The following is a 129,262-nucleotide window of genomic DNA, read 5'->3' on the forward strand; positions in this document are numbered from 1 at the left end:
CCAGACATGCAATATTGTTAACACACTGCTCAGAGGGTTAGGGTTTCAAGAGTAAGTCTGAATTGTTCTGCAATAACACATTAAAATCTCCTTATTACCTCCTTGTGTCTACAAATGTAAAAAAAAAAAAAAAAAAAGAAGATGTAGGTGTATTCATATGTGCAGCTAAAAACAGGTAAACAGCTGGTAAATAACTAAATAGAGATGTGTGTTACTGGCAGGGCAGCTGCTAAATAATCAGAAACTAGTCAACAAGCTCTGTCGCGGGTACACCATGTTTCTGACAGTAGACAAACATACTATAAAAGCAGCCACTAAGCTTTATATGAACCTGAAACTGTATGAGAGCACAGTTCTCCTGCTGACAGCCAGTAAATAACCATCCAATAAAACAGACAGTAAACACACACTCTCAAGACCAGTTTGACATCTCAGGCAACCTTGGTAGAAAAGGGAAAAAAAGCATATGAATTCAAATGAAAGCCTTTAAAAAGTCTAATGATAGAAAAACAGTCTGAGTTTATTTGATGTTGAGGAATGTTAAGGTGAAGTTTTGACCTGGATCGCTGCATATCACGGCCTGAAACACCTGTCTGCATGGGAAGCAGAACCCACAAAGCAAAATGTCCGTTTTTTCTCTGCTTGAAGCAACATTTACCTTGGCAGTGAATGAGACAAAGCAGCAGCGTGTGATTAAAGCTGATGTTTTTATTCAAGGCTTTTACAGGAAGCTAATTAGCTGAGGTATGCAGTCGTGTGCCAAGCTAATAGGGGGAAGCTGACATTCCTGCAGGGAAGCAGTGGCCTCACAAAGCTACAGAATATGGATTTACATTCACAACCGCCTCTGTGTAAGCCACAAGACTTTCAATTCAAACTGTTTACAACATGTCAGGATGTGGTCTTGCTCACTGCACCACAAGGCGAGCAAATTTGAAAACACAGAAAACCTGCCCATGTTATTTGTCCTATTGTAACTGGACAATAAAAGTTACTGTGGCATGAAAAAAATAAGTACCTGCACAGACTAACAGTAATACTTGTCCACCTCAAAAATGTAAAGGTCGAACTCACTGGGTGAAACATTTTACTGCTATCAGGCCCCACCGTGAAAACACAAACAATGTCATAAGGGAGAAATGTTATGAATACAATTCATTATCAGCAACGTCTCTCTTTTGGGGTTGATCATTTCCATTGGGATTCAAATTAAGCATGTTCACACATATAAAATGGCAGGTTTATGGCAAAAGGGATGGCTTTTCTTGCCACAATGTGTGCTTCTAACCCTCCTTTTTATGCACCATCTGTCACTTGGTGAACAAGATTGAATTTGGGAGGTTCACACAAGCAAAACCACAAGAATGTGACCAAAAAGGAGCTCTGCATTTGATTAAAGTTACTAAAATGTGCAGAGCTGACTTTGCCAAAATTAGTTCACCAGCCTTCTTAACACCTTCACCTTCAATTATATCCATGGGATTGATTGCGGGCCACTAATTTCTGGTTTCTTCCATTGGGTTATGTCAGTTTTTGTGTAATTCCTTTCTTGTGTCGATGTACTTCCAACTATTCTATGCTTCCACGGCAACTTACAGGATCTTCAATGTGTCTTTCCACTGCAACTGAACAGGTCATGGAAGAAATAGTTTGATATTTTGGGAAATAACCTAACCTAACCCTAACTGTTAGATGAGAAGACTGATACCACTCTTGTTGTCCAATAAATATTGAGCTGGAGCCAGTTGCAGTTAGCTGAACTTAGCATAAATATTGGAAGCAGATGGAAAGTCTGGTTTCATCCAAAGTGTAAAAACACACCTACCAACACCTCTTAAACTCACTAACATACATGCTGTAACTTGTTTGATTAGTTCATACAAAAACCCCAAATTAATGACGATTGGTGGTTTTAGAGTTTCGAGTGTTTCTGCTAAGCTAAGCTAATTACCTCCCGGCTGTGGTTCTATAGTTATTAAGCACATAGTCATTAAAGTGGTCTTCTTATCTAACAACTTGCAAGGAGAAAATATAACCCTATTTCTTAAAATGTTGAACTAGTCCTTTGAACAAACCGACCTTTGACAAACTGCCAAGCTTAGTCACTCTGAATGTGCTCCAGTGCCTCCTTTGTAATTGTGGCGCTGTGTGTGGGCAGATATCCCACACTATATTTAGAAACCATCACCTGTAGAGGGCAGAAGGTCCTCAGGGTCATAGACACTATATGACCCTAAGAGTTCACAGTGTAATAAAGCACTGGTCATCTTTAAAATACGGAAAGCTGGTCTCATTGATAATAGCTGCATGATGACGGAGAACTGGGCATGATTTTAAGTTATTACCACAAGATTTTGTCTGTTTTCATCTAACCATCATGATTCAGCATGTGGTCCAGAAGAGGAAGTACTCAGTGAGAATCAAGCAGCGTGATGTTCTTCCAAGCAGCATGATGTACTTGGTGTCTAGGATTAGAAAATCTCTTCGACCTCCTACTGAAAGGTCACTGAAACAGAACAGAGTCCATCCTGGACCCACATGGAGCTGTGTTTAAGTTAAGACCACCTGACTTCCATATCCATGTGTGTGGCAGTAAATCTACAGCTGAGATGAGTTTCTGCTGTTTGTTGAAAGAGTTACAGCCCAAATTCTCATCAGTGTCTCTAGTCTAAACACTTTCCAGGACACAGGTTTTTAAATAGGAAGTTTCCACCCTCACTGCCTGTGACTATTCTGCCACTGATCAGTCCCCTGTGTTATATCTGTGGAAATGTTACCATGCCCTAAATCTATTGCTAGTTTCTACCTGTGGGCTTCTTTTACTGCTAGTTAAAAATGCTTGGTTCAAAGGATCTGTAAGTGATATCTTTTCCCTTGTGAACACAGACTAGCAAAAACATTCCACTAGATGTTCCTTACTAAATGATTTATGAGAAAATTTGACCAAAAAATGCAGTCAACCCATCAATAATGTGCCCCTCTGGCATCAAACAGTCAGTATATTATATCTCGGCCCATTACCCCAAGTAATCCAAAACCCAACTATTTCATGCAGGCTGTGCCTGAAAAAGATTGGGTCTCATGCATGTTTCCAGTCTGAACATTTTCCACCACTCTAGGCTTTAAATAGACACTGTTTCCATCTTGACAGTTCATCTGCCCACCAACCCCATTGTTAAATCTCAACAAATCATCCGAGACTCCTGATCCATTATAAGTTTCCACTGCTTTTCTTTTCATAGGCAAGCTTCAAAATGTTTCCATTAGTTTCCAAGTCTTTCATCTGTCAGTAATTGACCTGTCCCTCCTCTATTGTTAAATGTCAACAGATCTTTCAAACCATTTGAGTGTTTTTGCAGACAGCTTCCAAATTGTAAGGGAAAGCAGAAATGTACTTTCCCAGCACGTCTTTATTAGCCTGCTTTAGACTCTGATGAAACACACATATTGCATATGACACAATAATTTTATGCATTCTGTATTCTGCTGTCTTGCCAGGATTGTTCCCTTTGATATCGACAATTCATTTTTTTTAAAACTGCAACCAGGCTGTTTTCAACTATTCCACTAGCCCAAGAGTTCAAAGAAGCAGAAATATGCAGGCAGGGAAATCATTTTGAGATTTTGGTTTCATGTTCAGTTTACACAGTGGTATATGGATGGTTGGTTTGAAGGCTAAAGCCAGGGAACATTCCTCAAATAGCCTGCCAGCTACCACTAATGGAATACAGTTTAATAGACAGCTGAGTGCAGATAACACAACCAAAGTCTTGAATATGGATCCAGCTTGGGAAAAACACTCTGGGTTTCAATACATACTATTGGACACTGCACATATACATATACATATTCATACAGTTGAACTAAAGCCTCCAAAATTAGTTGAATCAACAAAAACGGAGCAGTAAAATCTTCATGAATAAAGGGACTTATTGCTGGAATGAAGTAGAGAGCATACAAACATACAGCAAATGAAGGACAGACGATTTTGGAAGGATTACTAAAAATGTTCACTGTGAAATTAAAGTCTATATCTGGCCCACTGTGGAACAAAAATGCAACCTCAGAACAGACTGTTCTTTCTTACTTTTGATGTTTAGCTTGCTGTTTAGCTTTTGAAGGCACTGGGAAGGTATGAGTGCAACTGCTGCTGTACTGAATATGAGCAGTGTGTGGGAATCATGCAAGCAGTCAGAAGATGTCCAAGAGCACACAGGGCTCCTCTGTAACGTTAGTATTACGCATGATGTCATCAGCCATGATGTTATGGAACTGCACACACAAGGTGTTCAAGAAAACTATGAATAATTTCCACTTTCCATGCCTGAAAGGGGAGACTTAATGAGGACGGTGTTGTCACCAGGGCAAACAAATATGTAGCCTGGTCTGACACTGAGTCTGTCATCTCTACAGATCCCAAAGTTGGAATCTTCCCAGCTGACATGGTTCTGCTGCCTCATGATGTCACACAGTAACTATGAAAAAAGCAGTGAGGTAATGAAGCTATAACTGGTGAGCAGCAGCGTGCGTAAATCCAGACAAGGATATAAGGCAGGCCTTGACCTGAAATTACTACGCAAGTCACATGACCTTAAATATCAGTATGACTTCAACACTAAATTAAGAACATCATTCCAATCTGTTTATTCACTTTTGTCTGAGTGTGCTTTTCATTTGGATAAATAAACCAGCAGTGAATCAATATCAGCATGACGTTACCATTGTTAATTATACTGATGTCAGCTGTTTTTTCTGAGACTCAATCCAGCGCTCAGTGTTACTGTATACATTATATCAAATCTTGGCCCTGTTGGCTGCAATGTCTAACACCAGAAACTATTTCTTATACAGGCTGATAATCTCCACATCTATCACCTAGTTTTCCTATGTTTACACTTTCACAGTGTTGAGAAAAGTTTGCACGATTAATGATGGTACTGCAAAGCAATTTCAAGTGAAATGTAGGCATTCTTTTTGTAGAAACACTACTGAAACTGGTTTGACCTTTTAGGATATCTTAAAGTGGCTGTAATCAATATTTTTATATCAAAAACTGATCACATGACTGTTACGTTTTGTTTCTGTAATTGTTTTGGTTTTCCAGCCCATAATATTTTAGTGGTATCTTGTGGTGGTTTTTATTGATGTTTCATTGTTATTTTATTTATTATTGTTTTTTATTATATCATACCTACTTAAAGACAAAAGATCCACTGGTTTCACATGAAGTACATGTAATCAAACTTTGCTATACAAGACATTAAAAGTTTGCACATATTTTGGCCTCTGACCAATGGTTTTTCATTTCATTGTGACCGAATAACGAACAGTATAGCTAATTTCCATCATCACAGGTCTACGTCAGTCATTGCACAGACCAACAATACATTTTCGAATGTGCAGAAGATGGAAAGGTCAGACTGCCAGCACACAGCTATGACTAACAACAATGAAGCCAACAAGTACAGACCTCCTCGACATTGTTTCACCACAGCAGTTCCATTACTGACTTTAACCCACAGCTACTCTCTTAGATAAATACCTAGGTCTATACTTAGCCTCAGCATTTCTGGCCCTACCACACACAGAGCCATATGTTTCCATTGGCCACAAAATTCGGCACATCCACACATGCAGATCTGCAGAACAGTGAGCACGCAGCCAGACGTCTGGCACGGGAAACTCTGAAACTGACAGCTGAGCAACAACGATCCAACCAACCATTATCATACAGTGACAGCATCTGGAAAAATACCAGTTTCCAAACAGCTGTCAATTACAAGAGGAAGGAGACTATCCAGGATGTATTGTCAATACACAAATTGGTGACATCTGATAAAACTTTTGATTTTGTTTGAAAAAACATATTGCAGACATCAAAATAAGTTTCATTTGAAGGATTTCAGTTTATCTCCAAAGGAAATTCCTTAAAAAACATCTGAATAATTGCCTTTGATTGAGACAAACTGACCGAATAAACAGCCTGATTGAACCTAGATTACTCTGCACGCAAGATAAAAAGTCAGCTAAGTGTCGGTGTTGTTTTGCAGTGTGGCCGGAGCATGTTCCTCTATCAAGCTGTTTCCTTTAGATATCACAGAGTTGAGGTTTGGGCCCTGAGGCTGTAATGACTGTCAACACACACACACACTTTCTCTGGTCTGTTTTGAGACACAGAATACTTCACACACACACACACACACACACACACACACACACACACACACACACACACACACACACACACACACACACACCACACTTTCACTCACGGCTGCGCTTTTTTCCCCTGGTCAGATGGTATAATAGGAGTCCCTACTGTACTGAGCCAGCATAGAGAGAGAACATATCCATATTAGGAAAAGAGCAGGCTTCCTTATATGGGGAAGCTTCCTCTGTAGTAACAGCCCAGTCTGCTGGCTTTTCTTATGCATTCCTTCAGCTCCAGGTTTCTCTGGGAGTTTTTCATTTCCGATTCGCTGGCTGGAGAAGGAGCAGGGCCGCCTTTCATAAGAGTTTGGCCTGGTGTGTGATCTCCTTTTTCAAAAAAATACACAAACCTCCGTCTAGCCTCTTTCCTGCAATCCTCCACTCTGGGGTTTGATGTAGTAAAATAAGCCTGGCCAGGGACAGGGCACACCTGGCCTTTTAAGTTTATCATAGACTAAACCTCATTAGGCAGGTGAGAAGCAAGAGAACATGTAGCCTTTGTTCCTCTTATATCTGCCCTGCATGCCTTCATGGGCCGGGCTGCACTTTCACTAAAGTCAAGATATCTAATAATCATTTCTCCTGACTAAGAGTCAGTAGAACTAAGACATCCAGCTCAGGTAACTCAGAAAACACACAATCAGTACCATCTCGTACCAGACAGTGTTCATACTGTACAAACACAAAAACACCCAAATCACAAGTTTCAGAAATATTGACTGAACTGGAGTTTCACTTGACATTGTAAATAAAGGAAATCTAAAGTTATTTGCAAACAAGCATCCAATAATATGCCCATGAGTAATGGATTCCAGTTTTTAAAGGGCTAATCCACAAATTTTACTCATAGAGATCAGGATTAGTCATTCTCAGCCTGTGCAAACAGTTGTGTAATGCCTTTTGCGGCTCTAGAGGAAGCTTTTAAAGTTTGAAAAAAATGGCTTGATGATGATGTCATCGGGGTTATTTTGTCATCAGGGGTTGAAGACTCCTATTTCTTTAAAAGAAAGCCTACATTTCAAACTGGGGGTGTGGAAATGGAAAGATGTGGGTATTTATCAGTCTGGGAGGTTTTAATGAAAGATGCTGTGGTGTTGCATTATGGGAAATGTAGGATCCAGCATTTCAAGAGCTATTCTTGGGACTAAAACTCAGGTTATCTTAGCTTCTGCCTCTAATTCTGATCATTGTTATAAAAAATTGTCCTCACAACTTTATGGAAGTACAATGCATAATAGCCGGATTGCCCCTTTAATGAGTCATATTCAACCACAGAGCTAAAGGAAATGAAAAATATACAGACCCACAATAACTGAGTGTATCACATAAAATGATTTGTATGAAATGAAATGAGTATTTGTAATTAAAATGCGTCATTCTTGCATTACAGATCATAATGTGTTTTAGTGGTTTTTACTGAAAACTGCAGTTCAGCCACTGATGTCAGTGCAGAAAAATGCCACTGCAGTGTCCCAGACATAACCACACGAATACAGAAGACAAAGTTACAAGACTGCAGCAGTTGCCAAGTCTTTGCTGGAACAAGCACCTTGATAGATAACCAATGAGTGCTAATGACTCAAATTAATTTCCTTTTTCCTAACCCCTCACTGTTAATTTACTAAAGTACAGGCTGTCTGTGCACCTTTGAAGCCAAGCTGAGGAATGCTGTTGCGGGCTTAAAGTCTTAACCACCCGTTACACATCAATCAGTTTATTTAACCATTGTGTGTTCAAGCATTTTTATGAGTTTCTACGTGTTGATTTTTAACTGCTCTACTTCCACGTAAAGTTTTTTGTATCTTCACTTCTGAACAGTGTTATGAGTTTTTTTTTTCTTTTCTTCTTTTTTTAAAATTAATATTTATAGGTACCGGCTGTCTGTTTGTGAAGTCAGTCTTCAGGAATTCCCAGTGTGGGGTCCCAGGCCTCTAACCAGACTTAACCTCCCATTCCAGATGAAAGCTGCTCTGAGAGAGACAGTGTTGTTTGGCCCGAGCAGCAGAGCCTTGCCTTCAGACAGCAGGAATGTGGGATGTCTGGAGTGGGGGTCAGGAAGCGAGGAAAGAATGCCAAGTATGTCCATGTTTGTCCAGGGCTGGCTCTCCATTCAGCCCCCAGTGACGTGCTGCGAGGGCCAGGGAGTATAAAGGGAGCTCAGCTCTCCAGTCAGAACTCAGATCAACTCCTCTACTGAAGCTAAACTTTAGCTTTCACCAAGAAAGAAAGAAAGACTGTGACCGGAGCGGCAGAGAAACGCTACACGACAAACAAGACAAGAGATCAACTTGATCAGAAAAGGTTTCTCAAGCTCAAACTCTGAGACTAAAGGAAGACTTTCTCAACGAGGCTTAAGGAACAATCTAAATCTATTTCTAAAAAGATGTCTGCTGGAATGAAGAAAATGATTTTGCTGCCTTTCCTGTGCATCATGCTCTCATACATGGTAAGCCATAAACTACTAAAAAAGACTTTTCATTGCTGTTGTGTTAGACTTTAATTATATGGGCAATGTGATGATAAGAACTCCACTCTTGTCATAACATGACATAAGCTCTAACTCTAAAAGACATTTTGTTCTCTTTGAGCTGGATGAATGTCTGTAGTGTATCTTGTGGAGATTATGTTTAACCAAGCATGTACCTGTGTGTGTTGTGTTCAGGCTGCGGGTCAGGAGTGCAGCGGCCAGTGTTCGTGCCCCTCCACTCCACCTCAGTGTCCCCCAGGAGTGAGCCTGGTGCTGGACGGCTGTGGCTGCTGTAGGGTGTGTGCCAAACAGATGGGGGAGCTCTGTACCGAGAAAGATGCTTGTGACTCACACAAAGGTCTCTACTGTGACTTCGGAGCCCCCATCAACAGACGCATAGGAGTGTGCACAGGTGAGCCAGTGATCCTTGAAATAATTGCTGTAGCCTGTCATGCAAAATTATTCTGTGATGTGCCAAGAAATGTTGTTAATGATGTATGAGCTGAATCATGACCTCTCCTTTTTTGTTATTTCCCCCTACAGCAAGAGAGGGAGCAACATGTGTGTTCAGTGGCATGGTGTACAAGAGTGGAGAGACTTTCCAGAGCAGCTGCAAGTACCAGTGTACTTGTCTGGATGGAGCTGTGGGCTGTGTCCCTCTTTGCTCCATGGACGTGCGGCTGCCCAGCCCTGACTGCCCCATGCCGAGACGTGTCAAAGTGCCAGGGAAGTGCTGCGAGGAGTGGGTGTGCGATTCTCCCTACACAAACAGCTTCATGGGCTCTGTTTTGGCTGGTAAGTTATTTTTCTGTATTCTTATAAGCATACTTCATTTATTCCCTCACATCAAGACTGTAATTTCTTTGTAATCCTATGGTAATTCCTTAGTCCTGCAGAAATGAGCTGTAATCAGAATGCTGATTCTAATCCAATGTTTACTCCTGTTTTTACAGCATACAGAGAGGAGGAGACCTATGGCCCAGATCCCTCCATGATGAGGGAGAACTGCTTGGTTCAGACTACTGAATGGAGCGCCTGCTCTAAGACCTGTGGCCTTGGGATCTCCACCAGGGTCACCAATGATAACCGCGAATGCCGCCTGGAGAAACAGACCCGACTGTGCATGGTGCGACCATGCGAGTCTCAGCTGGAGCAGAGCATTAGGGTGAGTTCCTGATAAACTGCAATGCTTTCATAAACACTTACAAATACAACATGCAAACTGCAATTTCAAAAGAATGCCAACTAAAGTTGTTTTTATTTTTATTCCTACAGAAAGGGAAAAAGTGCATCCGAACTCCAAGACTCTCCAAGCCCATGAAGTTCGAGATCTCCGGCTGCACCACCACCAAGTCCTACAGACCAAAGTTCTGTGGCGTCTGCCTGGATGGCCGCTGCTGCACTCCCCACAGGACCACTACCCTGCCCATGGAGTTCAAATGCCCTGACGGACAGGTCATGAAGAAGCACATGATGTTCATCAAGTCCTGCGCCTGCCACCACAACTGCCCCGGGGAGAACGACATCTTCGAGTCCATGTATTACAAGAAGATGATGGGAGACATGGCGTGAGCCGCTGAAGGACGATCAGAGCTTATGACTTGAAAACAAACAGAACTCCATCTCATTTTGCAGCTCAGTATATACGTTACTTTCTTGTTTTATTTTGTCATTTTCTCATTGTAAAAGTAGTCCAGACACTTGTCTAAGTGTCTGTGTGTTTTGTATGGCTGTTGCACATCAGCCACATAGAGCTCAGACAGAGGGTTGCATAGCAGCTCTAAGAGATTCCTGCACTATAACTTCTATTTTGACAAACCTACTGTCAGGTTTCCAGCCATTCCCCCTGAAACCCCTTTTTCAAACCCGTCCATTTTACTGTACCCGTGCATTTTTAAAAATACCTTATCTAAACCTTGACCTCCTCTCTAAATGAGGTGTGTAATAACTTCCCCACCCTTTGAGCCCAGACCAGACCTGTAAACTCTAAGCAGCTGTAGAGGGAGCACACAGACCACAGCAGGCCAGTGTTCCCCTGTCCAAACAGGTCTGAATGTGTCCTTGTGTGTTTGCATGTGTGTGTGTATGTGTGTGTGTTAGGCTTGAATGTTGGCCTTGTCTCTGAGGTCTACGATGTTCACTCTGCTCCCAGAGTGGAGGAAAGGTCAGAGTTTCCGCCCAGCATGTGGATGAGAAAGAAGCAGCGTGCTGAGTTTAGGGTTAGATATGGAACACAGTGGGCTTTGCCATGGCACTGAGAAGAAAAAAAAAAGAAGACATGTTGACTATTACTGATTCAGGTCGGAACGAGGAAACCAAGTGTCTATAGGAACAAAGAGTCTATTTTGTACAAAAATAGAGAAGACTGGAAGAATTGTAATTTCATTCCTTTTATATTGTTGATGTGTAAATTCTGTATATATTTGTACAGTTTAAGTTAATTTAAAAGCCAAATGTGTTCTGTGCTTCAAAATGTATCAATAGTGTATTTTTTGTCGACAGCATTTTTTACTATTTTATTGAGAAGTGTGACAAAAAAGTTACATGTTTCACTTTGTAGCTGGAAATAAAATGTTATATTTTTTTATACAAACACTGTTGTTCTTTCTCTCATTTTGGCAAATTGATGAGTTAATTGATTGAATATTGGTGTAAAACTCACTTACAATCCAATCTGTTTAATCTATTAGTTGATGCCTCACAGCATATTTAACAGGAACATGGCTCACATGTTAATTACCTGCATAACTGAAGTGGAATATCATTACTTGTTACTGTACTAATACTTATTACTGGGGTCTCAATCAGTGCAAGTCATAATTTATTATGAACATCAAGCTCACAAAGTTAGATTGCAGGACAATTACCCCTCTCATTTCCCTGATGGGAATAAAACTGGAGCTCACTGTCACAGATTTTTTTGTGATATCAGTGATTGATTTTTGATTAAAATCTGAAAAAATCACCCAAGCTTATTTTTGAATAAGGTACAGACTAATATATAATTAGATGACAGCAATCACCCATTCACTGTAAAGGATAAACTTCAAGCTGACATCCATACCTGATATCCAGCAGTGTATTTTTGTATGCTTGAGAATATCGACAGCTGTGTCCAACATCTGGAGTGACACATAAACACATTTTTATGTTATGATCTTTTATATTTTGTTCGGTTCTGCCACCTTATCCTCAGGGTTAATGAAACATTTCATAACCGTATTTCTTCTGTAAAAAGAAAAAAAATCATTCTTAAACTTGGAAACAGTAGTTAACGAAACAACCTCACCACACGATACATTCAGTAGTTGCTCTACAGCTTTCAGTCATATCACAATAAAGTCCTCAGCACTCGGGGTTGCTTAGTATTCATGCAATTACAGATGATTTTCATCCAGAGTAATGCACATGATATTTTGTTTTTTTTACCTAATCACTAATTGCTCTCTATACATTTGTTTAAAGGCTAAACTGAAATTATGTAATTTAGTAGCATATCCATTAATGTGAAGAATTAGTGCTTGTTTTGTTTTTTTCTTCTTAGATAAATTAAGATGGGAAAACCTTGAACCCTTGGTTTCGGAAGACAAAAAAAGGAATTTAGCTATGTGACTGCATTGAAAGGGAGGGCCTACACTGTATAGAATTTAGTGGCATCTAGCAGAAATGGAATATAATAAGGAATATATTCATAAACTCATAAGTATGTTTTAATTAGCATATTATAACCTGAAAATAAGAATAGTTACCCTTAAATGAGCCATTTATATTTACCTAGAGGTTTCAGATTTCACTGCCATGTTTCTAGAGTAGCCCAATATCTCACCACTAGATGTCACTAAATCTCACACACTTGTCCTTTAATTACCGAACATACCTTAGGAAAATAGGACTGAGACAGTCTAATGTCGCCACCTGGTGCCCTGTTCATTTTGTTTCATGATTTTTTTATAACATTTACAGCTCATTTTGGCATACATAAAAATAAATAATCTCCTCTTAAATCTCTCCGAACCTCATCAAAAACCAAGTATGTTAGCAATAATAGTATCTTCTAAGTTCATCCAAAATATAAACGTGTCACAATTGTCTAAAACAATAAAGGAAGAGATCTTCACAGCCTGACGCACATCTGTCTGATCAATAATTCTAAAAGTTGTTCAAATAGCTAACTTCTGCCTCACAAATTTCCTAATAGAAAGTGTTTAATTGTTTGAATCATGAGTCATGCAGAGTTCAATAGTGAACTATAAAACTATGATAATTCTTGATTATGGTGAAACTTGGCCAAAATCTTCTGTACAGTATGTGTTCTTTTTTTATGTTTGTCTACTTCAAATCATAAATCAGATTATATTCTGCTGAACTTGCTGTTTATAGAGTTTTACTTAATAAGAAGCCATTTAAAATAGTTGTGATTTTCTACAATGATTGCATATGCAGGGAAAACATTGAATGTTTAAATCCCTCCCAGTATTCAGGCTTTTTTACACTGTCTGTGTTGCAAGAGTTGGTATGCAAAGATACAAAAGTTTGGTTAAAAGTTTAGGTTTCCAGCTGTGTCTTCCGTAGCTGTATCTATCCAAACAGAGAAAGAAGAAGACATTTTTTCAGATTCAGTTTCTCCTCTGGCCACAATCTATTCTTGTCTACTCTCTATCATTTTTTATATACCTTAGCTCATGAGCTCTCAACATAATGCTGTGTAATAAAAATACAGCAAACATTGTTAACAGTGCACAGTATGATTCAGATCCACTCCTACTTAATAGTAACAACCAAACAAGAATGTAATGTTGCTGCCAAAAGCAAGAGTTAAAATGTTGATGTCATGGAATTGGATATACTGTATAAACAGCTTATGTGTGATGATTCATGTTATCAGCTTCACCGCCTACAAAAACAGTGCAGACTACATCTCTTTCACAGAAATAAACCAAGTTCACTGCAGACTGTGTGAATGGTGATACAGTATCTAAAGTATGAATACATTATACAGTATATAGAATTGACCTTCACGTCATGATTTGCTTGAAAACAACTCAAATTAAGCCTATTTCTATGATGTTATGTGATGAAAGTGTGCAAAAATCATAAGATTGTAGCAGTTTGAACACCCATTAAGATACCTACGCAGTTGTAAATGTGGTAGTATGCTGAGTTTATTGCATTAATTCTATTACGCAAATATTTATTTGATTTTAGAGGCAATAAAAGGATTTATCAAACATAGATTTCCAGATAAGCTATTCAATCTTTTCTTACAGAAATTCATGACAATTTTACAATCCAGCCATTTATCCCCTAAAAATGTTCACTTATTGCCTTAACTTGATCAGAGTCTGTCTATATAATGTAAGCATCTATTCCTCATCTTCATCAGTAAGTAAGCAATCCAGAAAAAGCTTTGTACATACATACATGCCGTTACTGTACAACCTCACCTTGTTGGTGTGTGTATACCTGGATCTGCCTCAACATTTCACATAAATCAATATGCAGTGTTAAAATAATTTGAAAAGCAGGCAAGACAGATTTACAGAGAGAGAGAGATGATTGTCAGATAACATGAAAGAAAACGAGTTGTCATCCTTCACTGACGAAGAAATATTCCTTTAGGAGCATTGCTGTGAGTTTATTGTATTGTTTTTGTATATTTTTAGTGTCTAGCTGCAATGTGCATCTACTGAATGCTAATCTATGTGAACGACAGAGTGTCACAAGAGAGGCTGCAGCAGCGTGGTGTAAGTGGACATCCTCAAGAAAAATAGCAAAAGATAAAATCTTGTCACATATTCACACGCGCTATCTGTGGAAACCAGGCAGCTGGTAAAGCGGAGGAGGACGAGGAGGCAGAGGAGGTTGTGGTGTCAACCCTGTACCGATCTCTCTCTCTCTCTCTCTCTCTCTCTCTCTCTCTCTCTCTCTCTCTCTCTCTCTCTCTCTCTCTCTCTCTGCTCTCTCTCTCTCTCTCTCTCTCTCTCTCTCTCTTCTCTCTCTCTCTCTCCTCTCTCTCTCTCTCTCTCTCTCTCTCTCCCTCTCCCTCTCCTCTCCCTCTCCCTCTCCCTCTCCCTCTCCCTCTCTCAGCCTCGCCGCAGCTCATGGAGTTTCTGGGCAACATTTTCAAGCTCTGACTCGATGGCTGCCAGGCTTTCAATCTCCCGGCTCCTGTAGATATAATGAGAGGAGAGAAAGTGAAGGAAAAAGGCTGAGACACAGAAAATGAGGAGAATGCAAACAATGATAGACTGGCTGACGTTTCATAGAAACAACAGCTTTCGAAAAATATCCTGACATTATCAGTTTCCATTAATTGCTGCTCTGCAGTAAGCCTCTTTAGCCTCACTGTTGGAATAAATGTTTAAGAGTTGAAGCTATCGAGGCTATGACAGTCTAAATAGCTTCCTTTGAACTCCTACCAAGCAGCAGCTGTGCCATTTTGTATCTTAACAGGATTTTGAGCTGTAGGAGGGATTCCGATTCATTTTTGTGACAGTAAAACACAGAAACCTGACTCAGGTTTTGGCATTGAGCAGGAAAGGCAGTCAACTCAGCACTACAAGGAGTAAAAGTCAACCAATACCTCTAGCTCACTTATTAACAAGTTATATCTGGTTTGTTAACTTTGTACAGTTTTTGGGCTTGAGTGCATCAAGCCAAGAAATAGCTCAGCAGATAACCCTGCATACAACCTTTATGTTCTGTGTATTTAACCAGAGGACAGACAAGCTATAACAAAAGCTAAGTAGAAGTACCAGTAGGTGGATTGTGTTACCATCAGGCTACCTGCCTCACTGTTTCTAGTGCTAAGCTAACTGGCTGCTGGCTTTAGCTTCTTTGTTGTTATAAAGGCATGAGAGTGGTATTGATTTTCTCATTTAAATCTTGGCATGAAAAACCATTTTCCATAATGTCAAACCATTCCTTTAAGCTGTCAGCTTATTGTTGGAAGATAAAGGGATCTGCAGCACACCTCAGACTTTCGGCTGGCGCTGCCCTCCTCCTCCGACCCCCTCCTCTCCTCCGGTGCCCTTCGAGCAATCATCTGCAGCTCCTTCTCCTCTGGACTCTTTTTCTTCTTGACCACGTCCTCCTCTGTGACCTCCTTCGAATGATGGGGCACTTCTTGCTGACTGTTGAGCTCCTGCACGTCCTTCCCGACTGCTTTCTTCTTCAATGACAACCCCTTGGCTCTCTTGGTCCATCGCTTCAGGCCCTCCCTGCTCCCTCTCTTCATTTCTCCTTCATCCTCTTCCTCCTCCTGCTCCTCCTCTTTGTCCTCCAGTTTGTGTGAGAAGAGTCCGGATCTCTTGTCTTTCTCCTCCTCGTCTTCATCATCAAATTTCTTCTCTTTTGAACTGTTGCGTCTGGTTGCATCTCTCTTTTCATCAGATCCTGCACCTGAGAAAATGAAATAGAAAGAGTACTTTTTTATTTTTCTCACTGAGACACCTCTACCAGACCCCCAGCAAGAATACTCTCCACCATCAGCAAGATTCCACTTCTTGTAATGAAATATTTCTTGCCAGCTGGCAGCTTTTCCCCCAGCGCTGCTAGCTGTACTTTGTAGAAATTAACAGCATGGCTGTCATAATCAGATTACTTGGCTAAAGCTCCCCTTTTTAAAGAATTTTTATTGTATTTCATCTTTGTAAAAATGATTTTTGTTGATTTATCGAAAGGTTGGGAGGTAGAAAAAGCTACATCTTGATTACAGTTTGATCTCTGCACTTGTAAGGAAGATTTTAGAGATTGTGGTAAAGGATTCCAGTTGTGCACATCAGCTCATTTGAATTCTAGGACATGGAGATGTTTAATCATTTCTGCTGGTATGCTGCCTGTCAGTATGCCAGCCATGTTGGCCTCGCTCCTCTGCAGGGGGCTCATCATGTAAATGGAAGCACTTCTATCAATCAGGCAGGGCTGTGGTGGCAGGCGGTTTAATTTACAAGGCAGTTTATTTTGCACTCTCTTTATCTTATGATTCTGCTCCAGTATCTGCCTTTGCTCGACTTCAGCCCATCATGTATTTAGTGTCTTTCTGTTTTTACCTCGCCTTTTTGTGTGTGTGTGTGTGTTTTTTTTTTTTTTTTAATTTTCATTAAGATGAAGCACATAAAAGTTAGGCAAACATTAAGGAAGAAATCTCCACTAGCCTTTCTTGGTCTTGTTTTCCTCTTCTAAATTCTCCTCAGACTTTTCTTGCTTCTCTTCGTATACTTCTTCTTCCTGCCTCTTTTCAGCCTTGCCCTCGCTCCAGTCATCCGCAGACTCCGAGACGTGACTTCTTGGTTTCTCGTCATTGTCCCGCTTTGCTTGCACCTCTCCACCGATGTCACTGTCCTCCTGTGACTCTCCATCTCCCAGGCTTTCATCCTTTTCTTCTTCTCCATCGCCATTTCCTGCCCTCCTCTTTTGGGACAGGATAGTCCTTTCACCAGGGCCTCCTAGAGCCTCCAACATGGATCGATCTGAGAAAGGGGAGGGGTGGGAATTTAATTTACTAGGAGAAATTGATTTTCCTGTGATGCTAACAGAGGGTGCCTACATAAAAGCACTATGGTTTATTACAGGAGTTGTTTTGTACCTCAACTGTCAAGCATGAATGTTTTTCCTTATGGAGAGGGTCAGTGTGTAAGATTTGAAGTGAAATAGTGAAATCATCGATCATGTGATGTTTAAGTGTGCATGCCTTTGTAATTTTATGATCCATATTTTCCTGCTCTTCAACAGTAAAATGATACTAGTGTGGGAGGTGAAATTAATATCAGATTAGTGGATTGATGGCAAATTCATTTACCAATTAAGTAAAATATTTGAGTCTGTAAAATGTAAATGTTTGCTACTTTTCTCTATTTTGTATTGTTTGTACATTGAATCTTTGGGTTTGGGACTCTTGAACGGACAAAGACCTCACTTTGGATTCCGGTCACATTGAACCATTTTTTTTAGACCAAACAATTAATCAGCTCATCAATTATCAGATTAATCAAGAATAGAAATAAGTGTTGCATTTTTTAGCAGTTACAGATATCTGAGTTTGTGAAAATTTGCGGAAATTATCAGACTCTCAATGGCCATCATTAACATGACAAGTAAAAGCACTGTCAGTAGTAAGAATGAATACAAAATATGTGTGCATGTATTATAATGAAACACAATGTCATAATATTTATTATTTCTATACAATAAATGCTATCATAAAACAATTTAGCAATTAAAAGAACATATTTTGTATATTTAAATAATTACATTGGTTTTCTGTCTTCTTTTGTCTGTGTTCATCTTAATAATAATACTAATAATAATAATAATAATAATAATAATAATAATAATATAATAATACTAATAATAATAATAATAATAATAATAATAACATTATCAGTTCTTTGTCTGTTAGAGCTGAACAGAGTTTATGGAACTTATTTTTGATACATACACATACACAAATGCACCCTGTCTTAACCTTTGTTTTTGTCATGTGTCCACTGTGTGCTTTACACATACTCTGGCACTGACTTCTAAAGGCTAGGTGAGCTGTCAGGTGCATGGCCTGATTCTGTCCATAGAAAGCATCAGCAGAGTTTAAATTCACCTCAGCACTTCTCTTGTGTCTGTCAGCCCTGCTTTGCTGACAGCGTAAAATGGGAAATAATGAAAGTAATATATCTTTTTGGCAGCTGCTGCATTTTAACATGTTGATTAGATATTCGTCAAAATGGAGGGGTCTGTGATAACGGTGATTAAAAAATTGGTAAAACTAGTCAACTTAAATGTACAAGCCCTGGTGAGGTTTGCGGAAGTCCACAAGTGTGGAATGAGCTTATTAGCACTATAAAAATGTCATTATTGATGTCTGTTTTCAACAAGAGCTTCAGGCAGCCGCTGCTACTAAAATATGTTTAAGCCAGAATACCCTGAACAGCCAGGGACTTCTATGCTTGTTAGTCTACTCTAATATCCATTTAATTTATACCATTATTTCCACTTGCTAAATGTCTCTTCTTACCTATTTAATCAGTGTTTATACTAACGGAATATATGTTTTGGGACCATAAATAGTACCTGGTAGGGTCTTGGGTTACACATGCATTTTTAAATTTTATTTTATTTTTAAATCTCAATAACATGCTAGTAAACATATATTTTAAACACTATCTGCCTAGAGTCTGGGCCCCTATTCCTATTCCCCTAAGCTTCAGATAACTTATCAGGGTGTCCAATTTCACATATCTCTTTCACATATTATGGCTGCACTTGACTCTTTGTTCAGCAAGGTGAAGGTCTTTCCAGGAATCAGAGCTCGTAAAAAGGAACTTACCAGCAGCGTCATCTGTGGTCTGAGGAGTTTGTGTTGCCTGGTCTGGTATGCCAGCATCTCGTAGGAGCTGAGCTCTCTCTTGACTACCTAGAATTCAAATTTAGGGCATTCATGCTTTCTCTCTATACCTGTTATCTTTACAAACATGTAAACAGCAGAGAAGAACACAAACGCCAGTGTTTATCATCTGTGACTCACCATGAACAGCAATCTCCTGCAGCTCCTTCAGAAAGTTATGATGGCGAAGGATAGTCACAAGCCTGTCATCTGCAAAACACATAAAAAAACAGATTAAAACACATACAAATAAGTGGTTAACTACCTTGCTCAAGAAAGGAAAGAACAGACAAAAGGCAATCTAATGATCCTGCAGTAGTCAAACACAGGTATATGTCTTTCCCCCTTTACTATCTAAGGACTCAGCAATTTGCTTCAGTGGTTTGCCAGAGTTAACTGCCCTGAAATTTACTGCTTTCAAAGCAAGAGGACAATTAATCATTTGGCCCACAGAGACTCCCCCAAGTAAATCACAGCAGCAGTGAGCACTGGACTTTCTGCTGACCCACAAACGGCACCGCATACTGTCTGCAGCAAGCACAAAAGGACAACTACTGGACTGTATTTTGCTCTAATATCAGTCTGTGATCTTCCTTTGTACTGTCCTCATCTTTCTTTCCTTTTATTGTATTTCTTGACTTCCCCTTTCTCTTCCTTCCTCTCTTTTCGTCCCTCTGGTGGTGTACAGTTTCTCTCAGTAACAAACACTCGGTGAGTAAGGCTCCAATTGATTTTTTACAACAAGGACGGCATCAAGGTAATACACCAACCATGTAACTGAATAGTCTTTAGTGAGTGCTAGTGACCTTGCTGTATATAACACTCTGCAGAGGGATTTTACCCAGAAGCCACTGCATCAATCCATTAACCTTATGATGTGGGCATCATGCTCTCAGGATGAAAGAGAGTGATGCTCCTGTGTTAGGTTTGTGTCAGTTAACACATACACACATGTAGGCAAATCACTGAATAGTCATAACCACGGTGAGTTGATCATAATGAAGATGAATATAACTAAAAACCTCCTTTTTGTTTTATAGAAAACATTGTAAAGAAGAGACAGAAAACATTTTAGAGTTGCATACTTTTTGAAGTCATTGCACATTCAGAGTTCACATTACATAAAAAACATTGCTTTATTGAATTCTTACATGGAAAATATACCCTTAAAAGGGCTGTTCTAAAAGCTTCAGGGCAGAAAATACCCTCATAATAAACAATGGCAAAGGAATAAAAAATATCTAATGTTGTAATTTGACTCGATTCAGTATTGTACAGTTTATAATGTGGCACATTATATAATAATAGAGGATTTATGAAAGGGAATCAGTCAAGAATCAATCAAAGAATCAGTCTTTTAGTTTGGATCGATTTCTGATCTCAGATAAGTGATCCAATTTAATAGCAACTGTGGCAGTTAGATGAACAAAGAATGGACCATAATGACATCTCCAGCTTAAACAATTAATCCTAGTGTATTGACAAGAAATTATTGTCAGCTATTTTGATGATATGTTAATATTTCCAGTCATTTTTAAGTTAATTTGACAAAAAAACCCATCTCTTCACCAGCTTTTTGGATGTTGTTTTTCTTTGTTATATATGACAGCAAATTGGATATATTTGGGCTTTGGGCTGGTTCAGTTTTAAAAGGAAGTTTGAATCCTTGAGCTTTGGCTTTACAGTGGGCATGTTATATGTAAATACAATCAAAAAACAAAATGTGCAGATGTCTAATATCTTTTGGGGCTGGCTTACCTGTCTTTAGAGTCACCTGACACTCCTCACTGACAGGCATGGGGTGGGGTCTTGATAGCACATCAGCCAGCGCCTCCACGATGCATTTCATCACCTGCAGACACAGGTAGCACCCAAAATGTTTCAAAACCTTACACTGTGACATTTGGATATTTCGTGATAATTGTTGAACTGTCAGCTTTTGGTGAGTCTCACTTGGTGCTATTTGCTATGTAAAACTGGGAAATTATTAGGACCAGCATGAGTTACAATACTCCACTTCATGGGCTATATGGGAACTTGGAATTGAATCTCACAGTTTAATATATTTAATTTCTTCTGATTAAAGCTCTTGCATTCACTCGCCCCTACAGTAATTCAAAGATGTGAAACTCTCAGATGAGAGATCAAAATCATTTTCATTTCCCATTGTGTTTTCAATGTCAAGCCAATCCCACATCCAGAAGGATTTTTCAAATCGCTCTGCTTCTCCCTCTCAGATCTGTGAACATTACTCAGTCCCATTTCATGACTTTTATCCCTCTTTCACACGTTGCCCACATCTTCCCTTTCTATCTTCACCTCTCCAAATCCAATTCTAGAAACTGCTTTTCTCTCTCTCTTTCTCTCTTCTACTATGTGAAACAAATCCAGCAATACCAAATCACCTGGATCAAGGCTTATTGCTCTCAAAATGGTATCTATTGATTTTAACAAGGTTATGCTGAGATTGCCCAGTTGAGGAGGCACTTAAATGAGTTAAATTGTGTTGATTAAGTATTTCCAATCACTGTTTTCCTTTTGAGTGTGACAGGCCAGAATGATATATTTTGTCAGTGCATATCATTTGTTAGATGTGCTAAATGGTTTACATTCAATAAAGCAGCTTCACTCTGTTGCTATCTCCACTAGTACAATGACTAATATCAATACAAATAATACTTCTAATGAACAGTCTTTACCTTTACGTCTTCATTCTCCAGCTGACTTGAAGTCACTGGCAATGACAGAACTGCAAGAGAAGAGAAAAGGGGAAAGAGACATGCAATCATTATCTGCTATTTTCATAAACCTTTTTTTTTTGTCCTCACTGTCTGTCTTAGTGACAGGAGACCGAATGTGTCAAAGGTGCGGTAGATATTCACTCCATCTTTTGCCCGATTGCCTTCACCGCAATTAAAGATGCTTGACGCTGTCCTTGGTGCTGAACACCGGCACAGTCACATCTTTTATGCAGATTTCTCTCCACAAACCAAACCTAAATGTCAATTAACTTAAATTAGGTTGTGCGTTTTCTCACCGCAGTTGGACAGTATCGTCAAAATGAACAATCCTCTCCCGATCATGTTTTGGAAAAGACGAGGCGTATTAAAGCTCTCCAGGAATAGGAAAAATAGCGAAGCTTATTTCAGAAGGTTAGATTTCTCTCCCTTTTTGAAGAAGAAAGTCGATGGATTAGGGACGCATTCTGAACAAAACTTAGCCGCCTTTCGGTATTTCTGGAGAGCTAAATTTCCTGCAGCATCGGTGACCCGGCAGCCTCGTCCTCTCCTGTCTCTCCACCAACAGCTCACCGCAACAGCGCCCGCTTTTATAGGGGAGATGTGGAGAAAGGAAATGACATCATCCTCGGACAAATGATTACTATTGCACCTGATCATACCTCGTTGGTTGTCAGGGCGTATACAGTTTGAAGTAGCTTCATGTGTATGGTAGCAAAGTGGCTGCTGTTTCTGTGTAGGAGATTTTGAGATGTCAGCATTTTAATTTATTGTAATTAAATGCAGGTCTTGGCCTGTCAGGCAGGTTTACATGATTACAAAGAGTTACAAAGCTCTGCTGCATGAGTGACCTTTCTTGTGAACATAAAAAATACAATAATCATAGGCAGGTGTGTTTAATCAAACAGGCTTGTAGACGTGTGAATGGACACACAGATTGTGCCTCTATCTCCATAATGTAGTGTTCCCATACAAGACAAAGATGTACTGTATTTGCTGATCAAGTCCCTTGACTACCTAAATGTGTTGCTAGGTGACAGTTTATTGAAAATGTATTGCTGCCATTGCTATAATAGTCCCCACTGGTGCAAGGATTAAATAAACAAGCCTTTTTTTTCATACTTCATGACCGATAACCCAAGAAAAAAACACAATTTAACCAATATACAACCGGGTAATAACTACAAATATGAGTTAATACTTAATAAATAAGCTTTATAAAAGGTATAAATCCTTCTTGAAAGTAGTCATGTTTGATGTAATGTGGGTTTTTTGACACCGATCAATACAGAAGAGATCCTTTAATGTCAAACAGATCTTTACAAAAAATGTAATTAATCACAAATATAAAATTCACCCACCTTTTAAAAGGAGACACCTAAATCATCATTGGTCCAGGCTATTGACTTAAGAAGTCACATAATTAGTTCAATGGAGATCACCTGTTGTGTAGTAGAAACCTACACCTGTATCTGGATGGTCAAACCTCTGGTGAGTTCATATTGTGGCAAGACCTACACCATGAAGACATGATAGCACCCCAAGCAACTCTGTAAAAATGTGATTGAAGAACAAAAGTCAGGAGAATTTTTTTTCCAAGTCGCCGAACATCCCCTTGGAGGACAGCTAAATCAATCGTGTAAATAGTTAGCCACAGCTGCAAATCTTCTTAGAGCAGGCTGTCCTCAAAGACCAAGTGCCTGTGCAAGAAGGAGAGCACACACCAAGAAACCTGTGATAACTCAGAAGGAGTCCACTGTGAAGCATGCTGTGTGGATCCTTCTCTGCATCCTCACAGCATTAAGTCTTATGAAGGTAGAGGACTGCAATAAGATACAGGAAAATCCTGGAGGAAAACCTTATGCAGTCTTCAAGAGATGACCTGGGAGAAGCTTTTTGAGCAAGACTATAAGCTTAAGCATGAAGCCAAAGCTACACGGTTTAGAAGAGTCTAGTCTAAAATCTAGATCTTAACCCTGCTGAGAATTTGTGACTGAACTTGGAGAAGGCTTTTCACCCACTGTCTCTCATGCAACCTGACAAAATATGAGCAGTTTTGTAAAGAAGAAAATTTAAGAAACCTATCTCTGTAGACTCAAAGCTGCACTTGCTGTAAAGATGCATCTAATGAATCTAGTAAATACTGACTTGGAGGGTAAATACTGATTAATAGTACCCTTGATAGTAAGGGTATTTTTCTGTTGATCAATGTAAGAAAAGTCACATTAAATACATTTCAATTCAATGGTGAAAGACAATAAATCATCGATTTCATCAGGTGAATACTTTTTTAGGCAGTGTATCTGACACATAGTAGTACACGCATCATTATTTTCAAAGTGGTTTATAATAAGTGGATTCCTCTTTGAGAGTCCTTTGTTAGTGCTCAAACAAAACAAATAATGTACAATTGATTCCTGTTCTTCACGCTATCATTACTGCACATAAAGGTCTGCCTAGTTTTAACGAGGAAGACATATTATACATACAGTACAACCAACCTGTGGAACATCCTTAAATTGTTTGCTATCTTTTACCTCACAGGTGCTGGGTGCCAGATGTACGTAGGCTTATGAGGTAATTTTATCTTTTGTTACTGACACATTCATTTAAAAAAAGGTTACCGAAGTGTGGGCTGGAGTATTTGCTGTTTCAAATTGCCTACGGCAACCATCCACCAAGATCTCATTACGCTTTCAGAGAAAACAATAAAGGCCAATTTGCGTCAGAGCCAGATCCGCATTTGTCCACGTATGAACCGGCAACGGCTTTGTTTAAACATGAAAAGGGTCATCTTTGAATCCAATAATACGGCCATTGTGTAATCCAACAGTGGACAGGGACTGATTGAAATTCAGGTTACTGCTATATGCAAGAGAATGGAAGAAAATAGGGACACCATGAATGACATATTTTTTTGCCTAAAGGCAATGGAAAATAAACCATCCTCGGTCTATTATCACATTTTTAATGTGAAAAGTCAATACTCCAAAAGTGCATTATGACTTGTAAGACTTGTTTACCTTGAAACAAGTTTTAGAAAAGTGCCTCATTTTGCTCTACATGATTCACTGTGTGGTTTCATTTTCATTCAAAGGCTAAATTAACATTTCTAAGCAAGTAACCTGAGATGAGCTTAATATAGCTTACACCTGCTTTTCTCTTTTTGTTTAATTATACTCGGTTAACAGAGTCAATATGCTCTGTTTAACAAGAAAGCTAATAAATAGAGGAGTAGTGGATGATCATATATCACAGCTCCTCATGTTAAACATGATTTTTGTTTGTATAGATCAACAGCATTTACTACATTGTTTGCCATCCTATAGCATGCACTGTATTAAGTGGTTTTGCTCCTCATCATACAGAGTGTGTATTGCTCTGGTGGCTTACTTTCCCTCCTCTTCTTGTGCTCAGTGTATAATAATGCAGGTAGTAGAGGACAGTCAAGCAGCCAAATGAAAGTGGGCCAGCAGCAGCCCTGAGGAACAGACGTGTGACTAAACCGTCTCCGGTTTGAAGAGTCACAGCTTACTGGGGAAAATCTACGATTGGTAATATGGACGACAACTTATTTCTTATCTATAAATCATTTCACTGAGCTAATCAGGGCCTTCTGGCAGGAGGGTGTGGGCGCAGTGGGCAGCAGTGAGATGTAAGAATGAATATAAAGCCAACAAGTTTGGTCAGATCAGGTAAGTGGATTTTGATGAGGTCATTAATGCAATATGTAATTATGTCTTGGAAAAGCTGACCTGAAAAACTGAAGTAATTCAGGATTTGGTTGAGGTACCAACAGGCTGATCAACCAATAATAATACGACTCTCACAGATTTAACAAACATTCACTTAGCTTTTTGGGCAAAGTCTAATTACTTTAATGTTTTATGTATGAATGTATAAATGTCACATAAAGAATTCAAAAATTGTTAACATCTTGTTTCACTAATTACAATATCTGTAATTCAGATTAAATAATACAGTATTATTAAAGCTGCACAAGGCAAGACTCTTCATTAAAAATACACCTGGTCTGGATCATAACTGTGAGAGACACAGAGATCTTTCCATCCCCTCAGCGTCAGTGTAATCAGAGGTGTATCTTCTTGGTGCAGAAAGGATGAATTGAAATTCAAAAAGAAAAAATATATAAAATCTTCCGAATATGAGCAGCAATCGTTGCAGAGAAAACTGATGGCCAAAAACAGCCAAAATGAGTCACCTCTATTTCCAGCTGAATATATTTAGGTGGCAGGATTCTGCAGTTCACTGTCTTGGTTTAGAGATTTTGAAACTGCAGTTATTGTCTCGTTGCTTCTTCTGTATTTGTTGCCACCGAAATGCAAAGTGCAAAAAGTGGCTCACAAACTCTTCTTTAAACACTGTATCAACTCCCTCAACAATAACTAATACAGTTCTTTTAAAATAGTTCTGCAGAGTGGAAGCTACATAAATCCAAGACCCACAAGGAGCGAGAGCAGCAGGAGGATGGCAGCCTGCGACGGAGCTTCACACTGAAGTTCAGACTGGCCCGACTTGGCGAGCGGTCGGGTGAAGATATACGGGTGTTCCTACAGAGACAGAGAATCAGTTTGAGATATGGAGATAAAATGATCATACAAGTAGTTTTGCATGTTTTACCCAGACATCCACTGATTTCCATTCATTTTATAGCTGTATGAGAGTCTGCTTGAAGACTTATTTTTATTTATTTATCTTTTCTTATACTTTTATTTATTCATCTTTTTATTTTGGTCAAAATCGTGTTCACTGTGGCACAGCAAAGCAACTGCAAACAGGGACTGTTTGGTGCATTAAAAAAAATCTGATATTTGACACAAAAATCCAGCATTCATGAGGTATGTTTAAACTCAAACCCAAAAGATGAAAATGGATGTGAAATTGATCAGGTTTAGCAGTAAAAGTTTGCTGTTCAGTCACTAACTCTAAAATCTCTGAGGTCTGAGCTCAGAAAAAGATTTTTAAATAGTCACTGCTTGCAGCTACATTAGCGTAGGGGCACTAATAAAACTCTGACCTAAAAAAATGTCAATAAGTACTATAAAGATTTGAATCCACCTTGCACATAGGGAAACATACTAAAACCTTAAGACATACTTTAGAAAATGGATTTAGCTGTAGTAACTGTAGTCTTTGTTCACTCGCTATATCACCTTGTTAAGAATAAAATTGAACTGGTTCATTTGTTGGTTGAGCTGTTTCATTAAAACCTTTCATTCAATTAAAATACACAGATAATACTGTATGCTATCCTGGTGGTGTAACAAATAACAAAAAAAAGTTAATGTTGAGAGCTGTCTTACTATTGGTGGACAGATGAGACTGATGGGGTTGGAGAAGCTGCTCACAATCATCTTTTCACCCTCAGGTTGAAACTGTGAAGAGGAGACAGAGATTTGTGGCATCACTGAACTCTTCGGTGTAATTAAAAAGATTTCTGTGCAAATCAAAAAGAATATGTGTCCTTCATTTGCTGACATTTGTGAGCTACCCTTTTCTATCAGATTATTCATATTCATATATTTCATAATTTTATGAGCACAGACATTTCTTCACACAATAAATCATTCTGAATAGCAATGGGTTGATTGTGGACCTTCAACTTCTTTTGCTTATAAATAAAATGAAGTATTATAATTTATTGTTCACCATGTTATTCCACAGTCCCTTGGCCAGCTCCTCGTGCCCCTTTATGGTGAAGTGGAAGCAGTCGTGAGTGAAGAAGGTCATATCGATCTTCCCATCCTGCTCAGAGAGATAAAACATCAACTAGGGTTGATTCACTGATGGAGTGTGTTGTCAGTGAAATGTGATTTTTTATCTCTCTTTTTCAGCTTCGTGTTAACAAAACTAAAGCTACAGCAGTCACACTCGAGATCATAATGATTCAATCATTACTGTGTTGTGTTTCACGCTGATTCATCTCCTGAAAGCAGACACTTATGCCACAGTGATATTGTTAAGGCTTTTGGGGTGAGGACAAATAGATACCGGGAGGCGAGGAGGGTCAGCTTGTTTCAGAAAGGGCTGATGCACAACAGCAAAGTCTTTCTTGAAGAAATGATCGCTGAACAGAAGCTCCTCAAGTTTTTTCTTTGAACAGAAGACATATTAAAATCAATCAATCAATTTTCTCACATATAGTGTATCAATAAAGGCAAGAATGCAAATGACTTGTGGACATTTTAAGGGTCTTTAACACCAGTCTGCACCTTATGGTGCTTCAAAGATGCATTTTCAAAAGGAACAACTCAATTTCATGAGGTGAGATTTGTAAACTGCACCTGGAACTCCAGATTGATTTCTACAAGCTCCTGCAGTTCAGGAGACCCGGGTTGTGGCTCAATCAGGCACGAGCAGAAAGACCTAAATCAGTTTAAAATTTAGAAGAAAAAAAAAATGGAGCGGTGAAATCGTAGTACAAGGAACAAGTAAAGTGTTAAACTTGATTTGAAAGAGATATCAGGTGTTGAATTATATATACACAGATACACACATATATATAAAAAACAGAGCCAAAATGTTATATGAAAAATATTCCTGTGGTGACTTTCTAATGTTAATGAACCCAAATACCAGCAGGGCCACATGCACACTGCACACACAGGAAGCCAGTTACATGTATCTGCTGCAAGGTTTAGCCACTTATTGAAGGCTTATGGAAAAATCATGTGGTAAGATGTGGCTTAACATTACCGCTGGAGCAGGCACCCTGGGGTGGGCTTCTGCACCTCCCTTAGAGTCTTCATGGGCAGGATCTGAACAACATTAACGATCATACGAGGAACCTGAAGCGAAACACAAGCAAGCTCTAAATGCAATTGCATCGCAGAAGATAAAAATCCCAAAACAGTATTCCTTTTCTTTGACTTCACCTCGTTCATCAGCATTTCCAAGGAGACGGTCATATAGTGAATGAAGTTATCCACTGAAAAGAGAGCCTAGAGAGAACACAGAGACTCTGCAGAGATTAATGAGATTTTTTTTTAAATTGAAGTAAACTCTGCATTCAAAGAGAGAAAAGGACAAACCTTATCTTTGCAGTAATCACAGATGTCATTCATGCCCATGAGAATAGTCAAAAGTTTCCAGTCCTCCTCAAAGTTCAGACCCTTGAAAAACAGCATGATGAGTCATGCCAGGAAGAAAAACACAGGCACAGAATGATATTTCGGGATATTTTCAGGAAATCTTAAATAAACAACTATTGCTGTACCTCATAATCTCTCAGTGTGTCAATCAAATGTCTCGTCTGTCCAGGAAGATTGCTAAAAAGAAACAAAAATCTCATTAATACATAAAACAGAAGGTCACGGCTTATACATTTTTGTAAAAGAATACACTGTCTCAGTATAAGTAGCCTGAAGCATGTCGTCAGATAAAATTGTGATTTTTAGATAAATGTTGCATAATAACATGACATATCAGGTTAAAAGCTACTGGTTGGGAAGAAAACCAAGGTTTAAATGATTCAAATTGTTCTCAGTTGGTCATGAAACTGAAAGTCTGGTGCAGAATGAGGAATGATTTTATTACTTCAGTGCACGTCACACTGACGAGGCCTTACAAGGTGTTTTGTCCAGTCACAGCCAGGTTAAAGCCTGTTTCACTGATGTGAGCGTGCATCCCATGGACCGTCTTGCCGGGAGCTGCGCCAAGCAGTTTGGGATTAAACAACTTGATGATATCTAAAACAGGCAATGAGAGATAAGTCAGGAAAATGTTCTCTTTGGTTGCTTGTGCTGTATGCTGTGAGAATGCTAAGTTATCATGTGATTAAGACATCTTACTTGCCAAAGTAATGACATCCTGAAATGATCCGTAGCCTCCGATGCTGCAAGATGAAGTTAAAATTACAATTTTAAGTGTACAGTTAATGTAATGTTAATTATGTGCAAATCTGTTGTTTTTAAGATGAAAACTCAAAGTCACAATGTTCAACTGGCATATTGAAGCCTTTTTTATGTAACTAAAGAACACTTCATCATCACAAAGGATCAACTCTATTATAATCTGACTACATGGTGAGACATGGCGAGAGGTCCTACAAGGAGAGGTCTCTCATGTAGACAGCTTGTAATAGAATTGATGCTCATTCTTCACTCAGGAGAGTCCATCACATGTCAGTTATTATCTGTCGGAGAGCATTATTACAGTTGTTACACATGGTATTTGTCACCTCCATGAAACATAACGAAACTCAATAGGAATCCCAAGGACAGTGGTGGCGTTGGCACCTATGGCCGTCTGAAAGGGAAGAACACAACATCACATCACAGAAAAAATGTGATCAGGACTTAATGAAAATAATTTTTTTCTTAAAGCCATAAAAGGTCGGGAACAACCGATCTATGGCATTTTGTTTTTTATCATACTGTGTACATTTTATAATAGACAATTGACAATTCCAGCTACTGTAGACATGTTGTAAAGTATACACTATACACTATACAACCACTGCAGCAGATAGAAAAAAACAAAACAAATACCACCTACTGTCAGAGAATCCCCCAAGGCAGCGATGACTTTGATATCAGCCGCCTTCACAAACTCAACTGGACAAAAAGATAGAGTGTAAGTGGAGATTTTTTTTTTAAAAGAGAGTGAAAGAGACAATCGATTTAATCTAGTGTTTCAACTCTTGGAGGAAGAACAGGGGGGTGATCACGTGACAGACCTGAGGAGGGGACAGAGGGAGAGGGGCCCATGTCTGGGCACTGGAACGGGCGATGTTTGAAGCTCACTGGTCGTGTTTTCTCTGGAAACTCCTGAGAAAGCAACAAGTGAGAATAACCGATACATTCCTGATACAGATCATGTGCTATATAGATGTTTTTTTCTTTGATACCTCTTCCCTGCAAATGTATCATCTTTAATTTACTGTCTGTTGTTTTGCTTTCTTGTCTTTAGTGTGTTACAGCTGTGCTTGTTCTGCACATACTCAGGATGCCTGGTGATCCATGCGGTGTGCTCGGTGGTCCTAACAATCTAGCATTAAAAGTAGCTTTTCATGTGTTTTCATTTTGTCAAATTTTTTTTTTTTACTTAACCTGTCAGAACTTGCCTGTTTACATGATGAACAAAATCGTTACGTTCTGTCAAACCAGATTTTTGACACAGGTTTAAACTGTACCTTATTGAGGGCCTCCTTGCTGTAGTGTCGTATCCCCTCTTCATACTCCCACCACCAGTCGTCGCCTTAGAGAGAAGGATTATTTCCAAACTGTCCATTTGAAACTGGTCAAAAAAATGTCATTTACAGCACAGAGATAAGTCTCAATTCAATTTAGTTTTAGTAAACTACAACAACCTTTACTTTGGTTGCTGCCATCTGTACTTGTCCGGTGTTTTTGTGACCAGATTGTAACATTATGTGAACCAGAAACAACCTGTCTCAAAAAAAGGGCCCTGTTTCAGAGGCTGCTGTAACAATAAATACAGGCACGCTGCCTCACATGTGCTCTGCCCTCCTGCTTGTTCCAGCACTTACCTTTGACAGAGCAGGACGTGAGCACACATGTTGCCACGGCGATCCAAAGCCACTCCATAGTAGTGTGTACGGGCCAGTCAATGGGTCACCCCTACAGACTGCACAATGGGATGCTCAGTTTTACAGCTTTGTCACTTTTGTCACGCCCGCCCTCAACAGCTCAGTGACGAACGGTAAGTCCAATGAGAGCCTCGCTTGTGCTTTTTTTGACTGTTTATTCAACACAATACCTCATGCTATGTCTGACCTTTAAAGCAAATCAATCACATTGTATTGATAGCCACACGTTTCCTGCATTAAATAACACTGAATATAAACACTTGACACAAAATTCAAAACTGTCAACCATTAAATATCCATATATCATTTATTAATTTCTTTATAAACTTTACGTAATAAACGTAATTGTGATGGTAAAAATGCAGTCTTCTAGACAATCTTGACCAGTGTTTCATTTTAAACATATAGTGAGCTGTGTAGATATTGATGAGTGAATGCAGGGACATCAATTTCATTTAGACTAATTGGAGTTATTTCTGATCATCCCGCACTTATCATTTTACTGTCCTTTTATACTTTGTACACTTCATGCTACATCAAGGAACTAAACAAATGGACTTTTGAGGATAAATCGTATGTGGCAGAATTAGAAGCTTTAAATCTTGTCTTGTTAAATACTGTTCGGCCTAACCATGATGGCTTCGTTGTTTCCCATTTCAGGCACAGCTTTAGGTCCATCTGAGCTGAACAGTGTAGGCAGAGCACAGGGCTCCAATTTGGACTTTTGGTGAGGGGGTGGAAATTCTCACAACAGCTGAAGTTGTGTAACCAAACGCATACACACACACACACACACAAAAAATCATTCACTTCCTCTAGTGTAGAAACAATCCAGAGTTTGAGGTGGTGCTATCTTTTAAGGCTGCTCCAATTTCAGCTAACATGGCATGAGAGTAAATATTGAGCTCGTAATCAAAGCCTGATGACAGACAAATTTCACACCAATGAAGAGTACACCTTCAAAAACGGTTCCCAGCTTCCTTTCATTGAAGTGGATGAATCAGCTTTTATGACATTTGCAATGCAGAATATATGTTTGAAAGCCTGTGACCTCTGCTTTTACTACGCCTAGACAGCCAAAGATGTCTCTGTGTGAATTTCTCAGCAGGATCAGTGTCAAGGATTTTGGTGACAGCTCAGTTTTGACCGACTTAAGCAGCAGGTTCTTTTTTTCTAGATGTTACTGCCATATAAAAAAAAATATTAACATCACACACCGCTGTGCTTAAAATTAAATAATTTATCAAAAAAGCATGAAGTTGTGGGTTCATCTTTTCTATAAATTTAACAGTTTCAGGGTTCTTGTTCTCATACTGATAACATGTCATGGTTGTAGTACATTTTAGCACAGTTACTAATGTTGAATGATCCAAAACAGTCTTTCTCTGAGAATCTCCGCTATGCAAAGGTAGGGACCTAACAATAAGCCTACTGAACAAATAACTAAAGAATGCAAAAATGAATGAAACATTTGTTCAATCATAATAATCTGAGAAAAAGTGCCTAAAATGAAAGTCTGCAAAATGCAAATACATGCAAAAACCTTCTTTATCAGCTGGGCTTGCAAATAAAATTAATTCACATTTTCCTGCTTGATTTTTTCTTTCTAAAAATACTGCACAAAATTAGGATTGAAGCAGTTGAACAGAGTGTATTTTCTCAAAAAGGGACAACGAGAAGAAACTAATGCACATATCAGATTCCAACTATGTTGACTTGCTGATTAGTCATGTCCAAAATGCCTCTGATCTGGCAACCACAAGGCTATTTCCATGGTGAGGACACAGGTGCTTCTGGCACTGTCCTGAGTCACAGAGTAACAAGTCCCAAGTCTGTGTTATCCTCTCAACACTCTTCTGTAGCATTGTCCATCAACAGCCCCACAGTCTTGCTTCACCACAGGAGCAGCACATTGTAATGGAGAAAGGGAGTTGTGAGACGGAACAGTTCAGTAGCCATCTTAATCTTTTTTAGCATGTGGAGGGGAGCAAGCAGAGTGGACGAGGTGCTTGAACTAGCAGGTATTCAGCTAGTAAGCACTAGCTGCTCCGTGGGGCAGGCTGGCAGAGCCTCTGTCTGTCTTTTTTGGCCCACACTCCATCGGGCTTCGTCTCACTGCTGCTCCTCGTCCTCCTGGGCCGGGCCCTGGCCTTGTGTGTCTCCTTGAGCTTCGGGCTCGGCCTGGGCTTGGGGCTGTTCCTGAGGTGGTCTAGGAGGGGGTACGGGGGCAGGGGCAGGTGGGCGAGGGGGCACTATGATTTGGTGTTGGCGCTGTCGGTAGGCGATGACTGTGCCCAACAGCAGAGCGATGACCGTCATGAGATAAAGGTCCCACTCTGGGCCCAGAAGCTGGTCCAGGTCCACCTGAGTAATCACCTCCTTCAGCTGCCAGAAGCCACAAATGGGGAGAGAATGTGGACAAAGAAGCACAGACAGTAATTAATTTTTAGTTGCCTCTAATGAGGTAGCTTTTAACTAGCTTGAAACTTTGAAGCCAAATTGTCACAGCTCCTGCTAGAGAATGTTAGAGGAAGAACTCACATTAAGATCCTGCAGGTACTGCAGAGTGTAAACCAGGCCCAGCTTGCACAAAGCCAGGAACACTGGGACCTGGGCATCGGGACTGGCTTCAGCGGCCATATCGTAGAAACGCTTTGCCAGATGGATGTCCTGTAGACACAAACACAAACACTTCAGGCACCTGTCTGTCTCTGCATCTTTAAACTTGAAAAGCAAATATTTTGAAACTGTTTTATTAGCCCTGTTCCCATTAGATTCATAAGAGAATGTAAAGCAAACTTTAAAGCAAAATCTGCCAAGCACAGAAGTAGCGGTTGCAATACAGAAACAAACAAATGAGAAAAATGTAGAGGTCTTCAAGAATTTGTTTCAGTTGGGGAAATTATAATTGTTCTTCCATGTCAGCTAGTATTGGCCATGCTTCATGATGTCTGGAGATGCGGAAAACGGTGGAGTGGAAACAGCTGATTTATCATGTAAGTTAAACATTCACTATGTCATTATTTATTTGACAAGTCCATTCCCATCACCCATTTTGAGCGTACACTCTTTACCAAAGTATAGCTCAAGCGAGCGTAAAAACTTTTGTGAAATTGAGAACGTTTTTTTTTTTTTGGCATTTCCACTAAGCTTTGCTAATATAACACTTCAAAATACACAGCAAAATAAGTTTATGGAAACACAGCTATTGATCAAAGCACATATGAGAGAAATGCTGGGGGTAAGCTGATGCTTAATAGTCACCAGTGAAACTCCATGCCCACCTGTTTGATGCCCAGGCCTTTCTCATGCATGTAACCCAGGTTGAACATGGCTTGCGCACTGTGCTGCTGCTCTGATGCCAGTCTGTAGTGGATGACAGCTGTCTCGTAGTCCACATCAGTCCCATAGCCATAAAAGTGGTAGTCCCCGAGTTTTATCCTCGCCACAGTGTAACCTGGGAGAGTGCGTTTGCTTTTATTACACTCAGGATTTGGTTATGAACAGTGAAATTTAACCAGGGTTCTTAAATGTGTAGAAATCTTTGTTATGTGGAATCCTGATGACTCTCAGTGTTAAACTTTAATAAACTTTATGCTGTGTATCATTCACTCTATATTTGCTGTTTTTAATGTATGCAACTGATAAGTAAGAAATGTCATTAATAACATCCTAAAAAACAACAACCTAGCAGTGAAGAAGAGGGATTTTAAATAAATGTGGACAGAGGGTGCATGAACGAACCCTGAGCTGCAGCTCTTGTCCAGTGGAGTAAAGCACGAGGATACGTCTCATTATCGCTGAAGATATTTCCCCCTTCTGGTTGTAACATGACATAAAAGACAAACAAACATTCAGAAGAAATTAGTTTTGTGTTGTCATAATTTTACATAATACACAAAAACATTTGCTCACTAAATCAATTTTGGTATTGCAAACAGGAAGCTAAAAATTACAATTTGATCAATATAATAAGTCCATAATGCCAACTGATCTGAGGCAAATCAAGTGATGACATGGACAAGAATTTACATTAAGTATTTACTGTTAGACCTGCTAGTAATGCAGAAGAATGAGGAAACAGAAACAGATTGTGAGAGTAGGTAGGCAACGGTTTAATCTCCTTAACAGTCTGTAACTGTTTGATGGGATTGAACCTGATGTTTTTAAAGCCTGACCCTGTTTCACTCTAATGCCATCCAAACTATTTTCTATCTTCACAGAACTATCTCCTCTAAAACGGGTTGCAGTCAACATTTTTAATGGGATTCTGTAATCCAAAGCAGGAGTTCTGATCACCAGAAAATATTGGCACATGTACACTAAAAACGCTGACCTCAAAATAAATGTCATACAGTCCCTAGGTGATGGGGTTTCTTACTCTGGTCCAGAATGAAGGCCGCGTTGCTTTGAGCAACCTCGTAGCCCTGCTCAGCCAGCAGCAGGTACTGCACCAGCGCTGCATCAGTTTCTCCCTCTTTAAAGCTGCCATAAGCTGTCATCAGACGCTCTGACCACCGGCCGCGCTCACACACATTCTTGAAGAACTGCAAACACAGATGCACACAATTCTGTCAATGTAATGTAGATTTTGCCATGAAAAGCAGTTTCTAATATTACTGAATTAACAGTTGTGTATCACTTTCTAAGTGGCAATAACATACAATCACATGAGCTTAACATTTGAGTAACTGCCCCATAAAAACTGAGGAATTCTCTCAATCTTTCTAATTTTAACAGGACACAAAGAAAGGAGCAGCAGGGTGGCTCACCTCGACAGCAGTGTGGCAGGAGCGCATCACTCCGGTACCGGTGGCGTGCATCTGGGCCAAGTTGTAGAGGGCCAGGATGTGGCCTGACTGTGCGGCCAAGTTGAAGAATTTAAGTGCCTGCTTGTAATCACGCTTCACCCCAATGCCATCTGGGAAGCAAGAAGAGGAGGATAAGGAGAATGACAGTGAATCAAACAGAAGACAAAAAGAAGACTTCCAGTTAACAGAAATGAACATATCAGGAAGGAAACACAGAATTGGGGCGAGTGAGAAAAATAATGTTTACAAAATCATCAGATGAGGTGACAGAATTTACCAGAGAGACAACAAAGAGGAAGGATAAGTCATGACTGGAGGCAATAAGATAAGAGAAGTGGAGTGTCGTGAGCACTCACACACTCTAAGCTCCTAACACTCACTGTAATACATGGTGCCCAGCTGGAGCTGTCCGTCCACCCAGCCCTGCTCTGCTGCCTTCTGGAAATATTTCAGTGCCAGCTCATAGTTCTGAAGACACAAACACACAACTTTCACATGGCTGCTCTGATTTCAGCATGAGTGACATTCATAAATTAACAGCTTCATACACCAAAACCTTCAACTGAGTTATATTTCACCTTTGTTTTATTCCAACTTATTTCTATTTCTGCGTTAGCATGACAGAATTAAGTAAAAAATGGATAGGCCTGAGTTAGTGTATCTTAAAGTTCGACGTGATTTTTAAGACAAGTTTAATGCATAAAGCTTCCTTACCACTGGGACGCCTCTTCCGTATAAGTAGGCCATGCCAAGGCCACTCTGTCCTACTGGATTACCCTGGACAAAAAAAGCAAACATAGGTAAGAAAAACATATTCCTCTCCATAAGGTGAGAGAGCATTATTTTTTAAAGCTGTTTTTAATAGCAGTGAAAGATGCCAATACAAACACTGTATGAATGAAGGTCAAATGAAATACAGATAAAAGATACTAGTCCACAACTCCTTTCTTACCAAGTCAGAAGCCTTCTTGAAGTACTGCAGGGCTGTCTCGTTGTTCTGAGGGAGAAACTCGCTGCCTTCTGAGTACATCTGAGGGATATAAGGAATCACAGCTCTTAGTAATAAAAAAATACTTGATGCAGAGCCTCAAACACAAATGCACAACACCACCCTCTGTTAAAGGAGCACAGCCAAATTACTGGCTTTATTTATTTTGGATTCAACTTAGATCATCTCCCTGCTTTCCAACTCACTGACAGCTTTCCTGAGTTCTCAAAACACAGTATGGGCTACATATTTACCATGTTTGTAAACACATAAGTGAAATAGCCAAGTAAAAAAACTTAAATTCTTCCAGAACCTTTCCGAAAATGCTGAAGTAGTTACTTTTACAGGTTAAGTGACGTTAGTTATTTTTGTTCTTTGTGCACTGAGTATTAACATAAAGACAGCTACTAATAATAATAAAACAAAGGCCATTCCACAGATTAAAGGAAAGTCAAGCGGCATAAAAGTAAGGTCACCCACCTTGCCAAGAAGAGCCATTGCAAGTGTGTTTCCCGCATTCGCAGCCTGGGTGAAGTAGTCATATGCCCTCTGTTGGAGAGGAAGTGTCAGAAATTATTTACTGGTTAAAAATATTACAACCACAGGAATACTTAAAAATAATCCTTGACATGTAGTTACCTGGTGATTCTGTTCTACTCCACGTCCTCCATGCAGGTGAAGCTGACCTAGTCCCATCTAACACGGGAATAAAGGATCAAGTTTACTTAAATGACTAGTTGTTGTTTTTTTAAATCATATATCAGTAAGAAGGTGATAGTCTGTTGTTGAATTGAACAAAAAAACGGAACTATTTACCTGAGCTTGTACATCTCCTTTCTCAGCTATGAACTGGTAGTATTGGATCAGGTCCTCCTCCAGCAAGCCACTGGTGGATCCTGGGTTCTCCACTTCTTCCAGTAGCCTGATCCTCTGCACAGCGGAGCCCCCTGTCAGTGACACGTCACTGGCCACTGGAGGTGGTGATGAAGAGCAGAGTGAAGAGAGAGCAGATAGAGAAAATACTTTAGATCTGATTAGGTGTCAAAAGATAAAAATCAATCAATCAGAACGAGAGTTGTGAATGTTACATTCAACAGATTCTTACCCTGGTTTGCCACAAGCCTATAGTGTGTTAGTGCTGATTCACAGCTTTGAGGGACACCAACACCTCCCCAGTATCTGTATCCCTGATAAGGTAATAAGAGGAAAAAATGGTATAGTTTTTATACTTAAATAACATGACTGCATCATTGCTAACAAACAAGTCAACTCACCAGAATCATATGTGCAACCAAGTTTCCACCGAGCGCACCAAAGGTATAATAAACCAGAGCCTGAAAACAGAGAATGAAAAGAATGTGAACAGCTGTTCAGAAAAGAGACCAACATTAAATTATATCAATTTGTCCAAAGCAACTTATAATAAGCAACAATAAGTACCTTAGCTTGACTGGAGTTAACTCCAAGTCCTGCAGCATACAGAAAGCCAAGAGCCTGTGGAAAAAAGGGAAGCACTGTGTTATACATGTATCTACACAGATGAAACAAGCAGAAGATGTTAAGTCAAAATGGCCTTCAATCCCTTTCTCTAGCGACATATTGGCACTTTAAATGAGAGATGTACCATTTGAGCTTTGGGTGAACCCTCCACGGCAAGCTTCTCAAACATTTCTTTGGCTCTGGTGACGTTCTGGTTCATGTAGTCTCCAAACAGCATAGCGTATGCCACCTTCTCCATGGCTTTCTGGTGGCCTTTCTCTGCTACTTTCAGTAGCTTCTCATATAATCTGATTGGGTAAGCAGAGGTGGCACAGGTGAAGTCCAACTGACACAGGCATAATAAAAACAATGTGTACACAACAAACAGTGCTGTGACACCTACAGCAAATAAGGATGTTCAGAGCAAAGTCACATGGTGATAAAGCACACATGAAATAGATGAAGCTCAGCCAGCACTACATTTACTATCAGGTCAGACACTATTGTCTACTGGATAGACAAGAAGCTTTAGGCTACATAGTATAATACATTGAAGGATTGAGCAGTTCTGGGTGACTTTTCACTTGTGTGACATAGCTGGTTTTCCATCAGTCTAGATGGTTGAAATAAGAATAGAGCTTAAACTGCCCTCATCGGTGTGGTTATATCTATTATTCTGTCTCAGCTTCACTTTCATTTTCTCTTTCTGAAACCTAATTTATGTTTCAAGACTCAAACTTCAAACTTATAAAGTCTGGGAGATAACCTGCCCAACCGTATTCATAAAAACCTCAAGATCAAACCTAAATACAAATGAACATTTAGTTAATATTTTTCTTCCATGGAAAATAAAATCACATAATTTACAAATACAAAGGCTTCTTACAAGGTTACGATAGTATATAAGAGATTTAGAAACAAACTGAGAAGACCCAATGGAATAAAGCAGCAGGAAGAAACTCACTCTTTTTTCTGTGTTCTCCTGGTTGTGGCATTGAGCATGCGTAAAACAGTCTGATACTGCTCCTCAGCCTCCTCTGCCTGCAGTCTCTGCTGTGCCTGCTCCTCCGCTGAGGGAAAGAAGGGAGAAACCGATCAGAATATACAGATGAGGGAAAAAAGTTTGCTTAATGAAAGTCTTAGTGTTAAGTTGAAGACTTACTCTCACAGAAGCCCCAATTTTTCTCCTGGTCATAGTCGTAGGTTGTGGAACACCACAGTCGTCCGTCCCCCCGCCCATCAGTGGTGCAGTCCGAGTATTCCTTCCCCTGGAAGAGGAAGGGGAAGAGGCAGGACTCTCCATGGGCTGTACCTCCGTTCACCACAGGAACTGTATTAAAGAAATATATTATCATTTTCAATTACTATTATAGTGTTAACAGATAAAACAATTAATAACAACAAGATAAAAAATAATGCACATTGTATTGAAACACAAAGCCTATATTAACATGTTGATTACAATCTCTCTTTTCTATAAAAACAACAACACCTTTCAGATTTTCAACATATTATATAGACACTTAAAAATTCAACAAATGTCACACAATAAATTATAAAAGAAGCCTGCAGAAAATGTACTAACAATCCCCAGGTAAAATGATGTAACTGACAGCAAGAGGAGCCACAGGTGCAGAGAGCTTTTCATTTCTCATGGGGTTTAACCGTTCATCCAATCTGGTAATGCCATAAAACCACAGGCGCCTTTGTTCACAGTCAACGAACTAGAAAACAGGTTAATGTGTCGAGGCTCACCAAAGCTTACAAAACGAGACAAGACAGTTCTCATTCTCAAAAAACAGACAAGATGAAAACCAGAAGACAATGAGGAGTGCTGTAAATAAAGTTACTGACAGGACTATGTTACAGCAGCAAAGACCAAGTGGGCCCAACACATTCACTGGAAATACTCGTAAAGCATGATCATGTAAGTTTAGACTAGATGCAACTAAAGTTTACCACACCAACTTCAAACACTGTCCTTTTTTTTAACACTAAAGTATTTAAAAAAAATCTGCAATACTAAACTGTTTATTGTCATAACCAGTATATTTAAAATTGCAAGCCTAAACCTTCAGTCACAGTCTCTGAAGTTCCCAGTTAGGACTAGATGTCCAGTGGCTCACCAAACCCTTGTCAAGCACAGCTCTGTGAAACTTTACAGATGTCAAAAAACAACCAAAGCAATCATTTCATTATCATGAAAGCTGGTATTTTACCAGGCCACCACATGAAACTGTATTTGCTGAGCACAACACAGTATTAGGAGAAGTGATACAGCTGCATTTTATCCCACATGCATGAAAAAAAATGTAATTCCCACGGCTGAGGTGGCTGGAACAACTTCTTCTGTAATACCTCAGAGCGAGTCTGCTGACGTTAACAGGGCAGATAAAACACTGAACTGAAATGTCAACCTGCAGAAAGTATGCCACCTGATAACACAGACATTTACATATGGACGCATACATTCAGTAAGAGCAGAAAACAAACCAAAGAAACAGTGCCTCTGGAAGTGAGAACAGCGAGGAAAAGCACATTTTATAACATTCAGAACATTAAAATATATATATTTTCATATTATATTCTCATCATCTCCTTACTGTATTGTGTTGTCCTCTACCTTCATATTGTAACTGCTCTCAGTGTTGTGTGTCTTGCTTTGTATTGTACTGCTTTTGCTTTGTCTGTCAAAGCACTTTGTAAACTCTGTTTTTAAAAGGTGCTATATAAATATAGTCATAATTATTATAATAATACAATCTATTATGTTTGAGGATTTAAAGAACCTGATCATATCAGCCCTTACCCTCTTTAGGTTTCTCCTCTACTGGAGGAGGCTGTTCCGGCAGATCCTCCTTCTCTTCTCCCTCCAATCCCTCCCCAGGTGGCTGCTTCCCTTCTTCTGGCTGGGAGACCTCATGACCAGAGGTCACAGAAGCCCCTGCCGCGATTTCTGTCGCCAGACGGATATCTTCCTCTTCAGAGTCTGGATCGTGGTAAGACTAGTAACAAAAAAAAAAAAAAAAGATTGTGAAGAAACAACAATAACTGTGCCAAATTTGCAATGAAGTGCCTTTCTCCTGAAAAATACCAAAGCTCCTGATTAACAGAGTATAATTAGTATAGATTTAGCCATTAGCTTCAGTGGGCTGCAGCAGATTAAATAATCCATGTCTGCTGCAGTGTCAACATATCATATAAACAAATAAGGGGAAGGAAGTGAACTAATGTGTGCAATTCAAGCCATAAATGTCACTGGGTAACAGAAAACAGGTAATGCAATAACACCAAAAACTCTTGAGCATAGAGATGTACTTTGTCACAAATCCCCATCACGCATCCAACTTTCAGGTTAAGTCAGGCATGTTCAGGGTTTGAAAGTAGTTATCAAATAGTTTCAAGGCGTACCTTTAGCTCTGGTCCGTCATTTCCGTGTTGCTCTTCATCTGAAAACCATGAACATAAGTAAAGGGGTTAGTTTTGTTGTCTTGAGATGGTATGAGCTGCAAAAGCAACGAAATATAAAACAGCTGCTTGCAACAATTCAAAGATATGTGAGCCACCTCTAGCAGCAGCGCAACTGCCAGCAATGATGCAACGAAACCAGTGTTTTATTATACTTACCAGCTAATATTCTTGTGACCAAGACTATGAGGAGAATGGATAGTAAATAAAACGTCCTTGTCTTCTTTAAACATCCCTTTAAGTCCATTGTTGTTGTTGTCGACAAGCTAACACTCTGCTAGCTGTAGCTGCTGCTATTTCTATCAGCACACATCCAGTTACACTTGATACGTAGCACTAATAAACTCATACATACGCTCACAAAAACGGGACGTAATCCGATTTGGATAACAACTTGGTTGATTTTAGCTACTGTAGTTGTCAAACATTTACACAAAAAAGCAAAGCTAAGCTAGCAGAGCAGTTAACTGGCTGAAATGACGTTTAGCTAACGAGCTAACGTTAGTGTTACATAGCCTCACAAATACGTTGCTAAACAGCACAATATTTGCAATACACGCAACTGTTCGGTCTACAATAAGGCTGTCGGATGCCTCGTGATAAATTCAAAACATCCGAATTGAAATGCCAGGTGCAAAAGCTCTATTCTTGGATTTGTATGAACCAGATTCAAGTTAGCTACCCATGCTAAGCCCCCCTAATACTACAGATAGACACTTCCTATTCTCACAATTCGACCAATCACAGCACGCCCAGGTTGACAGTAGCCAATCAGAGAGGGCCAGCGATTTGTCAGCGAATCAGGTGCGTACACAATTATGTTTCTAGTTGATGAGTTTGTCCACGACACCAAAACACACAAAGGTGAATCCACAACTCAGGAGAGTTGAAAGACATGCATTTAAAAAAAAATGCAAGCCTGAATATTAGTAAAGTAAAAAATAAATAAATAATAATGCTAAGAAATGAATGTGTGTAACCATGGTATCCAATTTATTACACTATTAATGTTTTATAATACACGCAAAAACACACACACACACGCACGCACGCGCGCGCGCACACAATTGGAGCTTGACACGTTTACTGTATTTATCATGAATTTGGTTATGTAAATTGTTAAATTGAAAAACAGTATATGTGACGTTATATATATGTTTAATATATAAATAAATATATATAAATTTATAGGCTAAAAATAGCTCATATTGACTAAGGTTGGAGAAACTCCTAAGTGTTTTTAAGAGTAATTCAAAAAATATTTTAGTTCTTAAAGTAGCTCATTAGTCAGGAATCTGAATAAGGGTGGCAGCAGTAGCGATAACAATAGTTGTATTATTAATAATTACAATAATCTGATGATGGTGGATTTAGTTATTTGCTTTACTTCAGTCAAGCAGAGCAGAGAGGACTTGGGGAAGTTCACTTATTTGGAATACTTGAGGGCTTTAAAGAGCTTTAAGGACATATATAGCTCCTTGGTCTCTGGAAGTTTGAGGCTATAAAACTACATTAGCTTTGATTGTGACACTGCTTTGAACTGTATTGCCCACCATGGTGGGAAAGCATATTTGGCCCATCTTGCAGTTCCTTAAAACATACACACACAGCACATAGCTTGCTCATAATTTGTAACGAATCCCTTATTGATGATGAATCATTTATAAAGGCATTAAGCCATTAATAAGAGAAATGTTTGTGTTGGCATTTTGGGAAAAATACAATTGTCTATTGAATATCATCCTACAGAAAAACTTGAATTAGTGCAACCTTGATGACCTTTTGTCTTTTTTAGTGGCTTACTAACACTTATGACCAAAGGCTTGATGGCAGGCATAAAGGCAAGTAAATGTAGAGTAACGGTATTATAATATTTATGAGTATTAGTCAACTAAATTATTTTAGTTATTATATTACAAAAAAGTCAAGTACATGGAAATCCTTTCATCAACCAAGCAATGCACGCCATAAGCTTATTTCTATTACATGTTGTCCCTTCTGATTCAGCTCTAGTAGTGCTTTGTTACCCACTGGTTTCACTACAGCAGGTTCAGAAAATTAGTTCTGAAACTATGTAAATCCCAAACCCTGTGCTACTACTCTTGGACACTGTTGCATGATTGAATTCAGCAGTTACCACAAAATGTGTCTATGCTGAGTTACCTTCGGTGTCTGACTAGTGAACCAGGGTCCTGTAGTTCAAGTCTATAAGCAAAGCCATTAGCACTCATCATTTGACTAATGGGGGTCATTAACTATCATTACAGGAATTAGCTGAATGAAACCGCACATAGTATGGACTGTATTTAACAGTTTATGGGGCAGAAGGTGGGGAGGACATGATCTGAGGTCATCTAAAATACAGATACATATGTCAACTCTTGTTTTTTGGGTTGTTTTCTTTACATTTAAAAGCTAGCTAAATTAAAACAAAAAACACAACTTTAAAACCTCTCAGAACACCTAAACCTATAAGGGTGTTAAACGCAGTGATAATCACAGATGATGATGAACCACTGTAAATTCACCTAAAATTTGCACACAAAAAGCATCAAACTAGCAGGTGTAATTAATAACTATGTTTATTTACAGGCAGTTTTAGTGGTCATTTCACAGGTAGACAAAGACAAAGACATCATCATTTGGAAAAAAAAACATTCACAGTAAACAAGATACCACGAGGCAGGAAGTGACAGATGTAGTTCAAAAATTATTCAAACAGCGACACATATTTGTTTCTTAACGCTCTGCAACTTTTCACGAAAAGAAACATCTCATTCTAGGATGTGTGACTTTGTGGTGCAGATATGATTCTCCACAAGCTGTGACAAAGCACACAATCAGATTTTACTGAAAGCCAAGAGAGGTAAAGGTGTGCCAAAAAAAGATAAAATAGGGATTTTTCTACTCTGGGCTAAATGCAACTTCTGCCATAGTTAAACTGTATATCCACTGATCTCAAGACAATGAAGACTACAGAGCCAGAAATCAAAATATATAAGTATTAGGGTCCAGATACAGTTGGAACAAACTACGTATCAATTTAACAAGGCCATTTACTCTATGTAATCAACAATTTAAAATTAACACTTACGAGGCCACCATATTTTTAAAAACAATTAAGTCTTTGGTAAAAAACTTTTAAGGCAACTAACTTGATGTCTTGTATGTGAGCTTGTACACAGGCTATATATAAAAATGTGGAAATGTTTTTGATCACGTGTCCACTGGTGTGCAGAAGTTTTTTTTAAGATGGTATCACACATTAACACACTCAAACATCCACGGTTTAAAAAGTTATAATGTACAGATATGCACAAACCATAAAAACAGTGATGTTGTCATTGCGTGCCTCTGTTAGTTGTCAGTGATGACATTGGAGTAAAAACCCAGAAGTAAAGACATTTTTACCAGTTTTTGGTGGCTGATTCTACAATGTTTGCTACATTGGGGGACACTCCCTCACATAACTCCGACTGCTTCAAACCTCTGCAGGGCACCATGCAACTATGGACCCCATAAAGATCCTCCCATTCCACCTTATGTTCAATATTTCCTTCTTCTCTGGTGGACATTGTTTATTTTATGTACATAACTCATGATTACTATGAAATTTATATTTAATTGCCCCACATAGTATTATTTGAGCTTATTACGGCAGACAAAGAAAGTCATTAGTGGCAGAAAATCACAGTATACAAGTGTAATACTTACAGTATCACAAAATATTAGGAATCACAATATTGCGGCTCAAGTGCTGTGACAAACTGGGAGAAATGCTTTATGTAGTTCCACCAGTTTAAACAGTGGTCTTACAGGAGAGCAGAGATGACAAGGATTTCTGAAAAAAGTGGTTTCATTTCACCTGCACAACAGGTACTTAAGGATAGTGGTACATCAATTAAAAAAATTCAAGTAGCAGAAGAAAGCTTGAAAAACGTCTGTGTAATTGTAAAGTTAAGGCCATATTTGCACATTCCCTGCAATTTCATTTTAATTAAAAAAAATTAAATCAGTATTATCACACACAGTTCAATGGATTTAATCGATTTTGCCTTTGGGATATTTGGACTTTTTTTGGTGGACTAAACTGCCAGCGAGTGTGTGAAACCATGTGTCACCACCTTTGTTAAAAGATCTGTATGCTACAAACGAAGTCTAAGAAGAAGAGTCTAAATCCATCCAAAACTGGCAAAAACCAGAGACGACTAGCTGAATTCTCTTCTCAGTAGGACACTGAGGTGAAAATGTGGCTCAGTCCAGCATCCAGCACGGGAATGATAGTGGGATTGAGTTCATCGCTGTACAACTTTGATGACCCATTCTGCTGTAGGGTTCAGCTGGATGAGGTCTTTCATATACGTTTCCCCATCTAGACATCTCTCCTCTGAAGAAGGTGCAGAGGAGGAAGAGAGAAAGACAACAACATGGTGTAGTTACTGAAAATATGATAGATTACTGGTCTTGTCTATGACTTTTAGAACTACAACAGGAATCGCAATTTTTCACCTGTTGGACCAAAAAGCTAGGCTGGGATATCAACAGAGAATACAAACTTTAAAGCCCCCCTCTACTAAAAAAAATGTTTTTCTTCTTGTTACTTTACCTGGATGTTTCAGTTTCACTGTGCAAAACTTTTAACTTTTTAAATGAATAATATTTGCATATTTAGAAATATTATATTTTACAGAGGTAATTTAACTTTTTTGTGTAGAAGAACTATATGAGACACTTGTCATTATTCCAAGTCTGGAGGGGGGGTCTTTAAACATTATAATTAATATTTTTTTAATGAGAACAGGACTTACTGATGTTTCCACCAATCTCATAGAGAAACAACTCTTCTTGTTTCACTGCCACTGAACTAAGAGGACAAAGAGAGAAAGAAACGAGGGAAAGAAAGTACAGAGAAAGAGTTATATAACTATGCAGTATTTCATAAAGCCAAGACAAATAGTGAATGTGTGTTTGTGTGAGAGTGTATACAATGTATATACACATTACCTTTCTTGACTGAGGAAGCGTGTTAATACGTCAGAAGCCTGTAACTCTGCAGTAAGCTCAACTGCCATAGACACTTTATTGAACTGCGGTGCCTGAACGCGGATAAATCCCTGTGAACTCTCCTGGGGGTAAACACATATGGACAGACTGAGAAACAGATAGTCAATCTGTAAACAGATTGAAACAAAGACAAAGACATCATTATTTGAAAAAAAAGGCCTAACCCTAACCCTGAGTTCACCATCCTGTTGAAACCCTTCAAAACACTGTCCACATCAACACACAAGCAATCGCAAAACACAAGCACCTCAGGCAACTAAAGAATTCGGACTTGGATAAAATCTTCCTCTTTTGTTTAATAAACTCCAGTCACTGTCCAGACTGCACAGCACATAGCTGAGCATGCAGGGTCAACTGGTCAAGTCATTCAAAGTCACTTATTTTCCAAAAAGTTGTCAAGACAAGCAGATCCACTCTTCTATGCTGCTGTCACTCCACCAACTCAGCTGTCTTTTAGTATCATGATCACACTTGTTTTGAAGACAGCTGATTCGTAGCGACAGTGCAACCTAGAAACTGCAAACTCTCTACTGGTGATTGTCAGTTCTTGTCAGCACTGGCACTTCCAAGAGGAGATGAGGAGACCGGTTGCTAATCAAACACTCATCTTTTTGGACATAAGGAATGACTGCTGGCGCTCCACAAAAGAAAAAAAAAAGTCAAGTGAGTTTGTGGGAAACTTTTTGAACCAAGAACTTCAGTATTTGGAATAAGTAGCTTGTGAAAAATGTGTGCCAAAGTCAGACGGGAACACCTATTATTTCAATGCACATATTTTTTTACTAATAAAAAAAACCTAAATGAACAATTAATATGTATATAGAATGGTATAAATATCTTATTGCACAGCTACAAAAGGGTTGAATATCTTAAAACTTTGGCTCCTGCATGCTGCCCACATGTTGCACCATGGAACAAAAAAAAAGAAACCGTATACTCACATATGAACATTATTCTTATATCACCACTAGATGTCGCTATTACTCAAGACAGTACATATACAATCTGTGCTGTTTATGAGTACTACTAAAGGAAGATCAGTTGGCATCAGGTTACAGGGAAATGTTTTGACCCTGACTAGACCTATTTATTATAACAGAAACCATAGAAATTCCGCAGCACATATTTAAATCTTTATACACAGTATCAATTACCATTTACCACATCTTTAACTTATCATAACACCTGCAGAATACATAAAATAAGATAACATAAAATTATAATTCCACTATCACATACCATTTACCCTGAAAGATGTATGACTGTTCAAGTGAGTCACTGCATAGCAATTACATTTATAAAGTTGAAACTCCTACCTCTGGAACAGCTTTGTCAGATGGTTTGTCAGTGGTTATCTTCTTCAGCAGCTTTCTTACAGCTCTCTCTTTGTTCGGTTTCCGCTCCATGTTTTGTTGTCTGACCTGGGTCAGGATGAACTTTGGGATCTAGATGAGAGAGACACACATAGAATGGGGATTTGACACATGTCACAAATACACAGTAACACATCCTCCACTCATTGTGGAACAACAAATGTTAGATGCGTCTGTGAGTAACTATTTATAACCAGGCTGCACTGATTTAATTGACACTGACACATATCTGCTAATGACAGTGCTTTGAATGGCAAAGCACTTTAAGCTAACATGCTCTTTTTGATCCTTACTGTCCATAGAAGATTCTGGTATCTAATCAGCAGCCGCACAATGCTGGCTGTGCTCGTTGCCATGGCGAACTGCTGTTGTTCTGTAACCTTGGAGCGGAAGCCCTTTAACATAAAGATGTTGGGCGCTATGACAACAGAGACATTGTTGAGGGTCATTTTATTCTGGGCCTGATGGTCAATCACACGCTGGAAAAATTCCATTAATGCCTGTGGGAGGAGACAGAAGATAAATTTACAATAAAGAAAATCCTGCATGTACATTAGCACGTTTAAAGGGCGTGTGCATCTACCTTCAAAGTATCCCGATTGGCCTCAGGTAACAAAAGGATGAGCAGGTTCAAAGCCTGCAGCTGTTGCTTCTTTGTGGGGAGCACTGTAAAGTAAAAATACACACAAACAGGGAAATGCTTAATACGTGTTTAAAACAATTCTTTTTTAGCTGTAAAACTCTCATGATCAAAGTTAACCTCATGTACAGGTAGTATACATACTGATGACAGCAGTAAATGCATTGAGGTACTCCACAGTCAGTAATGGATGCGGTAACTCCCTGATGAAACACTTCAGAAGGCTAGCAGCATCGTGCTGTTTCACTTGTTGCCATGGAAACACCCCGTCATAGAAAGAGGACTCTAGCTCATGACACAGTGACTGAAACAGATACACACAGGCAAGCACATTACACTATTGTATCAAAATAAAGAAATAAAGTCTGGTGAAACAACAGTGATGATGCACTGGTGAACGTTGATCGACTGATTGATGAGATGGAGATTTAAGTCTGTGAAACTAAACTGATAACACTGTTTCCCACCTTGACTCTAGTGGCCACTCCAGGGATTCGAAGCAGCCCCTCTGTGTCTAATCCGTCCTCCTCAATATGACTGATAAGCTATGGATAAAAGAGAGACTCACTTATGGTATAAGACTATAATAACAAAGTTGGACATACTGGTAATAATGATGACGTGGGTGCCAGACCATGTGGCTAGCTGGTGTGCTCACCTTCTGCAGTATAATTGGCACTTTGGTCCCAGGAGCTCTCCTCTGGTCCTGTTCCAATAACGTGGTAAGAGGAACACCAAATAGACCGCTTTCTACACAAACAAAAATATGAAGTTAAGTCTCTAAACTGTTTATAGAATGTTAACTATGGTTGTTTACCCAGATAAAAACAGTAATTTATTCTCGTTTTATTTATTTCGACATTTTGATGACTTTGTGTGTGTGTGTGTGTGTGTGTGTGTGTCAGTATTTGCTGATATCCTGTTTGTGTGTGTTTAAAAGTTCTCATTTGTTGTTTTTACTTTTAATCTCTGTGCGTGTCTTTGAAGCAAAAGCATATTTAACTGATGTTCCCCGCTCTGTGTCATGTGTGTGAAGTTTACCTTTAGCCTTAACTTTGACAGCTTTGTGTGCCTTAAGGTCTATCCTAGCTGTGTCAAACAGAGCAGTCATCTCCACAAGCACAAGTCTACGCACCTGATAGAGCATGAAAAACAGAGAAAAATATACAATATAAATAATACATTGTATATTTTGGATATCAAATAGTACTACATTTATAAACAAGGGAATGTTTGTCTTGCAAAGGCCCATCCTAAGATAAACTGATGATGCACATACACAGATCATAACATCCTGTCATATCACATTACCTTTTTCATATCCAGAGGAGAGAGGTCTCCTATTTTGGTCTGACCTGTTTTATCCCGGAGCAACTTAAAGTTCTAGAAAAGAAAAAAAAGATAGAGAGAGAGATGGGACTAGTCAGCTACTGTGGGAGAAAACACTGCAAGTAGACATTGCACCAAAAAGTCTAGGCAACTTTCACATCCAATAAACTTCAAACAGGTGCTGGACCAACGACACAATGTAAACAAGGAAAGATAAAAGGTCCACACACACTGTAGCTCCCTTAGATGCAATTTCTCTTCTTCAGATTCCAGCGTCACTGGTCGATGTCTCTTTAAAAATTGCATCTGAAGTAGATATTGTACAAAATTCATTTTTTATCTGTATTTAATTTTATATTTGTATCATGACTGTGGATTATTCATGCATGAATTGACTTAACTGCACGTAGACTTCTGTGAACACACACAGTGGAATTAGTCTGTTACACCAGCTTCAAGCACTAGATGTCACTATAGACCATCACTCACACACACACACACACACACACACACACACACACACACACAGTGCTGCTTTCCACTGAAGTGCAATACAACCATGCCTTATCCTCACTATAAAATCTAATTGTATATACTCTATTCCATAAATGGACAGCATTTATATTGTCAATTTGCACACACACACACACACACACATTCACCACAATACCATACACTGAGCCTAACTGTATTATAAGATTATAAGACCAAACTGTTTATCATACAAGGATTGCAAATAAATAAAAACAACACAATACATCCTTGCTAAATTATAACCTCAAAACACTACTTGTCCAAACAAGCTGTAGCCCTTAAATAACTGCGGGGCACAATGTGGACTTTTTAAAAACTGTAGTCATAAAGTAAATCATTTCCTAAATGTGAAGGTGTAAGACACAGATCATGTTCCAGCTAATATCAAAGTTCAACTTTTTTCAAAATTGATCTGATCATATTACATTGAGATGCAACAAAAGGAAAAAACATTTTGTCACCATGCACACCTTAAAAAAATACACAGTCAACAGTAAATAATCAGTAAGCAACCTTGTCATAAGGTTCCTCTATTTCTGTTGCCAGTTCTCTATTTATTGCACTCTCTCTGGCAATCATTGCTCTAAGACAACTAATAAGTTATCAATACACACGTTAATAGAAACCTGCAGGACACTTGCATCAAAAGGAAATATACAGCACATGAGAGGAAGTACAGATTTGTACAGATTTGTGACTCACCGGCAATTTGTCATCAGGCGAGTTCATGTTAGAGGTGACTCTTAACTTTTGATGGTTGTCCCTGTAACTGAGCGCCTGCTCTGAAAACGCCACTTCAACGTTCATTACTGTCTCTGTTTCTGTCAAGACGCAAGCAGAGAAGGAAATTAGAGCTGCGACCACACGAGTAGTTTGGTACAAATGTGTTTATGTAGGTGAAGTGCTGCCAAACGCCTGCTAAAACTACTGACGCTGAATAAACACACACTTTTGGGTTTGGCTGACATTTGAACCATTTTACAGTGATGTACTATATACACACATTTATAATAAATCTGTGTTTATGAATTCTTCTATTGCTGTGTTGAGAAATAAAATTTATTTGTATTTTTGTAGCATATATATTTACATTTCATGTGTTCTAAAATGCATTTAAGGCAGAAGTTTATTTGGGCCTCAGTTTGTCATTCACAATGCTGATTCACAGTTTGTCTGCAGAAGTATGTTGCACGTACCAGCTGAAGTGACGTCTTTTTGTCCATTCTCACTTCCCCCTTTGGTTTTACCCGGCCCCTCATCCTGTAGCAGACAGTAAAACACAGAGGCATATTGTACACTGAACAGCATACAGTGTAATGTTCAACCACTCACGTATTCACACAGAACTCCCACTCCCAGTTACATTTTTCCGTGTTACATATTATCTTTTTTGTTAATTAGTGGACAAACTGTGTGTCTAAGTTAGGAGAACAAGAGACACTTGGTTCAGCGCTACTAATTCTGCTGACTAGAGTAGTTTGGAGCAGCAGAACACTATATTTTTCATAAATCAGTGCTTATATAAGAATCCTAATGTCATGTATTAAAATGACTTAATTTTGCAGTAGTGGAATGACATTTAGTGGTGTAAAAAAAAAAGCTTGGTAATTAGTTACTATTCACCGCAAAACTGGAGAAGTAACAAAAGCGACCACTTCCTTTGTGGTAACAAAAAATTGGAAATGCCTACTTTGTGTTGTGGTAGGATGTTCAATTAATGTAATCAATGTATCTTTCATGATTTCATGCCCATCATAATCACTGCACTGAGATTTTGTGATGGTCTTACAGTGTTTAAAACAATTCTGAAAGCAAAGTGATGACTTAAAGTTTAAGTTAGACATAAAAATCAAGTTCACTTTGTATGTATATACTAACCTTTTCAGTCGGTCTGAATATATCCCTAACATCGGGAACGTGTTGTCGGTTGCGTCGCCGTTGCAATGTCTGCTGTACGGTAGTCACACGCCGTTGTACGGCTGCTGCCTGAGTTCTGGTCAGCGTCGATAGAAACACAGCATTGTCCTCTTCCTGTCAATTATCAGCAGAAGATATCAGTCAGTTGGTGTAGTATCTATCTTCAGTCACACTGTGGGTTTTTATTCTTAGTTATATAACAGGTTACAAATCATGGCACACGTAATCAGTGGGTTCATTAGTGTAAACTGCAAATTTGAGACTGAAACTACAGACGGGTTACAAATTAAAGGAAAAACCAGTACAGATCTGTATGCTTGACCCCTCCAGTGAGGGGATCCGGTGGCTCTGTTATGATGTGGGGGACATGTTGCTGGCATGATTTGGGTCCACTTGTCCCCCTACTGCAAGTCAATCCAAAGTTGGTTAAATCACTTTAACCTATGATGAAACATTTCTATCCTGATGGGAGTGGTGTCTCTTCCAGGATGACAATGTCCCCATCCATAGGGAATGAGGGGTCACTGAATGGTTTGAGGAGTATGAAAATGATGTGAATCATATGCTACGGCCTACACAGTCACCAGATCTCAGCTCAATTAAACATCTATGGGAAATTTTGGACCAATGTGTTAGACTCAACACCTTACTAGGACACATTTTTGTTGGTTTTTCCTTTAATTTATCATCCATTTGTATGACTCAACCTGTTATCAGGTTTAATTCATTTAATAATGGATAAATGATTCACACCTGATCCTGGTCACCTGCCAATGAATCATCGAACAACTGTGTTAGCCCTGCCTCTGTAAGCCATGCCTCCTCCTGCTCCCCCTCTGAAAGAGAAAGTGACAGGGAGAAATAAAAAGTGATGAAGGACTTTTTTAAAAATGTGGTTCCTAAGATGGTACATGACAGAAGAAAATGTATCCCTAAGACACAGAGACAACTACAGGTGCAGGAAAGGGAAATTAGTGAACACATTTGGACACACACACTCCTCAGGAAGTGTATGTTTGCTCCAGAGAACAATAGTCTTCATAAACAGGCTAAATAAGACTCAGAAGAACACACCAGAATTGCATACCTCATGTGCAAAAGCCAGTCTGTGCAAGTCTGAGATGTGAGAGTCGTTTCTCAGCAGTAAACAACAGAAAACAGTCTTTCCAGCTCATTCTGCCACAATAAACAGGGCACTCACATTTTTTTGGATTGACGTTGTGTAGACAATAAAAACATTATGTTGTTATTCTTTCGACTGCCTGCAATTTTGAATGAATCTGATATTTTACCAGAAATGCAACTGTTATGTTGTTAAATGTCCATATCTAGAATGGCACACATGCCTCAACAAGTCTATGTTCTATCAAGTCTGCTACTGCGTTAACTTTTATCTGAAGTAGAATGTTCCACCTCATGTGGAAGGACTGCCTGTACACATTAGCAGATGTAAGAAATTTGCTAATTTGTCTCCCTTTCAGGTCTGTCCATGGACACAATGTTTCTTACCCTCAGGAATTTTCTGCTGCTCCTCTTCTTGCACTTCCCCTTCTCCTCCACCTTCTCCCCTCCCTGCTCCTCCTCCCGAGCAAGTGATGTGCTCTACCTCCTTCCAATAGTCGTCCATCTCCAGCTCGTCCAGAGAGTCCTACAAGATGTGCAGACACGTGAAGATGCATACAATTCAGAGGGGGATTTTATCTATTATAGTTTCAAGTTCCCATTCCTGTTTCATATCGTGTTTCTGTTCTGTACAGCAGTTTTGGAGTCTGGATTCATTTTGAAAAAACAAAAAGAAAATTGCCCCTATGTGCCAGATATGATGCACAGAAAACAAATCCAGTCTGAACAAGTCTCAAAAACCACACTCATTCTCAAGGGACTCAGCAAAGAGACAAAAAACATGCATGTCCTCTCAAAGAGCTAACAATTGTTGGCCTGCCAACCGAACCACCTATAAAACTTTTAACAGTTACAATTTAGACATTTATAGCTGACATTGTTATTCAAAGTCGGTAAGACAGCAGAAAAGGTTGCTGCCTGTGAATCCCACTGAGGCAAAAATTACAAGCTGCAACAATAACTAGCTGACCACTGTTGAAGAACACTCATGTCCATGTTCAAAGTTTGCTGTGATGTTGGATGTTTATTGATATCCCGGGATATCGGTGAGCACACTGGGACAGAGTGGGTCTGGGACAGTGGATTGACCCAGAGTAAATGAAATGGAGGCATTTTATACAGTAAGACCAAGGCAGTGAGCATTTGCATTCAGACCTTACAGTGTGACACACAGGCAAGATTTCATGATAACTTGGTGTGGGGAGGTGGTTCTTAGGTGGACAGTTGAAAATATTAACTGCAAGGAGTCACAACAGGAGAATGGTCTACATTCAGACATAAGCCATAGATGAAATCATCAGGGGGCAGTAATGATCAAGGGCTGTGATGTCACTAGCTCAAGGTGTTGTTCTCAGACGTCACTTGATTACATCACACCTCGGGCCATACGTACATTTCTTCTTCACCACTATAAACCTAATATGAAAGCATCATTATTATGGAAGGTCTGATAAGTTACAACAAAGCTGGATATCGGAACAATTTTAATTAAAGAAATACGAGAAACATAAAGAAATCGCATACTTTCCTTAATTGTAATTGTCACCATTTGTTGCCTTTAATTTCTTTTGGCAAGCTTTAACTTTCCATTAAGGCGAGACTACATGAAAGTAAGAATCTGTAATTTCAAATGATTCACACTGAAAGTATTTTTAGGATAAACAGAAGAAGAACGTGCTATTCTTAGTTAAACGAGTTCACAGCCTACCTGAGAGTTGCAGCGCTGACATGAGGGCTGGGATCCTTTCCTGCAATTGGGGCTGTGCCGGGGACTGGAGTTATGAGGCTTCGGGCTGGAGGAAGGCTGAGACCTGGGGCCCAGTGCTATACTTGGATTGGGGAGTGATGATGGGTCGGTGCTGGTGGGTTTTGTACTGCTGGTGGTACTAGTGGGCCCGTGTTTGTCTCCATGATGAGTATTCTGGTTCGGTTGAACAGTGTAGTGGCCTGTTTTGCGGCTACAAGAGAGACAAGTCAGTCAGTTAGACAGTTAGAAAGACACAAAATCTGGTGATCATCTGGTTATTTGGCATACTCTTGGCTAAGTTCTTGACTGAAACTCACTCCTAGATGTAAACTGTGCACTTTGCACTTTGAATACCAGTGATAGCCTCTATCATAAAACTATTCCTGCCTTATAAATTTTTAATTGTCTGAGAACTTTGAGTTTGAGTTTTCAGTCAAGAAGGCCAGTGAAGAGATGCGTATGCTGCCTGTTTCAAAACACTGTCTTCTGGATGCTAGTATGCCTTTAACTAGTATATGCCAAGAAGTCAGAGATAGCTTCTGACACGGAAAGTGAGTCAGACAGACAGCAGTCGGCCAAAGACTACTAGTATAGGCAGAAGCATGTTGAATTCCCAGCCGCTCAGCTAATGAGAACATCATCTGCAGGGACTAAGAATAGCAGCTGAGCATGGACTTCCCTTTGCTAGCTCAACACAGCTAACACAGCAGCACATCTTAGTGTTGTTTAGCCTAGCATGGCAAAGACAGTGACTCGATACAGTTAAGTATGGCTGCTTGATAAAATGTAAATGTGTATCATTATTCATGGTTTTGTTAATCACACACAATAATAAAATGCAAACCCAGTGAGCTCCAGTTACCCCACATCAACATTTCATGTCATATTGTATTTGTTAACCAGTAAAGTCTTCACCATTTGCTTCAAAAACCTGGTGTAAAGCTGCTGTATCATTCCGGAATTGATTGACAGCTCTCTTAACACTTAAACAGCTACTTAATCTAAGTCCATGTTTTCTGGTGCTTTAAGGAGAAAATAGCTTTTTCTTTTTTTTTAAAGAGGCACTCCACCAATTTTACACTTGGTTTACACTTGGGAGATTAAATTTGAAACAGGAAGAGCACACATGGAGATTGAAACGTCAGCATTTCCCAGGCAGGAAGAGTCTGAGAAAGAAAAAAAAAACACCCATCCTATTGGTTGTGTTGTGGGAAACTTAAGATCCAGACATTTTTTTGTAGTATGTGACTCATTCTAGGAGGACATATCAGCCTCTGGTGCTTGGATTTTGACCATTTTTTAATTAAATTAAAAAACACAACTTAAATTTTAAGTTGTGTGTAATGGATGACACAAAGCTCAAAGTTCTGATACATGCCAGAAGCAGGACAATAGTTCTGGAGTAGGAGTGGTTTCCCTTAAGAAGTAGTTTCCCCAAAAAGAAGTAGCTTCAATCTGAAAAATCACTCTGGATACCTTTACAATTGCCTAATATGTTTTCTAATTCATTCACTCTGTAATGTGTCCACAGACCAGGGTGACACTACTGCTGCTGGTACAACCATTGGTACTGCTTTCAACAGCTATCATTTAGACCAGTTAAATTAAAGTCAAAATTATACTATATCATATAAAACTATAAAATGCATGACATCATTGGATTTGGTGGAGTTGTACATAGTACTAATGACAACAACTACAATTATGTATAGTTGTGATGTGTCTTATTTTGGATTATTTCTCTATTAATTGATTCATAGTTTAGTCATAGTTTGGTTCAGAACCTAAAGATATACAATTAAGTATATTATCAAGTTATATAGTGGAGTTGTATAGTGACTAATCGTTGCAGAAATAAAGGACACATAGTAATTTAGCCTGTATGACTAACAGCATCAATTTAATGCGCTGTATTAATTAATTTGGAATTAAGAGTGGAGATTTGCACAGAGGATTCGTGCTGAGCGAAGGCCACATACCACAGCAGACTTCCTGCCACACACACACACTTACAGTATGAAGCGATAACACTGACAAATATAACACACACACACACACACACACACACACACACACACACACACACACACACACACACACACACACACACACACACACACACACACACACACACACACACACACACACACACACACACACACACACACACACACACACACACACACACACACACACACACACACACACACACACTTCGGTGTCTTTTTAAAAAAAGATCAGGGATTTTACCTGCAAGTCCTACAGTCTACCACTCTCTTATTTCCTTCTTCTGTGAATTTCTTCACTTCCTACACCTCGCCTGAGACTTCTATTCCTTTCTTTCTACTTGGTACTTTTATTCTGCTTTCTTCCATATTTTTTTTATTTCTTACTTCAATTAGTCTCATCCCTTAATCTAAGCTCTGTAAAATAATACATGCAGAAACACGCTGATAATAGTAAAGCTCAGAGGTCATCTGCCCCTACAGTTATTCCCCTCACACCTAATGCTTCACCAATTGAAATGTTTTCATTTGTAAGGAATGGCAAAAATGTTCTAATTTTTAGATCAACTTGAGAAGATGTGTTTATCTTGAAAGCAGAGTTAAACCTGGCCGACACACACATCACCTAACAGAAGAAGTTAATGATTTACCTTCACCTAGCGCTACAGTGTAAAGAACGACTGTATCATAAATCAGAGATTAGCAATCACACGTTCACAAACATATTAGCACACATATTAGTTTGTCTGTGCTGGAAGAGCAAATTATTTAAGACATTTAGCCGTGGAGTTTTCATTCAGCTACTGTATATTTATATGCATACTTGCTCAAGCCTGCAGCGTGATACTTTGTTACCAATTTGTTCACGGTGACTTTATATTTGTACCATTTTCAGCCATGCTGGTGACGCAGTCAAACTTCTCAAATACATGCTTGGACTGCCTTGAAATTGTGCAAAGGCTTTCATGTTCACCAGAGGATAACGGTGGAGCTGTAAACATTAGTCGATAGATGGAAAATGAATCTACAATTGTTCGTTTTGAGTCATTTCTTAGGAAGAAAATGCCAAAATGATCTGATTCTAAGCCTTGTTCATGTTGGTGGATGTTGGTGCATGTTGGTGGGTGGATTACGTGCTGCACTGTTGTGGCAGTTTGCAGGTATTTTTATTATCTGATACACAACAATGATCCAGAGAGAAGAAGCCGCCTGTTGTAAATGACCTAATTGGCTAAGACAACCATTTTCCATTTAACTCTGCCTCTGTGCTGAGAAAACATATTTACAACCGTGTTAAAAATTAAGCTTTGCTGCTTCCGAGTAATTGTTGTTGACCACTGTCACTCATTTGCCAACCTGTGAAATCATTCATAAGAAAGACAGGTGTGCTTCCACTTTGTGAAGACGTCACCAGTCTGAGATGTTTTTGTGTTTTTGGTGTGCAGCTCTGCTAGTTCATGAACTGTGAAGGTCAGCATCTATGTATCAAAACACAAGTAAACAAATACCGACAAACATGTACAATAATGCAAAATATCCAAAGCTTTTTACACAAATATATATATTACAAATAATAAATAAACATCACTTTGCTCTCTGTTTCAACAGACATTTTTTTAACTGGTTTCTTAGGTTATGCTGAGTCCCTGCATGTTTTAAACCAGCTGTTGTCATCCCTGTAGCCAAGAAGTCTAATGTTAATAGCCTGGATGATTACAGGCGTGTGGCTCTTCACTTCTGTTATGAAGTTATTTGAGCAGCTGGTCTGTAAAAATGTATCCAACATTGCTGTACTCACTACAAACAATTGTGTATCCCATTCTGAATCTGTGCAGATTATTAAATTAGCAGACGACACAACAGTGGCAGGCATGATAAGGAATGGTGATGAATCAGCATCCGAATCTGGTGAAGCGGTGTAAGGCAAACAACCCTGGAGAGGGTTGACACTTTTAAACTCTATTTAGCCACATACTGAAGTGAGAGGTGAACATCAGTCACATAATTAATAAGGTCCACCACAGGCTTCACTTTCGGCAACAGGTTAAAAAGTTTGCTGCACTTTTACAGTGAAACTGTGGAGTGTCCTCACCTTCTCTGTCACAGTATGACGTGATCCTTGAGAGGGGACAGTAAGAAAGAGCGGTACACACGACATCTAACATCATTGGCTGTGACCTTCCCTCTGTCTCCTCCACATACGCTACATCAGATAAATAGCGCAGAAGGTGAGTGCCGACCTCTCTCGAAACTGTTTGATACCTGAACTCTGACGCACAACCACTTGTAGAAAGCTTTAACCAACAAGCACTTAAAATCTAAAGAGGAAGCACAAAGCACTTTAGGACTTTATCAAAGATGTCAGTTTGAATGTATAAATGTGATAACTGTTTTTGTTTTATATTTATCTTTATATACTTCCTGTGTATGTCCTGTTTTTAAGAGCTGTTACTGAGGCAAATTCCTGTCAACTATGTTGACATGGCAATAAAGTATTGAACTTGAACTTAAACACATACACTCAGAGGTGAGGTGGGCTGCCCTTGTGAGTAAAACAAACACATTCTCTCTCTGGCACACTTTCATACATGGATACACAAATGACCTTACAGAGCCACAGCTGTGTGTGATTGTAGTACTCTTTGTACCTTTTTACACAAACCCTTTATCAGCTCCTTGGTGCTGCTGACAAAGACAAAGTATGTATGTGTGTGTGTGTGTGTGTGTGTGTGTGTGTGTGTGTGTGTGTGTGTGTGTGTGTGTGTGTGTGTGTGTGTGTGTGTGTGTGTGTGTGTGTGTGTAGAGAGAGAGGGAGGTGCACTGTGAGGTGCAAACAGGAATGGAGGGAAACTTCATCACATAGCAAAGAGCAAGTTCAGCACCGATGAGCAGAATGAGTCAAGGCCTGTGGAAGTGAATATTATTTAAACCCACATGACCTGTCAGTTTTTTTATAGAGTACCAGGCCAGTGACAAATCTCCCAACCACAATGAGACATTCTCTCCCTAGGAAACATGAGATGACGCTATAGACATAAAAATGTAACAACACTTTAAAATATTGAGAGAGACAGTGGAGGAAACTAAATATTTACATTTACTTTTCTTGAGTATTTCCATTTATGCCACTTTATACTTCTGAAAATCTCTTTAGTTTTTTAGTGACATATATTACTCTTTTTACAAAATACAGGTACCTGACAACTGGAGTTACTTTACAGATGAAGATTTTGCATACAAAACACACAATTGTTGAGAGTCAGATGTGAAGATCAACCACTCTCATGTCAGTAAATATAAACAGCTAGCTTTGCATAAAGACTGGAAACCGAGGGAAACAGCTAGCCTAGCCCAGTCCAAAGGTTACAAAACATGCCAGCACCTCTACTGCTAACTAAGTACTGCACAGACGTAAATAAACGGCAAATAAACATATTTCCCAAAATGTTGTACTGTTCCTTTTAAAAGGACCCGAATACTTTCCCAACCTCTGGAGATGGATGTGGTTGGAGCTTCAACCACAAAGTGAACAAAGGACAGCTGAAGAAGTTTAACGGGAAAGAGGATGAGAAGTGTGTGTTATTCCCATTCAGATCAACAGGTGCCAGCTGCCCTCTATGAGAGACAGAGGCTGCCTCTGTTTAGCCCCTCTCTCTCTCTCTCTCCCTCACACACACACACTTACTGATCTCATTAATGACGTAATGGTTGAAAAATAGATCTGAATCTACGCTGCATATTCCACTCAATCCTTCATGCTGGAAGTCTGAATCAGTTGGACGCCTCCCTGACCATCTGTGTTTCTGGATTATTTTTGTGTGTGTGGTTACTCTTCTGCTCACTCGCAGTAGTTTTAGAGTCCTGTTCATCCTGACTAGAGGCAAATTAATAGCGAGTGAAGCTTCCAGTACAGAGCAGAGCAGTTTGTAAACTAAAGTTTTGTTCCATGTCTGATGTAATATGTGTAATGATACGTTTCACAGCTCCTTTTCCTCTCTGAAGATGTCATTTCCTGTGCAGCATTGTATTGCTTTAGCAGGGTTTGTTGCTTTGCTTAGTAAATTAATCTGAACCATGTGTTTCTGCTTTTATTTTTATTTTTCACACAGTAGGGAAGATTATTGGGGAAGTGCTGGTTCCAGTATGACTAGGAAACACAACAGGAACACACTGCCTTTTAGTCAAAAGCTGAACCTCTGAAACCTCTTCAAGAGTTCTTGCCAGCTCCCTGAAATAACAAAAAAAGAAGGCTTCCTTGTCCAAGACTCCCAGCAGACAGGAAACCTAAGGCTCTTTAGGTCAGATGTCCACTGCTGGAGCAAGGTCAGCAGCTTTCTGTCTGTCTGTCTGTCTGTCTATCTCTCATTTTCTGACTAGGGGAAAGAATGACCACAAAATTAAGCCTTCACGAGTCAACCTAGACAGGACACATGCACACACAAACACACACTGCTGTGGGAGGTGAGACAAAGGCAGGCTGTAATGTGATGCTGTTTGCTGGACAGGCCATCTGGAACACACACACATACATAAACTGTACACACACACACACACACACACACACACACACACACACACACACACACACACACACACACACACACACACACACACACACACACACACACACACACACACACACACACACACACACACACACACACATATATATATAAACACACACACTCAGAGACAGGTGTGTCTGTCTGTACTGTCCGCCATCTGGACTGTTGCTGCACCATGGGTTGTTTACTTTTACCACACTGCGGTTGTTGACAGCAGTTTTTTTTTTGCTGATCTAAACATGCGTAGGACAAACACGGACAGCTCAGCCAGGACGATTAAACAAGTCTGCTCAGTTATAAATAAAAGAGTGTAACTGCACTGGTGTTTCCACATGAGCTTAGTTCCTATTCACTGCGACAGCACCTTGTAAACTACGGCACCAGACTCATAATAGGGATTTTCCTATTTATAAAAAGCTGACAATCATGCCATGCAAACAATGAGCCATTAACAGAAGCAGCAATAACAAGCCAAGACTCACTTTGGCAATGAAATCCAATATTGTTACGCAGAGATGAGACAGATTAAAGACCTCAGTGAATGAATGAATGAATGAATAAAGCAACATAACTAACACAGATGATGTCACAAGGGCTCGCTGAAACACCTCTGCAAATATTTACATATATTGTCTTATTGGTTTACTGAATGCTGACAACTGTTTTGTTTTTTTCATATCTTTAGTCATGCAACTAATGATTTTATTTTCATTACTGATTTATCAGGTGATTACTTCCTCCATTGGCCAACACATTCTGGTTGTTATTAATGTTATGTGACATCTTCAATTCTTCCTTATTTGTTCTGACTAACCAAATATATTCAATTTACAGTTATACAAAAGTGAGAAATGTAGCACATCCTCACATGTGATGAACATGGACCATGGCATGTTTGGTATTCTTGATAGAAAAATGACTGATTGATGACTGAATAACTGTATGATGATTGCTTATCAAATAGGTGCTGGTTAACTTTCTAATGATTTCAGTTGAACATGGCCTACATTTTACCCATAGTCTAACAAAAAAAGGAAAGCCTCTCTGGATATGTTATACTGCAAACACTGGACACAGGAGAGTATCAACCTTAGACCTTCAGTGGTGGAACAATCTTGAATCCAATCTGGGCTAATATAACACAGTCAAGGTTAACCTGCTGAGCAGCTGATAAGGAAGGTGGTAAACGAAACAGGTCAAGGGTGGAGTTTGAAACATCGGCTTCCTTTAGGTGCCGTTAACCAGGTTACTGCTGACTTCCAGTTCTCCGGAAGGATAACAATGTCAACATGTTTTTTCTACACTTTTCAAGTTCAGCAAATAAGGAAAAAACACTGTAACCTTTGCCCTCTCTCCCTCCCTCCCACACACACACACACACACACGAGTTGTCTTGGGTTACTTTTGAGGACATTAAATAGACTTCCATTAATTTCCTGGAGACGTATCATCACCCTAACCAACCCAAAAATCAGTTTTTTTACCACTTGAGAACACAACCTTTGTCCCCAATGACAGGCTGCCCCCAATTAACTGGCCCTCAGTCTAATACTTGTCCCTCAAAATAGCATGACAGACCGCGCGCGCGCGCGCGCACACACACCTCTCACCTGAGCTCGTGCTCCTGGGCTGGGGGATCGGGGTCACACTGTCCAGTTTTCGGCAACATTTCGACGTTGCTGTGGTAACCCGTTAAAACCACTCCCTGTGTTTGCTGCTGCTGCCGACTCATGTTTCTCCTCCTTTTCTCCTTTCTTCTACTTTACACAGCTGACATCCAATCGACACTTGATAGGTGATCAATCTACCTGCCAATATCTCTTCAGCGGTCTGTTTATCTATCTGTGCTTCCCATCGTTGGGCTGCTGTGTTGCCAGCTCATTCTGACATCAAACTACTCTTCTTCTCGTCTTTCTGTGTAACTTGTGCTGACTGAGAGCAGGCAGGGCAGGACAGGGGCAGGACTACAGATGCAACACGGCTCTGTGATTGGCTGAAACCGCAGAGGAAAGTTTGGATAGGTGGTAGCGCCCCCTTCTTGTTGAAGAGTCACTTCTGCATGGTGCAATGTTTCTATATTCATTGAGGGTTTTCATGGATTAACTGGATGCATTTCTTTATTAAATTAACATCCACTTCATAAGCTGCAATATACTGTACAAAGCAGTCAGAAGCTACAACACATGGCTCTGTACTCCTGCACTTTGAATAAAGTAAATATATGGGGTTAAAGTGTGGACATTTTGGGCATGTTAACATCCATATTAGGTGAACAAATGTAAACAAATTCCCCCCACATTTTGGACAATGTTTCTCAAGATGCAGCAAATAAAATGTGTCATATTAAAGTGGACTTCGGCCTATACTCAAGTAAATAGGCTCTATGCTGTAAAATATACATAATCAGAAGGTGCTCCTTCTTAAGAATAGTTCCTTTCAGTGTCTTAACCCTTACTGATCATATTGGGCCTTTCACAGTATCCTTTCATAATTCGTGTTCAACCATAAAACTATTTTTTCTTAAATGGGTGATTAACCCTAAGCTTTTAGAGAGCAGAGGGTATATTCTTTAGGTTTTATATAAGTTAATATAGAAAAAAAAACCATTCACAACCACAGTATATTATGGTCTGAAAACCCCCTACAAAAATATGCACCAGCTGCACAGAAATAAATAAAAGTTGAAATATTTTAATTTCTGTGTATTCTGGGTCACTCTGAAAAAAGACAGAAGAGGGTATTTTTCCTGCTCTCAAATGTATAAACAGGTCAAATTTGACCTGAAAAGCATGTAATGGTCAAAACAAGCGTTGTGTAAAACAAGGAAGCATTTTTAGAAATATTGGTGCTGGGGATGTTTGGTGTAACTATTTTGCACCATATGTGTGATGTAACCAATTTTAACTGTCAGCATGCATCATATTGATAACATCAGCACATCATATATTTAGCAGGAAATAACACTGTCAAATACATGTTACAGAGAAAACCTTGAAAAAGCAGCACCTCAAAGATACACTTTAGTACTTCTATTATACAGATTTTGTGTCACACATAAACCCCTAAAAGCCACATTTAGTGGCACCTGAATGAGGAACTGATGACATCTACAAAAACAATATCCTAGATATCTGAGCACACACAGCAAAGGCAACACATAAAGGTCAAACAGAGTGGCCATACATACACACACATCTAAACAAATAGTATGGATGCACACATTCAAACACAAATATGCAGCCTCAGTCTCTAGTTCCTCACCGGAGATGAAGGTAGCAGGCAAGTCTGGAGACCACTGTGTCCATTTGTCCAAACCGTCTCACACAGAGCATGACCTACTGGCCATGTGCTTGGAGACAACATAGGGGAAAAAAACACTCACGCACCATTACAAGTGGATTAGTCAGAAAGGTCAATCAGATTGTCCTGCTTCTCCATCTGCCACTGCCTACTTCTGATCCCTTCACCCACCTTCTTTACCCTCTCCTCCTCCTAATTACTCAGCCCCCCGCCATCCTCCTCCTGCTCTCAAACCGCACCTCATTCTGACCACATTAACATTGCAGACATCTGTGTCTTCCAGCAGTAGTCTCACAACATGATGTGTTATGATGTTATGGGTGTATATATATATAGAGATATATATATATGTATAGAGAGAGAGAATATTACATATTGCAAATAGTACATTATTGGATATTCACAGTATTTATATTGTAATATGTTTTTTTATGGACCAATATCTAACATCTTGATTGTATTTGGAGTTTTTCTATAAAAACCCAGTTTTATAATCTCAATTTGCATTCTGGAATTAAGCAGCTTTCTGCTCTGGAGGCTTGCTCGTGTACCCCCCCCTGCTGTTGTTAGCAGGTACAACATCTAGAGGCTGTTTGAAATAAAATGTGTATGATCACTGCGTGCTGCACACACACACACACACACACACACACACACACACACACACACACACACACACACACACACACACACACACACACACACAGTCCCCCTCCCCATTTGCTGTTAATCAGATTAACACAAACTCAGCAGCACAGCATTTTACAAGGTCTCACTCTCTGTATCCTTTCCCCTATACATGAACAAAGAAGGTGCATGAATATATTGTGGGTCAGAAAATCTAAATGCTAAAGCGTTGGATGCATAATCTATAAAAAAACATTGTCAAAATGAATGCACTTTGGTGATAGCAGATCCTCAAAAATGTTCAGACGTACAGTGATTTTTAAATCACTGTCATAGATATAAAATAGCTGAAATTATTTATCGGAAATGAATTTAACGGTAAAAAACGATAGTAGTTCAACCCAAATAATGTAGGAGCAGTAATCTCACAGTGAGAACAGCACAGCATTGGTTTAACCATGAAGCTCAACTCTGGCAAATTCAAAATCATCCAATTTATCTGCAATAAAGACAAGATGTCTTAGAAGTGAATTGTTTTTTGTTTATTTTTATCACCTCAAGAGTGATCAAACCCCATGAAAATGTTTAAAACACTCCAATGGAAACAGTATCTATTAAGGTGTGGCAACTTCTTGGAAATAATTTCTTCCATCCATAATAATTAGCAACGTGAGGTGTGGGCACATTCAAACAGAAAATTAACTATTGAGCGACATCATTAACAAATATTTGAAGAACATTTCAATGTGGCTACAATTTCAAAGAAATTAATTAAATTCTTTTAAAGGGAAAAAAAACAGTACACCAGTGCAACATTATTCCCTTTATAACACCATCAACAACACAAAAGGCTTAGCTGTCAGAATCTGAAGAGCTGGAGAGAAAACGGTACTGCTGAACCTTGAAATCGTCTTTATCTGCAACACACAAAGATTTGATTAAAATGGTCATGTATCATTTTGGGTTCCTCTGTTCACATGCTAAATAAAATGTTTGTTGATGTTTCAGTTGTTTGTCTATGATTAAGAATCATGGGAGCTGCAGTTGTGAAATACTGACAAAATAACAATTGTTATGTTTAAAGTAATGAGATGGGTTTACTTTTAATGTCCACTACATTAGTATTGAGCCAACTCACATGTGGGACAAGACAAGTAGATATAAAACCCACAGTGAATCAGTCAAGGGGACTTACTTTTTTTTTTTTTCTTTCAAATGTCATCTTTAAATCTTCATGGGGCACTTCAAATCTCTAAACATCTTGGAGTACATGTCTTTCTGTTTGTCCAAGCTGTCTTTGTAGCATCTGCAACATGAAAATGATTCACACACATACATAAGACAATTTTAATTAGATTTGCTTGTGTATAAACATAGTACTTTCTCACAACAAAACTAACACAAATAATTAAATAAATAAAAACAAGTCAAGGCCATGATTCTAAAACCAAAATCATAAATCACAAGATATGCCTAATGTCAGTGTTACCCAATCGATATAATGTGCAGGCTTGCGTGCATGTATAAAGAAAACAAAAAAATATATATCCTAAAACAAATTTTTCTCTTGGCAGTGATTTTTGTAATGGCCATAGATGAATACACAGAACCAGACATCTTGACTACTGTACTTATGTAAGTGTTTATGTGTCAAATAAAAGGTTCATCTTACATTGCTACTTTCCTTAGAAGGTTGTTAATGTCGCTGTCAAAGGGCTTCTTTGCTTGAGCAGATATGAGGCAATCCTGGGCACTCTCGTACTCATGCAGCTCCAGATACGCCTGACAGGGACGACATCAGTCTCAATAATGGACTAGCCTTTATTTATAGTTTAAGGACATGGCAACATATTGAACCTTGAGAAGGCAACGCTGCCTGGGGATTTCAAGTTGCATTTAGGCTCATATGGGGGTTTAAAGTTCAGAAGTTAAATGTTAGCCAGAATTCGCCCCCTAAAAATAAATTGTTTAAATAAATCTGTAAGTGCATGAATGTTAAGGTAATTATAGCTAAAACAGGGCTAATATGTGGCTGACAAGTCGCATTTTAAACTATCAGGAGATTTTCTCAGCTCATGTGGATTGATGATTTGCGAATAGAAAAAAAGGTGGAATTATGGTTTAAACTCGTAACATAAAATGCTCCAACTGTGTGCATCATTCCTATTTTTAAAACTCCATGGCAACTTTTTTCATAGAAAGAAGACACATCTAATCCCAGGTACTTCAGAGTCTGTGGGAATTTTTATCTTCTTTTCTGATAAACAAAAACAAACTAAGGTCCCGTCTGACCTGTCCACAGCGGAAAAGAGCCTTTGTGTTGGCAGAGTCTATCTCTAAGGCTTTGTTGCTGTATTTCAGGGCTTTGTGTGGGCTGTCCAGACGGAGCTCGGTGAGGGAAAGATTCAGATAGAGCGGAAGAAGAGCTATCTTGATCTTCTCCTTTTCTGCATCGCTTTGTGTTTCCCTGTTCCCAAGCAACATCAACGCCTGTTGGCCAAGAAGAGAGTCTGTTATGAAATGCAGGTTTCCACTTTAAAATCTAGTTTTGATTAAAGTAAATTCAGACAAAGAATGGCATCTAAGTGGCTGATAACATTAAATTAAACATATTAAATATAAAAGTAATAACAACAGCACACACCAGCTTACCTGTTTATAGCGATCTTTAGCGTTGTCATAACGGCTCTGGTTGAAGCAACGGTTGCCAAAGCTGCGTTGCGTGTTGACGACTTCAAGAAGAGTGGACAGAGGAGCAGTGTTCTGTTCCTCCTGAACACAGACCAATGTAATCTTAGTACATAACAATAACATACACTTGCTGTCAAGTGGGAGAACAACAATTTACATTATCTGTGATACCTCAATGCTCTCAGACGGTGACAACAATGGGACACAATACTGTCCAGCCTCCTTACCGGACTCATCTCAATAAAGTCGTCCACTTGGCCCGAGTCGAGGTAGTCGAGGATTTGAACCTCATACAGAACCACTGCAGATGAGGGAATGAACGGAGGACAACCCATTTCCCCGTACGCATACTGGGGCTGGAAGAGAAAACGAGAGAACTCTCCTTTCTTCATGGTCAGCAGACCCAGCTCCAGTCCAGCCAGTGTCACATCTGTTTCAATCATTTGAAGAAAGAGACAATAGATCATCAATCAGATAACATCCTGACATCCATCCAGAAGGCCACAACATTTGTAAGTAATGCGCTAACACTATTTCTGACCTCTCCCTAACTTCATCATCCGGGGGTACTTGAAGCCAGTGGTGGTCTCAAAGGGCCGGTCCGAATATTCAAGGAAACCAGAGTAATGGACTGTGTAAGAAGAAAAGAACAAGGATGGATGACAGCTGAACAAAGTAATACGGTAAATAACTGTATCAGGGTTTGTTTTTTTTGTTTGTTTTTTTTTGTTTTTTTTACAAAGAAGCACTAACTCAATACTGAAGCGTTCTGGGGTACAGGTGGGCCTTCTCCCGGCTGGACCACTTCTTTCAGGATCCCTCCATCTCCCAAGACATCATTCATCTGTGGGCGTAGCTGTTCAAACGGACTCTACAAAGGCAGGAAAAACCTGTGCTTTTAATAAGTGACTAAATAAGTGACTCATAAGCATTTACCAGTCCATTAGGTATTAGTGTATGCATAGTGTTATCCAAAATAACGGCTGAAGTCTCAAAATAGTTTTGCATCACAAGATTGATATTACTGTGATGAATGAATTATTATATTATTGTGTGTACAACAGAATGTAAGTTTCATATATTTATCTGTCACATGTGCAGCATGTAGGATTTGCACACCTGAGTAGCTTCATGAGACAGTATGTTGATCATCTCAAATCATGACTTTAACACTCAAGTTTAAACAGATAATTATGATTTGTAAAATCAATATATTACTAATTAATAATGACATGCACCAAATTTAACTTCAGCTTGATCCTAAACTTACACTGTTAACAGGTTTGACCCAATTTAAACATCACTTAAGTAAATAGGAAAAGTGCTATTCCCCACTGATGTAGAGCCACAACAATTAATTTAAATGATTAATTGATTAGTCCATCAACAGAAAATTAACTGCCAATTATTTTGATAATCAATTTTACGTTTTGTGTCCCTTTTTAAAATGAAAAATGCTAAAATTCGGTATTTCCACTTTCTTAAATATTAGAACTATCTGTATCTTTGGGTTATGGATTGTTGGTTATGGAAATGTTGACTACTAATTTTTAAACATTTTCTGACATTTCAAAGACCGAACAACTATTTTTAATCTATTTACTGAGAAAATGATACACACTGTCAGAAAGGCTAAGTGTCTGGCTTTAAACATACTGATGCTGATTACAGGAGTAACTTCAGTGAATATCTATCACCCTTTAATTGTCAAACTCTGTAACCAGTGTTGGGGGTAATATATTATGTTTAGGCAGTAACGGAGTAATATAAAGCGTTACTAACTATATTTTGGTAATATTATTACATGGACTGAGTCCGGTAACGCGTTACAATCCGAGTTGTCGCACAGGAATGTTTCGAAAAAACAACCCAGGCGCAACAGCCGTAAATAAAGAGGAGAAGAAGACGGATTTAAATCAACAGAAGAAGAAGACGGTATGGTTTGGAGATGGCAAGATGGCAACAACTGATAATTCAACGTTTTCTAAGTGGTTATGCTCGCAGTATTTTGAATTTGTCACAGAAAAGGATAATAACTTCAAAGTAAGGTGCACTTTATGTGCTGGTGGGAGGCCGAGGGAACTGTCTACGGCTAAAAATAGTACAAGTAACCTCAAGAAACACCTCGAGAGTTCACGGCAACAAATATTGCGCGCCTTCATGTTGTAATGCTTTGTCCTAAATGTTTATTTTGGTGAAAGTAACTAAAAAGTAATGAGTAACGTATTACTTTACACAGAAGGTAATATTGTAAAGAAACGTATTACTTTCAAATGCAACTAACTAGTAATATGAAATATATTACATTTTGGAAGTAACTTGCCCAACACTGTCTGTAACACATGAGGATATTTTGTGGACTCACAGCTAATCCACCAACACAAACACCAGGAGCCTTTCATCATTTTTAGCCACATGTGAACTCACCTGAGTGTTGCTCCTCAGCCGCTCGTCGGCATGAATCATGCTCCGGATACTGGATATTAATCCGTTTCCTGACATTTAGCTGGTGAATACGTTTGCTGCTTTAGATACTTTTATTTTATTTTTTTAAGCGTGTAAAAAAGACTACACGTAGCTAGTTGCTAACTTTGTTTTGGCGCTCAAGATAATTAATTAAGAGTCAGGTGACCTTGTCCACAAATGAGACACAACTGTCGCAGCTCAGACCTAAACAAGCCCATTTTACAATCGCGACATATGGACACTCACTATCATATGTAACATGCAGCAGATCCCCTAATTATTCTTAAAAAAATCAATAAACAAAATCTGGCCTCTTTATAAGGAACATCTGTGCAATCTAATTCAATGGGGAAATTTGCACTGTTACACAGCGGCAGTGGACAGCAAAATAGAATATAATAGCAGCAATAAGAAAAGAATAAAGAACAATAAATAAGTACAAAAACAATAAGAACAATAACAGTAAAAATATGTAATAAAGATAATTGGGACATTATTTACAGGAGTAATATTGATATTGAGTGGTAATATACCAGAGGTGATATTCTTATTGCACAGGTTAAAGTGAATACAACAGCTCTGCCATAAATTCTACATTCATGAAAACATTTTCAGTTTTTGTTGGCGTTGTCAAAAAAAGGTGATAATTCTGCTTCTATTTTGTCCACTCCATTAACAGACATGATGGGGGCAAAATATTAGGAACACCAGTCAATAAAGGAACCCAAGTACACCACCACCACCACTTAGTACAACCTCAGTAATAAACATAAAGTAGAAATATCACCTTTCTGACAATGTTAACAAAAAACAAAAAATGTATAAACTTGAAAGAAAGTAGAATTTATGGAATAGATTTTGTATTGGATTGAATTTGATTGTACAGGTGTACCTAATGAAGTGGCCGGTGACTGTATAGAGCATCACACACACACACACACACACACACACACACACACACACTTCCCAACTGTTTTTCATATCTCCATGTCCAGACTTTGAGCCTGGGCTACTTCTGTGGAAAAGAGCTAAATGGTTGTATGGAACAAATGTCAAACACTCCTTTTTGCCATTTCATTAGACATGAAAATTCTCATTGCTGACATTCCTTGCTAATCTGTCTTAGGTCCAATTTTGACAAGTTTCCTTTAATTAGGGAATCAACACAGTGACACATACATATGCATGCATACAGAGAGCAAAACACTCATTTTGCAATAAGTATTTAATGTGAATCCACTTTTTAACTAATATATACACAACCATAGTTAAATTAATTATGCATTTGTATCATAGATCTGATTGTCTCATAGCACCTACATGTTGAATCCAGTATGAGGATGAGGAGATGAGCTTTAAATGTTAAGGTTTTTTGGAAGAAATGATTTTCTGACCCTTGTAAACACAGATTTCAGTTGACTTCTATTTGCTGTCTGAAAACCACTTCGCTATACACTCTACAAAAGTATGTGACACATTCAAAATATTACACTGAAATTACAAATCAAAAACAAGTGGCTTAAGAAATATCTGTCATTAGACTTCTGCAGTATTGAAAGTATATTACAGCTGCAAATTCAGCCTTTACAGAATGGTACAGGTGTCATATCTTCCTATGTTTAGCTTACAGTATGTAGTGTGAAAAGAAACAATACAAAACAATATTTCAACTGTACAGAATATGTAAAAAAAAAAAAAAAAAAAAACAACAACATTGTTAAATAGACAAAGTTGGGCCATTTTTACAATGAGGGATCAGACTATTATGTATTATACAAAACTATCCACTAGACAGTGTGTCTTGTGGTTGCTTTGGAGGAAATATAAATATTGATAGACATGCTGTGTCATACTAGTGTAAACATGAACCTAGCAATATCTTGGGATGCATCCGGTTCTAAAATGTACCAATAAGCCAGTTAAAAGATTTCCATGTTGTGTTCATTAGAAGTTTTGTAGTTCAGCTGGGTAGACAAAGTTGCTTCTGAATAGTTTATAGGCCAAGAGCTGTCCTCCAAATATCATCATCACCAGGCCTGAACCTACAGAGAGAGGGATTACATTAATAAGAAAAAGAGATAAATTAAAAATAAGGTTGGGAGGACAGCAGCAGTTGTCCTCATGAAGCCTGAATCTGAGGGGATGTAGGAATGAGTTGAAGTGAGTCTGGGGACAGGCAGAAACGGGGAGAAATATAGAGTGGCATGTTCACCATTAGCAAATGGGATTGAACACATATGGATAAGGTCGAAAGATGAACAAGAATAAATAAATCTTACCCAGAGTTATCCACCACTCCTCAGCTGATGGAAGATCTGACATCACTGTAGAAATAATGGAAAACTGTGTTTAAAATGTAAAAAAAAAACAACCCAGTAGCACTTTTCATAAAATTCATACTAGATTAATCCATGTAAACATGAGGTAAAGATGAGGGAAAATTATATCAGGTTTAAATTGGCTTCTTGTTTAGCAATGCTAGTGCCATTATCAGACTTTGGTGAGGTTAAGGTGGTACATGTTAAATGTTGGTATTGTCATGGTAACTATGTTAGCATGCCAACGTCACGATTTAGCCTTAAGTACAGTGTCACAGAGCTGCTAGCTTGGCTGTTGACCCTTGGGTCTTGTGCTATTATTGTGTTCGTTTTATTCTCAATTGACTGTGAAAAAATGTACGTTGGTCCCCTGAATTAAAAAAAATAGACTAGAATGGATAAAGAGTGCGTCTATACATCTTTGAACCACAGTCACTATATCCAATTACATAACCTGGCGCTCAATCCTATCAGCTGTTCCGATCCATTGATCCACTTTGTGTGTTTACCTGCTACAGTCATGGCGACATGGAGCAGTGTGACAGTTATGGCGTAATCCCAAACCCACTCCTCTACAATCCAGGCGAATATCAGCCCTCCCAAAATATAGGTCACTTCTGTGGAAATCACACCAACTAAAGACAGACAGAGAAAACGACATGTGGAAATTAGTTCTACTTGTATTTTGCATGTAAATTCAGATTTTGGTTCGTATGAGAAGAATCGTAAACACATTTTTACCTCTCAGTTTTCTACAGGTCATACAACTAAACAAAACTATAAGTCATTGAGCAATATCAGCTCATTGAAGATCACTGATTATTTTCAAAAAATAATAGTTGCAATAAAAGACATTTTTACACAATAGTGAGAAAGTGCTTTAAAAGCACAGAAGTAAGAAATAACATCTATAATGGCTCCAGTAAATCATGCCAGTGAGAAAGCATGGATTAAATCAGAACTGAAACTGAAACACCCTGTAAAAGGAATGCAGTCATTTAAGTTATTAGTTACATCTGTATTTTCCTTGCAATGACATATTGAAATGTTTGCCTTCAGGATTTTTAAGTGGAATGATAGAAGTGATATGAAGGAAAGTATGTATCGAAGTGGGAGCAAATCTAAAAGAACATATTTAGTGACTAAAATCATCCATATTATATAATTGAATTATTAATACAAATGTTTCATACTTGAGAGAAAAAGCATAAAGAAGCATTACACTGAAATATTGAGGTAAAGTACGAACACCTTAAATTTGTACTCAAGTACATGTAAATGTACTTACAAGCAACCACTGCTACTCACCCTGATATTTGGGGTTCTGCCATGATGGTTGTGTTGTATAATCAAATGGCGTCAACAAGCTGTTGATCTCATGAACCCTGAAGAAACCCCAGAACATGTTACAGACGTGTGCAAACAACAAACAGCAGAGTTCTTGTTAAATTCTCACCTATTCTGATTTACAAGAACTTAATTAAGGAGCAAAATTGCAAGGCATGTCTGACTTAACTCAATGTTTTTTTCCAGTAAGTCTCATGTTATGTCTGTGTGAGTGTACCTGAGCAGGCCAATGCACACACTGACCACAATGTAGTAGAGAGAGTAGAAGCAGACCATGCACATCAACAGATTCTGGAGGACGACCTGAGGAGACAGAGACAGAGAAAATTAAACTGTTATACGTGCTTACTGATAAGTCTTCGTGAGTGAGAGCAGTTTAACTTCACATGAAACCTGCTGTGTTTTAAAAAGCCGCAGGTTTCCTGTAGTTAAAGCTTTTCTTCCTGAGAGAGCGTGAGGAATAAACTGTCTGACCTCAGATCTATCTGAAAGCTAGTAAGTGGACTTTTGAGCTTAGATTACTTCATTATACCCCAAAAGGTAGAGAGTGTCTCTATCTTAATATATACTGCATCTTAATACCAGAATGTACACACTATTTTATTTTTCCAGTTTTCATTTGGCTGCTGAAAAAAGCTAAAATTACAACCCACTTGTGCTGAAACACTCAATCATCTGCAGATGTTTGTTCAAAATAAAAAAGGCAATAACAGAGTAACATAGCAAACAAAACCATAAATACCAAGCTAAACAATAAGCCATTATGTCAGTGATTTAAATCTTCATTGAATAGAAGACTCTATATTTGGAGATATTTTCTTTTTCCCTTAGTGAGGCCAAACTCTTATGACAGCAGCAGACAGTCTGTGCTCACTTGCTTAAGTCTCCTTTCATACATGATTAACTGCAGCCTTCACAGGAAATGAGTTACAAGACACCCCAGGAAGAGAGATAAAAGACCTTTCTCACTGCTGATATTTCGGCTTGTCAAACACAGGTGTTACTAATAATGGGTCACATTCCAGTGCAGTGTGCCAGTCCCGCGGCCATGCACACTGGCATACCTGAGTGGAATGGAGTCCTTGTTAATCTTATTACTTCCACCTGTGCTTTTTCTGCTGTGACAAGTCAAATATCTGCTGTGACACAACTTTCACTACACTGTCTCAATATACGTTTTCAAAAATAAAATAGTGAGGAATGCTCATCGTATTTTCCTAGAGTCCAGGATGATGTCTTCAGTTTTCTTTTGTTATCTGACCAACAGTCCAAAAGCCAAATATATTTAATTTACATTCCTGTAAGACAGGAAATGAAGCAAACTCCTACATTTGAAAAGGTAGGATGCTTGAGAAGTTACTTACAAATAAAACAAAAGAAAAAAATGTTGCCAATTAATTTTTTTGTTCCTGGACTAATTGAACGATTATTTCAGTGCTTGATCATGACAAATTTAATTAAATTGGATCTCTCGGCATTAAACACTGAAGTATAATTGTCTCAGTTTCCTCTTTTTGTGCTTCTTCATTCCTTCTATGTCATCATTTTTTAGGTTACTTATATATCAGACATAAATAACGGTGAGAAATGGAAAAAAACCCAGCAAAATAACAAAAAGTATTGTTTCACAGCTTTGCAACAGAAATCACGGCTATATGAGGCTTTGAATAATCTAATTTAATTGTGGCCCAAATACATGGGAACCCCTCGGAGTTTATTTTAGTCCTGTTCAGACAGCCACGAGGATGTGGGTGTGTCTGAGACCTGAATCGTAGCTGAGCTCACTCTAATAACCTTAAAGACAGCTAATCAACACGGCTACTGTAACTCCCTGGTTTGTTGCTGTCTCCAGACTAGACAGTATTGGAATAAACTGTGTGTTGTACCATAAATCTGTGCTTGATAAAGTAAAGTAATACTGGAAAAAAACAACCTACTGTAGTTTATATTGTATTGTGTTCATTCTATCTAATATATTGAGTTATGCTACTATTGTGTAAGAAATACATTATACAAATTCACAATTCACTTAGCTCCCAAACACTGCCTTCTGCATTATAAATAAAGCTACAATATAAATGCAATCTATAAAAACTAATGTACAATTAGCTCTCTCCAAGGAAGTGATAGACACGTTGCTAGCCTCTATTGTCTTGCAAACAGGCCTTAACTCTCTATCCTGACCCTCCTGGGAGTCCTTACCAAGGTATCACTGGGTGTATTCTTGAGGGAGAAAGGTCCATGGCGTTTTATGAGGGTGAATCCAAAACAACGACAGCAATAGTCCAACAACATGAATGGCTGCTGGTCTAAATGAGAGAATGGAGGCTACATGTGTGTATTAGTGTGTGTGAGAGAGCATGCTGAGTGGCGTGGAGGAAGAGGAAGAGGGGGAGAAGGAGGGCTGGATTATAAGAAATGGGATTACTACTAAGAAGTCTGAGTAAATCCCAAAAGGGATAAAGGTGAACATACTAGTGTGCACTTTTACATACAAACCAAGAGAAATAAGCTAGTTTGACTTGTAGAGGAGTCACATAGTCTATTATTTCATTAATTCTGCTCAACATCAGGTCTTTGTCTCTTCCTTTCCTCTTTGACCTGTATTTCTTCATCCCTTTGTTTCGTCTCTCTACTCTCTATTCCTTTTTTCTTTCCTTATTCTCCTCCTTTCTTTCTACCATCTTTCTTTTTCCTCCTTCCTGTTTTAGCTGTTTTTTTGGACAATTGAGAACATTTGAAAACAAGAGCACAGAGCAGAAGAAGAATATACAACCCATTAAAGCAGTAGTGGAATTAACTGACTGAGCTCAGTATGATCATACCACAGTTATACAACAGCTTTATGATTCATCGTGGGAGTCCAGTTTTTGAGAAAAATTTGCAACAGAACAAGACACAATTAAAGCCGCAAGCGGCGATGGCGGGCCCTCGCTCACCCATGCCACCGCGGGGCCTGAGGCATGGCGGGGCTGTGGCGTGAAGCAGAAAGTGAGAAAAAACCTGGAAGGAGGCCAAAAATGCAATGTTTCGTTCATCCAGTAGGGGGCAGTCACAGGTAGTTACACATATGGTCTGGTGTGGTCTGGTGTGTTCAGGGCGGCCACTCATCACTCATGTGAAGTTTGGAGTGAATTGGACAAAGCATGAAGGAGTTATGAGAGGTTGATGGTTCATCCACCAGGGGGCAGTAGACTGTAACAAAACACAAGCGGTTGCGTTCAGGGTGGGACAGTGATTACACATGTGAAGTTTTGTGGAAATCGCACAATGATGATGTAAAATATGGCACTTCCTGTTTCCACTAGGGGGCGACAAGAGTGAGATCACCTATGAGCGAATGGAGACGTTGAGGTCGGCACCCTGGACCTGTGTACCAATTTTCATGATGATAAGAGTTCAATAAAGCCATCAAAAAGCCAAACGTATTTTCATGGCGAGGAATTGATGGTCGCCGCGTCGCCACACGGACGCCACTCGTAGCTTCACAGTCTTCATAATGTAGCTTCACCAACTGGTTCTGAATGAAGTTGATGGGGCAAAGTATGTAATTTTAATGAATCTTAGTTAACTTCCTGTTACCACCGGGGGGCGCTATGAGTTACGTGGGAAGTTAATATATCGGGACGTTCAGGGCGGAGCCATCATCATGTCCAGCAAGTTTAAAGCTGATTGGATGAAGTATGTGGGCGTGAGAGCCACTTGTATGTACATGGCGAGCATGCCAAAGTTAGTTCAGCCCTGGCAGACACGCCCTTTGACCTACGGATGCGCAGAGCACAACTTAAGCTCAGCTAGGTCTGGAGATGTTGCGTACCTAATTTGAACTTGATCGGGCGAACGCTGTGGGAGGAGTTAATTTTAGGCGGGAAAAATCAAAACCAAAATGGCCGACTTCCTGTTGGGTTGAGGTCATGAGGTCAAGAGGCTTTTTTGCATATGTGGGTATAATACATATGTGTGGGTTGTTGTTGTTGTTGTTGGGTTTTTTTTGTTTTGTTTGTTTGTTTGTTTTTTTTTGTTTTTTTTGGTTGTTTGTTGTTTTTTTGTTTTTTTTTTTGCACTCCCTCTTCCCCACACGGCATTGTCACTATACATCTCCACTCAAACAATGGTGAGTAATGTATAACACACTTACTCCTCAAAACCAGGGCTGCAGGTTTGTATCATGGAACGTTAGGGGAGTCAATGGAGCAGTTAAGAGGGACAAGGTGATTTCACATTTGAGACAACTTAGAGGGGATATTTACTTCCTTCAGGAAACTCACCTTAAGACATCTGAGATTTCACGCCTTAAAAGACCTTGGATGAGTCATGTATTTCATTCTAAGTTTTCTGCGAGGGCAAGAGGAGCGGCCATTATTATCAATAAAAATGTAACATTTGAACCCACGAGATCTATTGAAGACCCCAATGGGCGTTTTGTGGCCGTATCAGGAAGACTGTTTGATATCCCAGTTATTTTAGTGAGTACCTACGCCCCTGTATGGGATGATGACAAATTTATTACCCATCTTTTCTCTTCCCTTCCTGATATAGACAGTCATTACCCCATCATAGGTGGCGATTTCAACCTTATTCAGGATCCGGTTCTGGATAGATCCTCCTCTAGACCCCTCGCCTTGTCTAACTCTGCTACCACGTTGAAATCTTTTACAGACCAGCTCGGCCTAAGTGATCCTTGGAGATCCCTCAATCCATCCATCAGAGCTTTTTCATTTTTCTCCCACGTTCATCGTACATACTCGAGAATTGATTTTTTCTTTGTTGATAATAGGCTGCTGCATTGGGTTTCCACTAGCGAGTATCACAGTATAGTGATCTCAGATCATGCTCCTACGTCAGTTGTCATAACTTTCCCAAACAATAGCCCTCCACACACGCAATGGAAACTTTCCCACTTTTTGCTGAATGATCTACATTTTAAAAACTTCTTTCAGGAAGAAATAGCCAACTTCTTTCAGATAAATGACACCCCAGACATTGCGAGAGGCACTTTGTGGGAGACGTGTAAAGCTTATCTGAGGGGACAGGCTATCTCGTTTGCCTCTCGACAGAAGAAGGTGGACAGGGAGAGGATGGTCTGGCTTTCAGATCAACTATTGAAAATTGACACGGAATATGCCGCCGCCCCCAATCCCCTTCTCTATGACCAACGTCTTAAACTTCAGGCCGAGTTTGACCTTTCGTCAACATCTAAGGTGGAATCAAAATTGTTGAAAACAAGGCAACGTTATTTTGAAATGGGAGATAAAGCGGGCAAACTTCTCGCCCATCAAGCTAGAGCCGCAGCTCTCTCTCGAGATTGATCCCCAGAATAGGATTGCCATCAGGGGCGGTGGTCGCCGACCCCAAATTAGTAAACGAGACATTTTTAAATTTCTATTCGGACCTTTACACTTCAGAGTACTTACCTGAAATCTGGAAGAACCACAACCCCCTGGAGACGCTTTCATATCCTGAAGTCGATAATGCTTTGGCTGATAAATTAGGCTCATCGATCTCATTGGCGGAAGTGCAGGAGGCAATCGGACAGCTACAAAACGGCAAATCCCCCGGCCAAGATGGGTTTGTAGTGGAATTTTACAAGGCATATTCGAACCTATTAATCCCCCATTTGGTTAACGCCTACAATGAATCATTTACTAGTGGCAGACTGCCCCCAACCCTATCTGAAGCTAACATCTCTCTTTTATTAAAAAAAGACAAAGATCTCCTTGAATGCAGCAATTATAGGCCCATCTCGCTTTTAAATGTGGACCAAAAGATTCTCGCCAAGGTCCTAGCCTCACGTCTGCAGCAAGCCTTGCCTGCCCTGATTTCCACGGATCAGACTGGGTTCATGGCCGGAAGAAACTCATCATTTAACACCAGACGACTTCTCAACATTGTTGGCTCCCCCAACCCTGTCATACCTGAGGTGGTAATTTCTTTAGACGCAGAGAAGGCGTTTGACAGGGTCGAGTGGGAGTACCTGTACTACGTCCTGTCAAAATTTGGTTTCAGCTCTGACTTCATTGCATGGATTAGATTACTTTATGACTCCCCAACTGCTCATATCCTCACGAATGGTATAAGGTCACCCTCCTTTGTCCTTCGCCGGGGCACTAGACAGGGATGTCCCCTCTCCCCCCTCCTGTTTGCTCTAGCTATTGAGCCGTTGGCCATTTGGCTTCGAGATGAGGGGAGAGTTGAGGGCATCACCAGGAACGATGTAACCCACAAGCTGTCCCTGTACGCGGACGATTTGTTATTATTTGTGTCGAACCCTGCCTCATCCATCCCTGTTATTACAGACATTCTAATCCAATTCGGTAGATACTCCGGTTATAAATTAAATTTTAATAAGAGCGAACTTCTCCCTATCAACCACCTGTCCAGGAAGATGCCACCGTCTTCTTTTCCATTTAGAATGGTCTTGGAGGGGCTTAGATATCTAGGCGTATTCATCACTGCTTCTTTCAAAGACCTTTTTAACAGAAATCTTCGCCCTCTCGTCGACAAGTGTAAGCTTGATATGGCTCGCTGGTCCTCTCTCCCTCTCTCCTTAACTGGCAGAGTTAACTTGGTAAAGATGGTAATTCTCCCTAAATTTCTCTATTTGTTCCAACATATTCCAATTTTTCTGAGTAGATCCTTTTTTCGTCAGCTGGACCAGACAATATCCGCATTTCTATGGTTGGATAAGCCTCCCCGCATTAAAAAGGCCGTTCTACAACTCCCCAAAAAGTTGGGCGGTCTCGCACTACCCAACTTTATCCAATATTATTGGGCATGCAACATTAACAAGCTCTGTCACTGGCTTGACACCGGAGCTGACGCAGGTCCCTCATGGGCTCAGGTAGAACTGCGGTCCTCAAGGTTTTCTTTACAGTCCCTCCTTACTGCGCGACTCCCTCTTAAGATTCACAATGTCTCACAGAATCCTGTTGTTGTCAACTCATTAAAAATTTGGTTGCAGTTCCGTAAATATTATGGCCTGAATGGACCCTCAACTTTGGCCCCGATTGTCAAAAACCATCTATTTCCACCCTCACTGTCAGACCCTACTTTTAATGTCTGGCGTAACAAGGGCCTGCTACATGTCAAGGACCTTTACAAAGATAACATTTTTACTGGTTTTACAGAGCTTGCAGCCAGGCTCGAATTACCTCACTCTCACTTTTTCCGTTTTCTTCAAGCCAGGCACTTTGTCCAAACCACCTATCCTCACTTTCCTAATCACCCACCCGGGTCTCCGATTGACTCTTTGCTCTCCCTCGACCCTGCCCAGAGACGCTCCATCTCTGTGATTTATACCTCCATTGACTCCCTTAACCCCAACCAAATGACTCACCTGAAACAGACTTGGGAGGAGGAGATGGGAGTACCAGTTTCAGACGGCGGGTGGGACCATATTCTTAAGTTAGTTCACTCGTCCTCCATATGTGCTAGACACAGCTTAGTACAATGCAAGGTTCTTTTTAGAGTGCACTACACGAACGCTCGACTGGCGAAGATTTACCCGGGCGCCAGCGACAGTTGCAATAGGTGTAAGCAGTCACCTGCTAATCACACGCACATGTTTTGGTCCTGTCCGACTCTCACTGGCTTTTGGCGCCAAATTTTTGATACTCTTGCCACGGTGCTTGATATGGATCTTAGTCCTGATCCTTGCACAGCACTGTTTGGGTCCCCCCCACTTGAAACACCTGATTTACCTAGGACAAAGCGCAGTGTACTGGCCTTTTCGACTCTATTGGCCAGACGCCTTATCTTGTTTAAATGGAAACATGTCCTTCCCCCTTCATACAATAGCTGGCTTAAGGAGGTCTTAACCCACATCAAACTAGAGAAGATTAGGTTTTCGCTTGCGGGTTCTGTTACTGTTTTTAACAAAACCTGGCAGCCCTTCATAGATTATTTAGGTAAAACTGCTATTCACCCAGAAAATGACTAGATGCCCCCCCCCCCCCCCCCCCCGTCCAGTTCCTTAGTTAATTTTATTTTAATTGATTATTCTATTTTTCTTTTTTCCTTTTTTTTTTTTTTTTCTGTTTTAATTTTTTTTTTTTTTTAAATTTAATTTAATTTAATTTATTTATTTATTTTTATTATTTTCTAATAGTGGGTGGGAAGGGATGATGGGTAACTAGGGTTCGTTTGTGGAAGCCGTTCGGGCTTCGGTTAGATTTGTTGTCTTTTTCAACATACACAGTGTAAAGCAAACTTCCTACTACCCCTCTACAAGGTCACTTCGATACATTGTGTGTGTGTTACCCTTTGATGTATGTCATGGAAAATCTAATAAAAAAGATTTAAAATAATAATACATATGTGTACCGAATTTTGTGAGCATAGGACAAAGTTAGCAAAATTCCCTATGGGCATTTTTGGACTTTGTAGGGGGCGCTATTCCGCCATTCTGCGTCGACCATGTGCGACCACCCAAAAATATCGAATTTCGGATGAGGCCGGACGTCCGTGCAAAAGTATAAGCATTTTCGCATTTGGGAAAGGGGCGAAATTGGGGCACGAAATGTCGGAATAATAATAATAATAATAATAATAATAATAATAATAATAATAAACATTACAATTTCAATAGGGCTTTCGCCAGGCGACTTGCAGTCGCCGCTCGGGCCCTAATTACAGTCTGTCTGTCAGTTCCCAAGATGAAGACTAGGTGGCAGCATAGCCTCACAAGCACAGACAGCTCCACCAATGGAGATCCAGCACAAGATCAAGAGAGATTATATGCAATATGCACAGGACTGGCAGCAGCAGATAAGATACTTCCTGTTGCTCATTCATATGTATAGATGTCTAAGAAGGCTGTCATGATGCATCTTCCCTCCATGTTTTGTTTGACTCAGATATTGTGAGTAAAAACAGAACAAAGAGGCAGAATCTGAGGGGGACAAAGAAAAAGAAAACAAGGTAGTGATGGAGACAGTGATGGAGGAATGGCGACAGCTCAGCGTCCCCGTCTCCCTCCAGAAATAGCTGAAGAAACTCTTCATTTAAACTGGTCAGCGTCACAGCCTGCGTATGGCTTTGTGTGTGTGTGGTATAGCACTGGCACGTGCGCCTTTGTGTGCGAATGGGGTTGACTTGGCTGCCACGGTAACCTGCATCAGTGTTACCATAGTGATGGAGAGCTTAAGAGTGGGTTGGAGTGGGGGGGGGGGGGGGGTATGTAGAGCAAGGTAGGCGTGATAGCAATTTATTCCCCTGTGTGTGTGTGTGTGTGTGTGTGTGTGTGTGTGTGTGTGTGTGTGTGTGTGTGTGTGTGTGTGTGTGTGTGTGTGTGTTCTGGTACATTTTATTAGTCTAAAGTTCACAGAAAACTGATCACACAGTTTCACACTCACAGTAAACACTTAAAAAAAAACAACATCTATGGATCTTTCTGAAAACGATTAAAAAATAAGAAAGATAGTAATTGCATGTATGCAAATTTTTAGTTGTTCAAACTTGTGACTATCCAAGTGTTTCTCCCTTTTTACCATTACACTGCTGGGTGTTACTGTCTTAATGAAGACACACATACAAAATTATCATTATTATTCAACAGCTGGGATTAACATATGGCAAGTGCATTTATTGCAGGTACTGCATGTGTAAAGACATCTGAATCGTTGCATTAATTGGCAGTTAAAACAAGAGCAAATTATGGTAAAAATGTTGTAATGTACAGTATCTACCAGTATCTGCAGTGTATCTTTGATTACCTATAAATAATCAGGAAAGTGAAATACATCTGACAATTTCAAAACCACATCAACACCAAGGTGACCCTAAATCCTTGTCTCGACACGACACATGTAATACTTTGTAATAGTAAAATCACACGATTTCAACAAACTCCCACTCAAAAAAATGTAAATGTACCGTTAAATGTTCCTTCAGGTGGATGTCTGACCTTCAATGTGCAGAGTTTGAAACTAGAAAGCTGTAATCACATTCATGTGCTGGATGGGGAAAGTTTCTCTGCCTGCAACCAAAATCTGAGTTTAAGGCTTGTACCTATGAGCAGGATTTTGAGCCAGTGACAGTTCAACATGCAACTTAGACAAGTGTGTAGGAGAAATCTTGTGTCCACCAGTTAAAGTTTTTAATGAAAAATATATGCATATTCTATATAGTGGCGAGAGAAGATGTAATTTTAATAGTTTCTATTGAGGTACTTCAGACACAAATGATTTGTCTTATAACATGTCTGGAGGCAATTTTTAAACCCACTTTAACCCTCCAACAGCAAACAACAGTCATTTGTTTGACTAAAATACTGGTAATGTTTTTTTTTTAATCTATTAAGTTATAACAAATGAAACGGCTGCAGTACATTTAGATATCAGTCTGAAGCATGTTACCAGTTGCAAGCCTGATATGGTGAGTATAAAAAATTGGACTGATACAGACAATTCAACAGCGCACTCTTGTATCTGAAAGGAGTGTTTACACCACAGGAGTGAGATTAAACAAACTTCGTTGTATCCACAGAAGCAGAGAAATGAACACACTGCACCTCTGCTGTTGTCCTGATCCATTTTTAAAATGATTTAAAAACTCAATTAAATAAACAGAGAGGCAGAGATACTGTTGAGAACACTGCGGCTCATTGACCTACATGTCAACATGACGTGTTAAAGGAGGAGAGGCTGAAATTAACATTTGTGTGTGTGTGTGTGTGTGTGTGTGTGTGTGTGTGTGTGTGTGTGTGTGTGTGTGTGTGTGTGTGTGTGTGTGTAGGTGTGTGTGTGTGTGTGTGTGTGTGTGTGTGTGTGTGTGTGTGCAGGTGTGGTACAGACTTTGACGTCACACACTCACAGTATGATACATCATAATTTATGAGATATACAACAATAGGCAACAAGAGGAGGAAAAACAGGGAAGAAGAAAGATGAAGAGAGCTGACAAAAGAAAGTGCAGAGCTAAAATGATCATCGACAGAAAATTAAGCTCCAACTCAGTTGATAATTAACTGAGTAATTTTGTCAAGCAGTAATTCCAAATATTATCTGGTCCCAGCTGCTCTAATGTGAGGATTTGCTGCTTTTGTCAGTTGAATATCCTTGAGTTTTTAATGTTTGCTCGCACATAACAAGACATTTGATGATGTAACCTTGAGTTTCAGCGGCCCTGTGATGGTCACTCTTATCTGATATTTTCTAGAAGAGAAATTAATCATTCAAATATTTGTTTGCAGCAACCCTTAACCATTTCTCCATATTAGGACTGGAACTAATTATTATTCGTTTTTGATGAATCTGTAAATTATTTTCTTGTTTAGTTTTAGTTTTCTTGAAGAAACACAGAGTTGGTGATTAATATTTAGTCAGTTGACTTATTGATTAATTGAGTAAATGTTGCAGCACTGATCAACAATATGCCTTCCTCTTCCAGCTGATTCCCCAATCACTGAGCCTGAAATAACCATTGTGTGTCTCCCAGTGGCTTTCACCAGCCCCCCTGCTTGTCAATCATCTTTTGATCCACTGAGATAATTTTTTTTAAAAATGGAATGCTCAAAATGACAAATTCTCAGCTCTCCTCCCCATACAAATTATTCCTTTTTATCTCACCCCGTCTTGCCTCTCCTATATCTCCCTCATTTCCTCTCCTTCTCCTCACTTTCCAAATTCCCTTTCAATTACAGTTTTCCTTTAATTATTTAACTTTCCACAGCTGCTTACAATAACAGAAAAAGTCAACACATTTTAGAAATTCCATACTCCCAAGCGGGCTTGTAAACAACAATTCAACAAGCAACAATGTAAGGCTTTGTTTTTCCTCTACCTTTTCTCAAACACTTCTCACTCTTGTCCTCCTTTTCTCCCTCTATGTTTTCATTTCGATTGCTTATGGAATGTAAATACTGCATCTGACTGACCACTGCAGCACAGTATGACTACATCATGACTCTCAGCTAGCTGTCTATTTTCTGAGTTTTAGAGCAGGCGTGGGTTTGTGTGTCAACAAGATGAGGATTTTCGTATGATCTTAAAAGCAGCAGATGTCTCCACAAGAGCAGAAAAAGCTGGAATTTTTTTTTTAAATCTTTAATTGGATCCTGTTTAGTTGCCACCAGGGTATTCTTTTTGGGATCCATGAATGTGGTAACGTTGGAGGGTTATTTGCAGTGAGGGTGTTATATTAAGGTCAGTTCTGTCATTATCAGGTCTGAGGTCAAGAATGGCACCCATAGACCAACACAATGTCCTAATGATTGTGTATAAGTGTTTATGTAATGTTTGTTTGAGCACACTTTCAGCTGTGCTGTTCTGCCTTCAGGGTGTTTTATTTCTGGGCAACTTAATCTCAGCCATCTGAACAAATAACAGTCTCTCTCTCTCTCTCTCTCTCTCTCTCTCTCTCTCTCTCTCTCTCTCTCTCTCTCTCTCTCTCTCTCTCTCTCACACACACACACACACACTCACACACACACACACACACACACACACACACACACACACACACACACACACACACACACACACACACACACACAGTTTATTTTTCAAAATATCTATCCAAATGTCTGTCTCACATTCTCGTCAACTCGCCCCAGCTGCTGTATTTTCACTGAACCTTGTCCAGCATGTAAATACAGGAAATGACACACATGCCAACATCTGCAACGTTTTTGCTGCCCTCTCCTTCAGTTCAGAAACAAAAACACTGACAACTGTATTGTGTAACATATCCAACTCTCACCTCTGGGCATCTAATGACTAGCTCTAAACTAGTCATCCTCATGTCATCTGCGCTTTACACAGGCAGGCAAATCATGGCACAGTGCCTTATTTCCCTCTATGTCTATATCTCCCAGTGCACGTACAAACCCCCATCTCTCTCTCTCTCTCTCTCTCTCTCTCTCTCTCTCTCTCTCTCTCTCTCTCTCTCTCTCTCTCTCTCTCTCTCTCTCTCACACACACACACACACACACACACACACACACACACACACACACACACACACACACACACACACACACACACACACACACACACACACACCTCTGAGAACGCATTCCCACAAACGTAGAAGCGCTTTGGAAGGATTGGATGCAGCTGCCGCTTCTCTCTCCGGTTCAGAGGAATAAAAACACGCTTTACTCCCTGGTTTACAACATTCATTGTTTTTCGTGAAAAGCAAAAAGATTCTTCGCCGTGCTTTTTTATATTTGTGGCTCCTTTTTTGACGTGAAATCAAGTTTTCCCCCACCCCTCCAAAACCGGGATAACGAGAGTTTTACGCATTGAGGCAGCCATAAGGACATCACATCAGTTTCTTTTGTGTTTTTTTTTATTCTCTCCAATAAAACAAGGAATATTTATCCCGATGGGGAATTACAGGCAACGACTTTAATTTGCCGAAATGTGTTTAAAGATTTTCCCTTTTCAGTCGTAATCAGGAGCGTGTTTGACCGACCTCATTGTCCTGAGCGCGCTTACTCTCCACATGGCACAAAACGTTTTCCGAGCTGAATAAAGTAATTCAATTAGTCCCGATTTGATCCACACAAACTATATTGACCTTGGATGTAGTGAAGACTGTGACCCTGCATGGGAGCTGAACTGTCTCCTGTCATCTTTATTTTCTCCGGAATGGCATTTCACTGGAAGTAGCCTTCATAGTGGAAGATGGCTGTTTACTTTCCCCCAGGTTGCAGCCTGATCCACCTCGATGCCTAATGGCACACTGACAGTGAAAACTCGGCTTTTGTGAAAGGTAAGGACTGAGCTGTGTCTGACCTCTCCAACTCTAAACACTCCCCATGAAACAAATTCGAGTTGACAGCTCTACAGTCTATCTCTTTATTTTCATTTATATTTAATGACGTTTTGTTTAATATTGGATGAACAAGGGAGTTTTTAACGAGAGCCTCACAGCCTATTAGTGGCTACATCTATTTATCAATGTTCCACTGTACAGTAATCCATATGTTTATTGGACAAGATAAGCTTCAGTGTTACCTGAGACAGCCCAGCATACATGTTGTTGTTTATTTGTTGTATTTATTGAATGGTTTATTGGGGAGGGGGTACACCATCACTTTTGTTTCTCTGTTCATACCAGTCTTATGTCTTTTAATCAGCTTTATAGTAGCATTACATGGCATGATGTGTATATTTATGTCTTCAAAGTGGGGTCAAATGTCACCATTATAGGGTCACTTGCAGTGTACCTTCAATCATAACTTTTCAAGCAATATTTATAGATCCAAACAAGATATGTTTAAGACATATAAAATACTTTGCATTGAAAAATAATTTGTGTATGATGAGATTTTTCCACAAAAATGCTCAATCGCTAGTTAACAATTCTTAAAATCCTTTGCCCTCATTAAAATATCTAGAATCTATACAATTGCAAATATTTTTCATGTCAAAAGTATAACTGCTGGACACAAGACAAAGTCCATTCTCTGAGTATGATTACTGGAGGCTTCAAGTTTCCACATCACACGGATCACATACTGGACCACAACTGGCTTAGAATAGGTGTGATGTCACAAATCATGCCCATACAGTAAGACGTCTTAAACTTTAAGGTGAGCACAGAGAAACTTAAAGACTGTACTTATGCATAATTCTGCACAGTAAAGCTGAATTTCTTTAAAAACGCAAGCTCTGTCAGTGCTTATGTAGTATGATTGAAAAGATGAAAAGGGCAACTCACTTTGAGAGCTGTTTCAAAAATAAGAATTACTCACTGAGCCAAATGGCTCAAAGACAGACATCTTTTCATTGCAGACAGAGTTTAATTTGAGAATCATTAAGAAGTCAGGCGACATATCAGCTAATCCTCCTTCACAGATATCACTTTGACTGGATAATCCTGTTTAAATACCCTTCTGGTAGGTCAACAGTTCCTCCACATTTTCATTCCAAAGACCCCCCACATAGAGATACTGTCAATGTAAGCCCACAGAAAACCATCCTAAAGACCCCTCTGAGTAAAATATTTTGGTTTATCTGATTTAGGATTTAATTCCTTTTCCACTAAGTTTTTTTAAAAGGCAAAATCAAATTAGAACTGTTATGGAAAACAAAATAGAGCTGTAATAAATAAAGAAGGTCCTCTACAATTACAGCATGGAGCCCACAAGGTTGCAAGACTCTAGTTTGGGAACCACTGCTGCAGGGCTTGTGCCTCAGGATGAGTGTGGGTGACTGACTGACAACCAGGGACACAATCAGGGACTGTGGATAAGACAGAATTAGTCACTTTTGCTCAAATTCACAGGGGGCACAAGCCATTACAAAAGCACACACACATACACAAGATTGTGTAGGTAACCATGTAGGGACCTTGCATTGACTTCCATTCATTATGGACAGCCTAATTTAAACCCTAATCTAGACCTTATCCATAACTTTAAAGCTGGAGTGTGTGACTTTTGTCTCACCCATTTTGGCAGTGAGCACAATTACAAAAACACTGTCGACATGCTTACATTATAGGCTCAGCTGTAGTCTACTCCATTTGCCATTGTTGTGGTTGTAAAATGGTGGATAAATAGTTTTGAGTGTCACACAACCCCCGTGAAAGGACTCATTTAATTTCAAATCAGGATTTGATCCAACATTTGGAAAGTCTAGAGGAGCTGCATACCTTAGAGTGAGCAGAGAGCACACTGGAAGTTAGCCAGTCTGCATTCATGCATTCATCTGGCCAGCGTGGGAATATCAAACCCGACACCAGATTTAAAAACTCTGTAAATACAGTGACATTTAACTGGCGGTGATAGGCATAATAAGTATTGTGTGAATTTGTTTTGGGAGGCCTTGAATGCAATGGATGCTCATTTATATGTATGCAGGTTCAAACTGGACCTCAGAAATAACTTTTTGCCTCATTAGGACCAGGCTTTGGTCGCCACGAGGACTACTGGTCCTGACAAGTCAGTGTTTATAACAGAAAAGGTTCCCATGAAGTAACAAAAATGTATGCGTGCACACACACACACCTGGCATGAGCATCTGATGATTCAATTGAAAACTTAATTCAGTTGAATAGAGCTGCATTTATCACCGGAGGCAATGATACTGATTCAGAGTGAAGGATGCGAGACATTTAAAAAAAAAAAAAGCAGTATGTGTCATCAAAATAATGAAGAGAAAAAAAACCACAAACAAGATGGTGAAGAGGGTGCTGGATTTGACACTTGAGAGCTTGCATCAGAAAATGTGCTGCTGAAAGGTCAGCAGGAAAACACAAAGTGACATACTCTGCAGACAGATGACTCACCCTTGACCGTGATTCTGGAGGCGTATAACAGTGCAAAAACACACGCTGGCTATCTGTTCACCCTTTGCTCATTTCCCCCTGACAGTAAATCCTCCTCCTCTATCTGTTTCGGTGTTCTCAGTGCTTGTTTCTTCATTCCTGCCTACTCTATCATCACTGATAGGAAGTGATATTCAAGTCCCAACGAAAACATTACTGGCATTTCATGTGTCTGTTCTAGTTTTTGTCATGGCCTTTGGGTCAGGTTATGACATATGATAGACAATTTATTTTAGGAACTCATTCAATAAAAAAAATATGAAAACGCTTATTTAAACTCCAAAAACCAAATGGTTTTCTTCTTTGAAGAACTACAAGACCGAGTAGGGCAAAGCAGAGATTTCAATCAGGATACCAGACTCATGTAAAGGTCTGATTACTCAAGAGCTGGCGTCTGCCAGTAGCCATCATGTTTCATTTTATTTGATTCTATGATTCAGTTCTGATAAATGTCATTACAGAAAACAAGACGTTGAATGTCCCCATTGAACTCTGAAATTCGATAACTGCTTGATAGGGTTTTTCAAAAAGCCACTTTTTCCTCAAGCTGATCCAAAGTCCACAGGTGTTTTCACTGTTTAGAATTTGTGCAGCTTGGATTTATCTATGTACCTCTAGTGGCAAAAGGAAAAATATGTAGATGGAGTGCATGCTGCATTGTAAGCAGATGGTATGACACTGAATCCTTGATAATCAAACAGCATCCTGTAGTGGAAATGCTGTGGGAAACTTTACTTGTAAAATATATAGATATATAATATACAATACCAGTCAAAAGCTTTATCATTCAAGGGAATGGGAAAGTGTGTCCAAACTTTGGACTGATACTGTATACTTTGGCATTTTTGCCTTTATTTAGTAGCATACACTATGAAGTTGACAGGAAATGAGGGTTAGAGAGAGAAAGCCCCCTGGTCAGACTCAAGCAGAGGAAGTTGTGATTACAAGGTCAGCGTCTTAAATCCCTGAGGGTTTTAGAGCATAACCATTCTTACTAGTACATAGAGTGTATTGACCTTGTGTAACTCTCAGCATAAATTTGTCCACCTCTAACTGTGACCAGAGGTCTAATCAACAAGAATAACTGCAAACACCTGTGTGTCTCTGCAGATAAGAGTACATCTCAGTCGAACTTTAATGACTTTTGGCTCAAACAACACAGAAGATACGGTATGCTTATAGAGAGTTTTCCGTTAGGGTCACTAACAACTTTAAGACTGTTTTTTTAATTTTTTAATTTTTATCAGTTTTATCTAACAAATACATAGAAGAAAACAGATCCCATAGTGGAGCTAGACTTTATGGTGTGAAAGCTGTGGGATCATCTACTATAGATACATTTGACAGTAAGAAGTCAGGACTAGTCTCATCATTAATTCCATCATTTAAACTTCTTAATTTTTTCCAAACAAACTAAAGAAAGAAAAGAAAGGGGCTTATTACCAAACATTTTGATGTTTCAGAAATATCAGTTAAAATCACTTCATCAAAAAAAAACTACTACATAAAGGCAAATAAGTTAAATACTTGCCCACCACTGCAGACAATGAATTTCAATCATCAGTGGTGATTCCTCCTCAGTCAGTTTGTCCATGGTGGTCCAGATTCACATGCTTGCAGCACATGTATCTGTGAAAAGAGTTAACTGTGGGATTTTTGGGAAGGTCGAGTCTAGATGATAACAATAGCGATATTTGTAACTTACAAAAAGTGGACTCTGCTGCAGAAGAGCACTGTTTGTGTCACACTTACAGTCGTGACTGTCACATTTTGCCATTTTACTTGAAGGCAGTAGTAACTTTAACCTACACCACGTTTTTAAGTGATCACTTTAAGCCAAACCATGATCTTTCCTTAACCTAACCTGATGCTGTCACATCATTTTCATCACAGGAATGCAGATGCACTTTAAACAGCTCCCAGTATATCTGACATTGCTAGTGTGGGCAGAGTCAAGTCCTACTGTGCTGAATCAAGTGTGCATGTGCTGGAGTTCCCCAAATCTAGGATTGCCATGTAGAAACAACCCTTTGGGACAGCGGGGTGATTGAGATTGCTTGGCTTGATCAAGCAGCTGTGGGATGCTTCTCTGTGGCTGACACTGACCTTTCTGGAAAAGCAAACAGAGATTTCCTCCTCAGGGATCAACAAAGTAAATTAGAGAGACATGTGGCTTTGTGCCCTCTTAAGCAGAGTGTGTATCATGTCATTTTCTCTTTCGTCCATCTTTCTGTCATATGCATGGTGAAGCAGACAATCTTAAAAAGGATCATACTAATGATACTTCTGCCCATGTAAGTCCAAATCCTTTTTACTTTGTGTTGCTGCTTACCTTTTCTTTTAATAATTGGACTATTCCTTCTACGTAGCTGTTGGTTTGAGTTCATATTCTCATAGAAACGTGATGAAAATCAACTTATAAAAGAACATATCCTTAGATTATAACGAAACAGGACATATTTATTTGACTCTATCATTAAATAACAAGTATGGACATAATCTGTTTCTGGCATTATTGAGTTTGCTGCTCACCAACAGCTTTTTGAAACAGTCCTTGTTCGTAATTGCATTTCAAACCTGTGATAATGTGATGAACTGATTACTGTGATAGACTGATGTTTGCACGATTTGTAGTTAAATTCTAAAACATGCAAAACCACCAGTGTGAACCTTGAACAGAAACATTAAAAAATCTTTCTCTAGTTAGTCCACTTTACCATACAACAGTATATTACAGGATCTATCTTTAAATGGCAGCGTAATGACAGCTGTCTTACTGAATATGTTATGAGATTTTACTTGAATAGCAAGAAAACATTATGCTCAATTCATTCTTATTAAATTACAGTCTATAAACACACTCTTTTCCACTAACCTGAAGGCCAATTGTAATATTACACCAACTCCCCTTTTATATGATGATGAACAGTGGCATAGTTGTACTTTAAAAAACAAAGCACTTAAGTGTGACTGGAACATCACTGCAGTTTTGCCTTTGACGCTAGTGATAATTCCCATCACTCTTTGTAGGGGGTAGACAGAGAAAGTAAACTGGCTTCTGATATTCAACTTTTAGGAAGGTCTTGTTTTGAGGGTAGTCCTTTATGTTTGACTCCCAGCTCGTGGTATTGTATTATCACAGGTGACCTTAATGCCAGTAAAAGGGGGCTTTGTTTTTCTCTCCATTTAAATCCAGTTTAAGGTTGAAAAAAAGTTACGTAAAAATTGTTTGTTAAAGCTATCTAACCTTAGTTAACTTTACCAAAGCAGTTTAAGGCACAGAATAATATAATACATGACACACTGTAGCTATAGTGGGAGAAATACAATTTTCTCTCTCCTTTCTAGTCTCCATTTTCAAATGCCTGCTCATTCCTCTCTCATTACATCCCTCCTTCTTATTCCATCTGTGTCCATATTAGTTGCCTCTCTCCATGCTGCGTCAGCACACAGTTCACTGAAGTTAATTGTTTGAGAATAAAACTTTTCTCACTGTGCTTCTAGAGTAAAAAAAAAGTCTCTGGAGTTTGCTTCACAGTTCAAAGCGCCTCATTCTTTCCTTCTCTGGCTGTTTTCTTCTGGTCCTAATGTCTCAGATCTTCACTGTCCTCCCCTGCCTTACTTCTTCTTTCTCTTTTTCTTTATCCATCACACCTGCCTGGCTCTTTTTCTTCTTCCATCTTTCTTTGAGGTTTTCTTTCTCCTGTGAGGAATTGAAGACAGAATTGTAACTCTTTAGCAGCATAAAGAAGACACAATTAACACTTGAACGCAATTCCAACGTTTGAGTGCTGAGAGTGTAAAAAAATTCACTTTTCCCCCCCCCTTTTTTGCAACCACCTTTCATGCCAAACACACTGTTGCTTTCACTCCCTCTTCATCACCAGTGTCTCTTTACTATCCCACCTTCAAATTCCCTTCCATACACCTCCCCCATTTGTACTGTACTGTAGCTCCATTCCTCCTCCTCTCAATCACACCTCTCTCTAAAACTGATGAAAAACAAGTAAAATCATCCGGAACCATATGCTGTGACATTTATGGTTTTGCCCAAATTCTGAACATGGATACAAGGGGAATATCCCCCTCTGTTGATAGGATGCAGTGTTAATTATATACCTGTCATTCCTGTACTCACAGCTGGTTGTTGCTATAGAAACGTGTCACCTAGCAGCGGCACGTGTAGTTGCTATAGGGACAATACATCACGTGACACCTCCTATGGATTAGGTTTTACTTGTTATCATGCTACAAAAGGCATCTACTCACTCAAAGAGAACACATGCAGCAAGGAAGTGTTACACTGTAGAGGAGGAACATCTCTGCTCTAACAGACATGAGGGAGTGGGAATAGTTTTAAAACATGTAGTAAAAGACTCTCTCTCTTACATTTTTAAATGTTTCCAAGAGTGATTCTGCTCCCTTAAGGCAGAGTTATATTAAACTGTTTTAATAGTTTTCTTGTCTTGCTGACAGATAAACAGTGGAAGCAATTTAGATATTATCAAGGTGATCACACAGCGGCAAATTCATTATTCATTAAGCAGCAATTTAGAAAATTGCTTATTAAGGCAGCGAAATGGAAAATGGAGCAGTGGGTTTCACATTATTTATAAGTTTTATCCAATAGGATAAAACTTATTAATATTCATATAGGCTGTGTATGATCATTATGTGAGAAATGAAAAAAATCTTCTCTTAAAGACTAAACATATCACGTGAAAGGATTTTCTTCACACAAAAAAGAGTTTATATACTACTTGCAAACCAGCACAGATATGTGTGATATGTTACTGAATATTATCTTCATTGTTTGATGTGGTCACTGCCTAGGTCCACAGCAGAAAGACTTGTTGTACATGAACCTGAGTGGTTTCTCATTAGGCGGCTGGTGTGCCTGTTACGGCAGCGTTTCTTTCTCTCTGCTCCTCTTGTTTCTCACTTCAACCTTGTTTCAAACTACAGATGCACTTGGCTTGTTTTCTGCCTCTGTCCTGTAATCACTAGCAGGAAAAGCACTTCACTCTTCTTTTATTGCCAGGCCTTTCTCTCCTCTCCACTCTTTTTCTCTCGCCAACCTCTTGTTTGTCTCCTCACAACAAACCGTTTTTATCATAGTTTGTTACTGTTCAGCTTCTGGTAACTTCCATGAGTCAGTGTTGCACCTATATGTGCATTTATATAAATAAGTGTTTCTTCCTTTCCTTGCTTCATCTTGATCAATCCACGTTTCTCCTCATGTTCCTTGTATTCCCCTATATTCATCTTTCCTCTCAGTTTTGTCATCCCTGTCTCCTTCCCTGTAATTGATTGCCATCCATGCCTTTTTCCTCTTTCAGTAAATGGAGGAACTCTCTCCCCCTTGCTCTTTAAACATTGTGTGGGTTCCTGTTTGATGCACACTAAGGAGTGAGAGAAGATAATCAAGTAGAGAGAGACAGAGAGAGATGGGGTGAGAGGGAACGCAGATAACCCGAGAAAAAGAGGCTGGTTGTGTTTGTCCTTGTGTGATTCGCCATCTGTGGTAAAACACTTTCCTCATAGCAGAATCAGCAATAAGATTGAATTGAAAAACACATTAAAATGTGAACAGAAAAGAGAGTCTGGTCGACGGTGTGTAGTTGGCAGTTACTTTGAATACTAAGAGCTTTGCCTGATTCTAAATCTTAAAAAATAGACTTTATTACTTTGAGATATACGACAGAAAAGAAAGGGAAGTAAGAAGAAAGTGACCAAGTAAAAGAAAATTCAAATTAGAAACTGTTTTTAAAATAGATCTGAGACTACAGAGGTCGGGGGAGGAGAAATACAAACAGTTAAATACAAGTAAGTAAGCTAGGATGGAGTAAAAGGAAGTAAGGGAAGGAAAAAATAGTCAAGGTCACAACCACAATGCATTAACAGACAGACAGAGGGTGAGATTTATAGATAGCGTGTACATGAGGAAGAAAGAGATAGAGGGTGAGGTGGAAGAAAGGAAAGACGGTGAGAATTTAGAAAATAGACAGAGGAAGGTCATGGGTGTGTTCTTGTTCCCATCGTAAATCTATTTTATCCTCTTATATACACAGACACTCACACACACATACACAAGCTCACTGTTTAGGAAAAGAATTAAAGAGAAAAAGAATTATGCAATGGTAACATCCTGGAATATATTTTTTAAAAATACATCCCAATTGAATTTAAAGTCAGAATAATGCATTGAATTATGGTATTATCACATTCAAACTAAAATATTGCATCACTGATCCATTATAACTAAAAATAAGTCATTACAATCAGATTCTACCCGAATAATAATATCACAATTAGATCATAATTACATTCTAACTGAACATAATGTGTTACAATCACATCACAATTATATTCCAACTAAACATAATACTTCACAATTGCAACACAATTACATTCTTACTGAAAGTTTGAAATTTCTACACCAGTCAAATTCTTTGTGAAGGTGGTGCTCAAAGCTGAGTTCATTCAAACAATATTACAGCTGTTCACTTCAGATTGAATGGACTGTACTTATATAGCGCCTTTCTAGTCTTTTTGACCACTCAAAGCGCTTTACAATACAACTCACCCATTCATACACATTCATACACTGATGGCAGGGGTACCACACAGGGTGCCAACCTTGCTCATCAGGAGAAGCTAACCATTCGTACACATTCATACACCGTTGACACAGCAACGGGAGCAATTAGGGGTTAAGTGTCTTGCCCAAGGACACATCGACATGTGGACTGGAGGAGCTGGGAATCGAACCGCCAATCTTCCAATTGGACCGCTCTACCTCCTGAGCCACAGCCGCCCTCAAGATTCTGTATCAGCTGGCCCTCAACTGCTGGGGATCGATCACTGTGATGTTATGTCAGCTTTTTTCAAACCAAAAGTCCAAAAGTTTTACACCAGCAATCAGTTAATATGCAATTAACTCATTTGCTGAAGAGAAACTCTTGATATGTACATTCAAATTCTGTACCTTGCTTATTCTACATCAAATGCAGCCTGTTTAATCTTCTTAGTAGTAAAAGGACAATGCTAATGTTAATGTGAGCCCAGATTAACAGGCATTTAAACCCAAATGAAGGCTCCCGAAATAAAACTGTTTGTTTTGAGCCCGCTTCCTTTCAATAACTATTAATAGACATGTGAGCAGCTGGTGAGCAGACAATGATTCATTTGAATATTATGTCAGAATGGCAGCACTGTGTTTCCAATTTTATAACTGCGAAAACTATGTAACATAGACAATAACAGTGACCATAAAACTGTAAATGCAACAAACGCAGAATATTGATTCAAATAAACTGCCCAAAACAATCACAAGCCATCTGTGTTTCTTCTCTGTTTCTATCTCCCTGATCAGTTTCCTTACTTTATCTCTCATATGCTCGGGAAGAATATCCTGCCGGGGCAAATGACTACTTGACTACACACACACCCATGTTCATGTTGCCCTGAAGGCTGACAGCCAACAATAAAGGGTCACCACTAAACAGAAGAGATTGTTGTCCTGGGTGTGTACTGCACATTTATCTGCTTACATCTCTCTCAGCTACTTGACTGTAAACCACTTTTAGCAAGCCTGGAAAGACGCTAAAAGTCTGACACACTTTCTCTTTAAGAGTATATTAAAAAAAAACCTGTCACCTGCAGCTTTTGAAAAGTCTTGGTTGTAAGTGAGGTGACACACTTGCGTAAAATAAGACAAGCAGAGCTGTGATCCTGGGGACTAGTTTAATCTGCATTATTTTGTGAGAAATGCTACACTCTGCATATTGAGTGTCTTACATCTCTTACATTCTGAGTATCTGGGAGACTTTGTCTGTGCTTTTTCCCCTTGTGAATGTACAATATGCATATGTGTACCTGTGCCCAAATGTATTTTTGCAGTTGCATCTTTGTGAGTGCTCCAAAGATCCAATAACTGATAGGAAAAAGCTCCACATCCATATTCTTTACATTATATGTTTTAAGTAGCTCTTATGAATGTGTTTTACTTCTTGTTCCTTCAGGTGGATGTTTGAGCTTCACTATACAAAATGATGTATGTGCAGAGTTTGGCACTAGAATGCTGTTTTCACATTCATCTGCTTAAAAGGGAAAATTTCTCTCAAGAGTAAAGACTTGAGGCCTACATTGCACAAACACTGAGAATGGACTTTACAGTGAAGCAGGAGAAATCTTGTGTCCAGCAGTTCAACTTTTGAAATGAACAATAGGAGTAGATATTATTTTAAGAATATGTAACAAGGTAACTGAACATTTTCTGCAAAAAAAACATGAAATAAAATGTATTATTCCATGCTATTGTTAGGTCTAAAACATGTCTGGATTGTCATGTCTTTAACTCATTACCAATGTGTATCTGTAGGTTAAGTATGACTGCAGCAGCAGGTGTACTAACAGGCTTGGCTAAGCTAAAACGCCAAGACTCTGCCCGCTCTCAGCACCGGTCCATACCACCTACATCGCCAGGCCTGGGAAACCCCACCCCAGAGGCTGCTCCCAGGTGATCATCGCTTGCTTCCTCTTTATAAATTCAATACTTATACAAAGATCATGTTTTAATTGAATACTTTAAGCAGCAGGAAACTAGCAGCAGTTCCTAAGTGATACATAAGCTACACTTGGTTTAATGTTACAAAAAACAATGACTTCCAAATTCACTGTACAAAAACTAGTGTTTGTACTTTTCATTCAGAAAGCGGAAGCGACGTGCTGATGTTGTAGTGGTGCGCGGCAGGCTCCGCCTCTACTCCGCCTCCGGTTTTTTCCTCCTCCTCGGACTGGTCATCCTGGCCATAGGGATTGGTATGGCAACACTTGGCTACTGGCCACACAGTGAAACCATGTCCTCAGCCAAAACACCAACTGGAGGAGGTTCTAAGGCAGAAATTTCAGGAGGAGCCAAAACATCTGCTGTCACAGAGGGGGCCATTGGTAACTCTAGCCAAAGTCATAATGTGCAAGGTAGCTAAATAAAGGAAAGAAAAGTTAAAGGTCAAGTCAGTGATTCTAATTTTTTTTTTTTTTTAATTCAGCAAATATCTCCTCACTGTCCACTGCAAGGGGCATTCATGCTTGTGCACATGATAGGGGAAAATCATCAGAGCAGCCGTCTGTGCATACAGACTGCTGTGGTTCAATATATTTCTGCTGTCAGTCAGCCTGATGAAGGCAGTCTGCCTGGCTGCTGTTCTCACAGCTCCCAAGGAGCTGCAGCTGACAGACAGCTGCTTTTGATGGCAATGTGTGTCCATGACTTTAAGGGGCTTCTGAAAGAGCAGAAAAGGAGGGGTGTATTTCTCCAGAATGACTGACTCGACCTTTAACCTAAATATTGGAATAAGGAATGTTTATATTTGTCTCAGAAATACTTTCTTAATGTGTAATTTGTTGTGCTCCATGGCTTATAAACTCAAACTGCTCTTTGCTCCTCATATAAAGATGGTCTCTCTGTGTTTTTCTGTATGCAGGTACACCCTCTAAGCAGACTGGGGGTGCTCTGACGCGGTTCTTGGAACAGCATCGTCACTCTGAGAGGATGAAAATGTTCGGGCCCTTCACCATGGGCATTGGGATTTTTATTTTCATCTGCGCTAATGCCATTCTTCATGAAAACAGAGACAGAGAAACTAAGGTAGGTCAGACATCGGCAGATTAATTCATATACTGGAGCATACACCAACGCTGATTTATGCAGAAAGTGGTTCTAGAAAAGGTTATGAGGGGACCTTTAAAACAGATATTTCAATTGTAAAAGCCTAAGCAAATAGATTATGTGGTTATTATCCCTCTCTCCTGTTTTCTCATTTCTATTCCCTGCTATATCAGGGGCACGCACACTGCAGTCATCCATATTCATCAATGTAATGCTCTTCTGATCACATTTCCTCTGCTCTTATGCCCTCTCCTTCGCTGTGTTGATTCGATTAATCCTATCCCCCTCCCTCTCTCCCTTCCAGGTAATTCATATGAGAAACATGTCTAAGTTCACAAACATCTAATTATCTACACACAAATGTATAACTGCAGAATAATAATATGTTATGATGGAGTGCTAAAAACATTCTTGGGTGATCTCCTAATGCTTCTAGTGATAAATGATTTGTCTTCTGTACTAGATAATCCATATGAGAGACATGTACTCCACAGTCATCGACATCCATCACCTCAGACAGAGAGAGCAAAAGCAACACCTTCACCGCAACAGCACCTATGCAAGAGAAGTTGGGGATCTTCGAGCCTTCAGCGCTGAGAATGCCACCGCGGTTCGGATGGCCAGCAACTCCCTCCTCGCCTTCTCTCGGGCTGGAGGAGGAGGAGGGTCTACAGAGGAGGAGGAGGTGCTGTTAGGGGACGAGGAGTTTCACAGACACAGGGAGCATGCTAAGTTGGATTGTAGCTTTGCAGGACTTTTGGCGCCGCTCTACAAGGATCGGCCCTTCTGTGGCCCGGGGATCGGGTTGACTCACTCAGATTCTGTACGCCGCCAGTGGTCTGTGGATGGAGATAGGGAGAAGGGAGGACACCACGCTCGCTCCATTGTCTCCTCCTCTATCTCTGCGTTCACTCTCCCCGTTATAAAACTCAACAACTGTGTTATTGACGAACCGGAGATGGAGGCAATTACAGAGGAGGAAAGAGGAGGAGAGAGAGGGCATGGTGAGAGGTCACAACCTCTGAGCTCCAAGGAGTCCTTGGCGGTTCCTGTAGCATCTGTTGCCAAGGCCTCTAAACCACCAGGCTTACATCGGAGTAGCTCCGCCTCTTCTTCATCCCACTGCTCCTCTATCTCCTCTACTTCCCTCTCCCCAGCCCCCTCGTCTACCTCAGGCTGCTGGCTTTCCCCAGGAGCAGCAAGGAGTGACTTTGGCTCCAACTCCTCTCTACACATGCTCAGCAGCCACTCCAAATCTCTGGACCTGGAGCGTGGGCAGAGCATGCTTAGCGTACATCCGGAGCAGCGGAAGCACCCCAGCTGGCCCCGCCTCGACCGTAGCAACAGCAGCCAGAGTAACAGTGGTAATCGGGGCAGCACTAAAGGCTACATGAGGCTGGAGGACAGGGAGGAACAAGGGGAGAGGTTGTTGGATTTGTCACCGTCGATGATAGCGAGGCGTGACTATAGTAAACGAGAGAAGCTGCTAATGATATCAAGGTCACATAATAATCTAAGCTTTGAGCATGATGATTTTAATAGCAGTGCACTGAAAAGGGGCAGCTCTGAGACTCGATTCTGAGGACAATGATCTGAAGGTTGTAGACCGTTCTGTCCTGTTCTGTTAATTGCTCTCCAGAAAGTTTGAGTGTACAGCACTTTGTGTCATGGGGAAACTGTCGAGTTTAACAGTTGCACCCTGAAGATATGGAACTCAAACATGATTTCAAAGACACTTTTTACAAGTAGCAGGCTGGAGAGTAGTGAATAGCAGACTATCTAGTGCAGTAAAAGGTTCAGGCCTCATGTTAGCAAGACAATGAATGCCGACTGTACCAGGTGCAGAATTGCTGTTCTGTAGATGACCCTGACCTGTTGTCTGGCAAGTGAAAAGATAAGTTCGATACAGGGATCAATAAAAAAATCACATTACATGAACAGTCTATAAAAAAGGAGTTCTAATAAAGTTTTACCAGGATCTCAACCCAGAGATAAGGCTTTAGGATCAACACTGTTTCATCAGTGATGTTGATAGGTATCCATCCTGCATTACAATATATGGCAGAGACGAGGTTTAAAGACCAACAGGTATTGATATTAGTGGTAAAGTATTAGTTTTAAAGGTGGTTTATGTGTGTCTATGTGTCTGTTTGATCCTCATATAGAAGTAGATGTAGAGATTGGTCCTCACCAAGAGTAAAGTCTGACAAAACCATTTACTACACTGTCAATACACAGCAGCAAGAGGTGTATCAAGGTGCAAGTTGCCCTACAGTTATTGCTGCTGTTTCCCAAGAACTATAGTAATAACTTGTGGCTGCAACTATGGATCATCAATCTTTAGTGTCCTTGGTGACTGAGTAACAAGAACGGACACATTTTCTATGGCTGTGTTACAGGCATCTTAAGCTTATTTCTTACAAGCGTCTATCTTGATTAGATTTCACTCAGGATATACAGTCAATTAATCACAAACCTAGACAGTATGTGAGAAATTCCTTGTATGTGATTAGTAGCAATTACTTGGATTGCTGATTAATCAATATTGCTTTCAGTGGGTTAATTAACTTAATTAATGTTCATGGAAAATCAGATTCACCAGAATCTAAAGTGATGTCTAAAATTTGCAAAGGAAATAATCACATTTGAGAACCACTAACCAGGAACTCTTGGACAGTTCTACTTGATAAATTACTTCAATAATAGATCTATTGTGAAAGTTATTGTAAAATCAACACACTTTTAGGCTCTACGCTAGTGAAAATACAGCATATGAAACAAAAATCATTATAACAGTTGTACTGCCGTGGCACCTGAGCCAACAATGAATCACTAACTATACATTTATCTTTTGCTATCTTTATAAATCCAGGGAGCTGTAATAATGAGCCATGCAGTTTTCTGTCAAGATCCTCATTTGATGATGCATCTTGTGTTGCTTGATAATTTTACATTTTTGAGGTGATATTTGCAGGTTTGAGTTCAGGAATTCAGCTACTGAGCAACATTGTAATAATGTCTTGGCACAGTGTTGTTTTTTTTATAAGCATATCTCACAATATGTTCAAAAGGTGTGTTGTCCTAAACTGAATTCATTACTTGCTCAGCTGTCTATCTGTCCCAGCTCATATGATGATCCATTTTGCTGTTTTTGAGGTTCTGTTTGGTTTAAAAATTCTGTCCTTTTTATCTATAAATGTAATTAGGGAAATCTTCCATATTGCTTTTAATGCAACACATGCAAACAGTAAAGAATCTTGTTTTGAACATGATGTTCATTGTCGGTGATTGACACCACACATGTTGAAAAAGACAAGAGTGCAGGAATCTTAACACAGAGCTTCATTAACCGGTTTATAGCAGTTTATGAGTCAATGTCCAATTTTATCCTCTCTGAAAATAAACTGCAATTTCACTGAAACATGTTTTCTCCTAATGAGTGTATTGAGTATAATACTGATTCCTACAGATGGATTCACACATACTGTAGGATCTTTTCTATCGCCTTTCTTGAGGGTCAGTGGGAGGCAATAGCATCTCCTGGGTATACACACACGCACACAAACTGTCTGACCCTACCCCCGCCCCACTTAAACACAACTTCCCAAATACGTCACTGATTCCTCTCTCTTTCTTCCTCCACATCGCTCTCCTTTTTCTGCATACAAAATAATAAGCAAAGGTCTGTATGAGTCATCATCAATTATCATATGCTCTGCAGCTCTGTGGTATTGCAACACACACACACACACACACACACACACACACACACAAACACACACACACACGCCACAACCAAAGATTTTACTTACATTAAAGCATGCATACATATTCCTCCTCAAATTCATATATAGACACACAAAAGCACACTTGCAATGCAATTCAAAAGCAGATGGCTTCTGAGGCTCATCATGTCTCATCTCTGTCTGTTAACGAGGGAACTGATCATAATTCTAACTTTTTCTGAAGGCAGGGAACATATTTAAGCAGCAGAAATGGATGATGTTGCATCCAGTTAACATGCAGCAAGTAAACTAAATTACTTCGTCCTGTTGAGATTTCCCATCACTCTCTTTGTTCTTGTAGTTGCAGGTTTTAGTCTGAATATGAAATTAAAGGCAGTCCTTCTGAAACAATGGTTTTGCCTCCAGCTGTTGTTTATTTAATCACATAATGTAGGAGCATCTTGTTGCCAGGAAAGATTAGGATAGAACACTGACCCCGTGTCACTTCTACAATCTACTAGCAGAAAAGTTCATCCTTGGCAATCATGTATTGTTTTTTTAAACTACTTTTAAGAAATGGTGACTTGTTTTCAAAGATGTGATTTGTAGCCTCATCCTTTAACTTTTAAAAGACAAATTAATTTGTTATATAATCAGTTCATGAAAGCTCTTTCATTTGCTGCTCTAGACACCTGATTTTGAGTCCAAGAAAACATGTACACAGAGTGAAGCGTATCATATTTTCAAAGGCAGCTAAAGCAGTGTTGAATATACAACTGGCAGCTGCGAAAGTCAACAAGTCTCTAAAAAAAACTGTGTCAGCTACAGAGACAATCTAGGGGAAAGATTCTGAATAAACAGGAAGCAATACTGCAAAACAAAATGTAAAAGAAAAGGGAAGACAATTTTTCTAAATCTTTCAAACTAAATGAAGCACGGAACGAGACTGCAATAAACACTCTAACCCATTAATACTTACACTGGCTCATCAACGTGCTGAAACACACACATATAGCCACACAGCTGGAAATTCATCCGTCAGTAAATCCTAATCGATCACATATTTATATCTACATCAATGACTTTGAAGACCTGAGGCACAGGTGAGCTCTCACTGGGGAGAAAGGGGATTCATTTTTCAAACATGTATTAATTATTTTCTTCTCTCCCAGTAAAAACTGATTTTCATTTATCTGTTCTGTGTATTTTGTTTTGTTATTTTTGTTTGTGCGTGAGTGTTTGAGGCGACGATGGTGCGTGTGTGCTGTGTGTTATGCCCTTGTAACAACAGCAGAGATGTGGGTGCTTTACTGAGATAAACAGCTAATAAACAGACTAATTACTACAGCACATCTGGAGGGTAAATTGAATGGTTTGCAGATTAGTCGAAGAGAATGACTGCTGAGAGGGCAAACTGTATTAGCACAGCTGCCACTGATAATAACAATGCATTGTGGTCTAGGACGAGCAGTGCTGAATTAGTAATGCAAGTGAGTCATCCAGTTAGTAACATATTGGTTTCTGGAGCAGTGAACACTCCATTATTCATATTTTCTGATAAGGAAAAGAATGTAAATGTTTATTTTATCAAACTGGATTTCTTGTTACTCGCCCATGTGTTTAGACAGCATACAGTGCTGCAAGTTTCACGGATGGAAACATAAGATTATTGTGTTCTTTTATGTTTCAAATGGTCAAAGGTGTCCGTCATGGATTTGAACATCATGTCATGTTGTTATGTCATGTTGACCTCTCTACTGTCTCTCCTCTTCCCCTTTTCGCACAATCCTGTGTAATTAAGCAGAAAACTGAGTCTCCCTGCAGAGTGTGTGTGTCAATGAAAGATCCTTGTGGCGATAGTTCCATAGGACGAGTGTGTGTTCATGTGTCTATCTGTGTATTTGTGCACTGCCATGAGGCAGCAGTGGGGGTGCCAGCCTAGTTGCCATAGCAGCTCACGATGTGCTCTGGACCCCTGCCTGAGGAGTAAATGCACTTGCACACACATACACACAAACGGAGCTTTAAAACACATTATATCCCCTAACTACCAGCCATTAAATGAAAGCGGAAATAGAATCAAAGCAATGTAAGAGAGCTGTAATCCAGAGGTTAATCCAGTTGACTGTTGCTCTGTCCTACACTGATAATGCACAAATCAGGTAAGGTCAGCACAATTTATCTGATGCACTTGATCTAGATTGTTTCCTCTCTGCTGCTGGGGGGGAAAATGGTGGAGCATGTTGTATAAATATATTAAAAGAAATGCATTCGGTTCTAAATATAGATAAGGGCCCCTTCTCTTGCTTTACTGCTGCTTTAGTATGCCATCAGTCTCAAGAGGAATTGTTCTGAAAAAGCAAAGATGTAAAAAAAAAAAAAAAAAAAAAAAGTAAAGGAGGATACGGTGCAGAGCAGACGTAGTAATAATGTAAGATGTCAGATGTACTGGAGGCCTGAAGATGTCTTCCACTGGAACTGGTGCAGCAGAGATCAACATGGACTTTGTGATACCAGCATTATTCAAATAAGCGTGTTATACTGTATGAATCCCAGCTTTCAAATTCTAAAACTGTCTTTGACCTTTTCAGCTTCACCCTCGAGGGCTTTTGGTGTCTAAACTTAGAAAGTTACACTGTGTGTTTACCAGCTTTATTTGTGAGCATATTATTGGAACATTCCTACTGATTTATTGGCTTTATGGTGCAGGATTCCCGACCTAACACTTTTAATCACAAGTGAATTTGTGGAGTGCCCTTGTCTTAAAGGGACTCTTTACCGATTTTATATGCCATCATTCTTCCTGTCACATGGAAACCAATGAAGAAAAAAAAGGTTCCTGCCCGTTCAGAACATGTGGTCTATCAGAAAGTATAACATGCTGTTGCAGTGTCTTGTGGTCTCTGATCAGTGAAAACATGAAAAGATCTGTGTGGTTGATTTGTACGGGTGAGGGAGTGATGTAAATAATAGCCCATGAAGCCATCAAAGCTGTAGTCGACAGACTGATCAAACTGAAAAAGTGTTGAAAATGTTTCAGACAGAAAGTGTAAGCACTGTGGTTCACATGCTGTGTGTAACTTACAGTAAGACACTGTTAAAAACTGCTATCTAACAAGTGAGGAGAAAACTTTCACTGTTAAATGCAAGCAACACTGTGAAGGAGTTCAGTGTTACCTGTGCAAATATTATATAATATATATATATATATATATATATTATTAATATTGGATTTGTTTCTAATCATATTTGTATTAATCGCAACAATAATTCATTTCTTAAAAAAAATAAAAAAAAGAGTTCCTTGACTCTCAAGTAGAGCTGCAATGATTAGTCGATTAATTGTTTTGTCGCACGGCAGAAAATTCTATTTGAATAACACGCAATTGTTTCGAGTACATTTTTAATGAAAATAATTGTTTATTGCAGCCCTGCACTCGAGCTGCAGTTTAAATTTTAGTTGACATTCTGTGAACCCCTTTGAGTTTTGTTCAACATTATACAAGTAAAAACTTTTGCACCACTTATAAGGTTTTTAATCAAATCATCCCAATAATGACAGAAATGTTAGCAAAGCTCATAAGACCTGGATGATGATTGTGAACCATGTAAGACGACTGTAAACCCTGTCAGTGTATTTGCTTCACTGCAGTTTAAAGAGAAATTTATAGTATAGGATTGCTTTGTAGTACAAAACAGGAATGCTATTCTTGCTGTACAAACAAGCCGAGACTTTCAGACGTGTCAGATGCTATTAAGTGAAATACCAAGTAAAAATAATCACTACCAGAATGTTTGTCCCTTTCAGTAAAAACCTTCCACTGATAAATTAAAGATCACCTTTGCATCCAGACTTCAATTTGTGAAACAATACCACTGGAGTGAGGTGGAGGTTACCAACTGTTTAATAATCTCTATTTGTACAGCAGTAATGCCCAAATACAAAATTAATTTGACTAAGATGTGGGGATTTCTAAAAAGGGATGTCTAATTGTGCTCAGTAGAAAACCTAAGGCCTCCACAGCCATGCTCATTAGACACATCACACAAATACACACAGCGCCAGCACCAGGTGACTCACCAGTGGGCTTTACATCTGCTTCATATTTCCATCTAAATACAGTTTCTGTCTTTCTCTTCCTCCACCCATCTGTTTCTTCTCTCTCTCTCTTGCGGTTTCCTCTCTCTTTCCCTCTCATTTTACCCACACTCAGCTGCCACCTTCATCACTTCATCTTCTCTGCCTTTTCAATTATTTCCTTTCTCCCTGTGATGTCCGTCCCCTTGTCCCTTCCTTGCTCATGCATTCTCCTATAGTTTTTCCCCACTTTCTCCCTCTACTGTATATCTCTAATCCCCTCCTCCTTTCCCACAAGTATTGTCCTTTCTCTCTGTACTCTCTCCTTTGTAAGAACATGATAGTAGCAGAGAGCTCCGACATGAACTATGAGATAGGAAGCCGAGTTGTTAATATTTCACGCACTCTACAGTGAGTGATACTCAGGCGCACAGGTCTGCTAATGAGAGGACCTTTATGAGTTTATAATGGTACAAATGAGAGAAATAAAAAACTGTTGGAGCAGCGCTGTCCCAAATATGTTATGCAGTTCTTTGTTTATTTGCAATTGTTGTATCTTCCTTTTGGCAACTGAGATCATCAATATTATCTTATCAATTTAAAGACTGCATTTACTTACTATGAAGCACTATGAAGCAATGATTTTACATGTAGGTTTTTCATTTTGTCAAAAAAAATGCACACATACTGTACAAGCACATACAGTAGATGAATCGAAATACAGGTTTTTCGCCAATGGTTTTGCATTATTTCACCAATCAACAGGTGGAGGTAAGGTATCAAGAAACAGAGCAGTTTGCCAACAAAAAGTGATATTTGCTACCAGTAAATATGGATGTAAACAATGCAAAATGTCCAAAAAATACAATATGAAATATTTCACATTGTAGGAAATGTTTTAGACCTCAAGGATACACAAAATACATTTTGGTGAGTAAGACTTAATACTTTGTTTCTTTTTGGCATTTTTGGTTTTCATTTGATAGTGACAATAAGGCACAAAGAGGAAACAGTGGGTGAGAGAAGAGTATGATATGCAACGTCTTGGTCTTCGATCCAGGGACATCAATTTTATGGTATGCATCTTAACCACTAAGCTGCCACCATGCCCCTAATCGGATCTCTGGTGTAAATGCAATCTGTATAATTTGACCACATTCTTAAAAAAACACAAAAACTTCCCAATTAGTTTAAAGGTTACCTAAATCAGCCTTTTCTTCCTGTCTCAAGCAAGCCAGTCAAAAAGCTACTCGTGTCTAATTTGATGGCAGAGAAATGTAGAGCCGATATCCGCATCCCATGAGATGTGCCAATTGCCTACATAATTTGACTGTAGAGATATGATCACAACGGGAGCAGAATGGATATAACAAGAATGCCTATTAATATTACAGTAGAGGGAAATGCAAATGCTAGATCAGATACAGATCATTTAATACATAAACAGGGTCAAAAAGATGAATATAGATAAACAAACGTTCACCGGCACTTCTCCAAGTCTCTCTCCTTCTCTCGCTCTCTCACTGTAACCAACACATTTTCCTACTGATCATCCATTTAACACCCACACAGATGCATTTAGTATACCATTTTCATATCAATATAAATAATCGTCATAATAAGGTGGTATGATGTGATATTATTATGTGACAGTTATCTGCATTGTGTGGTCATTTTGTCAGCTTCTACTGTAAATGAAATTAGATCAGTGGTATCAATTTTAAATGACAGATTACAATATCATTATTTTAATCTAAAAGAAGTGTCATCGCTTCCATTAAAGGCGGAAGTAATTTGGTACAATGTAGTCTTCTCTATAAATAGCATTTCTCCATTAGGTCTTCTAGATTTCTTCCTATGTAGGAAGTTATTTTTAATCCAGCGTAGATGAGAAAAAATATGAAATGTGTTAGGACAGAAATGTCAGTATATCTGATTGGATTTGATGTTCCGATGTTTGTAGGTGGTAAAAGAGGAGGACAGGAGGAGCAGAGAGCCAGACAAAAAAGTGAGACTCGTGGGAAATTAAGACATTTAGGAGGTTTGTGTACGGATGAATCCATGGGTAGAAAACGAGTAAGCGTGGGTAGATTGACAGCGAGATCACACATGCAGCTCTATGTATGTGTATGTGTATGTTTTGTGTTTTCTATGTGTGTATGTGGTCACCAAATGGGAGTTATGTGACTCCTCAGAGTCAACAAACTAAAAGCTTTTTGTGTCCGCGTTTCTTTACCGCAAACGACGTACACAAACACTCACAGCTGATGCTCGTCACTGCAGGAAGATGTTTGGTCTCTGTCCTCATTAATAAACTACAGGACATGCATGGATGAGCTAATTTGTGTGTGTTTTTGTGTATGAGAGTTAAAAATAAAGTGTCCGTGTGTCTGTATAATCTTTTCCTCACGCCTGTGTCATTGTGTCATAATAGATGTGGACTGACTAAAAAAGCTCTCACACACACCATGCATAATATGGACATGTAGAATTGTGTGTGTGCATGCCTGTCTATCTGTGTGTGTTAAAAGTTTAAACGCCTCTCCTGTATTTCCTGTCTCTACAGGCATCATCTGCCTACTCAACCAATCAAGGGGAAGCATCCTACATCCCTCTTAACGAGCCAATTAAATTAGTGCCACTGAAAGGAACAACCTACGGGCACTATTCCCCCCCCCCCCCTGCTCCCTCTTCTCTGGCCTCCCCTCTCTCTTTAATTGCTATCACCCCTCTATCTGTCATCTTCACATCTGTAAAGCAGCTCCCTTGTTGTCTGTCTCTCCTTCCTCTTTCTTCTTGTGTCTCTCTGGCTTTCAATTTTTTTTGACTCTCCATGTTCCTCAGTGGACCTGTCTCTACTTTCCTCTCTTGTGTACCTTCTGCTCTTGTGTCTCTTATCCAGTCTCTGACCGGATTAATTGTGCTTGTCAGCCATGTATCTCATTACAGCACCGTTGTTTATACAGTAGGTGATAGAAACTAACAGAGACACCCATATTTTACAAAGTGTTCATTGAGTAAAAGGGCCGGCTGGTTGGACTAATTATAGCTTTAAAGCTGCTCTAATCAATACTTTTATATTAAATTAGCAAATCAAATGACTTTGTATAATGTGAAAGGAGTTAGAGAGCGTGTTCACTCAACCCTACTGTTCACCTTTAACGTCTTTAAATTATATGTATGTTTTTCATATCTTTAATATTAATATTTTTCTCTTGTTGTGCTACAGTGTCTCTGGTTTGTCTGTTTGGCATAAGCACAATATATTAGATCTCTATCTTTTTCCATTTTCTTTTTCTTTTTACAATTACATGGTTAACTCTGCTGTTGATGATTTTAAGATATACTATATTGTGGTTTTTCCTTCAATATGTCACCTGTAAATTGGATATTTGTTGGGGACAGATGCATCTGCAATGTGATCTGATATAATCACTGACTGAAAATCCTAGTGTTCGAAAACAACCTAGCAAAGAGCCGAAAAACATCCACTTAGCTGCCATCATGAGGATAAAAATACAGGGCGTTGTGAGGGAGATCAGAGGAGGATGAACAGGTGGGACACAAATCTGCAAACAACATGTCAGAGGAAACAGTGACGTGGAGCATCTCAGAACAAACAACTCTACACATGTTGAAACAGATGGAGAGCAATGCAAGACCAAGCCTGACTCAACACCTGACAGCTAAGAATAAGATAATGTGACAGCAACAAACATGTATTTACCACAGTCATATGATTGAAGGTCCCAACTGACTGATAAATCCTGGTTTCTGTTCTAACATCCTGACGGTGGGTTGAGAAATAGGCATAAATAACATGAATCCGTGACTCTACTCTGCAAACAGTACAAGCCAGTAGAGATGGCAGATAATGTTCATGAAATTGCCAAACAATTTGTCAGTAAATGACTTTCCTTTCTCCACGCTGGTAAACATCTGTTGTTTTTCTTGTGGCCTGGATTAAAGTGGAAAGGAACTGCACAACATCAGATTTTTGTCACAAGGTATCCAGATCAAAATATAATGCTCGAGATCTGAGAGGGGGTATTATGTATATTTAAACAGGACTTGTCTAAAAGGGTGAGCCCTGGAGATAAACCTGCTCCACACACTCAAATGAACTTGTGTTTTGAACCCAGATAGCAGGTGAGTCTCCGTGTTGGCATATTGTGTAATGTCCTCTGGATCTGTCCTTTTCCTGTTTTTTCTCTAAATCACTTTCACCCTCTTCTTGACCAGAATCATGTTAGAATCTGAGAGGCAATGAGCTCTCTCCCAAATGTATGAAGCAGTTCTTTTCTAACAAAAGATCAGAGGGAAATTCAATATAACTTGATTAGAGTGTGACGATAATGACTCTTTACTGCCTGCAAATATAAATAATGATGTGTGATATGATTTAGCGTGGCTGTAGAGCCAAGTTTGTCTTTACACTGATAGAAAAGGGAAGGGAGAATTAGATGATGAGATTAGATTGAATTTATTTCAATTAGTCAGAGAGAGAGAGAGAGAGAGAGAGAGAGAGAGAGAGAGAGAAAGATAGAAAGAGAGAGACATCAGTAATGTCTCGAGCTGTCTGCCATAATTGGTTCACTTGGGACAAAGATTGCTCACCCTGTGCTACATGAACACAAACACAAACATTAGAACAACAGTAAGTGCCTGTAAATGTTAACAGAGATGCCTTAGGTTAAAAGCAACAATTAGCTTTCTGAGACAAGCCTCAGACAGACACAACGTACTGTACATCCATACCAATGTTTGCTCAATAGTCATCCAACTCCATTAGTTACCACAGCAACATTATCCATATGGAGAAAAATGACAAAAAGGTACACAAACGTTTATTTCAAGTGTTCACAGTGAGAGATGTAATTGTGATAACGACACATACAACAACTGAACTGAGGCCAAACTAAGCTAGGCACATTGTGATTATAAAGTTCTTCCTTTTAGTTTCATTTTTTCAAACACAGGACCGAAAAATAAACAGCACAGATATGTATGCTGTAACAGAAAAAATGCAAATATGCCATTTAATTTCAGTTGGATTTGAACAGTTTCTTCAGTCTGCTTGCTCCGTCACAACAGAGTTAAGTCCCCGGTATGCTTCAAACAAAGAGCTTGTCGAAATTGTCAAATTGCTTATGAAAAAAACGCCTTCCTACATTGTTCTGACATTGGTATCCAACTATTTTTTGAAACTGACTTTACAGGGCGATTAATCAGGTATGTGAAGAAAGAAATCAGGCATGGTTTCACATTTGGTATGTGGGAGAGTGGAACATGATGATTGCCTTTGTGGAGAAACTGTCCAAAATTGTGAACTGATGAAGGATTACCTCATTTTACCCCTCTCTATGACAGCAAGCTTTTCACTCTGCCTTTAAGTGTGGCCATCTGGGACAGCTAGAGTATGCTTTTGCTTTTAGACCTGATCAGACATACCCAGTAACCCTAACTCTGACTGTAACCTGATCTGAAATGTCTTAAATCTATATGAAATGGTTTTAAGTGTAAGTAAATCAATAACACATCAGTGAATTGGAGTAGATTTACCACACACTAAGCTACTGGGAAATGTTGCTCAATGTGTGTCGTAGCTTCTGGCGCTGCATTTGTGTTGGTTGACATGGCTGATGAAGTCTGTTAAAAAGAAAAGTTACTGCACTGGAAACTTTGCATCTCACAGCATGTTTATAATGGATGAAAATCATAAAAGAGCCAAACCCTATAACATTTACTGTAGCTTTTCAGTTTGTGGTATTGTGAATATCGAGAAGGTCAGCATAAAATGGAAGAAAACAAGAGCGCCTTTTTCTTTTTTTCACTTTTTCGCTTGTATGCTCTCTCTGTGTACATCTCCTTCCATGATACACACAAACACATGCACATGCACAACCTTCCACTTCCGCTGGTAAAATAATGCTTATTTGATCTGAAGTCACAGAGTTATGAATTGTAGCAGGACACTGATACTATTAGTCATCATGGTGAAACAGGGGCGAAGTAACGACTTTAGGCAATAAAGACAGAAGGCAATAAAAAAGATGATAGGTGATATTTCCTTCTGGATGTGAGTGTGCAAGTGGGGGAAAACAAACAAGAAGTAACAATAAAGCAGTATAACAGTACAGCATTCAGTAGTAGTAATCAAATCCCAGGAGGTTATCTGTGGTTTTTAAGTTGCAAAATCCTATTCTATTTCAATTTACTGAAATATATCTCCTTCATAGTGTTATTGAACATAGAATAAAATAACTAGGAAGGAGAGAAGAGTGTGGGTTTTTTTTTCATCTTTTAGTGCAGATTATTGCCAACCAGCACCTGTACATAATTTATAGATGTGCACATGTGGTTCTTTTAAGATTTCCCCTATTTAATGAAATGTGTTCAACTGTACAACATTTTATATGTGCAGTTATAAACTGCAAGTCCACAAAAGACACCACAGAGCATTCAGAGCCAAATGACTAATGTGTGATTCATCATCAGAAACTGGCACTGCTTCAAATGATGATTGAGACAGGGTGGCTGTCGGGTTTTCCTTGCATGTCTCATTTTAACCTTCAGTAGGAGGCTACAATACATTTGAGGGGACTGGCATGTATCCAGTGTATAGACCTATCCGATCCCAGTAAAAGTGATATCACTGGATAAAGGGTTCACCCCTGATTTTCTATGTATCATAATCTGTGAAGAAAATCAAAACAGTATATAATTGATACCAATGTAGTGTTAATAGTGTTCATAGCATTTGCAGTAATAGTAGTAGCAGCAGTAGAAGTTTTTATGGGACAGGATGTTTATGGCCACATAATTAACTTTAATATGTTGATATAACACAAGCTGCTTTTAAAAGCATTTAAGCTGAAAATTCAACACATTATTTTTCAGCAGCTTTCTTACAATAGCCCTCAGTACAAAATACATCTTTGGGAGGTTATAACTTCAGAAAATTGCGCAACTTTAAAGTGCACGTAGTGTTAAGTAGTCTTAAAAATGAACCGCCACTTCCTCAATATCTTCTAAATCATTTTTCTCATCCTTTTCTTCTCTACTTTAATCTCCCATGCAATGTCCAGACCTTTTCTCATTCACACCTCTTTTCTCTCCACACCTTGTTCTCTCAGTTTCAAGACATTTTCCTGCCCCCCCCCCCCCCCCCCCCGAAGATTTGCCTCCAAAGCCCATATCTCTATTCTTCATCCATTTTATCTCCTCTTCACTCAGCCAGCTCCTCTCTTCTCTGCTTTTATCCACCCTTCCTTCTCTCTCAGCTCTTTCCTTCCTAAAATTCCTCTCTCCAGCCTCTGTAAATCCTCTCCCAAATTAGCTATAGATGAAACAGAGGATTAGTGACACTGTGATCCTCTGTTTTATTCTCAATTTATTCTTAAAGAGATACCCTCATTAAGGGGATATACTTATTTTGTGTATTTGCAGCCAGTCCAGAGAATTCAATGAGAAATAAAATGCAAGAAAGACATTTTTAGGAAATTGAAGTGCATCTGTCAATTTGTGTGTGTATGTGTTGTGGATTAAATTCAAAGTTTTCCTTTCAGTTGATGCCTTTTTCATAGTCCAGACACAAGTAACTGTTGCTGTAAAACTACATAAAGCTGTTTTTAATACATAGACAACTGCTTGGAAAACTGCCTGGTCTGTGTGACGCTTTAAAGATACCAAAAGGATGAGAGAGGCAAAACTACGGTGGCCGACAAGGGCCAAACGCACTGCAACGGCCAAACGCGTCTCCGTTAAGGAAAACAGCTTCAAGTAAAGAAACGATTCAAATGTACAAACTCAAACACAAGTCTAAACGAGGTGCAAAAAGAGAAACGTGTTGCAAATGGAAAAAACGCGCTGCAAAAAACAAAGACAAATGCAGCATCATCAAACGCGCTGCAAATAGAGAAACGATGCAGAGCACTAAACGATTCAAACCAAGAAACCTTCTTCAAAAGCAAAACGCTTCAAACCTGCTTCACTGCTCCAAACCTGCAGGGGGCTCTCGGGATGCAGAGAGACAGAACAGCTGACTGAACAGCTGACTGAACGGTGTTTCAGCGGGAACGGTAATGTGATTTTTATTTGATTATATTTGTAAGTTATGTTTATATCACTGTACAACGCACATTACGTGACGTTTTTTTTATTGTAGTACATCAGACTCTACAAGGCTGCACATTTGCATGTAGATTAGCCTGCTTAATAAAATGATTATAGATTGATATAAGCACCCGCTTTAATAGTACATTAAAAAGCCCTCTTATCACAGTCTTCCATACCTGAACCCTGTCCTTTCCTTTTGCAGATGTACTGTCCATTCTGTGGATCTGCGCTTGCAGCTTTCCCTGCCTTTTGCTGTGCATGTGGCAATAATCTAACTTTTTTAAAGCATGTCAATGAGGAGACATCTGCCACTCGTGCACAAGTTGATGTTGCACAACCTAGCACCAGTGCAGGTAAACAGATTAGTGATTTTGTAACATAAATGATTAGAAGGGGGCTTGAAAGGTTCAGATTGTGTTCTTGTATATACAAAATCACTTCTCTCTGTCACTATCCAGGTTCAATAACTGGCATTTAAGGTGTACTAAAATGTCCTGCAGAAAGTAATTTTTTATTATACTTTTTATTATAACGGGTGCTTATATCAATCTCTAATCATTTTATTAAGCAGGCTAATCTACATGCAAATGTGCAGCCTTGTAGAGTCTGATGTAAACTACAATAAAAAAAACGTCACGTAATGTGCGTTGTACAATGATATAAACATAACATACAAATATAATCAAATAAAAATCACATTACCATTGTTCAGTCAGCTGTTCAGTCAGCTGTTCTGTCTCTCTGCATCCCGAGAGCCCCCTGCAGGTTTGGAGCAGTGACCGGCTATGAAGCGTTTTGCTTTTGAAGAAGGTTTCTTGGTTTGAATCGTTTAGTGCTCTGCATCGTTTCTCTATTTGCAGCGCGTTTGATGATGCTGCATTTGTCTTTGTTTTTTGCAGCGCGTTTTTTTCCATTTGCAACACGTTTCTCTTTTTGCACCTCGTTAAGACTTGTGTTTGAGTTTGTACATTTGAATCGTTTCTGTACTTGAAGCTGTTTTCCTTAACGGAGACGCGTTTGGCCGTTGCAGTGCGTTTGGCCCTTGTCGGCCACCGTACAAAACATGTACTGTAACAGTCTGGAGGCAAGATGATGAATATACACAGTCTTCCAGTACGCTTTCCAAAAAGAAACTTTTATTTATTACAATAATGTGACATCAGAATGTGTGTGTGAATTTGGCTGACATTTTATTTGGACCCTTGTTCTTTTCGGCACATCACAGGTCTCAGCTGAGTGTCACTTTTTGTTTGTACATGCTGGATTTAAAGGTGCAATGTGTAGAATTTAGTGGCATGTAACGCACCGCAAAAAGGGAATATAATATTCTAGTGCGTTTAAATTAGTGTATAATTACATGAAAATAAAAATAGTGTTTTCATTATGTTAGAATGAGTCCTTTACAGTATATCTACATAGGGAGCAAGTCTTCTTCATGGATGTAGGCTATTGGAAGAGGTGGATACCGGACTGAAAATGGTGCCTATTCAGTCCAATAAGAATTGCTCACCTGGCACATACACCAAAAAAAGTTCCTAGCTTCTGGGTTTACTCCAGGGGTATGATGCCCACTGAACATGTACAGTGTTCCCTGCCTACGAGTTCCTGCTCGGCCCATACACTTTACATTGGGGTGACGTCACAGATTTTTAAATTGCTTTTCTCAGTTCAAGGAAATGTGTATAAATATAAAACCTCAATTGATCCAAAATTCATAATAGAAAGAGTCATAATTAACTTTGTTTGCAGTTTGAGGTGTCCTGTCAACAGTTTTACAGTGGTTCTCTATCGGGAAAATGCTTCTTGAGATTTTTCACTGGGATACTGTGTGAGGCCACTGGGAAAAATTGGCTGCAAGGCTGAGGACCATAGTGTTTCTACAGTAGCCCAGAACAGAAAAGCCAAAACTAGAGAGAAGGCCTGTCATGTTTTTCGCAATCTTCATGGCCACCGTAGGTTCTCCTACATGTTTAGAAGGGGAGGGTGAGAGCAAGGGTCAGCAATAACATTTTTCCAAGTAGTACATGAAAAACATGAAAAAAATCCATCCAGGAACACACAAATAAATTTAGGAGCACAGTGAAAAATGTTCAACTGACAAAGAGATTATTAATTCTGTGTTACTTATAATGGGCCGACTCCGCAGTTTTTCATCATTCTTAGTCATTATTATGTCTTAATGTCTTTACGCGATTATCAGCTACCACCTGCTGCTGTTTCTGCTGTGCTGTGTGTGTGTGGGTGTGCTCACGTCTTTGTCAACAGACTCAAACTTAAACACACTGAGCCTTATGAAATATCTGTATTCTGAGATGACAACTTTACTCCAAGGGGACTATCAATGAGAGAACAGGCCCTGAACTAACTTTGACCTTTTTGTGTTGGACCACAGTCAAGAAGTTAATTCATTAATCAGGAATAGTCCTCATTTTGTGTTCTAAACTAGAGCTGTAAAGATTCATCAAGTATCAGTTAGACGATCAACACTAATTGATTCGGCTACTTTGGCTCGCCACTACGCTCCCCCTCCTTATGGAGGCGTTGAACAGACTGGTGATGGTCGGATGAACAGCAATCATAGGTGACAACAAAGAAGAAATGCAAACAAAATAAGCAGCCATAAGCAGCAGCTGTCAGACTCTCCAAACACAGAGAGTCCACCAGAGTTTTGACAGCACATTCATGGCCCTTTAGCGACTCGCTGACAGGCTGTGCAGTGTGTATTTGTCTGAGGGAAAGGGTCACTACCTAGCCGTGACCCTGCTCTTAATGATATTTATGTTACTGACGTCAGCCCTGAATATCTAAGCTCTGAATATAGCACAGTGTTGCTGGTTATCGGCACATGTGTTTTTACTGGGACAGAAAAGGAATACATTTTTGGTTTATTAGCACTTTGCTCCACTTCTCTGCTATCTTTTATCAGGCCTGCTAAGTTTGACAGCAGCTCTCTGTACAAAGCACACACTTAGGCTAGAGTTAGTGTGCTGATATTTATACTTGGCAGCTGAAACTATATTTCATTTTTGCACATATTCTATTTTTAGAGAAAAATGTGAGTGAAATATTTGCACTGTAGAGCCCTGGAGGGGGAGTGATATTCAGTTGGTTGCATCTGCAACTTCGCCCCTAGATGTCGTTAAATCCTACACACTGGTCCTTTAATTCTGAGGTGAATAAAGACTGCGTTAGTGCTGTTAGAAAACATCACCAAGAGCATCTGACTAACATTCAAATATGGTTGAACAGGCATGTGCTAATGTCTGCTTTGTGCATGTGTGTGTAGTTTCATCATGCTTAAAGTAGCTATGATATTTTTATACAATCAAAAGATCGCATGACTACTTGTTAATAAAAGGGACAATCATAGTCCTAATTTTAGCCCATTGTTTGTTTTTTTCACCTACAATTTTTCTGTTTTGGTTCACTGTCATGTTTTAGAATATAAAATAAATACTGAACTTGAAAATGGACAGAAATAACTGCAGAGTTTTCATGAGAGGTGATGTGATGCTTCTCTGTGCTGCAACACGGCTTTTTGATTCTTGGTGTATTTTTACAAACAAATCTTGGCTTCTGTCACTGGAACATAATATGACAGCTTCAAGTCACAATTCATGCAGTAAGTGTTGCACTTGTAAAAATGTCTGATTTCCAAATCATTCAATCATTCATCAATGTGTCATTCAGACATTCAGAACAAACGGAGGAGGGCTCAAAAAGTGTTCAGACGAGCAAAAGAGAAAATAAATGACAGAATGAAATGGAGACAGGCAAGAACTAATCCCATTTTTACCTTCCTCTTCCTCATCCTCTCTATCTCTGCTCTTTTCTATTGTAACCTCCACAGCCCAGCCACCAAAACCCTTCCTCAATCACATGTTTCTCTCCTCACCCCTTCCCCCCACTTTTGACTGAGGTTAAACGACTCCACTCTTTACAAGAGCACCATCAGGAGGATGAGATAACCCTTTTAGTCCATCCTTTTAATCTTTCTCTCTCTTTCTCTCTCTCTCTCTCTCTCTCTCTCTCTCTCTCTCTCTCTCTCTCTCTCTCTCTCTCTCTCTCTCTCTCTCTCTCTCTCTCTCTCTCTCTCTCTCTCTCTCTCTCACACACACACACACACACACACACACACACACACACACACACACACACACACCCTCTCTTTGCCTATATATTATTCTCTTGTCCTTCATCAGTCGCCGCCTGTTTTAAGGTGCGTACATGTGCAGCCCACTCAGATTTCTAAGTAACTAATAGAACACGCTTCAATTACGAGCCATCTTTTCACACATCTGCTCCTCACTACAACAAATTAATGTTCTCTCCCTGTGTTTCCCCTCAAATCCACAATCAGATTGTCATTTCAGGTCAATGCAGGCGCCTCATCAAAGTGCTTGTGTCTACAAATGTGCCGATATTGCAGTCCTTGTCATAACTCATCATCTGCTCGTCTCTGGGCAGTCGTACAAGACTGTGGCCGTACTGCTGGACTGTTGGTTCAGCTCCCTGGTGTGATTACATGTCGTGTGTACGCCCCCTCTCCCTGACAGACACACACACACACACACACACTCATTCATGCTCCACACCACTTTGCTCTCTTGCAACTCTTACACACATGGTGCCACTTTATGTAACATTGCATTGTAACTTCTCCTGCCTGGCTACATAAAAACCAACAAGGCTAAAAGACCATAGCCACATTAGTAGCTGTGATGTTCTTTCCACACCAGAAACCAACATGAATGGATGAGAGATAACTCTGATGCTGAAAAATGTAAATTTGTCCTAAAGATGGCAACAGATGAAGGCCAGGTTGTTCCCTAAATGAAAAGGGTTTATTTTCTATACAGTGGATATTAAAGGATATCTTAGCATTGACTCAGCTCAACTTGCATAAATCAGAACTTTGTTAATACTTGGCTTTATTTGACTGGAATTCTAATGGCAGTATGTCCATTAATCCATCCATCAGCCATGTGCTGGAAATCTTTTAAAACAATACTTATATGAATTATCAATAAAACTGTCCGTTCAATTTCTGTCGGTCCACTAATTGAGTGATCAACTACGTTTCGGCACTTCCGAGAATATTAATAATATTTTCCTTAAATTTAAGCCCAATCTAGGATCATATGCATATTATTGAGAAAAGGGGAAATACAATTTATGTTCTGTGTTTTAATTATTAAACTTGGTCAGCTGGTCAATGTATTGGTCAGTTCCTCCACTTAGATCTAGACTGAAATATCTCAGCAACCATTCATGAAACCCAAATGATAAATCCTTCTGACTTTGGTGATCTCCTTAATTTCCCTCTCAAGCCAGCGTAAGTCAAAATGTGACTTTGTCCAATGCTTTGACTTCTGACCAAATCACATTCCCCTTTACCCTCTGCTGTGCTTTGGGTTTATTGCTAATCTGCAACACTCTCAACTAAGATCATGAACTTTGTAAACTAAACATCAGCATGTTATCGTGTTAAATTAAACATTTAGCTTCAAGCACCGCTGTGCTTCAGAACAGTCTCTACTGTGGATGTTTTTTTTAATTCACTGTTTTATTTTTTATTAACCAGTGTTGCACCTACTTTTTTTTCGCCTTTAGTAAATATTAAAATACAGAAAATAAGCAATTTAACCAATAATCATAGTGTGTAGACTTTTTTGTGACATAATGAGTAATGCACCGATGGGTAAATACTCTTTTTTTTTTATATAAATATGCTGTGTCTTGCATCATGTCATTAACAGGCTTTAAGACAAACAACTCAAGTTTTTAATCAAACACATCTCTGCTGAGGGCAATTATATGCTTTATATTTCCAGCTGGATGCAAAATATTATTATTAATGTTTATTTGCAACACAGTTTACAGATTACAGTGGTGGACCTGGAGATTAAAGGATGAAACCTGTGTAATAAAATGTTTACTTTGTCTTGGATGTGACGCAGCATGCGAGTGTAGTGTGTTTAAAAGCCTCCACAGTTGCAACACACACACACACACACACACAGAGTGGTGACTGGCAGATGAGTACCCATGCTGTGTACAGGTTTGTGTGTGTACATGTAATAAAATATGCTACTGGCGAGTCTTATGTAACAACCCTGTCGGCCCTGATGCTAAATCGTTGCTATAGCAACAGAATTAGCAGCTGGAAAGCTTCTCTTTCTCTCTCCCCTCTCTGTGTCGGCCTTTCTCCCTCTGTGAGTGTCCTCACCTTTGTTCCTAGTTTTAATTTGATCCAAATGGGCTTCGCTGGAATGAAATATGCAAGTACATTCTTTCCCTCTTTTCTCCCCCTCCAGTCTCCTCTCTGTGCTTTCCTGACTTCCAACTGCTTTCTCTCTCCTCTCCCCCACAGCCCCCCACACACACACACCTCCCCCCACGTCTCATTCCCTCAGGTCTCTTTCATCACATCTTTCTCTCTCACATCCGCCCACTGGGTCTCTCTACCGCTCATGTTTCCCTTCCTCTCTCTGTCTGGTCGTCTCCCTCTCTCTCTCTTGCTCATCTGTCTCTTCCCTGTCAATCCATCTGTTTTTGAGTAGCAGCTTAATTAACTGATTATTTCTGCCTCTCCTCCTTCTCCCCCCCCCCCCCCCCCCCATATTTCCATGGCTGTTTTCTATTCTCTCTTTCCTCACTTCTATCACTTTTCTCTCTCCTGCTGTCTCACAGTTCCACCCACCATCCTTCCTCTCTCCCTTTTTGTTTCACTGTTAGTCTCCAAGCAGCAATAATCTCTCTGAAAACACTTTGTTTCTTCATTTCACATTATCAACAGTAAAATCAGTGACTGATTAATATACACAAATGTATCTCATTCTCTCATTTTGTATTCCTCCCTCCCTCACTCTCACACCTGTCGATCTCATATCTCTCTAACTGAGGGCTAACTATCATTAAATCAAATTTCTCGTTATCTTACTGCCGTCTTTATTTTTCTCCACACCAGCTTTACACTCAGCAATCACAATGTGGATGCCTGTCAGGGACGTTTCTCTGATGACATTCACCCAGTTACACACATTCACACCTGGAAGCTGGCCAGAACAACCACAGTCTGATCTGCTGGCCACTGAGATGCACCACTGGGGCGGTTGGGGGTTAAAGGCTTTACTGAAAGGCACCTCAGTGCTGGTAATTTTTCACTTTCCACATCCAGATTTATTTTTGCTAGTCCAGGGATTGAACCAACGACCTTACAGTCTCTAGTTTGCCGCTCTAACCTTTAGACCATCACTTCCTGAACATGTACTGTGTGATTGTGTCCACGTTGGGGGGGAAAAAAGCCAAATCATTTTCTACTTTCCGTCACCTTCCCCTCAATGTTCTTTTCAATTTTGCTTTCCTCACCTCTGCCTTTTCCTTTCATACACTCAACAGAAAAAAACATCAGAAATAGCTGGAGGCAAGAGCAAAGTGTCTGTAAGGCGTGAAAGTGTGACATTTTTTTAAAAATGGGGCCAATGTACAACATACAATCTCTTACTAATTGTGGTCACAACAAGTAAATAAAAAAAGTGTCACCAAAGATTTAAAAAGTAATTCTGATCACATCACATTACACTAAAAAAAGACACACTGCAGTGTTTACAGTGACGTGATTTAATCTGTTTGAAGCAGTTAAAACTCTTTCTGCTGGATGTTTTACATGTTGGGGACGACGGAGACCTTTGATTAATGCCAGAATAAAAAAAAGAACAAAGCTACAGTAGTCTAACTACAAAGAGACAAAGACAGATTGACTGTCTCCAGATTACTTAATGATGTAAAAAAAAAAAAAATTCAATTTTGGGCTTTTTTGACACCTGAAGGAGATAAGACTGCATTAATCTCATAAAAATGGTATCGCATAAATTACATGGCTAATTTTCTCAGTGATGGAGATCCAACATTTCTAATTTACAGATAATTTATCACCATCTCTACGAACAGCAATAAATCTACTTCTTTTTATGTTGTTTGAAACCTTGAGAAGAAAACCAGATTAAAAACAAGACATTTAGTGTATTATTTGTTGTCTTCAGATCTATGTTGAAAAGCTACTTAATGATTGTTTTAATTAGCTATTCATCTGTACATTACTTTCTCAATAAAAATATTTTGTCAATAAAATATCAGCAAACAGTTTAAAATGTAAAGAAAAAACAGCCAAAAATCCAAGTGGACATCTCCAAATAGCTTGTTACGTCCGTCCAACAGTTCAAAACATAAATATATTACATTTACTGTCATATATAGAATCCCAGTGACAGAGGATGGAATAAGATGATATTGATGCTTGAGAATCACTCAACCACTCAAACAATTAATCAGTAATCAAAACTGTCGCCGAATACATTTTCTTTTGATTGTCTAATCAACACATTCATTAATCTACTAATCATTTCACCTCTTATCCTTCCTGACACCCTGATAGAGGCAATCTGTGGCTCTGTGGTTACAGGGGAGCTAAAGTACCTCAACAATGTTCAAGACAGGACTTTTGGGGCTGTGGGGGTATCAAATACTGCAGAGACCATAAGAAACGTGATTGGGCAGCTTATGTTTCTCCTTCAGTTTCAGGTTGGTGCTGGTGGAGATCATTTACAGTGAAAGAAACATGGAAAAATGCTAAAGAAAGGCTAGATAATTTGTTCCACTTTCTGTGAGAAAATTAATGAATTCATCTCAGTTGCTTTGAGTATTAAATAGCTAATTTTTTTCAGTTACATGTGAATCAACAAGTTAAATCCTACGCTGTACATTGTATATCGATTCCCACACTAGAGGCCATAACGCCTTGACCCAGAGGCATAAATCCACCTTAAGTCGTTATTGATATCAGCTATACTGGAGGTATTTGGAGTCACTGAGGAACGTGTTTCTCTCCCAGCCTCAGTCACTGTCAGTATCTCCCTGAATGCACACAATGTCTACGATTGTAAGTAAATGTCACAATTATAACATAAAACTCGAAACAGTGAAATCTCATTAACAAAAGCCCTGGTAACTATGGCAATGAGCATCATCATCGACCCCCACTATAACTTATGCTAAAAAGGCCAAGAAGTTGCTATGACAACTGGAGGGAAAACAAGAGAGAGCGAAGGAAAGTTGTTTTCTTAAAGCCTGTATACATGTACACACACACACACACACACCTCGAGGCACACAAATAAAACAACAGACATTAAAATGAAGAAGAAAACATGTTTGATTTACACTTCTAGTCTCTTTCTATCAGCATCATTCTTTTCTCCAGGTCCATCCCACCAACACACACACACACACACACACACACACACACACACACACACACACACACACACACACACACACACACACACACACACACACACACACACACACACACACACACACACACACACACACACACACACACACACACACACACAGAGTGTGTATCGACAGCTTGTTAGAGCAAATTCAACATGAATGCCGATGAGGAATATTATCTGAACATTTTATTCCATCCTGCCATCACAGAAGGTGGAGTTTTCATTTCTCAGAAACCTTTCCCTCCATCTTTCTCCCCCGCTCTCTTATTTTTCTCCATATCACTCTGTCGTCTCTAACGTCATCTTTACAGCTGATGTTTTCCATCTAGCGCAAATGGACTGCAACACGTGACTTGACCTGTGCTCTCTGTAAAGACTGTGCTTCAGCAATCTGTTTTTGTATGGATGTATCACAGACCATCCGGGAGCCTGTTTATTCCCTGAGGTCCGTCTGTGCCTGAACATCTGACAGCCTGCTGCCAACTGTTTGTGCTAATTAGAAAATAAAGTAGTGAGAGAAGTGTCTCCCTTCATCTTTAATAGACTGCAATATAGTAAGTTATTACATGTTAGAGCCACACAGGTCATTGATTACAACAGTTACACAAAAATGCTTACTTATGGTTACTTTAGTTGGTCAAGCATGAATTTAAACACACACAACTAAAGAGAAAAGTCATCCAAATTTGCTGAAGAAAAAGACATAAACCAGGCTCAGGCTCAAACCCATGAGAGGCTCCTCTTATGAAATATCTTACCAGATATTAAGTTAGGAGTTGTAAATCAATTAGGATAAGTGGATTTAAAAAATGGATGGGCGGATGTAAATGAATAGATTCAGTCTTAAGTAGATCAGAGAGGGTTTTTTTCACTGCATTGATCTGAGTGTACACACACATTTAAGAAAACTAAACGATTACACTGCTTGAAACAACAGCCAAAGGCACGATAAACATAACTACAGCTACCGACATCACATGGAACTTAAAAAGCTGAAATCCATTTCCCTGCGGTGCAAACAACCCTCTGCAAGTAAATAGTAATTACTTGCAGAGGGTAAGTAAGTAAATAAGGTGGGTCGAGTCAGCAAAAAGAAAATTTTAACAAATTGAAACCACCAGCCTGAAAAAAACACATGTGCATCTCATGTCCAAAAATCTGTAACTGTGAGTTCAATCTTAGAAAGGGCACAGAGTTACAACACTGTTATCTTCTCCCTTTAAAAATGTGTTTGTTGCATTACAACAACAACAACATTTCAAGTCTAAATGGACTCTTTGTCAGGTACAGAAGATCCTGCTTTGATTCGATCAATTAAAAATGATTCATTGTGCTGTATTATGACAGATATCTTTTTGCAGCAATCCATGAAAAACATAGAGAGAGAGAGAGAGAGAGAGAGAGAGAGAGAGAGAGAGAGAGAGAGAGAGAGAGAGAGAGAGAGAGAGATGAGCTGGTTTCATCTCTCTGTACAATCAATGAAACACAGGATCCGTTCCCACAGTACAGACGACACGCAACCACCCACCCACACATCAGACCTCATGCACACACACACACACACAACTACTCATCAGAGTGGATGCTGCCTCATAACTACACCAACAGACAGACAGAAGGATGAGGAAGAGCACTGGCAACAACAACAAAAAGAACTACTGAAGAAAAATTGTGGAGGCTGACATCAAAGTGAGATGTGATTTAAAAAAACTTTTGAGGACAAGTTCTGCCCCGCCTTAACCCACCTCTCCATCAACATCCAAAACTACAGATCCTTCACCTTTGACACAGAAGCTTCCGTAGATTGATTTTGCTCTGAAAAAGTTTAATAAATAATGTGTGTGATCCTTTTTGTGCTTTGGGAACATTTTGTGTAATTCTTACAAATATCGATGAATGCTTTGGCAACAACAGTGGACAAGAGAAACTCAGCGATAATAAGAGAAAGAATAAACTGTCTGAGGGTATTGTTAGCTTGACGGAAACACTGGCGTCATAAAAAACTCAAATCACTCCTTGTTGTCGATTTTGTCGCTTGTCCCAGAGTAGAGGAAGCTCGCAAAATGATCCAAAATTCCTTACAGGCATCAGGGGAGCAGTCTAATCTGATCTGGAGGAAACATTTAGCCGAAGTTATGGCTGCTCAGAGGACATTTTCAACTAAAAACCTTCACTTCCTGTTTCCACAAGAGCCACTTAAATGTTTCATCAGTCATGTATAGTAAATAAAAAATGAACAGTTGCACGGTTTGTCTCTTTGTGTCTTTCTTACCCTTATTCAGTTAAAAAGGCAAACACCATTTTTGAATGAGCTATGTAAAGTAACCCGAATAAATAAAATATCAATCAAGTCTCCAAAAAATGTGGATGTGTTTCGTTAACTTCAAAGAAACTTCTGTCTTTTTCTCACGAGCTTCAGCAAACAGAAGAAAATCTATCTATAGATCAATAAGAGAGTGGACACACACACACACACACACACACACACACACACACACACACACACACACACACACACACACACACACACACACACACACACACACACACACAAGCACACATGAGAATACTAAACCCTTGATAATCTTTCCTTTGAACATAAAGCAACTTGTACATTTACAAGCACAAACACACGTGCACGGCCTTGTGCGCACATAGGACCTGAGCGGTGTGTGTGTGAATTCTCCAGAAATAGCTCCACTTTGCCTCAGTCAATCAGAATACAAGCTACTCAGAAACATAAATACACAAAAAGGCTGAAACACTCAGACACTTCTCTAAAAATAAGCCCATTATCTCCTGATCAATCAGAGACACAACAAAGGAAATCAATTCTATTGATCTCGATGACAGCATCACTCAATTAACCGACAATTCTCACCGCCTGGAGCCAAGTTACGCTTGTGATTTTATCACCTAAAGCCTGCTTTCTCT

General features: G+C 39.3%; 7 protein-coding genes across 7 annotated transcripts; 2 read left to right on the forward strand and 5 right to left on the reverse strand.

The window, feature by feature from the left end:
• The first annotated feature begins 8,416 nt into the window (after window positions 1–8,416).
• ccn2a (cellular communication network factor 2a) lies at window positions 8,417–11,255 on the forward strand. Its single transcript, XM_062437531.1, has 5 exons — window positions 8,417–8,656; window positions 8,873–9,089; window positions 9,221–9,472; window positions 9,631–9,842; window positions 9,953–11,255. The coding sequence occupies exons 1-5, from the start codon at window positions 8,594–8,596 to the stop codon at window positions 10,247–10,249; spliced, it is 1,041 nt and encodes a 346-aa protein (XP_062293515.1). The 5' UTR covers window positions 8,417–8,593; the 3' UTR covers window positions 10,250–11,255.
• A 3,505-nt stretch (window positions 11,256–14,760) lies between these two features.
• On the reverse strand, window positions 14,761–22,138 carry chga (chromogranin A). The gene is made up of 8 exons (XM_062437795.1): window positions 22,093–22,138; window positions 21,755–21,804; window positions 20,814–20,907; window positions 19,197–19,265; window positions 18,999–19,085; window positions 16,834–17,148; window positions 15,649–16,006; window positions 14,761–14,842 (listed from the first exon to the last, which is right to left on the reverse strand). Exons 1-8 carry the CDS (start codon window positions 22,136–22,138, stop codon window positions 14,761–14,763), a joined length of 1,101 nt encoding a protein of 366 aa, XP_062293779.1.
• A 9,397-nt stretch (window positions 22,139–31,535) lies between these two features.
• Window positions 31,536–42,801, reverse strand: sel1l (SEL1L adaptor subunit of SYVN1 ubiquitin ligase). The gene is made up of 21 exons (XM_062437221.1): window positions 42,270–42,801; window positions 42,054–42,091; window positions 41,452–41,647; window positions 39,805–39,972; window positions 39,607–39,712; window positions 38,788–38,950; window positions 38,604–38,657; window positions 38,438–38,497; window positions 38,269–38,350; window positions 37,980–38,134; window positions 37,803–37,859; window positions 37,644–37,712; window positions 37,128–37,205; window positions 36,890–36,952; window positions 36,556–36,643; window positions 36,137–36,285; window positions 35,746–35,911; window positions 35,109–35,183; window positions 34,649–34,821; window positions 33,906–34,034; window positions 31,536–33,749 (listed from the first exon to the last, which is right to left on the reverse strand). Exons 1-21 carry the CDS (start codon window positions 42,355–42,357, stop codon window positions 33,477–33,479), a joined length of 2,430 nt encoding a protein of 809 aa, XP_062293205.1. The 5' UTR covers window positions 42,358–42,801; the 3' UTR covers window positions 31,536–33,476.
• Window positions 42,802–44,674: 1,873 nt separating this feature from the next.
• On the reverse strand, window positions 44,675–64,312 carry arhgap18 (Rho GTPase activating protein 18). Its single transcript, XM_062437426.1, has 18 exons — window positions 64,018–64,312; window positions 55,798–56,047; window positions 54,477–54,615; window positions 53,721–53,803; window positions 52,929–53,081; window positions 52,247–52,310; window positions 51,753–51,871; window positions 50,499–50,570; window positions 50,229–50,322; window positions 49,846–49,937; window positions 49,655–49,732; window positions 49,332–49,491; window positions 49,131–49,213; window positions 48,841–49,047; window positions 48,491–48,619; window positions 47,115–47,236; window positions 46,919–46,974; window positions 44,675–46,497 (listed from the first exon to the last, which is right to left on the reverse strand). The coding sequence occupies exons 1-18, from the start codon at window positions 64,137–64,139 to the stop codon at window positions 46,406–46,408; spliced, it is 2,115 nt and encodes a 704-aa protein (XP_062293410.1). The 5' UTR covers window positions 64,140–64,312; the 3' UTR covers window positions 44,675–46,405.
• Window positions 64,313–67,558: 3,246 nt separating this feature from the next.
• Window positions 67,559–71,527, reverse strand: fkbp6 (FKBP prolyl isomerase 6). The gene is made up of 8 exons (XM_062437796.1): window positions 71,453–71,527; window positions 69,779–69,896; window positions 69,567–69,656; window positions 69,253–69,455; window positions 68,987–69,106; window positions 68,627–68,824; window positions 68,007–68,116; window positions 67,559–67,640 (listed from the first exon to the last, which is right to left on the reverse strand). The coding sequence occupies exons 1-8, from the start codon at window positions 71,525–71,527 to the stop codon at window positions 67,559–67,561; spliced, it is 996 nt and encodes a 331-aa protein (XP_062293780.1).
• Window positions 71,528–73,248: 1,721 nt separating this feature from the next.
• Window positions 73,249–77,451, reverse strand: tmem244 (transmembrane protein 244). Its single transcript, XM_062437055.1, has 6 exons — window positions 77,359–77,451; window positions 75,374–75,459; window positions 75,118–75,194; window positions 74,319–74,444; window positions 73,771–73,815; window positions 73,249–73,533 (listed from the first exon to the last, which is right to left on the reverse strand). Exons 1-6 carry the CDS (start codon window positions 77,449–77,451, stop codon window positions 73,436–73,438), a joined length of 525 nt encoding a protein of 174 aa, XP_062293039.1. The 3' UTR covers window positions 73,249–73,435.
• Window positions 77,452–88,214: 10,763 nt separating this feature from the next.
• On the forward strand, window positions 88,215–104,529 carry tmem200a (transmembrane protein 200A). The gene is made up of 5 exons (XM_062437410.1): window positions 88,215–88,873; window positions 99,819–99,956; window positions 100,149–100,417; window positions 100,924–101,087; window positions 101,572–104,529. The coding sequence occupies exons 2-5, from the start codon at window positions 99,826–99,828 to the stop codon at window positions 102,688–102,690; spliced, it is 1,683 nt and encodes a 560-aa protein (XP_062293394.1). The 5' UTR covers window positions 88,215–88,873; window positions 99,819–99,825; the 3' UTR covers window positions 102,691–104,529.
• The last annotated feature ends 24,733 nt before the right edge of the window (window positions 104,530–129,262 follow it).

Source organism: Scomber scombrus, chromosome 17 (assembly GCF_963691925.1).
Source record: "Scomber scombrus chromosome 17, fScoSco1.1, whole genome shotgun sequence".
NCBI classification, from domain to species: Eukaryota; Metazoa; Chordata; class Actinopteri; order Scombriformes; family Scombridae; genus Scomber; species Scomber scombrus.

Coding starts and splice junctions, on each gene's coding strand:
- chga (XM_062437795.1), bottom strand. CDS start 22,138: ATGATCGGGAGAGGATTGTTCATTTTGACGATACTGTCCAACTGCG. Junction 20,908..21,754: donor TGGAGAATGAAGACGTAAAG/GTAAAGACTGTT, acceptor CTGTGTCTGCAG/GTGATGAAATGCATCGTGGA. Junction 14,843..15,648: donor GCCAGCCGAAAGTCTGAGGT/GTGCTGCAGATC, acceptor TATCTACAGGAG/CCGGGAGATTGAAAGCCTGG.
- tmem244 (XM_062437055.1), bottom strand. CDS start 77,451: ATGTTGTTGGACTATTGCTGTCGTTGTTTTGGATTCACCCTCATAAAA. Junction 75,460..77,358: donor ATACACCCAGTGATACCTTG/GTAAGGACTCCC, acceptor CTGTCTCCTCAG/GTCGTCCTCCAGAATCTGTT. Junction 75,195..75,373: donor GTGTGCATTGGCCTGCTCAG/GTACACTCACAC, acceptor GGGTTTCTTCAG/GGTTCATGAGATCAACAGCT.
- ccn2a (XM_062437531.1), top strand. CDS start 8,594: ATGTCTGCTGGAATGAAGAAAATGATTTTGCTGCCTTTCCTGTGCATC. Junction 8,657..8,872: donor GCATCATGCTCTCATACATG/GTAAGCCATAAA, acceptor TGTTGTGTTCAG/GCTGCGGGTCAGGAGTGCAG. Junction 9,473..9,630: donor CATGGGCTCTGTTTTGGCTG/GTAAGTTATTTT, acceptor CTGTTTTTACAG/CATACAGAGAGGAGGAGACC.
- tmem200a (XM_062437410.1), top strand. CDS start 99,826: ATGACTGCAGCAGCAGGTGTACTAACAGGCTTGGCTAAGCTAAAACGC. Junction 100,418..100,923: donor CCAAAGTCATAATGTGCAAG/GTAGCTAAATAA, acceptor TTCTGTATGCAG/GTACACCCTCTAAGCAGACT. Junction 101,088..101,571: donor ACAGAGACAGAGAAACTAAG/GTAGGTCAGACA, acceptor CTTCTGTACTAG/ATAATCCATATGAGAGACAT.
- sel1l (XM_062437221.1), bottom strand. CDS start 42,357: ATGGACTTAAAGGGATGTTTAAAGAAGACAAGGACGTTTTATTTACTA. Junction 41,648..42,053: donor ATGACGGACCAGAGCTAAAG/GTACGCCTTGAA, acceptor TTTTGTTACTAG/TCTTACCACGATCCAGACTC. Junction 34,822..35,108: donor GACAAGAGCTGCAGCTCAGG/GTTCGTTCATGC, acceptor GCACTCTCCCAG/GTTACACTGTGGCGAGGATA.
- fkbp6 (XM_062437796.1), bottom strand. CDS start 71,527: ATGTCAGGAAACGGATTAATATCCAGTATCCGGAGCATGATTCATGCC. Junction 69,897..71,452: donor GGCTGAGGAGCAACACTCAG/GTGAGTTCACAT, acceptor CTGCCTTTGTAG/AGTCCGTTTGAACAGCTACG. Junction 69,107..69,252: donor ACTTTATTGAGATGAGTCCG/GTAAGGAGGCTG, acceptor GTCTGTGTTCAG/GAGGAACAGAACACTGCTCC.
- arhgap18 (XM_062437426.1), bottom strand. CDS start 64,139: ATGAGTCGGCAGCAGCAGCAAACACAGGGAGTGGTTTTAACGGGTTAC. Junction 47,237..48,490: donor CTGACAAAGCTGTTCCAGAG/GTAGGAGTTTCA, acceptor GTTTACCCCCAG/GAGAGTTCACAGGGATTTAT. Junction 46,498..46,918: donor TGAGATTGGTGGAAACATCA/GTAAGTCCTGTT, acceptor CACCTTCTTCAG/AGGAGAGATGTCTAGATGGG.